The sequence below is a fragment of the Loxodonta africana genome, chromosome 1 (assembly GCF_030014295.1).
Source record: "Loxodonta africana isolate mLoxAfr1 chromosome 1, mLoxAfr1.hap2, whole genome shotgun sequence".
NCBI lineage: Eukaryota > Metazoa > Chordata > Mammalia > Proboscidea > Elephantidae > Loxodonta > Loxodonta africana.
The window spans coordinates 112,666,250-112,810,428 of NC_087342.1; the positions used below are offsets into that span (position 1 = coordinate 112,666,250).

General features: G+C 37.6%; 4 protein-coding genes across 6 annotated transcripts; 3 read left to right on the forward strand and 1 right to left on the reverse strand.

Annotated features, from left to right (window-relative positions):
• Positions 1 to 15,359: 15,359 nt before the first annotated feature.
• Positions 15,360 to 53,588, reverse strand: MMUT (methylmalonyl-CoA mutase). Its single transcript, XM_003404444.4, has 13 exons — positions 53,388 to 53,588; positions 49,546 to 49,970; positions 47,804 to 48,171; positions 44,507 to 44,664; positions 43,702 to 43,873; positions 40,371 to 40,619; positions 37,777 to 37,888; positions 36,433 to 36,548; positions 27,249 to 27,364; positions 26,421 to 26,552; positions 25,157 to 25,304; positions 23,198 to 23,365; positions 15,360 to 19,963 (listed from the first exon to the last, which is right to left on the reverse strand). Exons 2-13 carry the CDS (start codon positions 49,928 to 49,930, stop codon positions 19,835 to 19,837), a joined length of 2,253 nt encoding a protein of 750 aa, XP_003404492.2. The 5' UTR covers positions 49,931 to 49,970; positions 53,388 to 53,588; the 3' UTR covers positions 15,360 to 19,834.
• A 12-nt stretch (positions 53,589 to 53,600) lies between these two features.
• Positions 53,601 to 75,210, forward strand: CENPQ (centromere protein Q). Of its 3 annotated transcripts, XM_023545054.2 has the most exons (10): positions 53,609 to 53,725; positions 54,970 to 55,080; positions 57,629 to 57,762; positions 58,577 to 58,628; positions 59,658 to 59,787; positions 60,365 to 60,433; positions 64,304 to 64,433; positions 73,667 to 73,786; positions 73,922 to 73,999; positions 74,746 to 75,210. In XM_023545054.2, the coding sequence occupies exons 3-10, from the start codon at positions 57,664 to 57,666 to the stop codon at positions 74,875 to 74,877; spliced, it is 810 nt and encodes a 269-aa protein (XP_023400822.2). In that variant the 5' UTR covers positions 53,609 to 53,725; positions 54,970 to 55,080; positions 57,629 to 57,663; the 3' UTR covers positions 74,878 to 75,210. The 3 variants fall into 3 exon arrangements, with proteins under 3 accessions (XP_023400820.2, XP_023400827.2, XP_023400822.2); XM_023545052.2 differs by lacking the exon at positions 54,970 to 55,080 and having other exon boundaries at positions 53,601 to 53,725; XM_023545059.2 differs by lacking the exon at positions 54,970 to 55,080 and having other exon boundaries at positions 53,601 to 53,725; positions 59,661 to 59,787.
• Positions 75,211 to 82,330: 7,120 nt separating this feature from the next.
• Positions 82,331 to 105,468, forward strand: GLYATL3 (glycine-N-acyltransferase like 3). The gene is made up of 6 exons (XM_003404149.3): positions 82,331 to 83,048; positions 87,122 to 87,226; positions 89,666 to 89,773; positions 90,541 to 90,667; positions 101,170 to 101,296; positions 104,330 to 105,468. Exons 1-6 carry the CDS (start codon positions 82,977 to 82,979, stop codon positions 104,754 to 104,756), a joined length of 966 nt encoding a protein of 321 aa, XP_003404197.3. The 5' UTR covers positions 82,331 to 82,976; the 3' UTR covers positions 104,757 to 105,468.
• Positions 105,469 to 130,320: 24,852 nt separating this feature from the next.
• On the forward strand, positions 130,321 to 131,908 carry C1H6orf141 (chromosome 1 C6orf141 homolog). Its single transcript, XM_003404148.4, has 2 exons — positions 130,321 to 131,730; positions 131,840 to 131,908. Exon 1 carries the CDS (start codon positions 130,830 to 130,832, stop codon positions 131,442 to 131,444), a length of 615 nt encoding a protein of 204 aa, XP_003404196.1. The 5' UTR covers positions 130,321 to 130,829; the 3' UTR covers positions 131,445 to 131,730; positions 131,840 to 131,908.
• The last annotated feature ends 12,271 nt before the right edge of the window (positions 131,909 to 144,179 follow it).

A 144,179-nucleotide genomic window follows, 5' to 3' on the forward strand; every position in this document is an offset into this window, starting at 1 on the left:
TATTCAGAGTATACAGGGCCATCTTCACTGGGTTACAGGCAGTTCTTTCTACTAGAATATCCTCTTTGCCCCTAACTCCTGATGGACAAGTCCCCAATTCCTTTTGAGCAATTGAATCAAGGAACAAATGCTTGCTTTTTTGTTATTATTATTATTATTTTGCCTCTAATGGAAAATGGTTTTTAGTTTAGGAAAAACGGTTTATGTCCAAGTGTTGGCTGGAGAAGCTAGCAAAAGTGGAAAGTAGGGACAAAGTAGGTCCTTATATACTAGGGAGAAATGGAAGGTAAATTTCAATATAATAGAAATAGCCAGAATGGCTAAGAGGCAAATGTTGTTGGCTCCAGCTGAAATAGCCTGGCTGAGGCCCTGAATGGGTCAACAGGGAGGAGGATGGGGAGCAGCATGGAGAAGGAAGCAATAGTCTTAGGGAAATTCAGCTGCTTTGGTGTTGTCACTAAATACTACAATTCACAGTATTTTCAATCACCTCATATGCATGCAAAAGCTAGTCAATGAAAAAGGGAGACCGAAGAATTTATGCATTTGAACTGTGATGTTGGCAAAGAATACTGAATATACCATGAACTGCCATAAGAACAAACAAATCTGTCTTGGAGGAAGTATAGCTAGAATGCACCAGCAAATATGGAGAGACTTTGTCTCACTTACTTTAGACATGTCATCAAGAGGGACCAATCACTGGAGAAAAACATCATGCTTGATAAAGTAGAGGGTCAGCAAAAAAGAGGGAGATCCTCACCGAAATGGGTTGATATAGTGGCTGCAACAATGGGCTCAAACATAGCGATGATTGTGAGGATGGAGCAGGACCAGGCAACATTTTGCTCTGTTATACATAATGTCACTATGAGTCAAAACCAATGAAATGACACCTATCAACAACAAGAAGTGCTGTCATTAGTTTCTACTGTTTATTCCACCACTTGACGGAAAAACCATTTAGTAGTCAGAGTTTCGTTTCTCATCTGGAATTAGAGATAACATATTCTTCTTAGAGTAATTGTGAAAATTAAATGTAAAGTGGTCACCACAGACTGGGCAAATGTCATATGCCCTACCTCTGCTCCAGTTCCTCGTCTTTGTCTCCTTCACACTTTTCATTTTGACTGAGGACTTCAGCTTGACCGGATACTCTTTTATCCAGTTGTCTTCTATTCAGCTTTCTTCCTCCATGTGAGACATTGTTAATGGAACTTATTCTCTGATTATGGAATTATTTTGATTCTTGAGTCATTACTCTTAACCAGAGGTGAGATATACAAAATATTTACTATTGATTTGACATGAATACCAACCAATCAGAACGGGTGTTGGCCAATATGCCATATTCTTAATCCTCCAAGTACTTTCAGCAAGAGTGTGAGTTGGGAGAGTCGCATTCCACGGTTTCATGTAGGTTCCATGGAAGAATGCAGTAAGCTAGTCAGGACAGTATCTGGCCTCCATTTCATTGGGTCCCTTGGTCTTGATGATCTTTAACTCTCCCTATTCAAGCCAAGGGCTTATCCTGATCTGAACTCTGATATTTTTGATAACCTTATAAATGAACACACTGTCAAGATGGAGAGTTTATCTGATATTTGGCTTAAAATATATTTATTAAACCTTGACTCTTCTTTTTATAGTTTTTTTGTTTGTTTTAATCACCAAGATTTTCTTTAAGCTAACGTAAAGTGAGGCTAAGAGTTTTCCCTATCCTCAGTATTCTTTAATAAAATTAACCCGAACTACCTTTACAAAAGAACTTCTAGTCTTAAAAAGTTAGAATGTACTCAGCTTGAATAAACAACCAAACGGTAATTTTTTTCCTTCTTAAAAATCTTCTGAGATATATTCCCCTCAATAGAATATTCATAAGAGAGGTTAAAGGCCAAAATAGTGGGGGGAGGGGAAAATGTACTCACTGACATTGCTTGACCTTCAAGTAAACAGAGTACATTGTCTGATCTTCAAGTAAATAGACACATCCAGATTTGTGCCCACATGAACTATGCCACACGGGTAGCATTTCCAAAAATATTTCAGGGACCTTTCCTCCAAGTGTCATTTAGCATCTCATGCAACAGTGACAGCTTATTGCACAGAAAGGGGAACATAGTTGCTGTGATGTGTGTTGTTGATGCAGAGTGGAAGCAGCCTCTTCAGTAGCTAATAAAAGACCATCTGGAGACACCCTTCAACATTGATGCCACATTTCATTTTTTTAATGCACCAGAGATTGCGTGGAAAATTAGGTTTTGTGAAAGCAAAGTGGAATGTCTGTTGCCTTTCCTTGGGACTTTGTCATTTATATTTATGATATTGTTTCTAAAGTGACAAGGTGACTCAAATCAAATTCATTTGCAGAACTTACTTTGGATGTGCTGTTGTAGATTTCTATACGTCACAAGCCCACACCTTGGAAAGAGACTAAACAAATGTCATATCTAATGTACTGGTATCTTTTGACTTTTGGTATCTTTAGTAGTCGAGGTATTAGGGTTAAAAAAAAAAAAAACCTAATTTTTTTCCCCCTTTCACTTTTAACTGAGTGAATAGCTTTGTCCATTGTATTGTTGGATAAACCATACATTTATTTTGTTTCTTCTTAAGAGAAGAAAAACTGACATTTCTTTAGTGTTTACTATGCCTGAGATGCAGGTCCATATTTAAAAAAAAAAATCCTAGAGGACATTAAAGTATTAAGAAAACTGATCCTCAGCAGGACTATAGATAACTTCCCCAAAATCCACTAGCTGGTAAGTGGCTGAAAGAGAACTAGAACTCATATCAGTCTATTGTACAAATCCATGCTCTTCCCATAATTTAACATGGCTCACTGAGGCTGAGCTGAGATGCTATATCCTGGGCACAATCATGAAAGCCTGAAAAAGAAGCTTGATCAGTGGGATACAAAGAAGAAAAAGGAAAAACAATTTCAAATTGGAGTCAAAATCTTAGAAATATAAGTCAAAATCCATCTATACTCATGATTAGATTATTTCCACCTCGCCTGCACATCTTGGTTGACCCTCAGCAGAGACATGAGGTAAACAAAATTTACTTTTAGTCAATGCATATTTGCAAACAAGTCTCAGATTGGAGGAAGAGAATATAGCACGTACGCACACACATAAATACACCATAACCCACTGCCGTCGAGTCACATACCTGTTAAAATCCTCATTATTTAATGAGAATGAAGACTTTGGCAGAGGAAAGGTGTCTATACAGAGGATGTGCAGATGCAGCATTACACTATTTTCTTTCCATTCTTGTCCCCAATGGAGCACAGAGCCACAGTCGACATTATCTTCTGGAAGTGTCCTACCATACATATATAGAGCTCTCCTGGTTCTTAAGCCAAATTCGGCCTCAGTAAAGCCAATTTTCACTGGGGCTGGAGTATGGGGTGGCAGGATGGATGAGAGCCTTAGATGTACACAGGTGACAAAAAAAAAAAATCTCTATTGCCAATTTCTCATTGTTCAAGAATACCCATTGCAAGAAAGTACTTCAGTCTTCCCTTCTTCTTGCCCATTCCCCCATTTTGTTATTCATATAAAGTCCCTTTCACAGGCTTACTTAGCTGCTTTATAAATATTCAGAAATGATATAATATGGATTAACAACACTTAAGATTTGACTACTTTAAGTCAATGTGTAACCTCTTCCAGAGTTATTTACAAAAAAAAAAAAAATTACTCTTAATTCTAACTGGAAATAAAAGATGTTGTTTATGGTTGATACTAGAGGATTCCCTGAGACTATTGTCCTGAGATACTTTTCAAATTTTGAACCAAAATTATCCGAGGTCCCTTTTGGCTAAATAACAGATTAGCTCACAAAATTAAGTATATCTCCTATGAGTATTGCAATCCTTTAAAAAATCACCTGTATGAAACTAAATGGTCAACAATTCCTTTAAAGCAAAGATAAGAAACTAAGGGAACAAGGAAGCTAGATTACTGGAAACAGAACACCCAAAATGGAAATAATGAGTATGTTGATACATTGTGAAGAATGTAATCAATGTCACTGAACAATCTGTATAAGGAATTATTGAATGGGAACCTAATCTGCTGTGTAAACTTTCACTGATAACACAATAAAATACTATTTAAAAAAAGATGTGGTCTATTGTTAAAGGAGTTTCTAGAATAACTTAGCATATAGGAAAGTATATTTTGGGGCAGTAACCTCTGAAATCATATGAGTTGATTAATTCTTCTCTTGGTTGACAATGTTATCGTCCAATTGAATACCAGCTGTGATGATAGTCTGAGATTCTGAATGAATGAAACTGCTATTTTCTATAAGGATAATCATGGATTTTCCCCCATTAGTCACATCCTAAGAAGAATGGCAGGGGAAAGGCACTTCATAGAATCATTTTTACTCCATTGAGGCAAATTCATACTCACAGATTGGCTAATAATTACGTATTTTAAAGGGTCACTTCAGAACCTGCTGAAGCACATGGAAGTCTAGAATTATCTCAGGTATCTTCTAATGATAATCAGGTCTGACATTCTAGAAAACAAAAAAGGACTTTTTGGATTTTGGAACCAAAAAAAAAAAAAAAATCCTTTTCTACTGTGAGATTCTTTCCTTGACAATCCAAATAAATCCTCTTGTCAAAAAGCCTAGTGTTTTGAAGGAAATGCCTTTCTGTTCAAGTAAACCAAAACAGAAAGTGATTAAATTCTCTCATGTGAAAAGGCAGTGGAGACAGGTTGTCTTAATTATTTAGCCTTTTGCAGATACCATCACTCTGAACCATTTTATATGAAAGATGCTGTAAATTCAAGTATATAAAAGGTAAATATTTGAAAAGTTTGTTTTTCCCCCCAAACAATGTGATTATATACCTTTGTGGCTAATAAACATATTTAGTACCACGACCCTGGGCATGAGTATGGGGTAAAAAAAACGGATTGAAACTAAGGGGCCTATGCCAAGCTCAACTGCATTTTTAATAAGCATTCATAAAAGATTCCAAAGCAGATAAGCCACGTACCAGAGTTTAAGAAATACACACACACACACACACACACATATATATATTATTTGGTTCCTTCAATAATATACACCTATTTTCTACTCAAAATTAGCTAGGCACTTGGAGGAAATCAATCTTTAAAAAAGAATTCACGGTAAGATGTTAGTGACAAAATCCTTCCTCTACATTTTCAACCTTATCTCCTAATCAGGAATTTCATGCTTCAACTATATCTACTGTCCCTCTTTCCCTGACCATGTCCTGCTTCCTCATACTTCTGGAACACATACTCATATCGCTGCCCACTAATCCTTTCCATTGTTTAGGACCCAGATATGTCCTCTCTGAAGCTTTCACTTCTCCCAAGGAGCAAATTAGCAACTACTTCTGTGTTCTTGACCCTGTTGTTGATGTTGTTAGGTGCCATTGAGTTGGTTCCAACTCATAGCGACCCTATGCAAAACAGAACGAAACAGTGCCTGGTTCTGTGTCATCCTCACGATCATTGCTATGTTTTAGACCATTATTGCAGCCACTGTGTCAATCCATCTTGTTGAGGGTCTTCTTCTTTTTCACTGACTCTCTACCTTACCAAGCATAATGTCCTTCTCTAGAGACTGGACCCCCCTGATAACATGTACAAAGTACATGAGACGAAGTCTTACCATCTTTGCTTCCAAGGGGCACTCTGGCTGTACTGCTTCCAAGACAGATTTGTTCATTCTTCTGGCAGTCCATACCTGTTGCTGTCGAGTTGGTTCCAACTCATAGTGATCCTGGCAGTCCATTCAGTATTCTTCACCACCACTGTAATTCAAAGATGTCATTTCTTCTTTGGTCTTCTTTATTCATTGTCCAGCTTTTGCATGTATATGGGTCAGGTGCACCTTAGTCCTCAAAGTGACATCTTTGCTTTTTAAAGCTTGTAAGAGGTCTTTTGCAGCAGATTTACCCAAGTCAATATGTCCTTTGATTTCTTGACTGCTGTTTCCATAGGCATTGATTGTGAATCCAAGTAAAATGAAATTCTTGACAATTTCAGTGCTTTCTCCATTTATCATGATGTTGCTCATTGGTCCAGTCGTGAAGGATTTTGTTTTCTTTATGTTGAGGTATAATCCATACTGAAGGCTATGGTCTGAAATTCCCATTCTTCTCAAAGTTATCTTTGCATGGTCAAAGGCATTCTTGAGCCTAGGTGGTACAAATGAGTAAGGTGCTTGTATGGTAACCCAAAGGCTGGCAGTTTGAGTGCACCCACAGGCACCTTCAAAGGAAGCCTGATGATCTACTGCTGGAAAATCAGCCATGGAAAAGCCTCCGTAGCACAGTTCTACCCTGACACACATGGGGTTGCAATGAGTCAGAATCGACTCTTTGGCAACTGGTTAAATTGGTTCTGTGTTCTCATGGATTTCCTGGGTGGTACAATAGACTGCAGTTACAGTCTACCTAGAGGCACCTTGGAGAAAAAGCCTGGTGTCTATTTCTGAAAAATCAGCCATGGAAAACCCTGTGGAGCACAGTTCTATTCTGACACATATAGAGTCACCACTAGTTGGGATCTACTCCAAGGCAACTCTTTTAGGGTTTTTTGGTTTTCTGTTTTCTCACACCATTTTGTGGAGGCTTCCTTTAGGGCATATAGTCACAATCTCTTTATGAGTTCATCTTCTGCAAATTTGGCTACCACCCCCTCAAGGAGAAGAGTCATGTCTCATGCACCATATTTTTAATTTTCAAGGGCCAGAAGTGAGGCTGGTATTATAATAATAATAATTACAATAGCAAACATTTATTGAGTTTTTACTCTATGTGGAACAGATCAAAGCACTTTACATGCAGTATCTCATTTAATCCTTACAACAAAGACTTGGTTGGGCTCTATTATTATCACTCTTTCAAGATGGAAAACTGCAGTACAAGGTACACAACAAAGTGAATGGCTCTCCCTGGAGCTGGGCAGTGCCCAACCTGTACAGAAGCAGCAATGGCTCTCTCAGTCAATGTTTTTAGAATTAGGTTAGAATGTTCAATTTAATATTACATTTTTCTCAGATGTATTTGCAACTTCACAAAATAATTCCAGAAACACTAGTGCCTTAAACCAAAGAGAATATGATAGAGGCGAAGAGGGCCATCTGCTTAATACCCTTCCGAACTTATTGTGTAGATAACACTTATTCTATCTGACAGGAAATTGTCACTAACATCGTTCTGATAACCATATGGTCTGATGAAGATGAAAGAACTAAGGGAGGCAACAGGACAGAATATTTAAAGTCAAGTAAAAACAGCCCAGAAATCCTAAGAATACTCTTTTACAACCTTAAGCAAGCTTTAGGCTGAGCTTTCCATTCACAGAAAGAATTGAACAGTAAAAATGTCTCTTTGCTCGAGATAATAAGTAAGGCATATTAGTCATGTGTAGCTCTGTGAAAATACAATAGAATCTTTATAGTTTTATTTTCCAAAAGTAGTACCATAAAAGAATTTAAAAAATAACAATTGATAAGATACCTATTATCATGAATTCCTGGCACTCATCTGAATTAATATTAACTCATGATCTTAGAATAAAAAGGGTATTAGAAAAATCTTGAAAGAAGTTCTTAAATTCTGCATCCCTTCCCTTCCTCACCCCTGATTTTTTGTTTTTAAGGACTCCAGGGGAATTTGTGTATTGTATTTTCTGTGTGTAAATCATCTCCATATCAGGATCTAATCTCAAGATACATGGTAAAGAGGAGGTCAGTATAACAATAAGAGGTTTGAATGCAGAAGGAGAAAACAGGCCATGAAGTATTAGTAATTTAAAGTGAGTCAATGGATTTACTGAATATAACTGAATATTAATCTCATATCCAAGGTCATAGTCTAGCTTCACTGCTAATGAACTAATCATTTTGGCATAACATGTAGCACAGTTCATGAACAATTATCAGCATTTAGCTTTATTGACCATGGATCACAATGATGAGTGATGACATTAGGAGCAGCTAAGCAGATTAAACAGACATGCTTTTTCTGAGAGTGTATTACAGCACCTGTGAGTCTCTAGGCTGAGCAATCATTTCGAATATAGTTCCAGGGAGATAGAAAAATCCTGAACTTAGGGAGACACCTACAGGTTCTAAAGAGAAAAATAAAAGAAATATCTGGGAAACAGAAAATAATAGCTTTATATTTAGTAAGAAAAACCAAAGTGGTTTCTTCTTTGAAAATATTTTTGAACACTAGAATATTATGTTAAGCACAAATTGGACAAGAATAGTTTAAAAACCAAAAAATTGAGACTATATATATTTTTAATTTTATCTCTACATTTTAGGCTACTTCTAGAATCAGACTTTGTCTAATGGCCTACAGGATCATCCATAATTCTTTGGAAATGAGTCAGGATTTGCCTAGTGGTAGAAATAACATTAGGTTTTATCATCATCATCTTTAATGAATATCTACAAGCAGCAACAACTATTTTTAGATATTCATCCCTTTGATAAGGTTTGTCCTTCAGTTAAAATAAAAATATTCCAGGGAGAATAAACATATTCCACATTAGCAGATGTTTGTACTTTAACATAAATATTTTATGAGATCCCTTGTTTTTTTGATTTTGTTTTTTAAGAACTGGCTTTTGACTTGTATGAAGTGGATGGAAATTTAAGGATACCAGTAGAGAGTAGTGTTGGCATAGGGCATAATTTTGTCCATGGATCTAAAGCTGTTTAAAATCCTTGCCCCCTCTCATCACATGAAACCCCATTCCCTGAAATGAAAATCAGAGGAAAGACTGGCCCTCCTGTTTGTTTTCTGATGCTTTAATTTATCTCTCTTACTTCCACGCAAATGTTGTCAGAAAAGGTATCTGTCCAAACCTCTCCTCTACTTCCAATACCATGATTATATTTATATAATACTTAGATTTTCACTAAGTTATAAGGAAAGAATTTTGTTGTCTTCAGGGCCCTCTAACAACATCATCGTAGTGTGTATCCACAGCCAAAAAAGCCTACAAAGCTCTAGTATTAACCAAAAGGTCACTGGAAAACAAATCCCATACTTTTGCCTTTCCTTCACTTTAATATTATGACAATGTAAGCTTACCATGAAATCACTGCACATCAAAAAAAGGTCCACAGAAGAACCACTAAAATAGGTGAGGGGATATAACAGATGCTACACAGCAAACACCTAAGGATCAAGAATCTACTTTTTTTAAAAGATAAAAAACCAGGTTCTATCAATTCAAACTTCTAAAATAAGACCATACCCTCTCCATCACTGCCATCTCTGCATAGTACCTAAGCAGAGAGGAATTTCTCTGTGGCATTACTATAACAGCCTTTTAACTCTTCTCATTTCCAGTCCTGCCCATTAAAAGGCATCTTCCACACAGCTATGGATTGTGTTTTCTAAAATACAAAACTTATCAGATTATTTCCCTGGGAAAAACTATTATATGGTTGTCTGTAATCTTCGGAACAAAATCCAAACCCCTTACCCCTACAAACTTCTACATGATCTAGCCCCTGCCCATCTTTCCAGTTTCATCCTTATCATTTATCCTTCCTCTCTATTGTATAGATGTGCTTTCATATATTTAACTAATCCTTGTTAGTTGGACATTTATATTTAGTGAGAATCTAGGACTTTCTCCTTATGTTTCCAAGAGAAAACACTGATAAAAGAGAATAAACATTTCCCTTACTCTAGTGGAGTAGTGGTTAAGAGCTACAGCTGCCAACCAAAAGGTGGATAGTTCAAGTCCAGCAGGTGCTCCTTGGAAACTCTATGGGGCAGTTCTACTCTGTCCTATAGGGTCACTATGAGTCGAAGTCAACTCAACGGCAATGGGTTTTTTGTTTTGATTTGGTTTGGTTTTGGTTTTACTCTAATTGATAACTTGAGGGAAATCTGTCAAAGGGTTTTTGTAAATGATAGTGGCTTTTACATAATGTTCTCGATTTAATTTTTTTTTTCCTCCAGGATAAAAGAAGAGAATTTTAACAAAACATTTGCAACACTTTTCACTTCTTACTGATCCTACCTTAAAGGACAGGGTAAAATGGAAGGGAATAGAAAAGTTGCCTGCACATGAATGGCCCTGGATCTTCTCCCTTTTATTTTTCAGAGCAATCTGTTCTGATATATACTTTGCTTCTCCTCCAAAGCTGTGGTTTTCATATTTTCACTTCCATCCATGAAAAATTACTTGATATGGGAATTGCCTTTCCACCATAAATAGCTAGTAAACAAGATAAATTATATAAAACAATTGTTTTCAAATCCTGGGCAACAGGAAATGATCCTTGAGAGAATGCAAACAAATGAGGTACGATTTAAGATTGCCCTTTTAATCTGCTGCCTGGAGGCAGTTTACAAGCCACAGTGCAGGGAGCAGAATCAAAACAGAACATGGAATTCTCACTGAATTGGGAAGACTGAGATCACAGCTGAGGAGGCCAAGGCAGCCAGATTTTATTTGCATGGCAGAATATCAGTGGGAGATGTTGCACACCTGGGGATCTTCAGAGGGGTCCTTTTGAGTCTTTGGCTGAGGACTGATCTGTACATGCATGTTGTAAAGTTTTGCAAGGCCAAAGAACCACCAAAGAGCAGTAGGCCAAAAAATTCCCAGAATTAATTCAGGGCTAGGAATAGCTCACTTTCCCACTAGCCAGAGTAAAGAAACCTCATAATACATTAGGCATTAAATAAAATCCTCAGAAGAATCACACCTTAAAAGTACTGCTAAATTAGCCCCAGTGTAAAGGCTGCTCTTGGACACCCACATAAAACTTGAAAGCAAGCACGGAAAGGATCAAACCATTCTGCAAGTAACTTGACTGTGTGCCAGGACAAAGTTCAATACTCTTTGAAGACATGCAACAAAACCTAGCACTTAACATGAAACTCACAATTCTTCTGTAATTCAATCCAAAATTATCCGGTGTATAAAGAAGGCATACAACCCATAACCAAAATGGAAAAAATAAATAATAGATACACACCCAAAAATGACAGAAATAATAGAATTGTCACGCAAGAGCCTTAACCCAGGTATTATACATCTTATAAATGTTGTCAAAGATACAAAAGAAAACATGACTAAAATAAGAGAAGTGGTAAGATACAAAAGAGACCCAAATGAAATCTGTAGAGATGAAAAACACAATATCTGAATGAAAAATATGACAACAGTGTTAGAAAAACAGCCTCTTCACTTTTAGTTAAGGAACATGTGATTCAGAGAACTTGGATGACTTGACTAACAGTCTATATGAAGACTGCTCATTAGAAACACATCTCCTGGATCCTCTAGTCTGAAGCTCTTCCTATAACTGCTCCCCCCAATCCCCACCCCCCCCCACACACCCAACAAGCCTTTGGACAGAGACCTAGAATTTGAAAGAGTCTAAGGTTCAACAAATGACCTTCCCTTCTGCAGGAAAGTTTTTTTTTTATAAAATACTACGGACAGCTAAGACAGTAAATTAGCCTACTTATAATATTCTTGAAATACTTTGTTGAAGTCAATTGGTGAGTACTATAATTGGCCCTCCTGTAGTTGTTGGGAATCCATATTACAGCCTCAAGTTCCTTGTAAGTTTATCTCTGACCCATTAGGGAAGAAGAGTGGGTCAATAAAATGCTGTCTATGATCAAAGAAATCTCTGAAGTAAAGAAAAAGTGTGCCTGTTTTATGTAACAATGACTGTTAGCTGTGACCATCTCAGAAAACCTTATGCATTCACTAGTCTCAGCTAATATAGTTTCACAAATGGCAGAGCAGAAGCTCTGAGAATATTTTAATAAGACTGGTTTTGAAAAAAGTACATTTCCAGATACTTTTGATGCAAATAAGGAGCGCTAGTGGCACGGTGGTTAAAGCGCTCATCTGCTAACTGAAAGGTAAGTGGTTTGAACCCACCAGCCACTCCACAGGAGAAAAATGTAGCAGTTTGCTACTGTAAAGATTTACACCCTGGGAAACCCTATGAAGCAGTTCTACTCTGTCCTAGAGGGTCGTTATGAGTTGGAAATCAACTCGATGGCAGTGGGTTTTGGTTTTGATTCAAATGTTTGAATCAAAAAGTGATTCTTCAAATTTTCCGTTACCAGCTATATCTGTACCTGTCTCTAGATTTCTCGTTGTCTCACTGAATGGTGGATAGCAAATATAGACAGGTATGAATCTAATTAATGTGTCTTTCTTCACGTAAGAATATGAAAACATGCTGAGCCTTGAGCTAGAAGACCCAGGCTCTAGACATGGTATAAATACTAATAAGTGCCATCTTGGTTAACTCTTCTTCTTTTCTTGCCTCAGATGACAGCGTTGTGATGAATCAATGCTGAGCTACAGTCCACGGAATTCCCTTTCTAGTATATTTCCAGTTAGGGTGGGATACAAGGGAGTCTCTCCTGAGAGTTGGACAATGGGAGGTAAGCAACAGCCATTTTGTAGCACACACACACCTTCTCCCAGTTTATCAAACATTAATCTCTAGGTGTTACTATGGAGGGATTTTGCAAGTGTAATTAAATTTCCTAGTCAACTGACTTTAAGTTATTTAAAAGGAAAATTATCCTAAGTGGGCCTGACTTAATCAGATGAAAGCCCTTTAAAGGAAGACTTAAACCTTCCCTGAGCCTAGAGACTCCAAACAGCAGCTGGATCTACAAATGCTCTCCCTTTCCCTTGGCTCTTTCTTCCGGACTGCCTACCTGCTTATCTGCCTGTTGGGGACAATCCTCAATTCATGCCTGTTGAGTCCCAGCCTGCTTGTGATCTTCCCCCTCTGTCACCTGCCCTGTAAACTTCAGACTTTCTTACTGCTTGGGCACCCTTCACAATTGTGTAAGCCTATTCCTCATAATAAATAAGAAATACATAAATATAGATATATACACACACATATACACGCGTGGTGTTTGTCCTTTCTTCCTTCCTACCTTCCTTCCTACCTACCATCCTACCTATCTACTTACCTACCTATTGGTCCTGCTTCTCTGGTTGAACACTGACTGATTGATATAGGGGTTTAAACTAGGTAATGTCAATCAGTCATCTACTTACCTAAAGTTCAAATGGGTGTGGTTCTTTAACAAATCATATAACTGATTGGAAATCAAGCAAAATTTAAACTTTTCCTATACCAATATGAAAGAAGCCCTGGAGGCCAGTGGTTAAGCAGTAGGCTTCTAACCAGGCTGGCGATTCGAACCCACCAGCTGTTCCGTGGGAGAAAGATGTGGCAGTCTGCTTCCCTAAAGAATTCAGCCTTGGAAACCCTATGGAGCAGTTCTGCTCTGTCCTATATGGTCACTTCGACTCAGAATCGACTTGACAGCAATGGGCACTCCAATAGCTGGGGTACAGGGAGGAATGCAATATATTTGAGCAGAGAAGTGATTTGAGGGAGCCACTGATACATGCTGAAACTTTCAGTGGACTGACGTCTGCTCATCTCATCTCCTCAAAACCCAATCTAAATGATTATACAGGAATTTAACAGGTATAAACCTAAACTATGAAAAGATTAGTAAATCCATAAATGGACATGAGATTTCTACAAATCTCAGAACACAGAAAGTAAATGGAAGTGTGATAACTGATGAAGCAGAATGGAGAAGCCATAGCCTACGTAACAGTAGAGCTGGTTTTCTTACAGAACTCTAGAAGAAAAGCCGGAAGGCCAGGAATGAGACACAAAACTAAAAACACAGAGAACTGATTGAAAATCTGTGCATACAATACCTCGAGGAAATCAAGACAGCTACTGTGGGCATTACACCCTAGAATAAAGATTTCTGCATTCTGGTTTTCATGTGTTCCCTGGTATATAACTGACTTCTAGCCCATTCAGTGTAAAACAAAGCCCACCAGCTGAAAAAAAATTCTTACAGAGTTCTTTATCCTTTTAATTCTGAAATAATATCAAACAAACAAGGATTACCAGACTTTGAAGAACATCAACATGAAAGGGAAACACTAAGATGACAAATAGAAAGAAAAAAAAAAAAGTACCATGGGAAAATTAGAGCAAATTCAAAGAAGAGAGCTAATTAAAAAAAAAAAAAAAAAAAAAAAACTTTTAAATATTAGTATGCATAGAAAAATTAAGAAAATCAAAGAATAATAAAACTAAACCAAACCCACTGCTAACGAGTTGATTCCAACTCATGGCAACCCTACAGAAAAAAAAAAAAAAAAAAGCTGACTGCTACATCTTTATCCTGCAGAGTGGCTGGTGGGTTCAAACCACTGACTTTTTGGTTAGCAGCCAAGTGCTGTAATCATTGCACCATCAAGACTCCTAAAGAATAATAAGGTGGTTGAAAAATGGAAGGAAATAAGTGTTTCAAAGTTAAAAAAAAAAAAAGAAACAGAAGTACTAAATCTCCTGTTAAATAGAATAAAAACAAATTTAAAAACTGGATAATAAGAGACAAAAGTCAGGAGACATAGAGAATCAATTAAATATCTAGGTAATAGCATGTTCAGAAAGAGAACACAGAGAAAATGAAGTATATAAAAAATATAAAATGTGTATATCAAAAAAATATATGTGTATCAAAAAAAGTACATAGAACTATCAAAAATAAATAATAATTTCCAAGAACAGAAGAGCATGGATCTTCAGACTGAAAATGTCTAAAATAATAATATAAATACATATGTTGAAGTGTCTTAATTCCAAAGATAAACTAAGAATGCTAAAAGACTTCAGAGAGAAAACAAAATAAAACAGGAGTTCTTCCAAGGAACAACAATTGATTAATATCAAACTTGCCATCAGCAATAATGGAAGCAAGAGGACAGTGAAGAAACAAGTTTGGAATTCTAGACAAAATAATTTTCAGCCTAGAAGTTTGTAGTGTCAAATAATGAACTGAGTATGAAAAAAAAAAAATATTTTGAGATAAGCAAAGATTCAATATATTTGTATCTTTTACACCTTTTCTTGGGAACTTACATGTTTATATAGTCCAAAGAAATGAAGAAATAAACAATAAAAGAGGATGGCATTTGATTTAGGTGATTCCAGTAGAGAAGACCTGTGATGTTGCCTTCTATAATCATATGTATTAAGCCTAGAGAACCACCAGTCCAGATTACAGGTAGTCTGGATTTATGACAGGATTCTATTCCAATGACTCCATTGTAAATTTGTTCTGATGTAAATCAAACGCTTTTTTTTTTTTTTTAAGTTTTCATTATTATCCTTTTCATATCAGTATCTTTTTCAAACCGATCTTTGTCTTTGGAGGTTAGAAATATTACATGTAACTTACAGGTATATTTTAATACATATATTTTGCCAACTTTCTGTACAAAAAGACGGTCCTAAGTGCAGTTTGTCATAACTTGAATATATCATAAATGGGGGACTACCTGTACAGCAAAGGTAGAAAGCTCTTAAAAGGAGGTCTCTAAGAAATAAAATAAGTTGGCAGAATGGAGAGAATGACTGAGACCTAGGGATAAAATAATGAAAATATGCTAAAGCAATCAGTGCATACATAAAAAGTGAACCTATTTGAATGTCACTCCTATGAATGTTATTTTTGGGTAGCACAGCCTGTAACTCTAGCACATACTTGGTTCTGCTTTCATTTATATGGTCAAAATAATACAAATAATACAAATAATTCTCAAATTTTAGAATTCATTAGACAAGTCTTGGGAAAATTAACTATACGTAAATGGTGTCAGCACTGATAAAAACTATTCATAGACACCATGAGACGGTTTTAGTTCTTCTTGTAACATCCTCCATGCTTATACTACCTCCCTCTCCCCTTTATCAACATTAGCTATTGTCTACTGGTTTATGGCTATGTCAAATGAGGGTTAGCTCACTTACCCAGCCACCCCATCTTTTCTCCCTTTCTCCTCCCAATATTGTTTTAGCTTTACTCTCTATGCACCCCCTCACCCTCTATTTGCTGCTGGATCTGACACCAGCTGCCTATGTAGCACTTCCTTCCTCTGACACTAACCACAACCAGAGTTAGGCCAGAGCTCACATATTAGAGGACACAGCCTTCCAGACTACCCAGTAGGTCGAAGACTTCAGATGTCAGCTGCAAAACTGGGAGTTCACACAACACTCTCACTTCTGACCTGATGGCTGTAAATTCAGGGTTTTCCTATGACCCCTTCAGGATATCAGCCATAAGCTCAAGGGTTCCTAGCCTCCCTCACTTCTGACCTGCTGACTTCCATTACTCCCCCACGTTTGATAACTCACTAGAATGACTCACAAAACTCAGAGAAAACAAAATATTTATAATTACGGTTGTATTACAGCAAAAAGGACACAAATGTAGAGACACATTGGGCAAAGGCTGGGAGGGTTCCCAACACAGAGCTTCCATGTCCCAAAAAGGGAAATGCTAACCTCCCACATGTATGAATGTCTTTCACCAACCAGGAAGCTCATGGTGCTTCTGTGTGCAGAGCCTCTTTTGGAGCCTCATTATGTAGTCATGATTGATAGAATCAGCCCGCTTCTCCTGAGGCTGACTGATATCAAGAGGTGGTCTTTCTAGCCTGGCCAGCCCTCACCTGATTCACCTCATTAGCACAATCTGTCAGGTCTGTTCTGAAGACCTACAGATAACAACCCATTGCCATCAAGTCGATTCTGACTCACAGTGGCCCTATAAGACAGAGTAGAACTACCCCATAGAGTTTCCAAGGGGCACCTGGTGGATTTGAAGTGCCAACCACTAGGCCACCATGGTTTCCATAGATAACAAAGGCACCAAAGGCACCTCACTTACTCAGGAAATTCCAAAAGTTTAGAGTTATCTCTCAGGAACCAAGGACAAAAACCAAATTAATTTGAGTAAAGTTAAATTCTTTACCCACAATAGCTCTAAGTAATAATCTTAAGAAAAGTCTTTTTTTTTTGAAGTATATGGTAGAGAAGTATCACCAATGTTTATTATTTAGTGGTCTATTCAAAATATAGATAAAAAATGCTTTTATATCAGAAGGGTGAAAAATCCTATTGGAGACAGAATCCAGAGCATACATAAAAGACAGATTAATAATCTATTTTGATTAAACATGAGACCCAGGTATAAATCCATTCCAATTTTGGGATATAAACCTAGTAAGCTCAGTCTCCAGGAAGCCAAGGTGTTTCAAAAGAGAGATGAAGTAATTAATTTGGTCAAAGCACTAGAGGTCAAAATAAAAATAAGAAACAACCATTTATTTTCCCAGCAAGAAGTAATAATCATAAGGGTAATACTTTACATGTAAATAGTAATTGGTATATTTTCAAAGCATTTCCACAAAAACTCATTTATCCTCAAGGAAGAGTGATGAGAAAGAGTAGATATTTTTGGTAACTCATATATAACAATTTTCAAATTTAGTTGAGATTTTTATTAATTATTTATTTTTAATGGTCCTAGAGCTAGTTAGTGACAATCAGGTCTAAAATTAAGATTTCCTGATTCCCAGTTTAGACATCTGCATGGCTCCTCATACTGTTTCAGTAGATTAGTGAGGGCAAAGTATATAAACCAAAAGTTGAAAAAAGTGGAACGATGACATATATTAGAGAATTCAGGTAAATTTGAATGTATACTTTTGTGAGATCAGGGGCACCTAAGCTCATTTCTAGATTTAAGGGTTTGTAATTTTTTTTTTTTTTTTTTTAAAGAAAGAAGAAAATGTATAATCCAAGAATAAACATGGGATGTTGGGGAGTGGTATCTAGGACAATGAAATTCCTCAAAGAATCCAGCACACGGAAAAAGGAATAATACATAAAAATAGGTTTTTTAAAAAAGATCATTATGAAACAATTCAAATGTTCAGTCTGGGAAGCACATACATACCTGTAAAATGGAAGGAATGAGAAATATCTTTATAGTTTGATATGGTATGATTTTCAACATGATTATGTGAAAAAAGTACAGTATAGTATACTGTTTTTAGTATACCTTTTTTGTAACAAAGGGGGAAATGTTGTATTCATATTTTGAAAAAATAAATAATAAACAAAAAAAACTAATAAAAAAATGTTTAGCTACGAGAAGGGAGGGTACAAACTGGGGCAGCAAAGAATGCAAGCGTGACTTTTCTGAATGTAACTTATAAAGTTTTGGCTTAGGAACCAAATAAATGCCTTATGCTATTAAAAAAAAATCAAATTTAAAGAAAAAAAAAAGGAATACCTAAATAATGAAAAATACCTTGAAACACATAAACCTGTTTATCAAGTTGATTGTATAACTACATTGAGAAATTTCACAAGTCTTAAAATATGCAGTATTTTGACTACACATCCCTAGTAAGACATTTATAAAGACAAAAAGAACTGCATAGAAGTTTCAAAGTGTGTTCACTAATATAAATTGTAATATTGGCATTATCTTGAAACTATAGGTATATTGTGGTATAAAGCAAACCATTAATTACATTAATGTCTTTATGAACGAGGAGTTCAGCATAAGAGAAATATGCTAAATATAACACCAAAGTGGTTGAGCAAAAAGCTTATAATCTTAAATTTTAATTGTTTTAAAGGTATTCCCTAGCTCCATCCACTGAAAAGGCCTAGAAGCAATAGCAACTCAGTAGCAATAAATATTACTACTGTACAAGTTATGGTCTCTAAATACCATTTCTCATTAAAAAAACAGAGTATTTACTTCAACTATTTCATTACCCTGTACTTAATTCGGTGCTGTGTGAAGAAATTCCTCCGTTAACATATAATATAGTACAGTAATGCATGTATTTGGTTTTCATGTTACTTGCCCCTTCCTACAAAAGGAAATACTTTTCCGAAATTTAATAAACATAACTCTCATCTTCATTGAAAATTACAATGTTTATGATTAAAAGGAGATGTGGGAGAAAGACCATCTACTCCCACTACAGGCTAGATTAAGTTCCCAGAAAAATAACTAATAGAAAAAAAAAAATGCAGAAGCTTATAACCCAGGTGGCTATCTAGGACTTCATATATTGTAACTTCCCTTGATCCTCAAAGTCCCTGACAGAAGCATACAACTACTAGTCACTCTGTCTATGCAAGGTAGCATCTTTCTGGATCTGGAGAGTTCAATTTTTGCTATATCATAATTCTTCTACAATCACAGCATACATCATATTCTGGACAAAGCAATACTAACAATCTAAGTACTTTCACTTAAGAGAATGTTCATAAACATACACTCCCCTAGTCTTGAATCAAGCATAGCATGAGCCTGCTCAGGAAGAAAGTAAAGTCAGATCCAAAAACGTTCTGCCCTTCCCCTGTGTTCCAACCTTCTGGGTCTGATTTAATACTCTCATCTAGGTGATCCAGGTAGTTTGGCTGTGGAGCACAACCACAATTCTATTCCCCACATAAATATTCTACCACTCTTTTTTCCTTGACGGGTGTTATTATTCCATTCATATATAGATTCTGTTTTCTAGTGGTCAAGTCTATGTTATACTGAATTGAAGATGGAGCTAGTTAGCTTTTCTTAAGTAAAGTTTAATTCTTAAAACAGAAATTAAATGGATTTATAATAAATATTTCTCATAAATATCACAAATAGCTTCTAGGGTTTTTGATAAAGTATTGAATATATATTATAGAGGATTTTTAATGATTTTTTTAAATTTTAAAAGTAAAATTGTACATACATACTTATAGCATGACAACATTCTTATAAGTAAGGTATTTTAATGTAAAGCTTTCAAGAAAAGTACATATCAGGTGTTGAATTAAATTGAAGACATGGCTGTTCCCTCTTCACTGGTCAGAATGAAAAGAATATTTGAAGAAAAAGAAAACCAGAATGTTATATAGATTGCTGCTTCTTTTCCAAACACTTCTCAATATTGTCAAGCACTTGAATAGCAGCCTTTGGAATTCGAGTCCCAGGACCAAATACATTGGAAACACCAACTTCAAACAGAAATTCATAATCCTGTTGAAAGAATTTGTTTAATTAATAGAAGATACAATATTTACAATTTCAAGAAAATAAAACCAAAGAGCAAAAAGCCTTGTCCTTCCTTTTCTGTTCTCAAAGCTCAAAACTTTCTCAACTGGTATACAATTGGCATTTGGGGCTGAAAAATCCTTTTCCTGAGTTTGCAACTAACAACTAGTAGTAGCATTCTCCTACTCTAAATCATTTTAATAAGCAAAATGCACTCTTGCCATATTTCCAGATAATCCAGGGTGGTGTTCATGGATAGCCACTTATGGTTCCCTGATTGAGAACTTCTGGGCCCTAAACCATAATCTTCTCTCACCTGAATTTTCAGTACTTGTCATCATTTGTGTTAAGTTTATTATCATAACTCTGAGTTTACAAGCCTACTTACTTCCTCCTTGATATTCTCTCTGCAGCTAGTGAACAGTGATACTTTAAATTTGGCCTCATCATGGAATTGGATTTCCTACAAATGAAGACTAGCTCATTTCTTTTCATTCTCTTTTATTGCTGCTGCTGTTTATTAGCTTATCTTAAACATGGTCAAGGTTTGAATGAAAAGACAAGCATTACCCCTATGTTTTCTCCTAACAGTTTTATGGTTTTAGATTTAAAAAATGGAAAATAACAAATGTTGGCAAAGATGCAGAGAAATCAGAACCCTCATCCATTGCTGGTATGATGTAAAATGGTACAGCTACTGTGGAAAACAGTTTGGCAGTTCCTCAAAAAGTTAAACACTGGGCTACCAATACGACCCAGCAAATCCACTTTTAGGCATATACCCAAGAGACTTGAAAGCAGTAACACAAACAGACATATACACAAGTGTTCGTTACAGTGCTATTCACAATAGCCAAAAGGTAGAAACAAGCCAAATGTCCATCAAGAGATGAATGCATAAGCAACGGTATATACACACAATGGAATATTACTCAGCCATAAAAAGAAATGAAATCGTGATACATGCTACAACATGGATGAACCTTGAAAACATTATGCTGACTGAAGTCAGCATATGGGCAAAAGGGCAAATATTGTACGATCCTCACTAATATGAAACACCTGGAATAGGCAAATGGCTAGAGATCAGCATTTAATAGTGGTTACGGCGGGGGGGAGGGGAAATCATTGTTTAGGAAGCACTGAGTTTCTGTTTATGGTGATGGAAAATTTGGCAATAGATATTGGTGATGGTTGTACAACATGACTCATACAATTGATGTCACTGAATTGTACATGTGAAAAATGTTGAACTGGCAAGAGTTGTGTCAACTATATTTTTACAACAACAAAAAAAAGTTATTATTTTAAAATGTCCTCCATCAAGTTGGGTTTGGGATATCACACTGTATGCTTCATGAAGGAAGTAGGCATTATGAGCCTGCCAAATTTTCCTAAAATATCTGAAGGCTACTGCTGCTAAAGAGGATTAGAAGATCATAATTGTGGTAAGAAATACTGGTAAGGATAGGTCACATTTATTTAATTGACGGCAGAAACTATAAGCTCTCCAATGGCAGGATTATATCTGTTTGATTAACTACCATTTATCAGTTCTTTTTAATTTAAAAACTAAATGATTTTCAATTCAGTGAAAACAAATATCAGGAAAAATACATATGCGTTAACAGCTGTATTTTAAAGGATAGCCATTAACCCACAAGCGTGTCCCTACGGAAAATGGTCATTACAGTCTTTTAAACTCATGGAGAAAAAGTACGGCAAAACACCTATAGGTATTTTGAGTAATTCAAAGATCCTGAGGGCAATACAACTTGTTTCAAATGTATTTCTTGAAAATGTCAGCTCGCTTACATAATAAGCCTGCATTTTTTCTCAACTCCTATTTTAAATCAAATGTTTTATGATACCTAATTATTTTGGTTCTTAAATTTTAATATCATGCCTAAGAGCTTAGGTATTACAGTCTTTAAAACTGCAATATAAATAGAAGTATTCCAGAGATAGACAGCAATAAAGAATAATAAATAGCCCTTTACTTTTCTAAATAGTAAAGTACATGAAAATAACAGGCAAGCGTGTGAACAAAAGCAGTTTTCTGTTGACTGTGTCACATAAGTACTATGTCCTTAGAAAGAAGATAAATAGAATGTAATTTGTTCTCTAAGCCTGGATTATTACCAACTGCACAGCCTCATGCATATGTATTTTCTCATTTCATTAGCAGTGGATAAATTCACTATTTTATATTCTGAGTTACAGTAAAGAATAAAAATTACAGACAGTGGAAACAAGGTCACATTTGACAGACAGATACCTGCTGAGGCTTCCGTAGCATCTATGAATCACTTAGCGTAGCCTCATGTATGATTCTTCTAGCTCAGTATTTCCCATTCTTATTAAGAAGGAAAACTTGAAAAATTCAAAACTAGACTGAAAACAGACACTATTTATATCTAACTAATTATTTTAACTGACTAGAAAGGAAATAGGTGAAAGGTACCCCCCCACTTTAATAAATTAACTGACATCACTGATTATTTACCTAGCATCCATTTCTCCTAAGAGGACCCAACTCTTCCCCATTCAGCTGGTAATTATCAGGACAAGATGATCACATTTATACCTGAATTAGGATTTTTTTACATCCAAGAAAAGTATATCCCAATCAACGTAGCTTAAATAATAAAGGGGTTTTATAGAATTATGTAACAGATACAGCTCTGAAGTGGGGTGCTACTTTGGGATGGGAACATAAGGGAAATGCACAGGGTGGCGCCTCTAAAATAGCAGAAGCAAACGCTCCAAGCGGCTAGGTAAAGGACTCAATCCACTGCCAGGACAAGGCGCCTCCTGTTAGGGTTTGATGTATTCACTGCATATCTACCATTCTTCTCTATTCCAATTGTTTTTAGTACTTTTATCCTGTTCCTCCTCCATCTCTATTTACTGAATATGAAGAAGGTAGACAGCTTATTTATCATAGGTTGCTGGTTTGTAAAGAGGTAGTTCTCTCATAGAAGCTTTGTAAACTGTTACTTTATACATAATAAATTACAGCATAGCTTGACTTGAAAATAATGATGTTGTCCACTTTTGGACTTTGTAGAGTTCACTTAGTAAAATCACCAGGAAATAATTTAGTTCTAAATCTCCAAATTTAGTAAAAATGTACAGTAAAATAAGGTACTACATATAAGCTATGATTAGTAAGGAGTTGCATCATGAAACCAGGAAAATATAAGAGATGAAAAATACCTGCGGTGGTATCACTCCTCCACACATGACGAGAATATCTGGCCGTCCAAGGGAGCTAAGCTCTTTGATGAGCTCAGGAACTAGGGTTTTATGACCAGCAGCTAGTGTGCTCACACCCACAGCATGCACGTCTGCATCCACAGCCTGCTGCGCCACTTCACGGGGAGTCTGAACAATATAAATAACACTTACGCTAACGATACAATAAACACATAATGCCGTAGTTCCTTCTAGCACTGACCAAAACCAAAAAAACCAGACCCACTGCCATTGAGTTGATTCCGTCTTATAGCAACCCTATAGGACAGAGTAGAACTATCTCATAGGGTTTCCAAGGAGCAACTGGTGGATTTCAATTGCTGACCTTTTGCTTAGGAGCCATGGCTCTTAACCACTGCACCACAAGGGACAGTACTAATCAGCTGCCTTAAAGTCGACGATGACTCATGGCAACCCCACGTGTGCCAGAGTAGAACTGTGCTCCATAGGGTTTTTAACGGCTGATTTTTCAGAAATAGTTTGCCAGGCCCTTCTTCTGGCTGACTATGGGTGGACTTGAACCTCCAACCCTTCAGTTAGCAGGTGAGTGTCAGCCACGTGCACTACCAGGGACTCCACTTTTAATACTAAAATTTATCAATTAGATTAAAGATACACCAATAAATAGTTCCTCAAAAGAATCTTCAAAATAAAAAAGTAATATGGGTAACATATATTATCTCCATTAAAATTTCTTTTAAAGTACTAGCATCCGTTGTCTTTGTTATCAACAAACATTTACTGAGTGCTTATATGGTATAAATCATCATGTTATAGTATCTCTGAAGAAGTAAAAGGACTAAACACAAAATGCAAAATAAAAAGGTAAGTCATTGGTTTTAAAACAGAATAAGAAATTCTTCAATTTAGAGGAAGAATGAAAGCAATCTAAATATATAACTGATTCTTAACAAATACCTATCATAAGTATCTAAGACTTGAAAAACATTTGCATGTTTGTCAAGCAATTCATTAAGGACATATTTCTAGAAGTTCAGCCTAATTCTTGACAGTAACAATTTCCTATAGACTTCCTAGAATCTATGCTTAAAAATTCAATCAAAGGAGGGGGGATCTTTATGGGATATTCTACAAAGACTAGAACTCATCAGGAAAGTTTACTTCCTTACTGGTGAAATGCAATGAATGTTCTTCAGTCTTCATCTTAGATGACCTATCTATAGTATGTAACAATGCTATTTCCTTCTCCTTGAAATGCTGCAGTTGCTTTCATTTTTAATCACACTGCTCTATTTCCTTTCACTCCTTTGCTGCCTCCTCCTCCTCTTTCCCTAAAATGCTTAGGATCTCTTTTCATCTCACTGTACACATCATTCATGACAAATGACATCCACTTTCATAGCTTTAAGTATGGTACTTCTCAAAAATGTTAAGGCTCAACAAATTATTTTCATGTCTAGGTCCAATATTCTCTCATTAAAGAAAATACTACTAGAGAATAAAAAGAGGAAATATCTACTTATGAACTGAGTTTACTCTGAGGTTTGGTTTCCCCCTCAAAACAATTTCCACTAACTCCATGTAGGCTATCTTTCCCCCATGTAGGTTATCTTCCTCCCAAAATATATGTCAAATCTCAATAAGCAGTAAAATAAGATCTTTCAAAATAATCTTCACAGTTTCGAAAACCTAATAAACTAGTTCTGAAGTGACATTTACTTTTGCAAAGTCTGAACAAGTATGTTAAAGTGAATATTTTATTTTTGTTACAATTCATTGGATTACATCCATTCAAAAACAAATTAAGGACTTTGTTGAATATATTCTTCTTGTACAATTTTATAAGCATTTATTATCTATGTATATCTTTATTTTACTATTTTTTTCAGTGTAAGCTACATATAATTCTAGTGTGACTTATGGCATGCTTTTTGAAACTCCCCCAACAATTTTTAGTACCTGAAAAAGAGGACCTATGTCCACATCAAAACCAAGATCAGCAAATCCTGTAGCAATAACTTTTGCTCCTCTGTCATGGCCATCTTGTCCCATTTTTGCCACAAGAAGGCGAGGTCTGCGACCTTCCCGTTCCATGAAATTGTGAACCCTAAGGCACATTTTGAAATTCAACAGTTAAATCTAAATTGAACAGAGGTAGATATAAAACTGAAATTTATTCACATCAAACCTTTCTTTTGAAAATACCTGGTAAGTTTACATATATTTTGCTAACATCTCTATTTTACATTGAGAGTTCCATTAAGGCCTGAACGTGTTTATCATTTCCCCCTTCAAGGAAAAGTTGAAAGATGGCAAAGCCTATAAACCCAGAACGCTGAGGATATCACAGTGAAGTAAGATGAGAAAATTATAACTTTCTACCTTTCTGAGCCAGAATACAGTATGCACAAATATTTAATTATAAATTTAAAGGTGCCTTACAGAGTCATTTATATGTATGCGGCTCCCTAGCTATTCTGGATTGCTCATGTCTCACCTACACTTCACAAGGGTGGACTCCTCTAAGCTAACTTCAATACATCATTTTATAATGATGTATAATCAAAATGCTTACTTATTTAAAAATCAACAAATTTATACCCAACATGAAAAAGCACTACATTTATTTTAGGTAAAAGAAAAAAAAAAATGTTGACTACTTTAACTTTGGCTGTTTTGATACTTATCTAATATACAGTACTGACATAAATTTTCAGTGGGATGTTTACTACCAAGGTTGAGAAAGCCAATCACCCAGAAGCCGCTTTCTACATTTGAAAGACATGATCACATTAATTCATATTTGCAAGTCATGTTGTAGCAGGGCTATTTATTGTCAGTTCTGTACAGATTTGCACAGCAAAGTGTTTATTTTCAAACAGGCAAATTAAGATTTTATAATTATTTAAGCAATTGAACAATATAAATTAACTTAAAATACTAAAACCTACCACAGAAAACAGATTAAAATCTAAGTACCCGGTAGATATGAAGCAGTACCAGTAGTAGTTAGACTAAACAAACATCTATTTGAAATGAGAAACTTGTAAAGGAGACTACAGTTAAAGCTCCAAATACTGCTTTAGTAAAACTACAGACCAACAGGAAAGTCAATTCAAGTGCCTTCCAACAGATATATGAGAAAACCAAGTTCCCAGGAGATCCGTGGGGATTGAGTAAACTGAAAAGGTAACATCCTGGTTTAAGAAATCTCACATATTACCTCGTGATAGCAAATGTTATCTCTTTGCTTTCTCCAAACTCCTGGCGATACGCTCCACTCACCATCCGATCATGAGCTCTATGTTCGCCAAATACCTTTTTCATGGCATCTGTGATTTCTCCAACTGTGCATCTGAAATATTAAATCGAGGTTCTGTTAAAATCGCTATTTTGAGATAAAAGTACTGATTCACCTTAATACACAATAAAACTGGACATATTTTATCACCTAAATGAACTTATTAAGACAGTTATGATGAAGTAGAAAACCAAGTGCAGTAGGCCAAGACATGAACAGGAAGTAAGAGACCAGGGACAACACAAGAAGTACTCGTAATAGTACACGGCTCTAACAGTGAAAGGAGAAGGACCAGAATGGGGCGTGGGGAGGTTGATTGCTCTTCTGGTTGCTTCACTACTAAGCAATGGACTAACACGAACTTTTCCTAGCAACTCTCAGATAAAGTCCCCTGCCCAGTACATTTTAATTGGGGAAATATAAAGGTGGTAGGTATAAGTCCAATGACATATGTGAGAGCACATCAAATTTTACCTTGAAAAATCAGTGAAATAGATTACAGTAGCTTTGAATGTCCTGAGCTACAGTGAAATAAACACAAATATTAATATACTCCACTCAAAATATATGAATATTTTAAATACACAGATATTTTCAGAAAAACAAGAACTAAATTTATTTTGGCTTCCTTTTTTTTGTTTGTTTTTTGGGCTCATGGGATGCACAGGATCAACCTTTTAAAGTACACTCTGAAAAGTTAAACTGGTCAACTTTCAGAATCTGGCAATCTTCAAACTCAGATACCTTTACCTTGCACGGGCTGCATCCACAGCAAGAGCTAGGATATTTCCATCCCCACTGGCAGCACACTCAGTTAGTGCAGCTAGACACCGGTCAGCCAAAGCTTGATCCCTGCTGGATTTGATCTATGTAAAGGGTCAAAGAAAGGGACAATTTAGGTGAATAGGAAACAAAACAGAAATCAGGAAAACAGACCTTGATACACATTATATAGAAATCGTTCCATAATCCTCAATCCAAAAAGAGGAGGGGAAAAAAACGAAGAGAATAATAGATAACCAAGGTCTAAGAGTCATTCAATTCATTCATTCATTCAAGAAACATTTCAGGTTAAACATTTAAGGTTGCTGTGCAACTTACATAAATCAGAAATAAGCAGGGCAAGAAGAAATAAAAGTGCTGGCCCTCCCAAGTAGTACATGTTACACAGGCTTTTCTAATATAGCAAGATATTGAAAAAAAAGGAGATCTCTTAAAGGAAGTATTTCAAAGACACGGTAAAAATTAACAGCGACTAGGAAAAAAATAACAGATTAGAATTTGGGGAATAGCTTAGTTATATTTTAACAGTCTGCCTAAACTAACTAACAATATACGGCCAGGCGTGGCATGACAGCTGTCTGGGCAACATCCAACCACATAAACGTCCGTCGTCCCGTAAGGTTACAACAGAGTTCAGAAAGCCTGATTGGAGAACAGGACATAGCAGATTTAGGCATGTTGCACTCGACAGTCATGACAATCTTCAAAAACAAAGAAAAAATTCTCTAAGCTGTTAAAGGATTGGCTCCATTAAAAGCTACCAGGGTAATGAAAATGCAAGCGGAACCCATATCGAATATGGAGAAATTGCCAGTGATGTGGAATGAGGACTGAACGCAAACATAAATCCCTCTCTTGCACACTGGCGTCACCGCAGAGGCACAAAGCTTGTTCAAGGTGCTTACGGAAAAAGCAGGTCTGGGCTGTGATGTGGAGTTCAGTGCTAGCTCTGGGGGTTCAAGCACCTCAAACAACGTCTTTTTGCTGCGTGATGTGAAAGTAAATGGTGAGTCTGCGAGTGCTGATGCGGAGGCAGCAGCGGAATTTGTTGAACCCTTAGATAAACTAATTGTAGAAGGAGGCTGTTTGCCCCAGCAAAATTTTAATATGGGGGAATCCTCCTTATTCTGGAAGCGAACACCTGAAAGGATCTTCATCTGTAAGGTGTTCACCCAACATCCACATCATATAATGTCCTATTTCACAGAACTTATCATGGACGTTAAACAACACATGGCTGAATTGGTAACAATATGAATGGATATTTGCTGTTCTTTGTATTTAAAGACAATCCCACGAAACACAGACAGAAAGACAATGAAGAGTATGGCCAAAAACTTTCCCCCCAGGTCTTAGCTCTGCTAACTTACCTAAAAACAAGTTACTTAAATCTATTTTTTTTTGTTTACAAGTTCCACCACAGTCTAAAATATTATACTGATCAAGTAGTTACTAAAATCATAGAGTATCTATAAGAAGAGTTGGGATAGAAAATTTATACTAAGGGTACTGAAAATCCAAACTCCAAATTACCCATGAAAGTGCCTGTTTTTCTTTTTCTTATAAATTGTCTATATTTTTTGTGGTCTTAATTTCCAAGCTAAGGGGAAGCAATATAACATGCTGGGGTGCATTTTGAATTGCAAGTCACAATACATTCGTGCACTGGGATATAGATTTAGTGGACTGCAACCGGAAATTTTTAAAGGACTGCAACAGAAAATATCCAAGCTCCCTGCACATATTTTGGGTAAATACGGTTTTGTGGGACATTTATTTCAGTTCTGTGCGCGAGCATGTGCATGCACATTCATGTGTGCATATGGGCATTTATGTAAAACACATTCCTTGGTCACAAGCAAAAATGTTAGAAACGTACTAGTATGGAATTCAGAGCATGGGCCCAGGAGTGAGATGTGAGTTCAACTTCCAGCTCTCACATTTGCTAGCTGAATGGCCTTATGAAAATTATTTAACATTTCTCCATTTCAACTGCCTCATCTGTCAGATGGAACTGATGAAAAAAATAATAAGGATTAAATAAGAAATGCACGCCTTGAGCAAACAGGAATCCATTGAGTTTTAATTTTATAAAAGTAACATTAATACATCCACCACTTGACTGTCAGTTTGTTGTACTGTGGTAGCTTGCATGTTGCTGTGATGCTGGAGGCTATGCTACCAGTATTTCAAATACCAGTAGACTCACCCATGGTGGCCAGGTTTCAGCGGAATTTCCAGACTAAGACAGGCTAGGAAGAAGGACCTAGCAGTCTACTTCTGAAAAAATTGGTCACTGAAAACATTACAAACAGCAGTGGAATGCTGTCTGATATACTGCCAGAAAATGAGCCCCTCAGGTTGGAAGGCACTCAAGAGACAACTGAGGAAGAGCTGCCTCCTCAAAGTAGAGTTGACCTTAATGATATGGATGGAGTAGAGCTTTCAGGACCTTCATTTGCTGATGTGGCACAACTCAAAATGAGAAGAAACAGCTGCAAACATCCATTAATAATCGGAACCTAGAATACATGAAGTATGACTCTAAGAAAATTGGAAATCATCAAAATAGAAATGGAACATCCAAAGATCAATATCCCAGGCATTAATGAGCTGAAATAGACTGATATTGGCCATTTTGAATCAGACAACCTTAAGGTCTACTATGCTGGGAATGACAAAATGAAGAGGGACAGTGTCCCATTCATCATCAAAAAGAACATTTCAAGATCTACCCTGAAGTACAACACTGTCAGTGATAGGATAATATCCATACGTCTACAAGGAAGACCATTAAATACGACTATTATTCAAATTTACGCTTAAATCGCTAATGTCAAAGATGAAGAGAGAGAAGATTTTTACCAACTTCTGCAGTCTGAAGTTGATCAAACATGCAATCAAGATGCATTGATAATTACTTGTGATTGAAATGCAAAAGTTGGAAACAAAGGAGAATCAGTAGTTGGAAAACATGGCCTTGGTGATAGAAACAATGCTGGAAATCACATAATGGAATTTTGCAAGACCAATGACTTCTTCATTACAAATATCTTTTTCAAAACATACATGGCAACTACATATGTGGACCCCACCAGATGCAATACACAGGAATCAAATCAACTACTTCTGTAGAAAGAGACAACAGAGAAGCTCAATATCATCAGTCAGAACAAGGCAGACCGCATAACAAACCATCAGCTGCTCGTATGCAAGCGCAAGCTGAAGCTGAAGAAAATTAAAACCAGCCCACGAGAGCTGAAGTATGACCTTAAGTATATCCCACCTGAATTTAGAGACCATCTCAGGAATAGATTTGACACACTGAACACTGATAACCAAAAACCAGACAAGTAACCAAGCTGTGCAAAGACATCATACATTAACAGAGCAAAAGGTCATTAAAAAGACAGGAAAGAAAAAAAAAGATCAAAATGGATGTTAGAAGACACTTCGAAACTTGCTCTTGAACGTACAGTAGCTAAAGCAAAGGAAAGAACTGATGATGTAAAAGAGCTGAACAGAAGATTTCAAAGAGTATCTCGAGAAGACAAAGAATTTATAATGAAATGTGCAAAGACCTGGAATTAGAAAGCCAAAAGAAAAGAATACTCTCAGTATTTCTCACTCAAGCTGAAAGAATTGAAGAAAAAATTCAAGCCTTGAGTTGCAATATTGAGGGATTCTATGGGCTAAATATTTATGACACAGGAGGCATCAAAAGAAGATGGAAAGAATACATACAGCCATTGTACAAAAAGATCGGTCAACGTTGAACTTTGATTTCAATAGGTAGCGAATCACCAAGAACACACGGTACTGAAGGAAGAAGTCCAAGCTGCACTGACAAAAAACAAGGCGCCAGGGATCCATGGAATAGCAATTGAGGTGTTTCAATAAATGGATGCCATACTGGAAGCGCCCACTCATGTATGCAAAGAAAGTTGGAAGAAGACAGCTACCTGGCCAACTGACTAGAAGAAATTCGTATTTGTGCCCATTCCAAAGAATGGTGATCCAACAGAATGTGGAAATTATCAAACGATATCAATATTATACACAAGTAAAATTTTCTGAAGGTAATTTTAAAAAGTCGCAGCAGTCCATCGACAGGGAACTGCCAGAAATTCAAGCCAGATTCCGAAGAGGATGTGGAACGAGGAATATCATTGCTGAAGTCAGATGGATCCTGGCTGAAAGCAGAGAATACCAGAGCGATGTTTACCTGTGTTTTACTGACTACGCAAAGGCATTCAACTGTGTGGATCATAACAAATTATGGATAATTTTTCGAAGAATGGGAATTTCAGAACACTTAATTATGCTCATGTGGAATCTCTACACAGACCAAGAGGCAGTCATTCAAACAAAACAAGAGGATACTGAGTGGTTTAAATCAGGAAAGGAGTGGTGTCAGGGTTATATCCTTCCACCATACTTATTCAATCTGTATGTTGAGCAAACAATCCAAGAAGCTGGGCTATATGAAGAAGAACTTGACATTAGGATTGGAGAAAGACTCATTAACAACCTGTGATATGCAGATAACACAACCTTGATTGGTTTTGAAAGCGAAGAGGGCTTGCAGTCTTTGATAAAGATCAAAGACTACAGCCTTCAGTACAGATTACACCTCAACATAAAGAAAATGAAAATCCTCACAACTGGACCAATAAGCAACATCATGATAAATGGAGAAAAGGTTGATGCTGTCAAGGATTTTATTTTACTTGAATCTATAACCAAAGCCCATGGAAGCAGCAGTCAAGAAATCAAACGACATATTGCATTAGGCAAATCTGCTATAAAAGTCCTCTTTAAAGTGTTAAAAAGCAAAGACACTTTGAGGTCTAAGGTACGCCTGACCCAGGCCATTCTGCTTTCAATCATTTCACATGTGTACAAAACCTGGACAATGGACAGAGAAGACTGGAGAAGGATTGATGCCTCTGAATTATGGTGCTGGCGAAGAATATTGAATTTACCATGGAATGCCAAAAGAATGAACAAATCTGTCTTCTAAGAAGTACAACCAGAATGTTCCTTAGAAGGGAGGATGGAGGGTCTTCGCCTCACATACTTTGGACATGTTATCAGGAGGGACCAGTCCCTAGAGAAGGACATCATGCTTGGTCAAGTAGAGGGTCAGTGAAAAAGAGACCCTCAGCGAGGTGGACTGACACAGTGGCTGCAGCAATGGGCTCAAACACAGCAAGGATTGTGAGGATGGACCCTGTTGTACACAGGATCGGTATGAACTAGAACCAACTCTAGGGCACCTAACAACAACAGAAGCAGTACATAGGGTAACTATTAGTTGGAACTGACTCGATGGCACCTAACAACAATAGTAATAATAAGAATGTAGAGAGTCATAGTTCTAGGAAATAAGAACTTCTACAAATTCTATTTATATTTACAGTCAGAAAAACATTTATTTGCCTTTAGTTAAATTAAATTATATGCCTTAACATGTATTTTAGCAATTACTTTTTAAGAAATACGATTATTCCTTAATATACAGGATTCCAAGCTATTCAACTCAAACAATAGTTACCATTTATAAACATTTTTTTAATTAAACTAACATAAACCCAAACCAAACCCACTGTCATCAAGTCAATTCTGACTCATTTTGACCCTATAGGACAGAGCAGAGCTGCTCCACAGTGTTTCCAAGGAGTGGCTGGTGGATTCAAACTGCTGACTTTTCAGTTAGCAGCTGAGCTCTTAACCACTGAACCACCAGAGCTCCAATATTAATTACCTAAACCAACCCAAACCCAGTGCTGTCGAGTCAATTCCGACTCATAGTGACCCTACAGGACAGAGTAGAACTACCCCATAGAGTTTCCAAGGAGCACCTGGTGGATTCAAACTGCCGACCCTCTGGTTAGCAGCCGTAGCACTTAACCACTACACCACCAGGGTTTCCAATATTAATTAAGCCCTTATCAATTGTAGCATCCTTCTAGTTGTGGAGATACAGCAATAAGCAAAACAAAACCCCTGCCCTTGTGGTCCCTATATTTTATTGGTGAGAAAGAAACAATAAACACATAAATAAGTACACAATTTAACAACAAAAAAATAATAATAAAGCAGAGTAAATAAGAGAGTAACTGAGATAGTGGGACAGGATGCTAGGACAGATATGGGCCACTATAAGCTTCTCACATAGGTGACATTTGAGCAGAAACCTGGAAAGTACACCTTTTCAGATTTACTGAAAAATTAGTCATTCTTAGATTAGTTGATTTGTTATAATTATCTGAACAATTGTTTTTGTTAGCTGCTGTCAAGTGGCTCCTGATTCATGCGACCTTGTGCACAATGGGTTCTGACTATTGTGATCCACAGGGTTTTCACTGGCTGATTTTCTGGAAGTAGAATGCCAAGCCTTTCTTCCTACTCCATCTTAGTCTGGAAGCTCCACTGCAACCTGTTCAGCATCATAGCAGCACACCACTGACAGCTGACTGGCAGTTGTGCAGAAGGTGCACTCGCTAGGAATTGAACCCAGTCTCTCCCATGGAAGGAAAGAATTCTACCACTGAACCACCACTGCCCTCATCTGAACAATCAATTACTAAAATTCAAGGAGAGGAAATACATGGTAAAATTAACAGGAGCTGGAGGTTAGGAAAAAATATATATATATATATGTATTTAAGTGTGAAATTACTGATAAACCCACTGCCATTTAGTTGATTCTGACTCATAGCAACCCTGTAGGACAGAGTAGAACTGTCCCGTAGAGTTTCCAAGGAGCAGCTGGTGGATTCGAACTGCTGACCTTTTGGTTAGCAACCTGAGCTCGTAACCACTGCGCCACCAGGGCCCTGAAATTACTGATGAGGTGGTCAATTTGGGAAAAAAAAATTATGTTAACAATACAGGTAAAATCATTTCTATTATCACTTGCAAAAAGGAAGTATAAGAAAATATAAACTTAAGTCTACTGAAAAGAGCCCAGAGTACCATAGCAAAATGTTTTTTACTATAAAAACGTATCTTGATTTTAGCTCTGGTGAAAGGTAATTTTTATAATGGAAGGACTTTGATTTTAGGTTAAAAATGAGGGAAGAGTTACATTAGACCATTCATATTTCCTAAGCTGCCCCTAGAGCCAAGGAACTCTGCATTCGCATCTGATCTCTCTCACAGTATAACTTTGAACAACTAACTAAATCTCTCCAACTATCACTTGCCTCATCTGTAAATATGATTAAAAATAGTAACTACCTATTAAATCATACAGGAAGACAATAATTCAAGAAAAGCACTTAACACAGGGTGCAGGAGGTAGTACATGTTCAATAAATGTTAGCTATTACTATTATTCCCATATTATCATTGAATTTCTCACTCTTATATAAAATAAGATTTAACATCAATTATGGTACATAGAATGCCTGAAACTTGTGAAAGAGTTAGTAAGAAACTAAAATATAAAAGACAAGAAGGGTGTCACAAATGTAATAAATACAAGTTGATGACTGAAAACAAAATGCTACAGCCTTTGTGTTATTGTTAGTTGTCAATTTGATGCCAACTCATGGTAACCCATGTGTGCAGAGTAGAATTGCTCCATGGGATTTTCAAGACTGTGATCTTTCAGAAGCAGATTGCCAGGCCTGTCTTCCGAGGTGCCTCTGGGTGGGTTCAAGCCCCCAACCTTTTGGCTAGGAGTCAAGTGCTTAACCATTGGTGACACCCAGTGACCTACAGTCTGTATAAACCATCACCCACTGCTGGTGACTCGATTCCGACTCATAGCGACCCTATGGGACAGAGTAGAACTGGCCGACAGGGTTTCTAAGGCTGTAAATATTTATGGAAGCAGACTGTCACATTTTTCTCCCCCAGAATGGCTGGTGAGTTCAAACCACCGACCTCTTGTTTAGCAGTGCTTTGACCACGGAGCCACCAGAGCTCCTTACAGGCTATATAGGACCATTAAAAAAAAGGTGCAATGTTATAAAGGAACCATTATCTCCTGATCAGATTGCAGGTGAAAAAGGAAATAATGTCAGTAAACACCTAGCTATTAGTTCTAATGGAAAAAAAAAAATTGGAGATGATAGTTATACATTCAATCTAGTTAAACTATTAGAAGTCTGTTAGATTCCTAACAACATCTGAACTGAGAAAAAAGTTATATCTTAAAACAATCACAGCGGAAATGTGCAGAGATAAACTATTAAGAGTTCCAAGTTTTCTGCCTTGGAAACAGCAGTTATTACAAAAAGCAGAAACTAGGAAACCAAGGTAGCTTAATGCAATAGATGTAAGTAGGTCATTATGGTAAGAATTAATGTTTTATCTATTTTAATACATTGTATACTTTGGATCATCTCAGTGAGAAACTGGAAATAAAAAGAAAACAATTTCAGTTAAAAAATAAACTTAATTATACACTACAACTATATACAGCACTATCAGGAGTCCCTGAATGGTGCAAATAGTTAAGTGCCCAATTACTAGCAGAAAGTCTAGTGGTTTGAACCTACCCAGAGATGCCTCGGAAGACAGGCCTGGTGATCTGCTTCTGAAAGGTCACAGCCTTGGAAACCCCATGGAGCAGTTCTACTCTGCACACATAGGTCACCATGAATTGGAATCAAGTCAATGGCTACTAACAACAAAAACACAGCACTACCAGATATATTTCGAATTAAAAAAATCAGGAAGCAAGTGAGTCTTTCATAGAAGTATCAGGAATCATGGTCCAGGGGATATAAATTATAATGAGAAGTCCTGGGTTCAAAACGGACTCTGAATTTTATTTTGCTATTAACTTTGATTGAGGTACATAATTGTGTAAGCCTTAGTTTTTAATCTGTAAATTATGAAAGGTGTCATTATTGTGGTGTGGACTTTTATAATAACATGTAAGTTTCACAAAGGCAGGTATCATAGTTAAAAACATGAGTTTCTGGTGTCAATAAACCTAGATTTGAGTTCTGGCTGCTCAATTATTTATCCCAGGTAAGTTTCTCAATCCTTCTTATCTTGAGGTTTCCTTATCCTTAAAATGATGGGAAATAATACCCACCTCATGTAACTGTTTGTATTAAATGGGACAATGAAAGGGCTCAGACAGCGCCCAGAACACAGAAAGCACTCAAAAAACGATAGCTGTCTATACCTTCTTAAGTTTTTCAATCTGCTTGCTACGCACTGAAGTATTATCAATCGCCAAAACTTCCACAGAGTCTTCTTTTTCCAACTGGTACTTATTTACTCCAACAATTACTTCAGAACCTGTAAATTTCCCAGAAGAAAATAATATATAGATTCTATTCACAAATAATTGCCTAATAGCAATGCTCTGATTATCAGGTATTTTCCTTATAACTTCAATATTTTTAAGTAGTATTCTTAACTCTCATAATGAAAGTTAACGGGGATCAGCAAATCCCAATCTGAAATGGGGATCTGAGGATAAAGGACAGGTACATATGTAAATCTCTTTAACAGCGGATTTTTATTATGTTCTCAAACTATACACTTTCCCAGATAAGCTCTCTTCTAACAGTACAAAATAAAAGCAGTAATAGCAGCAGCTACCATCTAAGACTTTAAACAAGAGAGACTTAACAACCAAAACCAAACCCAAAACCCATTGCCATCAAGTCGATTCCAGCTCATAGTGACCCAATAGGACAGACTGGAACTGCCCCATTGAGTTTCCAAGGAGCACCTGGTGGATTCGTACTGCCGACCTTTTGGTTAGCAGATGTAGCTCTTAACCACTACACCAACAGGGTTTCCAACTACCAAAAGTATCTCTAATTTATTTTCTTGAATTATCTTACACCCAATCTCTTTTAAACAAAAAAACAAATACTTTTAAAATCTACTGATTTATGAAACAAAATTATAAAGATCTTCCTTAACATGATGCTAACTTACTAAAAAAAAAACTACTATTAACTTATTACTCTATCTAAAGAACCCCACTATCCCTACCCCAAGTTATACTCCTTATTTCCTTCACAACACTTACCATAATCCACATTATTTTATTTACTTTTTTACTTCCTATCTCCTTTACTAGAATGTAAGCTGTATGGGTGCAGAAAGCATGTCTGTCCTGCTCACAACTGAATGCCCATGCCTACCACTATGCCTCAGAGTAGGCTAAAAAAAATGGACTGATTGATTGAAAAAAATGAATGAATAACAACTCTAATGTAGAGCACAATGACCATCAAGATTGTCATCTTCAAAATGTTAGCAATACCCACACAGACACATGTATGTACAATGAGCATACAAGCACACAAACTTGGAATATATGCTTGCCCATGAGCATCCATGCATACAAAAATACAAACCCATGTATTTATATAACAATGAGAATGATTCTACCCAAGTTTCATTTTCCATTATTTTTGTTTTGTTAACTATATATGCTACTTACAAACAGAAATTGGAATTTCTTTTTAAAAACTGGATTTCATATATAAACTTTCCTGCTTTATCTTACCAGAATCTATTCTAGCTTGCCTTCGAGCAGCACATTCTTCAATTCTTAGTTTAGGTATTCCCTCAGCTACAGCTTTGGCCATTCCACCCATTTCTTCAATTTCGTTAATGAGCTAATAAGAAAAATAGATTAATAAAACTAGGAGAATACAAAAAAAAGTTTTATAAACTAAACAAATTTATTATGAGTATTATGTAATTACTAATACCAAATTAGATGCTACTTCAGTAGAAAAAGTAATGTTTCATAAGAAAATAATTACATCGAGGGCATTAATTAGAAATTATGTGTGTTTGAAGTTGTTTAAAAGGACAACAGAAAAGCTAACAAGTATGTTCTGCAAAATACAAAACCTCTCACTCAAATTTTGGGAGAAAACTTAAAACAACATCAATTTTCTAATCTTTATTTTTAACCTCTACACCACCAGAGTTTCCTATTTTTACATAAAGTTTTATAGTTATACAAAGAAAGACTCACTAAAATATATTTCAAAATACAATTTTAAGTTTAAGTAGAAAAGCAATGATGTAACTCCATCTTTAATGAAACTAGGAAATATTTAAACCTTCAATAAGTCTCAAATATAAAGAAAGAAAATGGATGGTGGAATGGTATATGAAAGGAATAGAAGGTAGGAGAAAAGAACTAGGTCAAACTTGAGTGTCTGCAAAAACAGTGTGGGAAGAGAAGTACTATAAAGAAGGAGGATGCTTTTTCCTGAATAATTCAAAAAAGAAGTCTCTGTATCAGATTCTGGAACTCTGGTGGCACAGTGGTTAAGAGCTCAAAAGGTCAGCAGTTCGAATTCACCTGCCACTCCTTGGAAACCCTATGGGGCAGTTCTACTCTATCCTATAGGGTCACTATGAGTCGGAATCAACTTGATGGCAACAGGTTTGGTTTGTGGGTATCAGATTCTACAGAAGTCAAGGGTAAGATGGAAAGCTAAAAAGAAGGGAATGTTTTAATAGTTTGTATCTTCTTCTCTCCTACTCTGGCAGGAGAATCAAAGTTTACTGTCTGCAGAAAAGGAACTATAGAGGCAAAAGACTCCAACACCAAGTATAGAGAAGGGCAAGAGTAAGAAGCCTTACTTTTAATGAAACAAAAGGCTATATTCTGAACAATTAAGAACAGAAAGCACACGGAGACTATGTAGGATGCAGAAGAAAAATCCAAAAATTATATATAATATCCTCATAAAAATAAGATTCTGTGTTGATGAAACAAAAAAAAGTATGACATACAATGCAAGAGGAACAAGTAGAAAACAATAATGACCTTTTGGAAATTAAAAATATAATATGTAAATTTTAAAGTATTTAAGTAAAAAGATTAAGTTGAGGAAGGTACAACAAAACACAATGGAAAGTCAAAGAGCATCACAGAAAAGAACATGAGAAGAGAATTCAAGGAGGTTTCATAACTAGGTGTCCTAGAAAGGGAAACTATAGAAAAATGGCAGAGAGGAAATTATCAAAAAAATAATAAAAGAAAATTTTCTAGAGTTACGAGACCATGAATCTCCACATGAAAAAGGTCCATCAAAGGTCCAATCCAACACAATGCAGGAAATAATAAACACACCAAGGGGCATCAGCACAAAAAATAAAAAAGAGATCTTGAAGCTTTTAAAGAGAAAGATCTTCAATGAGAATGGCATCACATTTCTAAACAGCAATAGTGGAAGCTGGAATAAAATGGATCAATGTTTGCTAACTTCTGAGTGGAAAAAATTTCAAACCTAGTTAGAATAGTAATCAAGTATGAGAGAAGAATAAAGGCATTTTCAAATATGAAAAGTACCAAATAATTCATTTCCCACGTATCATTTTTCAGCTGGTTCCTATGAGATGTGCTTCAAAACAACAAAGGATAAAACAACCAAGAATTCAGTGTGGGGAGGTGAAAAGAATTCTCAGGATGAAGGCAAAGAGAAGTCAAATGACAACAACAGTCAGTGGCCTAGAAAGAAACCAGTCTTAATATTACTAGAGGGCTTTAGGATTATACTGAGATATAATTATATTGCAGTATTAAAAAAACCGAACCCATTACCATCGAGTCGATTCTGACTCATAGCAACCCTAAAGGACAGAGTAGAACCGCCCCATAGGGTTTCCAAGGAGCAGCTGGTAGATTAGAACTGCTGATAGCTCTCAACCACTGCACCACCAGTGCTCCATACTCCAGTATAGGAGGAGGGAAAGAAGAGGTGTGAATTGTCTGAAATACTAAACTACCATACTAACAAAAGTGATAATGTCTAAAATTGATGGAATTACAAGAAATAGTGTGATATTAAAATATACAGATAAAATAAGAGGAAACAAAAAAGGAATATGTAGCTGACTCTTGGAAGCAGAATAAAAGCAAGTAGGGGACAAATGCCTACGGTTTTTTATTATAAGCCTTTTAATAATAGTGGGCTTTTTAAACTCTTTGAATAAAATACTTTAATACAAATACAAATGTACTATTAGGTATCAGTGTAGAATACAACAAAATGAAATCTAGAATCCCCCTTTTCTCTCAAACATTTTATAGTTCTATAAATCTTGAAAGCAAAGTTCCAAGCAGGAGAAACTGACCTTCAAGGCAGCATTATAAACATCGTTCGTGAGACATTCCATCATATATGAACCTCCCCAAGGATCAGCCACTTTGGGAATCCCAGATTCATCTTGAATGATGATTTGGGTGTTCCTGGCGATTCGAGCACTTTTCACAGTTGGCAAGCCCAAGGCTTCATCAAAAGAATTTGTGTGCAAAGACTGAGTTCCTCCAAACACTGCTGCCATTGCTTCTATTGTAGTTCGAATGATATTATTGTAAGGATCCTAAAACATCAGTAAATCATTAAAAACAAAACGAGGAAACAGTCCATATGTATTTCAATTTAAAAGTCAGTATGATTAAGCAGTGATTGCTGCGTACTTTCTATGTCAATGTCCACATTAGGCTCATCAAATAAATACAGACAAATCAGTGAAAGAGCCACGTTTAGAATCAAGAGCCAAAGTATCTAGTCTGTGCTTAGACACTAAAACATTGTTTCTTATAGTGCACTAATATCTCAAATATTGGTTCTACTTACTTTTCTACTCCCTAAATACTGTTCTATAAGTATATTATAAATGTATACTTTGTCTACTTAGATTGAGATCCTTCATCTCGAAATTAATCATCTCCTAATTATTTTGTATACCTTAAGGTATCTACCACATGGATGTACACAAAACAGGTACTCAATAAATGATTAGTAAAAGAGATGAACAATGGTCTGTGAGACGGGAAATCTCCAGTTCAATTTGTTCCCAACTATGATTTTGGCAAGTCATTTGACTTCTGTGAATTTCTGTTTCCTTAGTTGTAAAAGTAAGAAGGTAAGACAAAAACAATTGCTAGAGCTTCTTCCAACCCTGAAAATCTGTAGTTCTCCATTATAAGGACCTGACGTTGTATTTCATATTGGGTATATCATTTATTATTCACTTTTAAATGTATAAAAGCAATGTTACTTTAGTTATGTTTTTTAAATGTGTCAAAATAATATGTAAAGAGAACACATGTAGAAGTCATCACCAAACAATATTTTTAATGGAATAAAATTAAATTACCCAAGTGACAATAATTTTTAAATGGTCTGTTTAAACACTTATTTAAACACATAACTACATTATATATATGTATTTTTTTAAATATACAAATAAAACACATAATTATATATACATGTATGTATATTATATTTCCAAATTTTAATTTGGGAGTTTTATGTTAATAATTCTAACTTCAAAATATTTAGGATGGCATTAAATTATGATCTGTACTTCTTCCTCATTACCACATATTTTTTATGTCTTTAAAATAAAAAACTTAGATTTAAATGATTTTATACTGTTAACCACCAGAGGGAGCCTACTTAATTTTGAACACAAGTGGATGCTTATAAAAAGCTGGCTTAAGTACATTCAGAGCAATGATCCTTAAGTTTATTTTACATCTTTAAAAATCAACTTGTTCCAGTACTTCCACTTATAATTGAAAAAGAAAACCCAATCTGAATTTACAAAAATGGTGTTCTTTGGCCAAGACGACATTTCAATTTGGTATAATTAAATCAATTTGTGCAATAAAAACTATAGCTAGGATAAATTTTCAAAATGTTTTTATTCTAAGTACTCAGTTTATCGTTTATTTATGATGCCATGCAGAATAACATCTGGGACACTAAAATACATATCAAACCAGTATGTTATAACCTAGAAAACATCCACATGACCTTCAGCAAGCAAATAATTATTCTAAGATTAGGTCTTGTTTAGATAATGAGGACATTAATTCACACACTGATTAAATATAAGTTAATCATCAAAATCCCATATGATGATAGTGAAAATACATGCAAACTACCCAAATGTTAGTAATTATTAATATAATTATATTAAGACACACCCTATCTCATGTATCACTTTAAATTTTACTACTTTTAACTAATTTGGAAACCCTGATGGTGTAGTGGCTAAGTGCTACAGCTGCTAACCCAAGGGTCGGCAGTTCAAATCCGCCAGGCACTCCTTGGAAACTCTATGGGGCAGTTCTTCTCTGTCCTATAGGCTCACTATAGTCGGAATTGACTCGACGGCACTGGGTTTGGTTTTTTTTTGGATATATATAATATTTATTTGCAAAAAAGATATTACACAATATTCATTTCTCTGTCTTCCTTCGTAACAGACCCTGATTTTGTTTGGAGTGGCAATATTTCCAGCCTTAAGTAAGGTACTCACTTTCCCAGTCCCCCTTGTAGCTAAGGTAGCCATGTAATGAAATAGGAGTTCTGAGAACCTTTTCACTTTTTCTGATAAGAAGCTGCAGCTGGTGCCACACCTTCCTGCTTTGAACCTGATGGCTGCAGCTGTGGCACTCATCTTGCAATCACTGAGAAAAGCAGAGCAGTGACATCAGCTGTGCTACTGCTCTGTCACTGAAGCAAAGCTGGGACCAAACTAGCTCCAAATTTCTATAAAGTAATTTGAAAGAAAACATAACAATCAGCTCTTATTTATTAAATCTACTTCGTCAAGATTTCCCTTACTTAAAGCCAAATAGATTCAGATACCATATAAGTATCACCTAAATAAAAATTCAATATTTAAAGTATCTACTACAGTAAAATATGGGGCAAAGTTGCTTCAGTGGCAGAATTCTCACCTTCCATGAGGGAGACCCAGGTTTGATTCTGGGCCAACACACCTCAAGCACAGCCACTACTTGTTTGTCAGTGGAGGCGTGCATGTTGCTATACTGCTGAGCAGGTTTCAGCAGAGTTCCCAGACTGAGATGGACTAGGAAGAAAGTCCTGGTGATCTATTTCTGAAATTCAGTCAATGAAAACCCTATGGTTCATGATGGTCCAATTCACTGTACTTGTGGTTGCCAGGAGTCAGGGGCCAACTCAATGGCAGCTAACAACAGCACAGTCAATGCTTAGTAAAAGTCAGCTAAAGAAAAATGACTAAATTGTTACATTTACTTGATGTAATATTTTATAATAAAATTTAAAATGATGAAAGCTATGTAGCAAAATAATTATTTTAAGTGAAAAAATACAAGATTCTGTCATGGTGTTTGCAACTATGAAAAATGATATTTACATTTAGAGAAAAAATTAGAAGAGACCATCAAAAAATAAAATGACTTATAGGACAGTAATTGGATTGTAGAAAAGGTTTTTGTTTTTAAATGTTAGTATCATTAAAATGTGTAAGTACAAAAATGTAAGTGTGCATTTCACTTAATGATACTTGTGATTTTCAAATATTAGCAGATAGGTTTTTAAAATCTATTTTTTCACCATGCCATGCTGCTTAGAAGAAAAATTATGGCTATTAAGTGCTATACTTTAAATCACATACACACCTGCTCAGTAAGTGACCATCCTGATGTCTGACAATGTGCTCTTAGAAGAAGAGATTTAGAGTTTTTAGGCTGAAACATTTGCTCTATTAAGTGAGCCCAGAGTCTTCTCCCAGCTCTCATCTTTGCTATTTCCATGTAAAAGTTCATTCCAATTCCCCAGAAGAAAGACAACCTGGAATAGTTATGCAAGTCCAGAATTTGATTGCACTTGATAATATAAAATGGGAAATGAAACTAGTTATATCACACACTAGATAGATAATCATTGTCCAGATTTCAAACAACTTAATCTGAATTAAAATCAATACCCATGTACTTGAGTAATTTCAAGCCTAATACATGAACGTACAGTTTTATGCATGCAGAAGAAATAGCTGTGATTATTTGCTTCAGGTTGAGAATTAGTCACTTTGCAACTGGTTTTCCTTAAGAAAGAAGTTTCTCTTCTGTCCATAAATAAAGAATAGCTCAATTATTTAAGGAATACTCAATATGTAAGGCAGGGGCCACCCAGGAAGGGACTAAAACCCACTAACTTACTTTGTTTGGATAGCAATAGATATATTTTAACAATACCTGCTTATTTAGTTTAAGTACATATTAATCCAATTTATTAATTTGGGATTATATATTAATCCAATCTGGCCCTACTACTCCCTTTTATCCTGTAGCTGGTTTAGACATTTAGATTATTTGCCTGCCTCTAGGCATTAAGTTTACTGTCATTTTTAATTAAATTACTAAAAAATGTTGATACTTATAATCCATGTAATGTTGATACAATATCTGGCTTAAATTTACTTACCTTGGTGCAAATTCATCAATCGTCAGGCCAGCTTGTAGTCCAGTTCTACAGTACTCCAAGCCATCTGCAACAGTATAGGCCAGTTCCAGAATGGCATCAGCCCCTGCTTCCTGCATATGGTAGCCACTAATTGAAATTGAATTAAATTTTGGCATGTGCTAAATAAAATAAAGAATATAACAATAAATGAAAATCTTAAAAAGTTCTATTAAACCCATTTTCTAAAATCAAATATTGTTTAAAAATAGTCAACTCAGATATACTAAGTACTTTGCAATGTTCATTAAAAATATTTAATGCTTATTTTGTTACATTTAATTCACTCTCCAATTTTAGTGGCTGATAAAGTGACCCACTCTCAGGACTGCACCTGTTGGGCTGTTCTAATGGAAAAGAATTTGCACTAACCATCCTTTAGGGCCAAAAGTTTAAACTCTGAAATTAGCTGGCTAAGGTTAAGAATGTAACCCTTGGAGAAGAAAGACCTGGCAATCTACTTCCAAAAAATCAGCCATTGAAATCCCTATGGAAAGATATAACTATTGGTCTCTACTCATTCAAAGCAAGAGAAAAAGAAGGAAAACAAAAACTCAAAGAAGAAACTGGTCTACAGGACTAACAGTCAACATGAACCACAGACTTGACTATCCTGAGACCAGAACTAGATGGTGCCCAGCTACCACTACCAACTGTTCTGATCAGGGCACAATAGATGGATACTGATAAATGGGAGAAAAATGTGAAACAGAACCTCAAATTCTTAAAAACAACAACAACAAACAGACTTACTGGACAGGTTGACACTAGTGGACACCAGGAGACTATTGCCCTGAGATACCCTTTAAACCTTGAACCAAAACTAGCCTCTGTTGTCACCTTTCAGCTAAATAACAGATTACCTCAGAAATAAAGGACACCATCCGTGAAATTAAAAAAAGAATGTAACCCTTGGCCTGAGAATCAAATGCCAACATCTTTAACTCCTAATCAATGACTCTGATCTCTATAGCATGGCCTTATAACTTTGGGTAAATCTGATGAAGATGTATATATTTAATTATCATTGACTAGTTATTAATTTTCTTACCTGACTGAAGGCAACATACATGAATAAGTACAAAATGGGAAAAAAAGGTTCAATTCTTAGTATTATATGTTAAAATAAAAAGGGGAAAAAAATACATGGTTTAAAAATCACAGAATTCAATTTTATTTACTCTAGTGTTTAATGTTAAGCATATCCCAGAGACGTTCCTTCTACCACAATCACTAAAACTACATTTCCACTATTTTCCTAAAATTTCACATTAGGTAAGCTACATATCTTACATATCCTGCAGACCAAAAACTATTATCCTTCCCAAGAGTCAGCCAAACATAATAAAAACTAAATCACATAAAACTCAGCACAACGGTTAACAGCATGGACTCTGGACTCAGAGTGCCTGGGCTCAAATTCTAGCTGTGTCACTTAACTAGTTATGTGTCTGCAGGCAACTTACTCAATCTTGCTATTCTTTCATTTCCTAAACCATAGAGATAATAATGGTACTTTCCTCAGGTAGTTGTTTTAGGATTAAATGAGGTGATTCATCTAAAGCACTTAATAGGCCTGTACATAGCAAGTACTCAAAAAACATTCATTGTAAGTATCTGGTATAGATTACCTATATTTTCAATTTAAAAATACTTTATTTACACCTATCAAAAAGCATTCAAAAAATGTTCTATTACAAAAGCAATAAGGGAACTGAATCACATGGAATTTAGAGACAACTGGAGTATGTTTTGAATTACAAAGAGGCAAAGAAACAAATAGGTGTTTCTTTACATGAAGTAGCAGAATTTAAGAACAACACAAAAGTTTACAGTTTATAAAGTACTTCTGTAGAGCATTATTTAATCAGTATCTGAAATTGGCATATTTATCACTTATATGAAAAAAGCAATTTTGAACCTGCGGATGACATTAGGATCTTTCAAAAGGTGAAATACCCAAGTCCACAAAGGCCCAGACTGCTGTGCTCTACCCTAGCAACCATTCTCCACCCCACTCCTGTAAAACCATAAAATCTGAGAGCCAGTGTGCAATGGGACCACAATTCCAATCTTTTCTTACTATGTGTTCATTGATATATAAGTGGACATTTTGTGTGTTTCTTCCAGAAGTTCACCTTAAATCAGAGGAGCTGGGTCCCTCGAACACAAACACATACACCCACACACACACCTATCTCCTTCCTTAATCTTGAGATGACACAGTAACAATGGTAAAGAAGCAAGATAAAAGGAGCCTGGTTTCCCAATGACTGTGGAGATGCCAAACAAGCAAACTCTTGCCAGCCTACTTCCTGACTTTTTATATGAAAGAGAAAGCAGTTTAAGCTCCTGCTATTTGTTTTGTTTTGTTTTGTTTTTGCCATATCCTGCTAAATGCAATCCTCCTGTATACATGTTCTTGAAATATAAAAAGGTGGCAGAAATATGTACTGCCTCTGAGAGATTATAATGCTTTGGAGAAATGGACTACATCTATGAAAAGAAATAAAATTACAAAGTACAAAGGCTAAATATCAAATGATGAGTGTAGGCAATACTTGAGGGAATTCTGAGATAATAACAATCACAAGAGGTGAGATCAAAAAAAAAAAAAAGGTCTGATGGAGGAGGAGTCATTTGCCCTGTATCACGAAATAATGGTTGAATTTTAAGAAAGCAAGGATAAGGAGCACACTGTCAGCAAGAAGTGTGACTGATGGCAGAATATATACATTGCTCAGAGGAAAAGAAGATTTATGCTTCCCGATGGAGGAACTGTTAGCACTATAGGAGCACTCTTAGCTTCTTTTCCAAACACTCTGACTGGGGAAGATGAATCTAATTCAGGGTGAGATATTAGGGATCCCATATGGTTGTATACATAAGTGATATCCTCCAATCCAGCTTTCAGCAGAAATTAGGCTGATATTTTGACCTCCATCTATCTGAAACCAGTGTCTACTTCACAGCTGAATCTGAATTCTAGACAGAAACAAAAGTATAAATTACAAGCCCTCCCCCAGAGAATACACACCTTAATAACAGAAATACAGTCAACGTCTATCGCACAGATTTCTATGGGTAATGACAGGCCATAAAATTAGTATGTTAAAAACAAAAATCTAACACGCGCACAAAAAGCCTATTTATACTACAGCTATTACTCAGGCTCAGTTACCAACTTCAAGTTAGTTTATGACATTTTATAAAACTCACTACATCCAAAATAGCAGAACCTATAATAACTACAAAGGATACCTTTGCTGTGTATTGAAAGATGTCAGCAATAATTTTCATAGATGGTTCTGGAGGAAAAATATAAGTATTTCTGACCATGAACTCCTTAAGTATATCATTTTGAATTGTACCAGTAAGTTTGTCTTTAGGTACACCTTGCTCTTCTCCAGTTACTATAAAATTTGCAAGAACTGGAATAACTGCTCCATTCATAGTCATGGAAACTGACATTTTTTCTAAAGGAATTCCATCAAAAAGAATTTTGGTATCTTCCACAGTGTCAATAGCAACTCCAGCCATTCCAACATCACCACGGACTCGGGGGTTGTCTGAATCATAGCCTCGATGGGTTGCCAGATCAAAGGCAACTGATAATCCCTGTTGGCCAGCTAAACACATAAAGAAAAATAAGATTAAAGACTCTGACATCAAAGTAAATTGATTTAACACTGCTAAAAAAGTATTAATTTATCCTATCATAGTATACTTTTATAACAAACATTGTTTTCATGCTCATGCATGTCAAAACAAATTTAAATAAAGATGACTCACTAAGACAGTGAGCCATTTCAATGTGCTTAAACGCACAAATTGAGTTCCAGACAATACTGTAAGAATGGGAGGAGTAAGACACCTGATTTATGTCATGTCTATCTAAGAACACAGTTTACCTTAACAGTTTTTAATAGAAATATTTCTAAAATTCATGAAAAGCACTGGCTGTTTATATATAAATAAACCAAACCCATTGCCATTGAGTCAATTTTGACTCTTAGCAACTCTACAAAACAGAGTAGAACTGCCCCACAGGGTTTCCAAGTAGCACTGGAAGATTCGAACTGCCAACCTTCTGGATAGCAGCTGAACTCTTAACCATTACGCCACCAGAGTTTCGATTTAGATATACAGTAAACATAATTTAACATTTGTATAGGGTTGCTATGAGTCAGAATCGACTCAACAACACTGTGTTTTTTTGTTATATATACTTATTTATTTTTGTTCTTCTATCTAATGATCGTAACAGATTTTTTCTCTGTTCAAATATTCTGGGAAACATAATTATGAAAGCCATACAAAATTTTTAAATTAAATATAAAACCCACCGCAATCCAGTCAATTCCAACTCACAGCAACACTATAGGACATAGTAGAACTGCCCCACAGGGCTTCCAAGGCTGTAATCTTTACAGAAGCAGACTGCCACATCTTTCTACTAACTAAAATATACTACAGTAAATATAAGAACATTAAATATGCTATGCAAAGTTATATATCCTCAAGTTTACCATTCAAACCCTATAATTTTATTTTTGATCATAAAAAATAGTAGTTAACATAATTTTGAGAGAATGAGTGCCAGATGGCACTGAATATATTTGTACTACACTATTATTACTTCCTTTGTGCAGCATTTAAACCATTTTCCCTACATTTCCTACTCTGACAATTTTAATTAAAAGTTTTTCAAAGGCAAAGCCAATTTATCTGTTTCTTCATATAACTTCACACCTGATTTCTTTTATACAATGTGCATGTAACTGTTGTTTAGTTTCAAGAACACTTAGGGATTTATTTGGGCTCACCTATCTTTTTGAACACAGAAGTTGAAAAACATACTTTTTTTCAGAGTATAAGTTTAACTACAGAATTATAAAACAAATATCAACTTCACAGAGATTAACTAATCTCCCCTCAAAATAAGCCAGGAGTAGAAGGGATGTTTCTTATTATAAATATTATGTCTCAAATCAAAATCTCACCCTTAATATTATCCTTATAGAACTTATTGCTTTCTTCCACAGTACTAAAGCCAGCATACTGGCGGATGGTCCAGGGCCTAAAGGTATACATGGTCGGATATGGTCCACGTGTGAATGGCTTCACTCCTGGAAGTTCCTCAGGAAAGTCCTTAGTATCCCTACTGGAATACAAGGGCTTGATGGATATCCCTTCTGGGGTGCGCCATATTAGGTCTTCTGGGTTTTTGCCTTTTAGCTGCTTTTTGGCCAGGGCAGCCCATTCTGGGTGAAGGGGTTGTTGCTGGTGTAGAAGTCGTTGCCATAGGATTTTGGGGCCTGGTGATTCTTTCAGCTGCTTTGGGTGATAGGGCGAAAGTAAAAAAAGCCGACTCTTAGCCCTCAACATGATACAGCAGGGAAAATGCCCAACAGGAACAAGAACTGATCTAGAAAAATAAACACAGTGATTTAGAAGAAGGAAGAAAAATGTGTGCTACTGGTTGGAAGGGAAAAGAGAAGGAAGAGGGTTTATTAGTCTGATTTCATCCCTTCTTTTCTGCCTCCTGCACCTGATATTTTATAACTCTGGCCCTTCCTGTTATCATTGTTCCAGTTTCAGTGTTGTTTATCAATAGCCTCTTAGCTGGTCTTAGCATGCTCTTAGCCTCCTCATACCCATTCTCTACAATGACATCAATGTAAATCTGATCATGTCACATGGTCCCTTTCTCAAAATTTTTCAAAGGCTTTGCAACATAAAGAGGATATAGTATAGCTTCATAATTATTACTTTTTTAGCCAAAAAGGTTTTTATTCAATACCTACTTTATGACAAGCACTGTACTGGGTGCTGGAGAGAAAGTGGTGATCAAGACAAATAGGCATTCAAGGCCTCCATGCCCCGGCCTCTGCTTATCTCTCAGACTCACCTCTACATTTGTCCACTACATTGTTTTCTGTACTAACAAGACTGAATTACCTGTAGTTCCCTACAAATGTAAGTTCTGTGAATTCGCTCTTGCTATTCTGTCTGTCTAAAATGTTATTCTGTCTGTCTAAAATGTTCTTTGGCTAATTCAGCTCAGGAATTGTCTCACATATGCAGGGCTATGTGCCAGGCACTGCTATAAGGACTACACAATTTTAATCCTCATCATACCACCTAGGGGTAAGTACTATTATTAACGCTTGCATTTTACAGATGAAGAAACTATATCAGAGAAGCCAGCATTTAAACCTAGGCAGCCTGATTCCAAAGTCCTTACGTTTAACTAATATGTTCACAGTCTCTCCTTGAATCCACCTGGGATAAAGGGCCTCTTCAGAACCTATAGCACTGTTTCCCTGTTTACACCTATCATTTCCTACTCTAAAATATATTAGAACCAACCATTTTTGTATTTTTATTATATATTTATGTTTTATATAAAATAAAAATTATAATTATTTATTATGCAAGACATAAACTGCTGGTGGGAGTAAACACCGTTTTAACCACTTTGGAAAAGAAACTAGCACTACCTGTGAAGAGTCGCAGAAATGTTTATGTTCTGTAACATCACTCCTGGGAAAGCTACTATAACAACACATAAGATAGATGTTCCTTATAGTTGTGTTATAGAGAAAAACTTAGAAGCACCATAAATATCTCAACAGAAGAATGAATAAGTGAATTACATCATATGCAAATGCTAGAATTTCATGTGTCTATTAAAATTTCACTAGAAAACAGGCAAAACTAATCATTTTTTTAATGTTTAGGAAGCAAAACGAATCTCTGATGTTTGAAGTTAGAGGAGTGGTCATTTAAGATGGATAGTGCTGGAAAAAAAAAATTTTTTTTTTTCTAGTGCTGGAGGGGGAAACCCTGGTTGCATAGTGGTTAAGCGCTACGGCTGCTAATCAAAAGGTCAGCAGTTTGAATCCGCCAGGCGCTCCTTGGAAACTCTATGGGGCAGTTCTACTCTGTCCTATAGGGTCGCTATGAGTCGGAATCGACTCAACGGCAGTGGGTTTGGTTTTCGGTTTTTAGTGCTGGAGGGAGTACGATGGGGCATCTGGAGTGATGGTCTCGATCTGAACACTGATTACATAGATGCATTAAATTTGTAGCAATTCATGAAACAGTGCACCTATGTGTACTTACCTGTGAGTATATTATTTATAAGTAAAAAGTTTTAAATGTTATGAATAATATCTTTTAAAAGGAGAAAGGTTCAAAAAGTGTTAAGTGAAAGGATCAGGATACAAAATAGTAAATGCAGGGTGTTCAACTAGGTAAAAAATGCATGACGTCTAAAAGCAAGTACAACAAAAACAACTCCCTTAATTTCTTAAATCTATTATAATTTTTATTCTATTTAATCCACAGAGTCCTTGTCATCCATCGTCTTGAAAGCCATACACTACATTTACTAGCTTAAAAGGTGCATGAGAAAAATAGTGGAAGTTACAATTGAATCATCAGCGTATTAATGATATAAAATGTAACTTTAAAACTGCCTGAGACTAGACTGTAGACAAGAAATATCACATCCATTTCACATAAAATACTCCTGAGGTTTTCCTAAACCTGAACAAGTGATAGGAAACAGTTCTGAGTAACAACAAGTTCCTGGAAATCATTACTTTTAGACAAGAGCACAGCTACTGCTGACAGCCACAGGACTCCTGACTTTTCTCAGAAGATCCAACAAGAAAGACTTCGAGCATTCAGAGAAGCACCATGCAAAGCAAATATGCTATTGATGGTTAGAACATGTTACATAAAGAACAGTAATGAAGCCCGCCAGCACGTCTCCAAAAACATCCCTAAAACACCTACAATTCTAAACCAAATTATCAGGCTTTAACTGTTTACATGTGGTTCCACAGAAAGACTTCAAGAAAGGCCAGTAACCTCCAATGCTCAATCAGTTTCAGTTAGGGATGGCAACATAGGACATGCAAATTAAATTTAATATTAGCATAAATAAGTCTTTAAACATAAGCATATTTTTTTATATATTGGGAAAAAATAATCAAGTAGTTTAAATCTTTATACAAACACACATACGTACAGAAAAGCTCTAGGGTTTCAAGCTTCCGAAAGAGCTGTCTCCTTCCGGCATAAAACTGAGAACAAGCCAGTGATTCACACTTTTATGTCAATTTAGATCTGCCTTTCCTATTCCACTTCTCTCCCTCACCCCCAACTACAGACAGAAAGTCACCTTCTGTCCGGTCACCTCTGTTACAACTATGGGTGCTTGGGCGGTCCAAATGGTTAAGGAGCTTGGCTGCTAAACAACAGACTGGAGGTTCAAATCCACCCAGAGGGGCCTCCAAAGAAAGACCTGCTGATCTACTTCCCAAAAATCACCCACTGAAAAGCCTATGTATGGCGCACAGTTCTACTCTGACCCACATGGAGCCACCATGAGTTGGAGCAGATTCTGGCAGATGGGTTGGCAACTGGTTTTGGATAACAGCTGCAGCGCCTAGAGGGCTGCCAATGAAGCCTGGGCACTCCTCTGGACTCATACAAGAAGTGAGCCCCTGCCAAGCGGAATGCTTCAGGGTGCTTGGACGGCCAGGGAAAACGACATCGCCCTTAAGATGGTAAAAGCACCGTCTTACCAGCTACCAGCTGCAGCTCTGAACTCCCAAAGACCTAGTGCAGGATGAGAGGTCAGTCGAAGAGAGAATCTAAACTTCAGAAGGTAGAGAAGAGCGGGATCCCGTTCCAGTAGGATGGTAAAGGAGGAGGTGGGAGTAGGGAGCAGGGAACGAGCAGAGAATTGGAGGGTAGGAAGAAGAGGGGAGCCAGGGAATGGAACGGTACGAAAGGCTGACGTGCCCCAAAAGGCACAGTCCTTACTCACTGGTCGGCCTGTCTCCAACATGTACCGAACCTACAACTTAGCGAGGGCGGCTGTATTTCGACCCCAAAAGCGCAAAAACCACATCGCTGGGCCTCTACTGCGCAAGCGCAAACACCAGCCAGGAGGCGTATGCCGACACCGCCCTCTTTCCAGCCAATCTAATCGCACTCCCGCCGGTGCGCTCCTAGGTACATTAAAGGGTTGTGGCTAGATGCCCCGCCTCCGGCCACAAGCGTTTCCGCGTTTTCCCCGTTCACTTCCGGGTCTACTCGGCTGTTGATTGTTTGGGCGGGAATTGAGCTGAGCGCGGCTACCTGAGGATTGCAGCGGAGTCAGTGGTGAGTAGTGAAAGCTCTTAACCCGCTGGGTTCACGTTGGAGTATGGGTTATGTGGCCACCGATTTTGAGTCAAACTCCGTGGTGTGTATTTGAAGTGTGTGAGGTGATTTTCCAAAGGAAAGGAAATCCGACCAGATGTGCCCTCCGGGCCGCGGATTGAGGTATTTGGTTCATGAGAACAGTGAAGTCACGCGCGTTTTTTTCCCCTCTTTCCCACCAGTCATCCTCCTTCTCCCTTAATCTCTTCTGCAGCCAGTAGTGGGGCGAAGTGCTGTGTTAGAGTTGTGTCTTTGGGCCTTGAGGTTACTGCGGCCGGCAGCGTTGCTATTGAGAGGTGTCACTTCTCTAGGGGTAAACATTGTGTATTTGTGTTGTGCTAGACTGTGCTCACCTAGATTGAGATACTTGGTTTCCGCTAGTTTCAGCAAGCTGGTAAGGAAAACACGACAGACTAGGATGCCTGCCTCTTTCCTACAGGATAAAGGATAAATTCTTTATTAAATAAATTCCGTAGTCTTTACTGTAGCATGTAGACTGGCCGCAAACTACTTTTCTCCTCCCATCCGTGTTAGGAGTCTCGCTGAATTTTTCTTGTTCCTGAGTATACTACTTTCTTTCAAGCTGCCCTGCCTTTGGGCTTGCAATGTTTTCTTTGAATACTTCATTCTCTTTACTTCTGATTAAATATAAAAAGGAGCCTTGGTGGCGTAGTTTAAGCTCTAGGCTGCTATGCCAGCGGTTCCAACCAGCAGCCGCTCCAGGGGAGGAAGATTTGGCAGTCTGCTTTCTTAAAGATTTACAGCTTTGGAAACCCTATGGGGCGGTTCTACTCTGTTCTATAGGGTCGCTGTCGTTCGGAATCGACTCCATGGCAATGCGTAAATAGTTCAAAAAGTAATTAAAATATTACTTTTTTTTTCTGAAAACTGTAAGCCTTCCCCAACAAACTAATCAGTATAAGATAGTCATTCACTCATCTTTCTCTGCCACTACAACTACCTGTGGATTCCTGTGGGTCTAGGGCCAGGTCAATATTTTAGTCCTTTTTTATACCCCGTGGCTAGCCCAGTAGTAATAGAAATGATGGCTTTTATCTATTAGTTCACCGTTTTTAAACACTTTATATATTTCTGTTTTAAATCATTTTAGCTTCATAGAGTCTTTGATGTTGACACTATTGTTGTTAAGTGCCATCCAGTCAGTTCTGACTCACAGCGACCCTATGTACAACACTATTTTACAGATGAGGAAACTGAGTTAACCTACTTGCACAAGACTGTATAGCTAGTAGGTGGCAGAGCCAGGATTTGAACATGGCATTTGACCTCAGCCCTGGCTCAGTCTTAACCACAATGTAAGTAGTTCTCAACCGGGGTGATTTTGTTCACAGGGGACATTTGACAATGTCAGGAGACCATTTTGGTTGTCACAACTGGAGGTGAAGGAAACTGACATTTAGGGTGTCAAGACGCGGAACGCTGCTAAACATCCTACACAAGAAGGCAGCCCACCATAACAAAGAATTACCCCATCCAAAATGTCGGTAGTGCCGAGGTTGAGGAACCTTGCACCATGTGCCGAGGTTGAGGAACCTTGCACCATGATCTAGCGCCTCCAATAGGTGTCATCAAAATCAGTGTTTCTCAGTCTGTGGTAAGGGACCAATTTTTTTTTCCCTAACCAATGACAACTGATACTTTTGTAAAATACAATAACGTATGAATTACTAGAAGAATGAAACAAAACACAAGGTCAGTTTTTTTTTTTCTGATTATATTCAACATACATAAAAATTTTATACTTAAAAGGACTGGCCACCAACAGTTTGTGAACCAAACTTGGAATAGTACTGAATTAAATGTTATTGAGTAAAGACTCAAGAAAAAAATGATTAACAGAACCAAACTAAATATGTCTCAAATGAGAGTTAGAGACATATGAGTCCAAAAACTGTTACAGAAAAGTGAAATGAAGTGGAGTGGTTAGGAAGGCTTTGGGAAGGAGGCGTGTAGGCAGACCAGAGAAAGCAACTCAGGCAAAGGGTAGAGTATGTACACTGGGGGCAGAATTATTCAGTGTTCAAGAAACCATGAATAATTAAATCTAGCCAGAGAGGAAGGTTTAGTTGAGTAGTGGCATAGACATATGGAAAGGGAGGGTAGGCTAGATTGTGAAAGAGTATAAGTATAAAGTGCCTGGTAGAGTTTGGGTGTTATACAGTAGGTACTGAGGATGAATGGGTTTTTTTAAGTAAAGGAAGTACAAGATACACGTGGCAAGTTGAGAGAATAAGTCATTTCAAGACTAGAAAACAGAATAAAGACTGGGTATAGAGAATAGAGAAAGGTGCTTTAGCGATTTGTAGTTCTTTCCCATTGTTTTTCAGTCTTGGTGAAAAAAAAAGCTTGAAGCATCTCCTTTTAAACTTTGAGTGAATAGATTTATCCAGAGCACCTTCCTTATTGGCCTTCTCTAAATCTGCATATATATTTAAACTATTAACAGAATTTATTCTGACTGTTTAGAAAGTAAATTGTGAATAATTTAGCTATATATATAGCTATTCAAAAAAAAAAACCAAACCCATTGCCTTTGAGTCACATGTCAACCCTATGCCTTTGAGTCGCATGTCAACCCTATAGGACAGAGCAGAACTGCCCCATAGGGTTTCCAAGGAGCGGCTGGTGGATTCGAACTGCCAACCTTTTGATTAGCTCATAACCACTGCACAACCAGGTGTCCATCTCTAGCTATATACCTTGAAATACACACACATATTTATGTATGCATTAGTATTTAAATATTGCCTAGTTACTTTACCAAATTTCCAAGCTGTTTATTATTCATTATGGCCTAACACAAGAATAAGTAGTCTATTCCTCTGTTTCCTTTATCAGAAATGAGTTGGCTGAAAAAGACTATTAAAGGAGGAAAATGAGTTAGTCTAAATATTTTCATTGACATCCCCACCACTACTACCATGCCTGTTTTGTAATTTGTAGAAGAACAGAGTAATCAGTATACTTGCGTGTATTCTTAAAATGCACGTAGCCCAGATAGGGTTACGGATTAAATCGTTATGAGTGGCAGACTATCACATCAGTCTCCACAACATGGATTGATGGTATAATCCTAAAAATTATCTCCTTATACTTTTAGCATAAATTGAAAAATGGTAAATCCATTAGGTTTAAATAAGAAGACCTGAGTATTACTCTCAGTCATGGCATTATCAATAACCATGAGCAAGACAAATCAACACTTTATATTTCCACTTTCTTAGATTTAGATATGGAGATAATGTTATTGTTTGGGAGAGTATTCAGTAAGAGATGCAAATGTATTTTTAAATGATTTTTTAAAGTCATGCAAATGGAATGAAATTGAATTAGATAGTCTTATATGACAAAGTTATTTGTTTTAAAATATATTTAGATGTTTTATGATAGTTGCACAACATGATTAATGCAATTGATATCACTAAACTGTATACTTGAAAAATGTTGAATTGGCAAATATGTTATATATATTTTTATAGTAAAATATGTATATAAATGTTATAGAAACAATAAAAACCCAGTCTACTGCCACCAAGTCGATTCCAACTCAGAGCAACCCTGTAGGACAGAGTGGAACTGCCCTGATGTATCCTACACTGTAAACCTTTATGGAATCAGACTGCCACATCCTTCTACCAGGGATGACTGGTGGATTCGAACCGCTGATCTTTTGATTAGCAGTTGAGCACTTAACCAGCGTGCCACCAGGGCTCCCTTTAAAAACAATATTATGCCAAATTTTTCATTATGATTTTTTTAAGTGAATTTGGAATAAGGTAGTCTTTTTAACAAAATATTATGCAAGGTTTTAAGCATTTTTCTGTGCCTTTTTAATCTCTACAGATTTTCAGGCTACTAATTGTTCCGTTTAGATCAGGATGCCTGGCAAAGCAAATGCCTCCAAGAAAAAGCAACAGTTAAAAAGAAACCCAAAAAGAAAAATTGATGATGAGGAAGCAGAGCTGTCAGAGAAAGAGGTAATGAAAATATCCAATTTATCGTTCGGAACTCTGATTAGAAATATCATCTGTTCTATGTAAAGAGAAATGTGTGAAGACTAGGGTCAGAAAGGTCAGTTGTTAGAAAACGTGGAAAATAAAATTTTTTACTAGAAATTACAGTAATTCTTATCATTGTGTAAGAGTTTTTTGCAGCATGATTTGAAAAGTTTTCAGGTAATAATTGTTGTTTACTTCAGTTTTTAAAAAATAAGTATTGACCATAGAATTCTTCGGGAAGTAACGGGCCACAGGCATTGCTAAGGTATTAAATGGGAAGACTAGGAATGAAGTAAACAAATTCTTGCAGCATTCATATGTTAAAAGACAGAAGAATCTGTCAGTTTGTGGAGGAGATTTTTATTAACATAGAGGAAAAATAGTTTGGGAGGAATTCCTATCATAATTTTGCTCCTCTCTTATATAAATGGATTAATTAAAACTTTTTCTTTGTTTCACCCTGCTCCTTAGGCAATACCTATATATTTTTTGTAGGTAAAGTGTATAATACTACTTCATAGGCAAAGTGAGTAATAATGTATTAAAAGCGTTCTTTGATACTGTATAAACTTCTATTATATGTTATCATCATTGTCCAGGAATTGCTTTAGAAAATCCTCTGCCTGTGATAAACACACACCCTTCTTCTGTAGAAGTAGCAATATACTTTTTTTTTGTATCTAACCAGAAGGTATATGAATATTCTTACATACATGACAAATATATTGGAGAAGCAGTTATTTTATCTGATGTTTAATTCTGTGTATGTACGTGTACATGTTTTTTCTTCTAGGTTAGAAACATAGCGAAAAACAATAAACAACCAAAGCATCTGTCTTCTGAAGGTATTTCGTTTCGGCATCCATTAACCTGCAGTCTTTCTCAACCTGTCTGTAATTGATGAAAAAATTCTTAACATCTTGATTACGGGTTTTGCAAAAGCCAAAGATAGTAATAAACAGCCACATTTACCTTTCTGCAGGAATAGGTAGTACTGGTTATTTAATTTGGTCAACAAGTTTTACTTAGCGCCTCTAGCAAAATACTGTGGAGGCTTTCGTGTTACTCAGTTGATAGGAACTAGAGAAAATGAAAGTGTCGTACAGTCTGGATTATTACTGATTTGTGATACAAAGACATACCTCCTGATTTTTCTTCAAGATAAATATAGTATCTGTTCTGCCACCGCAGCATAGTTTAGTTTGGAGACACTATCTAAATTTGTTTGGAGTTCATTAGTTCGAAGTAATGAACTTTGGTTAAGCATTACTTCTCCCTGGAAGGATTCCTTCCCCTTTCTTAACCAAGACCAAGTTAAGTCCTGTGGTTTTATACTTCCGTAGCACATAGCACTTTCCTTTTGTAATGCTTTGCATACCTGTAATTATAATTTGTTCAATCTCACTTCTTTCCAAAACTACTTTTGGTGTGAGCTAATAGTCTGTCTTTTCTTTACCAACAATATAATGGATACTAAAAATCTATTTGGCTTGGTTAATCTGTTTTATTCCAATTGCCATCCAACTTTTTGTAGAGGTAGTTTTCTAATATTTTCAATGAAGATTTTAAAGAATTCAGGTCATTTTTGAGAACCAAACTTTTATGTTGATTCCTGATAATTGTAGGTTTGTTCTTAAAATTATTTGGGATTTCTATATGCAATATCAGTTAAAATAGCGATAACATATCCATATCCAATACCTAGCGTGTCATAGTTGTGCAGTAAAAGGATATTAGACAAAAAGGATATTATACAGCTTTGTAATATTTTGGTTCTCAAAATTTTATAAGCTTTTTTACATAAAGTTATACTTGAAGCACTTTTTAAGTAAAAACATACAAACTTCTACATTGATCATAGTCTCTTCTATCAGCAGTGACAGGAAAAACAGAGCATACTCATCTAAAACAGATAAAGATAGCATCCAACAAGAGAAAAACCTGGCAACCTCTTTCAAAGAAAAGCAGAGAACATTTGCAAACTATGATGGAATCAGTAATAGTGTGAGTATAAATTGTTTCCTTTGGTTTCTATTTATATGTTTCTTGTAGACATTATCATTTGAAATGTTATTATCTGTTTTAAGATGATAGAGTATATTTCTCTTTCAGAGGAAGACATGTCTTGTGATGACATGAGCCTTCAGCAAAAAAGCCTTCATTAATTTTAAAAACTTGGGATTCCATCAGTAAAATAAAAATCAAGCCTCTGTGATGTGATTTTCAGGTGTCTGTAAAATTTCAGCTTGCTCTGTCAGTAGGCATGCTTTAGAAAGTTGAGTTCAAACTGACACTTTGTACAGAACTCCCCATGCTAGAAGGAATACAAAGAAAATAAGAGGATTCCACCCTAAAGGAGCTGAAATCCATCAAAAGGCACAGACGCATAAATTAATAACTATAATACAACATGATAAAACTTTTATTGCCCTATTTAAAATTTAATTGAACATAAAGGGAAACATGGCTGATCCTTTCTGGTTATTGAGGAGGGAGCACTTGAGAGGAATCTGAGCAAAAAGTACATATGTTATGATATTTGTGTTTCAAACTAATATTTTTGTCAATCTCTCTTTTCTAGATCAGTTTTGAGTAGCACTGTTAAAGAAAATGAACAAATTCAGTATCACCTTAACTACCTGAAAAAAAGGTAATATAGTATGCAATTGAAATATGAATCAAACATAATTTTTTGAAATCTAATTTCTTAGTTACCAAAACAGACATTTGTGGGATATAAAGTCTTTGTTTTTTTTTTTTTAAGAAAATGAACACTTTGAAAATATGCATTCTACCTTTAACTGCTGCTGCATGTGTTTCTGAAGTAAGTTAATAACATTTGTAAGGAAGAATATGGAGACTCTGGTGGCATAGTGGTTAAGTGCAATGGTTGCTAACCAAAAGGTCGGCAGTTCAAATCCACCAGGTACTCCTTGGAAATTCTATAGGGCAGTTCTACTCTGTCCTGTAGGGTCACTATGGGTCAGAATCAACTTGATGGCAATGGGTTAAGGAAGAATATAAAAATCACAAATGTTTACTTCCACAGTTCACTCTTCAATATCAGGATTTGGAAAATTACTTTGTCAACTTCAGCTTGTCTCTTCAGCTTGGATTTTGAACAGTTTTAAGTTAATAGTTCACCATTATTATCACTGTGATATTGATCCTATTTTTATGTCTTCCCTTGCCTTCATTACAAGCAACTAGTATAATTTTCCAAGATATCACTGCTCTTCATCTTGTGGAAAATCGCAAACAGAAGTTTCTTGTCAAGTGTTCATAGAAGTCATACCACGGCCATTGATTTTCAGCGATGAATTCTCTCAGGCATTTATACAGCTTGTTCTTTTTGTAAAAGAACGTTCTGCATCTCAGTTTCAGATTGCCTCTAACTATGCGTGACCTAGTACTTTATTCTTGGGAAGTCCATTGAGTTTTCACACAAAATTCTGTTTCCTTTTTCCTTTAAGCACAATTCTCAACCCATAATAACAAAACAGAAAGGATGGAGTGGAATGCTGTGTGGATTGGGGGTTGTTGAGAGATTGAAGAAAGACTGCTAAAAGCAGACTTGTAAACTGCTTAAAGAAACGACAACCTAACATTAGAAGGCAGAGAACTAAAAAACTAGTAAATAAGCAAATACAAACCTACAAGTATAGCTGCTTAGGACCCTTTTAGTATAAGATAAATAGCCATGTTTAGTGTATGAATGAGAATATTACATACATAAAAGCTGCTGTCCATAATAATCACTTTGAGTCATCAAGAAAAGATTAAATTACCCTATGGGGCAGTTCTCTTACATAGGGCCTGAATGAGTTGAAATCGACTCAGCAACACCTAACAACAGCAGGAGCCTTGGCCTAGTTTTGTTTGATATGTTTTGAAAGAAAAGCTGAATTACAGAGTATTTAGTAGAGCATGCACCCTTTGATTCAAAAAAGATCCTCCTTGCTATGTTGGTTTATCTCATATCACCTGCATGGGCCCCTGAAAGCCTTTGAGTTTGCAACTCTCCAGTGTGATAAGTACAGCAAAAGATGTATGTATAAAATGAATGAACCTTGAAAACATTATGCTAAGGGAAGTAAGTCAGTCACAAAGGGACAAATATTGTATGGTCCCACGTTTATGAAATACCTAGAATATCCAAGTGTATGTAAACCAAAGTTTATTTGTGGTTGCCAGTGGTGAGAGGGAGGGGGAAAGAGGGGTCATTGCTTAGGGGACACTGAAAAATTTGGAAATGAATAACGGTGATAGTTGAACAACATGATGAATGTAATATAAAAAAAAAAAAATTAAAAAGAAAGGTTAAATTTTGTAGCAGCTAAAGAGATAAATATTTCAAGGCCTACCTGTTGTATCCTGCTTTTTACTTTCACATGTTGCTTTCTTTAGTTCCCAAAGTAACAGTACCTGGGATACTTTCTATGATATAACAGAATACAACATTAGCAAAGTGATGTTAATTCAAACTCTGAATATATTTTTCTATAGCAGCATTTCTCGAAGGACATTTGGAATACTTGTTTTTAGAGATACTCTGTGAATAAAAGAGACCCATGGTAAATTATGTTTGGGCAAATTAGCATATTAAAAGTCTTACAGTAAATAGGTCTATTTCTTTTTTTTTTTTCTTTTTGCCTAGTATCTCCCAAATTGATTTTTACCACAGGAAGTTTTCAAGTATTAATCTCATCTCTGCTTCTCTCTGCATATTGACTTCATTCTTTTAGACTAGTCCTTACTAGATTCGAACTGTAGTCCTAGACAACATTATATATAAATATATATTATCGGCCTTGTGAAGAAAGAGGAAAGAGAAAACTTTCATTGCTTCAGCTTCATTTGGAAAATTCTAGGAGATGGACTCTGATTGTCTCAACTTAGGTGATGTACCAATACTTGGTCTGATTTTGTGGCGAGTGCTACCATGGTAGATATAAACTCTAAACTGTGTGCCTATCCCCCCATCATCAGACAGGATGGTAATAGAGTTGCTAGGCAGACAAAACTACTAGCCACTACAGTTTCTGGAGGGACATACTTTGGGAAAGCCTGCCTCATAGATAACCTCATTCTAAATGCTAATTAGGTGTTGTTAATATAATAGAATGTATTCAGGCTACGTTTTGAGTTTAAAAAGACTCTGTAAGGTTCTTAGAAATCTAACTATGATTCCGACTCAGCGACCCTATAGGACAGAGTAGAACTGCCCCATAGGGTTTCTATGGAGGGCCTGGTTGATTCGAACTGCTGACCTTTTATTAGCAGCCATAGCTCTTAACCACTACACCACCAGGGTTTCCAACCACTGTCAGAACATCTGAAATAGCAAATGTTCAACAGAGCTGACTTACTACACCTTTAGAAGAAACTGTTCATAAATGGAATCTTTTTTAGCTAAAAAACAAAAAGCTTCTCTCTCTTAAGAAGCTTATATGGACAATAGGTTGTTCATGTTCAAATGTGATAGCCTAGCAATTTTCTGGACAATTGAAGTGTATTTTAATAGTTTAATGGGAATTAGGATTTATGGGGTTTATGCTGCCTATTTCCTACTTTGTTATAAAAATTAAGATGTTGAATAGGATCCCAAAAAGATAAGTCTTTGGTTCTATGATTATTCATATTGTCTGCAAATCTTAAGTAGTAGAAATTTTTAGAACCTAAAGATGCTGCTATTAGAAGCAACCAAACTCAGTCTTTCTTCCTCAACTTCTTGCTTACAGAACCTCAAGAATCAAATCTGTGGAAATTATTTTGCTCTCTGCTAAAAGTGAGGATAGAAATAGGTCAGTTTCTACTGGTGATCTAATCAAGTCATTTTTGAAGAAAGATCTTTTCCCTTTTAATAGTCAATACTTTATATAGTACTTTAGAGCAAAGCACTTCAATTTAATTTTAGGGCTTATTTTCTTTAAACTGTATGGGACCCAGTTTTCTTTGAAATGATTAAGTTACAGTAACCGATGTAGAAGTACCCTTTTACTGGTTGCACTCTCTAAAATAACTGAGATTTAAAGTCCGGGATCAGAGTTAAATATCAAACTTGAGACTTCTAGACTAGTTCTCTATCTCATACCCAGTAATTCACAATAAATGATAGATTTAAGTGCTGTGATATCCTATGAAACATATTTAGAAGACACAAGGAAATTTTCAACTTAAGAATGTATGTGTTTAAAATAGAAATTTTTCTTGTACTATAACAGTCTAAGTGACCCATTAAAAAAAAAAAAAGTGCCCCATTAGTTGAGATAAATTTTAATGAATTAAAAGATTACATGGTGATTTATTTGTCAGGGTTTTTTTTTTTTTTTTTTTTTTTTTTGGAGACTTGCTGCTATAGTTAACCACTGTTAAGAGAAGAATGCTATAGCCCAAAGGTTTATGAAAGCAGAAAAAAAAAAAAAAATGAAAGCATTGTTACAAAACAAAAACACAAAAATATTGCTACTAATGGTACTCAAAAGCAAACAAATAATCATGTTTTTACTCTATCCTTAAGATTGCTACAATTGTGTGAAACCCTGAAAGTCCCTCCCAAAGAGCTGAGACATTTATCTAATGTGTCAAATGCACTGAAAATGGAAAAGGCACAGCACAAAGCTAATGAAGAAGGTCTGGCATTATTGCAGGTATGAAATTTGGGCAGAGTCCATAATTAAGAGTGTTAGGCGGGAGAAGAAGAGACCAAAATGTTTTTTAAAATTATTTCTGATATTCTTCTAGAAATAAATACTAGATCTTAGACCAGATTTTTTTTTTTTTTTTTTAATCAAAGCAAAAAATTTGTTGAACTTTGGCCCTCTAAAGTTGAGGGTATTACTTATGCTGTATTATTAAATAGCAGTCTTTTTTTTTTTTCCGTTAGTCTTCAACTACTTTAACTGAACTACTTCAGTATTTTTGATTATCAAATTATGGGAACTCATTGTTAAATACTATAGAATTTCAAAACATAAAAATTTTTTCTGCCCTTATGTGATATTGTATTGGCTAGAAGAACACAATCATCACTGTAATTGTTGGTATTGTAGCTAATATATCAAGAGCATTCTATGTTCCAGGCACTGCTCTAAGCACTTTACAGTTATATCCCTTAATCTTCATAACAACTTAGAAGTCTGTACTATATTTTTCTCACTTTACAGATGTGAAAGAAACATTGATATTTCTAGCAACTGTGTAGCCTTAGGCAAACTGCTTAAAGTCGTGATGCAGACCTAGCCTGACTTCACAGGATGATTCTTAGTCATTGTGATATATTTACATCCTGTAGAAGATAATGAGAAATAATACTAGCTATCACAACTAACTTCAAGCTTTTATTTAATATACACGTAAACAACTGAGACAAGCAACCTATGGAGTAAAAAATTACTTTTAACTCAAGTAATTTGGCCTTTGTGCTTGGTTCCTGAGAGATAACTCTAAGCCCCTGGAATTTTCTGAGTGAGTAAAGTGCCTTTGTTATTTAGACCTCTAGACTGCACCTAAAGGTTTGTGCTAATGGGTGAGGGCTAGACTGACCAGAAAGACTACCACATACCTAATAATCAGCTGACCTTGGGATGGAGGAGACTTATCTAATTAATTATGACTATGTAATGAAGCCAATAAAGGATCTGGACATGGAAGCCCCATGGGCTTCCTGGATGGTGAAAGGTATTAATGCACATGGGAGGGTAGTACGTCCTTTGGGACATGGTAGCTTGCTCAGAACACCTTTCCAGACTTTGCCCTGCGTGTGTCTTTGTTTGTATTCTTTTTGCTATAATAAAGCTGTAATTGTAAGTATGGGACTTTCTGTAAGTTCCGTAAGTCGTTCCAGGAAATTATCAAACCCAAAGGAGTAGTGGGTAGAAAGTAAGAGAGCCCAAGGGAGACTACTGACCTTGCGGCTGACATCTTGAAGGGGTAGAAGGAAGCCCCAAATTTGTACCCAGCATGTCAGAAGTACGGGTGTGATGTGGACTCCCAAATTTGAGGCTGGTGTCTGCCTGCTTGTCCGTCTGAAGGACAGTGTTGTTTTAACTTGTGAGATCTGACCTAGCTTCAGGTTGCTGGGGTCAGTGGAAGAAGTGCCACATGGGCAGCGAGTGTCAAAACTGAACAGAAAAGTAAAGTGGGGATTTGTTATACCCTCATAGTTGAGGACAGAATAGTGGGATTCTGAAGTTTCAACACAGCACAAAACCTTGTTGTTTTTGTTGTTACATGCCACCGAGTCAGTTCTAACTCATAGCGACCCCATGTACAACAGAACAAAATACTGCCTAGTCCTGCTCCATCCTCACAATTGTTGTTATGCCTGAGCCGATTGTTGCAGCCACTGTGTCAATCCGTCTCACTGAGGGTCTTTCTCTTTTTCCCTGACGCTCTGTTTTGCCAAGCATGATGTCCTTCTCCAGGTACTAATCCCTCCTGATAACATGTCCAAAGTATGTGAAATGTAGTCTTGCCATCCTTGCTTCTAAGGAACATCCTGGTTGTACTTCTTCCAAGACAGATTTGTTCATCCTTTTGGCAGTCCATGATATATTCAGTATTCTTCACCAACACCACAATTCAAAGGTACCAGTTCTTCTTTGGTTTTCCTTATTCATTGTCCAGCTTTTGCATGCATATGAGGTGATTGAAAATACTACGGCTTGGGTCAGGTGCACTTTAGTCTTCAAGATGACATCTTTTCTTTTCAACACTTGGAAGAGGTCTTTTGCAGCACAGTTGCCCAATGCATCTTTTGATTTCTTGACTGCTGCTTCCATGGGTGCTGATTGTGGATCCAAGTCAAATGAAATCCTTGACAACTTCAATCTTTTCTCCATTTATCATGATGTTGCTTATTGGTCCAGTTGTGAGGATTTTTGTTTTCTTTATGTTGAGGTGTAACCCATGCTGAAGGCTGTGGTCTTTGTTCTTCATCAGTAAGTGCTTCAAGTCCTCTTCGCTTTCAGCAAGCAAGGTTGTGCCATCTGCATATTGCAGGTCGTAATGAGTCTTCCTCCAATCCTGGTGCCCCGTTCTTTTTCATATAGTCCAGCCTCTTGGATTATTTGCTTAGCATACAGATTGACTGGGTTTGGTGAAGGGATACGACCCTGACACACACCTTTGCTGACTTTAAACCACACAGTATCCCCTTATTCTGTTTGAATGACTGCTGCTTGATCTCTATACAGATTCATCCTGAGCACATTTAAGCGTTATAGAATTCCCATTCTTCACAATGTTATCTATAATTTATTATAATCCACACAGTGGAATACCTTAGCATAGTCAATAAAACACAGGTAAACATCTATCTGGTATTCTCTGCTTTCAGCCAGGACCCATCTGACATCAGCAATGATATCCTGCTTCCATGTCCTCTTCTAAATCCAGCTTGAATTTCCAGCAGTTCCTTGTCAATATACTGCTGCAGCCACTTTTGAATGATCTTCAGCAAAATTTTACTTGTGTGTAATATTAATGATACTGTTCAATAATTTCCGCATTCAGTCGGATCACCTTTCTTGGGAATATGGATCTCTTCCACTTGATTGGCCAGGCAGCTGTCTTTCAAATTTCTTAGCATAGACAAGTGAGCACTTCAGTGCTGCATCCATTTGTTGAAACATCTCAATTGATAGTCTGTTAATTCCTGGAGTCTTGATTTTGCCAGTGCCTTCAATGCAACTTGGACCTCTTCCTTCAGCACCATCGGTTCCTGATCATATGCTGCCTCCTGAAATTGTTGAACGTCTACCAATTCTTTTTGTTATAGTAACTGTGTATTCCTTCCATCTTCCTTTGATGCTTCCTGTGTCGTTTAATATTTTCCCTGTATAATCCTTCAGTATTGTAACTCAAGGCTTGAAGTTTTTCTTCAGTTCTCTCAGCTTGAGAAATGCTGAACATGTCCTTCCTTTTTAGTTTTCTACCTCCAGGTCTTTGAACATGTCATTATAATGCTTTCCTTTGTCGTTAGTTGCCTTTGGAGATCTTATGTTCAGCTCTTTTACTTCATCGTTTCTTTTCACTTCAGCTACTCAACGTTCAAGAGCAAGTTTCAGAGTCCCTTCTAACAACCATTTTGGTCTTTTCTTTCTTTCCTGTCTTTTTAATGATGTCTTGCTTTTTCATGCATGATGTCCTTGATGTCATTCCACAACTTCTCTGGTCTTCGGTCGTTAGTGCTCAGTGTGTCAAATTTGTTCTTGTGATGGTCTCTAAATTCAGGTGTGATATGCTTAAGTTCATACTTTGGCTCTCATGGACCTTTTCTAATTTTCTTCAATTTCAACTTGAACCTGCATATGAGCAGTTGATGGTCTGTTCCACAATAGGTCCCTGGCCTTGTCCTGACTGACGATACTGAGCTTTTCCATTGTCTCTTTCCACAGATGTAGTCTGCATATTCGATCTGGCAAGGTCCACATGTATAGTCGCCATTTAAGTTGGTGAGAAAAGGCACTTGCAATGAAGAAGTCATTGGTATTGCAAAATTCTGTTATGCGATCCCCGGCATCGTTTCTACCACCATGGCCGTATTTTCCAACCACCAGTCCTTCTTCTTTGTGTCCAGCTTTCGCATTCCATTCAGCAGTAATTATCAGTGCATCCTGATTACATGTTTAATCAATTTCAGACTGCAGAAGTTGGTAAAAATCTTCAATTTCTTCATCTTTGGCCTCAGTGGTTGGTGAGTAAATTTGAATAATAGTCGTATTAACTGGTCTTCTTGTAGACGTATGAATATTATCCTGTCACTGATAGCGTTGTTTTTCAGTTTAGGTCTTGAAATGTTCTTTTTGACGATGAATGCAACGCCATTCCTCTTCAAGTTGTCATTCCTGGCATAGTAGGCCATACAATCACCCTATTCTGAATGGCCAATACCAGTCCATTTCAGCTCAGTAATGCCTAGGATATCGATGTTCATGTGTTCCATTTCATTTCTGATGATTTCCAATTTTCCTAGATTCATACTTTGTGCATTCCAGGCTCTGATTATCAATGGATGTTTGCAGCTGTTTCTTCTCATTTTGAGTTGTGCCACATCAGCAAATGTAGGTACCAAACACTTGACTCCATCCACATCATTAAGGTCGACTTTACTTTGAGGAGACAGCTCTTCCTAGGCATCTTTTGAGTGCCCTCCAACCTGAGGGGCTTATCTTCCGGCACTATATTGGACAATGTTCCGCAGCTATTCATAAGGTTTTCACTGGCTAATTCTTTTCAAAAGTAGACCACTAGGGCCTTCCTAGTCTGACTCTACTCTGGGAGCTCAGCTGAAATCTGTCCACCATGGGTGACCCTGCTAGTATATGAATATCAGTGGCAGAGCTTCCAGCATCACAACAACATGCAAGCCCCCACGGTAAGACAAACTGACAGATGGGCACACAGCCTTAAGGGGCATATTAAATAATTTTAAAAAATTAAAATCAATTGGACTGTATATCCCTTAGACATTTTAAAGTAGTTTGTAGTATGGTGCTTAGGTCTTTGTTAATAATTCAGTGTTAGGTGGTAGTGTTTTATGCAAGGAATGTATCCCCAAGGATTTCTAATAATTCAGAAATCACAAATAATTCATTCCTCTTGTTCCATAGGATTTAGAATAAAGTTAGATAGGTTTTCTGAGCAAGAAATATACATATATTGTAAATTAAGTAGAATGTTATTTTTTTATGTTTGCCTTACTTTTCATAGCATAATATTTAATCTCTTCCTCAATGTTACTACTTTTCAAGGGCATATCTTCAGTAGTGGCACTAGTTTCACCATTGAATGAACACTTGAATGATGTAGATACAGGTTATTAAAAAAGGTTTTAAAGTATAATGGTGACTGTCATAGCATTTAATATTTTCATAAATCACTTGAACAATTCAGACAATAATATGAAATTTGTCATTCTGGGAAGCATTTCTGTTTTACACCTGAAATTGAACCTCCATGTGACAGAAGCATAAATACATTCTATGGTTTGCTTGGCAGTTGCTCCATGGAAGCACTGTTTGCATTTTTTAGCAGGACAGTTCTTCATTGGCATATGAGTATCTTTGAACTAGCTGCTTGTAGACTATATTCATTATTTTTCTTCTATACACCTTACCCAGAGCCATTACTTTTTTCCATTGCAACCTGGAGTCATTGCTGTCACTGTATTTCCAAAACCTGTAACAGCTATCACAAACAAAAGTTTTTTTGACAAGTTCATTGAACTTCCATTCAGTGGCAGTGCTAGGGAAGGGGCAATGAGTGAACAAAAGCTCTGAGAGATTTTGGGAGGATGACGTTGGTCTGTTGAGGCAAAGCTTTTTAAGCTCCCCCCTTCTCATCATAAAGACAAGCTATAGGATTTCCAGATCAGTGTTAAGAAGAAAAAGAGAATAACTTCAAAATAACATTCCTCTGAGTGGCAAAAGCATACCAAAGACATGCTCACAAACCAGATGAGCATGAACTCAATTGATCAAGTGAGCAAAAGGAAATTCAGAAAAATGATAAAAGATAGTTTTTTAAAAAATCAGTATTAGAAATACTCAAAAATGAAGTTGCAGAATTCAGGAGAGAACTAGTAATAAGAAATTATTTCAGATATGCAGACTAAATTAGGAGGAGTATTAGAACCAATAAACAGATAATGCCTGACAAGTTGAAGGTAAGATGAGAAAAAAAATTAACTATCAAAAATGCATAAAATTTTAAAAGGAATTGGGAAAAATGACAGATACAAAATTCAGGTAAGGAAGATACAACATGAGTATGTTAGGAATACTCAGAGAAGATAACCAAAGCAATGGAACAAAATGAAGTTTAAAAATTACAATAAAAAAATTTAGCCCTTATTTTGTTTAATTTTTTTTTCATTCAGTGGTATTGTTCATTCCATTCAATAGAGGCTTTGAATGACGATCCCTCAAAAAATATTTCCAAGTCCTAACCCGTGGAACCAATGAATGTGACCTTATTTATTTGTTTTTTTTTTTTTTTAAATAATTTTTATTGTGCTGTAAGTGAAAGTTTACAAATCAAGTCAGTCTCTCACACAAAAACCCATATACACCTTGCTACACACTCCCAATTACTCTCCCCCTTATGAGACAGCCCACTCCCTCCCTCCACTCTCTCTTTTCGTGTCCATTTCGCCAGCTTCTAACCCCCTCCACCCTCATCTCCCCTCCAGGCAGGAGATGCCAACATAGTCTCAAGTGTCTACCCGATCCAAGAAGCTCACTCCTCACCAACATCCCTCTCCAACACATTATTCAGTCTAATCCATGTCTGAAGAGTTGGCTCCGGGAATGGTTCCTGTCCTGGGCCAACATAAGGTCTGGGGGCCATGACCACCGGAGTCCTTCTAGTCTCAGTCAGACCATTAAGTCTGGTCTTATGAGAATTTGGGGTCTGCATCCCACTGCTCTTCTGCTCCCTCAGGGGTTCTCTGTCGTGTTCCCTGTCAGGGCAGTCGTCGGTTGTAGCCAGGCAGCATCTCGTTCCTCTGGTCTCAGGATGATGTAGTCTCTGGTTCATGTCACCCTTTCTGTCTCTTGGGCTCATAATTCCCTTGTGTCCTTGATATTCTTCATTCTCCTTTGATCCAGGTGGGTTGAGACCAATTGATGTATCTTAGATGGCTGCTTGCTAGCGTTTAAGACCCCAGGCTTATTTGGTTTTTTAACAATCATTTAAAAATGAAAAATCATTTGTAATTCTTCTATTCATAGCTCTTAGACCCTACAAAACCAGCCCACAGGCAGTTTGCTAATATCTGCGGGTACTTTTTTTTTTTTAATTGACATTAGAACCGTAGTATATTTCTTAAGGAAGATTCCTATAGTGCCAGTAAGAATTCTGCATTCAGTATTTGGAGGATGACATAGCATCAACAGTATTGCTGAGAGAATTTAAGAGCTGATCCTTTTGTATGGCTTATAAACTTGTTCCCTGAGCCTCAGAACAATGCTGTCATTGGCTGTTGCTAGGACTAGATTTGAAAGCAGTGCTGTTCTTTTTTTTTTTTTTTTTAAGTATTTTTGTTGTTGAGAATATACACAGCAGTGCATACACAAGTGCAACAATTTCTACATGTACAGTTCAGGGATTACATTTTTCAAGCTGTGCAAGCATTCTCACCCTCCTTATCCAAGTTGTTCCTCCCCCATTAACATAAACTCACTACCCCCAAAGTTTCCTATCTAATCTTTTGAGTTGCTGTTGTCAATTTTATCTCATGTAAATAGACCTTAAAAGAGCACACTGCTCAAGGCAGACATTCTTTCCTGGTTAAGCTAAAGAAGACCTCAAGGGATATTTTTGGTTTAAGGTTTAAAGATTATCTCAGGGCAGTAGTTTAAGGGGTTCACCTAGCCTCCATAAAAAAAATAGATCCAGAAATTCTGGATTTTGTGAGAACTTAAAATTCTTTTCTGTATTTACCCCTTTTTGATCAGGATTCTTTCACAGAATCCTTGATCAAAATATTCCGTAACGGTAGCTAGGCACTATCCAGTTTTTCTGGCAAAGAAGGCAGTTGTTCATGGAAGCCATTAGCCATACATTCTATTTCCACCTCCTATTCCAGACTCTACCTCTGTTGCTCCAGGCAAATAGAGACCAGTTGTTATACCTTGAATGGCCACTTAGCAGTACAGTTCTTTTAAAAGGCTGAATTCTCTCATCTTATTATATTCAGGAAACCCTGGTGGTGTAGTGGTTAAGAGCTATGGCTGCTAACCAAAAGGTTGGCAGTTGAATCCACCAGGCACTCCTTGGAAACTCTATGGGGCAGTTCTACTCTGTTCTATAAGGTCACTATGAATCGGAATTGACTTGACAGCAATGGGTTTGTTTTTTTTTTTTTGGTTTATTATACTCAAGAATTGACTTGGTAGAATTTGAGCATTCAAAGTTATTTTCAGATACTGGCAATGCAGTTTTTAACAATCACCTGTTTATCTTCTCCTCTTCTTCCATCTCAGTTGTCAGAATTTGAATTTTGTTCTTTAGGTTGTGAATATTCTCATCACTGACTCTGTGGTCTCTACTATTTTATCTACTTCTTCCTGAGTCAGAAAAAGAAACCTGAAGGCTGGTAATTAATTCTGTATTTGGCCTACCATCAACACATCTCTGATTGCCCATATTCATTTCTTATTTTGTCTTTGTCTTCCCCTAGAAATTATATATTTCTTCAGTAGGGAAACTGTCATTCTTTTTTTTTTATTACTACTCCCTGCCGTAGTACCCACCATTGCTTTTAGTAAATAAAAATAGCAGACACTCATATGTTCCTAAATAAATGAAAAAAATTTAAAATTGAAGTTTCTCTGCTGGTTGTTAGATGCCATCCAGTCGGTTCCGACTCGTAGCAACCCTTTGTACGACAGAACGTAACACTGCCTGGTCCCATGCCATCCTCACAGTCATGTTATACTTGAGCCCATTGTTGCAGCCACTGTGTCAGTCCATCTCACCGAGGGTCTTCTTTGCCTGTTATATATTGCTTAAGGAAGGCTGCTTGTTGTATTTGCTGTAATCAGTCCTTGGGCACCAGTAGATTTCACACCTGAGGCTTTCAGGATCACTAATACTGATACTCCAGTTTTGGTAAGTTTTTGAGGGAATGTCCACATATGTTGGGTATATCATCTTGTTCTAGGGAAATTAAGTTTCATTACAATGCATCGTTAACATTGGCACACTGACATCCTAGGAAGTCTGTTTTTTGAAAGGAGGAAAAACAAATTAATTGGTTTCTTCTAGAAGTGCTTTAATATATGATATATGATGTGTTTTAAAATATGTACATATTTTAATAGTTATCTTAGAGGTAGAATTCTTTAAAGCATCAATTTTTCTTTTTTTGACTCAGGAAGAAGTAGATAAAATGGTAGAGACCACAGAGTCAATGACTGAGAATATTCAGAGCCTAAAGAACAAAATTCAGATTCTCACAACTGAGGTGGAAGAAGAAGAGGAGAAAGTAAAACAGGTGATTGTTAAAAACTATATTGCTAGTATTTAGCTATAGTTTTTAATGCTCAAATTCTACCAAGACAACTTTTCAATAAAAGATAAGAGAACTCAGCCTTTTAAAATAATCTGAAGCGTCCCTTTTCTACTTTAGATGCTTCAAATGGATCATAGTGGAGTACTCTGTCTTCCAGAACTTTCACAGAACAGTCTCAAAGCACCCATACTTCAGGTAAGTACCCATTGACTTTATTGGCTATATCACCAGTTATAGTTTACACATATATAAAAACATGTACTTACTCATTTCTTTAAACAAATGGAATCTATGAAATAAACTTTGGGAAATTTTCTCATTTAACAGTATAGTTTGAACATTTTTCCTTGTCAGTTCATGTAGATCTGTCTCATTCTTGTTAATAGCTATATAACATTCCATTATATGGGTATACCATAATATAACTTGTGAATTAGTGATATAAGTAATTTTGCTATTATAGATAATACTGCGAGGTACATCCTTATACATACTTCTTTACACAATTGTGTAGTCATAACTGTAGGATATATTACTGGAAGTAAACTTTGTTTATGCTTCTACTAATGGCATGTAGCTATAATTTTATAAAATGGCACTTTGTCTTATAGTAGACTCTGTACTGGTAATGTATCTTCTTTCATAAGATCCCAATAGATCTTATAGTGTAAATGTTTATAGTGATAGAAAGTCTTCCTGTTTTTCTTGAAAAGTAATTTAAAATTTTCCTATCTGTAGTCCACCAGGGGTGAGAGGAGTGGAAATGAGCACAGGAAAAATTAAGTAAGATAGATTTGAAAGAAGATTGGCCATGAGTTGATGATTATTGAAGTTGGGTGATGAGTACAGGAGGCTTATTATACTATTCTCTTTAAATTACATACATTTGGCATTTCCCATAGTAAAAGGTTAAAAAAGGAATTATACTGTTTTACCCACAGGAAGAAATTTTGACGCTAATTCCTAACCAGAATGCTCTTCTAAAGGATTTGGATACTCTTCACAGTTCATCCCAGATGAAGAACATGTTAACGTTCATCCAAGAAGCCTATAACAAACTGGATACCTCTTAAAGTTTTTATATGAGATTGTTTTATATTAATTTAATATTTGTAAATTTGTAAAACTATTAGCCTACAATGATATTACAAAGGCTGAGACTTCAGTGGGTATTATTTTAATTACATGCACTTCCAAGTCAGACTATGGAGATCTACCATGAGCATCTAGTGTAGCCCTAGAAACCAGTTTAACAGCTGCCAAGTCTGGGATATATCACGTGTTTGTATTGGTGTATCTTCATTTGTTTGCCTGGTACCATAAGAACAACTACAGTCTGATAGATTATAATGGCTGATGGAGTTCATTATTCGTTAGCACAAATAAAAAGTGATGCTGTGAGTTAATATGTGTAAAATGTTTATAGTGCCTGGTCCATAGGAACATAAGTATTTGTTATGATTATTATTTAGCTGATGGCTTGCATTTTATGTTTGGTCACCTGGATCTTATGAAATCCTCAAATGCCTTTATTCTTTTACATAACTCCTTAGTCTTTTTGTGGAGTAATTTAAATTTGCCAGATGTCTTTAACATTTTTCCTTTGTTGGGTTACTGAATAGATGTTATATATTTATTTTCACTGACATTAGAGCAAGCTTTTATTTTAGAAAATTATTAAAAAGGAACTTAAGCAAATTAACGATTTGTAGTGACTCCTTAAAATAAAGAAATGCTTCTTTCTAAACTATTTTTTCCCTCATTTTGATAATAAGTTTATTTATGTGAATAAATTATCACGTAAATATAAAAATAATTTCTAACCAAGTATACTCTTTGAGACAGCCCTGGTGGCCCAGTGGTTAAGAGGTCAGCTGCTAACCAAAAGGTGAGCAGTTAGAGTTCACCAACTACTCCTTAGAAACCCTGTGGGTCAGTTGTACTCTGTCCTATAGGACTCGACAACAACAGGTTTGGTTTGGAGCCCTGGTGGCATAGTGGCTGAGAACTTGTCTACTAACCAAAAGGTCAGCAGGTCAAATCTACCAGCAGCTCTTTGGAAACCCTATGGCGCAGTTCTACTCTATCCTGTAGGGTCGCTATGAGTCAGAACCGACTCGACAGCACTTAACAACAACAACATCCTGTATTACTTGGGTTGCTTTTATCTACTTGTAAAATAAAATAACTACAATCTTTTTCTGTCTAACCCAGAATATTTTGTCAGCTAATTTAGAAGATGTTGTAATTCCGTTAATACTCTCCAGGAACATACCTGTAAACAAGTTGGGTTTAATTTGAATTGTACTGAGGAAGGTCACATACCATGGAGAACACTGGTGCTGCTCAGTAAGAGGGTCAAAAGCAATATTCTCTACAAAACATTACCAAAAATGACGAAGAGAAACCAGATAACTGGGAGCTCCTAAAAATCAAACACCTATGCTTATCTAAAGACTTCACCAAAAGAGTAAAAAGACCACCTACAGACTGGGAAAGAATTTTCAGCTATGACATCTCCAACCAGCACCTGATCTCTAAAATCTGTATGATTCTGTTAAAACTCAACCACAAAAAGACAAACAACCCAATCAAGAAGTGGGCAAAGGATATGAATACGCACTTCACTAAAGAAGATATTCAGGCAGCTAACAGATACATGAGAAAATGCTCTCGATCATTAGCCATTAGAGAAATGCAAATTAAAACTACGATGAGATTCCATCTCACTCCAACAAGGCTGGCATGAATCCAAAAAACACGAAATAATAAATGTTGGAGAGGCTGTGGAGAGATTGGAACTCTTATACACTGCTGGTGGGAATGTAAAATGGTACAACCACTTTGGAAATCTATCTGGCGTTTTCCTAAAAAGTTAGAAATAGAACTACCATACAACCCAGAAATCCCATTCCTCGGAATATACCCTAGAGAAGTAAGAGCCTTCACACAAACAGATATATGCACACCTATGTTTATTGCAGCTCTGTTTACAATAGCAAAAAGCTGGAAGCAACCAAGGTGTCCATCAACGGATGAATGGTTAAATAAACTGTGATTTTTTTTATATTCACACAATGGAATACTACGCATCAATAAAGAACAGTGACAAATCTGTGAAACATTTCATAACATGGAGGAACCTGGAAGGCATTATGCTGAGTGAAATTAGAGGCAAAAGGACAAATATTGTATAAGACCACTATTATAAGATCTTGAGAAAGAGTATAAACTGAGAAGAACACATACTTTTGTGGTTACAAGGGGGGGAGGGAGGGAGGGTGGGAGAGGATTGTTTACTGATTAGTTAGTAGATAAGAACTACTTTAGGTGAAGGGAAGGACAAAATACATGGAAGGTCAGCTCAACTGGACTGGACCAAAAGCAAAGAAGTTTCTGGGATAAACTGAATGCTTCAAAGGTCAGTGGAGCAAGGGCGGGGGTTTGGGGACTATGGCTTCAGGGGACTTCTAAGTCAATTGGCAAAATAATTCTATTATGAAAACATTCTGCATCCCACTTTGAAATGTGGCATCTGGGGTCTTAAATGCTAACAAGCGGCCATCTAAGATGCATCAATTGGTCTCAACCCACCTGGATCAAAGGAGAATGAAGAACAGCAAGGTCACACGATAACTATGAGCCCAAGAGACAGAAAGGGCCACATGAACCAGAGACTTACATCATCCTGAGACCAGAAGAACTCGATGGTGCCCGGCCACAACCAATGACTGCCCTGCCAGGGAGCACAACGGAGAACCCCTGAGGGAGCAGGAGATCAGTGGGATGCAGACCCAAAATTCTCATAAAAAGACCAGACTTAATGGTCTGACTGAGACTAGAGGAATCCCGGTGGTCATGGTCCCCAAACCTTCTGTTGGCCCAGGACAGGAACCATTCCTGAAGACAACTCATCAGACATGGAAGGGACTGGACAATGGGTAGGAGAGAGATACTGATGAAGAGTGAGCTACTTGTATCAGGTGGACACTTGAGACTGTGTTGGCATCTTCTGTCTGGAGGGGAGATAGGAGGGTAGAGAGGGTTAGAAACTGGCAAAATAGTCACGAAAGGAGAGACTGGAAGGGCTGACTCATTAGGGGGAGAATAGGTGGGAGAATTGAGTAAGGTGTATATAAGCTAATATGTGACAGACTGACTTGATTTGTAAACATTCACTTAAAGCTCAGTAAAAAATATTTTTAAAAAAAGCAATATTCTTTTAGAAAATAATGGTAAAGAATTTTAGAGGGAGAGAAGGTCTTCAGGAAAGGAAACCTAGAAGATAGCATTTAAAGGAAACGTTGCGTACGTGTTAGACTACCTACTACATGCCAGGAAAAGCAATAGACACTGCAAACTGTGTTAAAACTTAAAAACCCTTTATTTAAAAACTTAGTTTCATGTTTTTTAGAGTGACTATAGAGCTCCAAAGCAGCCCTGGTGGCACTGTGGTTAAAGTGCTCGGCTGTTAGTCAAAAGGTCCATGGTTCAAACCCACCAGCCGCTCTGTGGAAGAAGGATGTGGCGGTCTGCTTCCGTACAGATGTGCAGCCTTGGAAATCCTGTGGGGCTGTTCCCCTGTCCTTAGGGTTGCTATGAGTCAGAATCCACTGAAGGGCAGTGGGTTTTCGTTTATAGAGCCCCGTCATTGTTCTTTTGTTGATGGTGGTTTTGTTTTTTAACATACATCATATTGTTTATAGTTTTGAGAGGGTAGAGAGAAAAGGCTACATTAAACAGTGTTGTTTCTCTCAGACCATCCATTCTGAAATAGGCCTTTGGAAGTCAGCTGGAGTTTTGGCTCATCATTGTTGCTGAGTGATAGCTCCTGCACTGTAAGTGAATCAGCCATGCTACCTTTTCGTAGCTTTGAAAAATATGTGATCTAATTTTGAGAGGTCTACAGTATTTCCTGGCAGGTAGTAGGCAATCCGAAACATTAACATTTTTTTTTTTAAATGCTGCATTTTGGTGTTTCCCTTGTGGAGAATTTGAGAGTTAATTATAGATCCAAACCAAAATTCACCTGTGCATGGTCTCAGTGATTGAGATGACGGTTCTGTGTAGCATCGTCACCCAGCTCTGTTCTCACATGCTCATGCTATGCTAGCTATAGTACAGCTGTTCACGGGTAGTTAAGTGCCGGTGCCAGAAACTTGGAAATACCAAACATGCATGTTTTGGCATAGAGGATAATAGAGTAAAAGTGTTGCATGTGATAAAGACAACATTCCAAATAAAATACAAAAAATGTTCAATAAATGGTTTTGAGGAAACTGCCTAACCACATGTGGTGGACATTTTTTTTTTTTTAATATTCCTACTTTTTTATGCCAAAATGTATTCCAGATAAAGTTATATGTAAAAATTTAAAAAAATGAATAAATAGCTGACATCAGTGTAGCAAAGATGCTATTATGCATATAAGTAACGTAAAACCAAAAATATTTTTACAATATTGATAGATCATTACATAAAACTGAACTGTTTTAATAAGATTTTTGAAAATCCAAAAGCCAAGCCAAAGACAACACACAAACTGAAAAAAATACCTGTAGATATGTAAAACAAAGGGATAATGCCCTTATTCGTAAAACCAAAAAAACCAAACCCACTGTCATCAAGTCAATTCTGACTCATAGCGACCCTACAAGACAGAGTAGAACTGCCCCGTAGAGTTTACGAGGAGCACCTGGCGGATTTGAACTGCTGACCCTTTGGTTAGCAGGCATAGCACTTAACCACCATACCACCAGGGTTTCCACCTTATTCATAAAGAGCTCTAAAATATCAATGACAAAAAGGTTGAATACCAGCAGGGAAGTGGGCAGTTCTCAAAGGAAGATATTTAAGAGGCCAGTAAGCATTTGAAAGATGTTCACCCTTATGATGATGACTTAAGTACAAATTAAAAGAAAATGCTTTCACCAATCAGACTGACAAAGATTGAAAAAGGATAAAAGGTAAAGTTGCTGAGCATATAGGTAAATGGATACCCAATAATGCACTGAGGAAGGTAAATTGCTACAGGTTTTTGGGGAGGTAGTCTGTACACATAGGTTGCGGAACCTGAGTATAATGCCAGTCATTTAATATTCTTACCTGAGCCCTTTTCTCCAACTCTCAGTTGGGCACGTTTAATAAACAGGTTTTGTTTAAATATGAGACACCTGCACTAGAATCTAAAATTAAGGGATTTGCTTTCCTTTATTTGGTTGGATAGAATTTCTTGTCTTTCTCTTTTTACCAAAAATGAATGCAGTTGCACCTGCCAAAATTAATATTTGAATCACTTAAGATGGCGTAGTTTCTAAACATAAGTCTTCTAAATCCTCTCATGTTTCATTCTTCAAGAAATACTCAGCTTTGAGAAGGAAGGAAAGAAAAAACAAATCCAAATTTCCTGGTTGACTTCATCATGTCCAAAGTGAATGATACGTTTTTGGGTTCTGACTAGCTTTTCTTGTTAGCATTTGCTTCTGTTGAATGTATTTTTTCACTACTAAACTGCCATAGAACCACTGTCTCTTTGCTTAGGTATTTACACTCCTCATTAAAGCAGCCTCTGCTGTTATCAGGACTGTGAAATTACTGTAGCAACCATATCCAAAGGTTGGTTGTAGCTGTTAAAATTGGACAAAGAGGAAGATGAAGGAGAGATGTTTTCCAAATTCAATGAAACTACCATAAAGTACTTCAAAGAAAATGAAATTGTTATTTTTTAACTAATAGAAATAAACATGCCAATTTCACCTCTTTTACACTTCTGAAGAGGTTTTCAGAAATAATGTAGGTTTTCAAATGGGACAATAGGGCTATGTAACAATAATAACATCAGTGATAAAAATGGCTGACATTACTTGAGTGTTTCCTATATGCCAGGCATTGTTCTAATCCCACTGCATCTATACATGTATTTATACCAATCTTTAATCTTAATAACAACCCTAATAACTCAATAATTCAACCCCATAATAATCACTATTATCCTCATTCTGCAGGTGAAGAAACTGAGGCACAGAAAGTCTAAGTAACTCTTGTTAAGTGCTGTCGAGTCACTTCCCACTCACAGCGACCCTATGGGCAACAGAAGGAAATAGCCCCAGGTCCTCCACCATCCTCACAATTGTTGCTATGCTTGAGCCCATTGTTGAAGCCACTGTGTCAATCCATCTTGTTGAGGATCTTCCTCTTTTTCGCTGACCCTCTACCAAGCATGATGTCCTTCTCCAGGGACTGGTAACATGTCCAATATATGCATGACAAAGTCTTAACCATTCTCACTCCTAAGGGGCATTCTGGCTGTACTTCCTCCCAGACAGATTTGTTGGTTAAGATTACCCAAATAGTAAAGTGATAGAACTAGGAAGTGAAAAATATAATTGAAACTTCAACTTCTTAAGAACTTGCAAATAGAGGGGGCTAATGAATCTAGTGAGTAAATCCTGTTACAAAAAGTAAAAACCCAATTATTTCTCTGGGTTTAATGATAATACGTATTATGGATTTGTTCACTTGGTTTTACAGAAGAAAGTTTTTCATACTTATATTGGCAACTGGGTGTATTGGCAACCTCCTTTATTTTTCTTTTTTCCTTTTAACCTCAGAGTTAAATTTAAGAGTTAATTATCTTCAATACAGTATTCCTAGAATAATGATATGCCTTTGCCTATTTCATTATTTTTCTTTAAGGCAAACACCAACTGTTCTAATTAGTTCTGAGCTTATAAGAACAAGGAACTTTGGAGGAAAAAATAGAAATGTCTGTTTGGAATGTGCTTGGAAACAGGATGTACTCCTAAGCCTGTGTCTTTTAGAGTTCATAAATAGCCTGACCCCTAACTTTTTAAGGTTTTCCTTGATATTGTACTTAATATCTGAAAAGTGTCTGTTCTGCAGAGAACAGCTTCTGCCCATTTCTATTAAATGAGTTTCCTCAGTTAATATTTAGAAAAACTAGTTTTATACAGGATCCTTAGAACCACCCACCACAGACGTACGTTAACATCTCTTTTAAAAAGTTATCGATGTACCAGAATCACAAAAAAAAACCTCTTATTTTGACACCCAATAATTGGCATCTAATCAATTTCTTCAGCCACTTTCAACCAGGGCTTTGAATCGGTTTGTTCCAGTTCAAACCTTTCCTGAGAATTTCCATTTCCACTCCAGATATACTGAATCAGAATCTACATTTTAACAAGATCCCCAAGTGATTCTTATGTACCATAAATTTTGACAACCAGTGCTCTTCTAGTGATTCTCAGAATCGCGCCCTAACCAGGAACATTAGCACCATCTGGGAACTTGTTAGAAATGCAAATTTTCAGCAGGAGTTCCAACCAGAATGAACTGCTTTGAAGCCCTGCTTTCAGCTACCAACTACTGCTGTATTAATAAACCCAGCATCTTCAAATGAAGAATGCTCCCAGCTTACCCCTTCATTTGATCTTGATTTTATGAGACACTTAAAAAAAAAAAAAAAAAAAAGATGGTAAACAGTATCCTCCCTTGTGAGCGCATTCAAACTGAAGCACTCTCCATCTGCCTTTGTGACATGTGTGCTGTTCATTATCTCAAGGCTCAGGTAGTATGTTACGTGCTGAGATGCGCATGTAAATAAATGCTTACACAGTGGTTGAATTACAGCCATTTGAGGTATGGGAATAATCTTTGAATGACTTCTCATTTAGAAAAAAGGGTAAAAGAATTAAAATTCTCAGAATTACTCTCAATTCCACAAGTAACCTCCTTAGAAAAAAACCCCTCTCAGCCTTGGAAGTTTAATGCAGCCAAATCGCTTCCTTCTAAATAAATAAAAATACATACGGGGTGACTCTACATTATTTCTCATGCTCCATTTCCCTGTGCCCTATTTCCTATTTTATTCCTTTTCATAAGATCCTGATGTATAGATAAGTTTTATGTCTAGAAAATGTCCATCTCTAAATCAAGATTAGTATCCATTCATTAGTTTTTACACCCTAAGATTAAGTGTGATAGTATGACGGAAACTAGATACAGTGAAAATACTCGTGCTGTATGTGAGATGGTTTTCACCTTACCGAAAACGTAAACACTTCCTACGGGTGTGAGTACTTTTCTCTCTCTCTCCTCCCACTAAGGACTAATTAAGGAAGCAGACTTGAAGGATAAACTCATCGATTACATGGAAAAAGCCGCTGCACTGGTATACGTACGGCTGAAAGACCTCAGTTTCAGATTGAACTCTCAGCAGCAGGTAAGTTTATATTCACTAAAATAATATATACCAAATGGGAAAAATATAAGAGAGATAAAATTCAACCTTATATAGAAAGAATAAATTATAATTAAGTTTTGAGGAGAAGTTATATTAAGGCTACAAGTTTTTGTTTTATTTTACTTTTAAATCTTAAATATGAGAAAAATAAGCACAAAGTATGAAATTCTTTGCAATGGAATATGAGTACAACTAGAGAAACAGATAGGAGAGCAACCTCTGAACAGAAAACCTGTTCTTGGGGAAACACTAGTATTGAATTGCAAGTGGTTAAAAAAAAAAACTTATTAAAAAAAATTGTGCTGTAAAAGGTATAATACACCATAAAAGCAGAGATTTTTTAGTTTCTTTATAACAATTAAGTCTCCAAGGAGAGTGCCATACTTTCACTGTATGATTAATATTAATCAATGAAATATTTTAGGTATTTGCTGTATACTGATAGACACTCAAGCACCCCCAAATAAACTTCAGTTCCTAAAAGTTACCAAAAAAAAAAAAAAACCCATTGCCATCGAGTTCATTCCGACTCAGCGACCTTATAGGACAGAGTAGAACTGCCTCATAGTGTTTCCAAGGAGTGGCTGGTGGATTCAAACTGCCAGCCTTTTGGTTAGCAGCTGAGAGATCTTGACCACTGTACCGCCATGGTTCCTCCTAAAAGTTATATAAGTATAATTTTCCAAGGCAATGAGATTAAGTAGTGAGTCTGTTAATATCAGTAAGGCTAAAGGAGTTACACAATTTTACCTTTCAATTCTAGAACGCTGATTATGGGGACTCTATTTTTTTATAATTGAGTGGTGAAAATGTGACATTCTGATCTTGTAGCTTTCAGAGCTAATGGCTGTCATTATAACTTTCTGATATAACTCAAAAATATATAAAAAGATATTTTCTGCATCTATGAAAATTTGTGCCTTCTGTTTTTTGTGACATTTAATAAAAACTTCGTAATTAATGAAAGATCTCCGTGGAATTCATCACTGTGTTTACTGAAATGTTCGTTAATAATAACGCTCTCTTTGTATAGACCCATCGGAGAACTATCTCTTGATTTTAATGGCAGGAATGTTTGTCACCGTGAGTAATGTGTTTGTGAGTTGTAGGAGCTTAGTCTGAAAGGTAGATTAAAGCCAGATCCAGGAGGGGTTTGACTGTTATGAAGTTGGAGAGCTAGACTTTATTTAGAGATAACATAAACGAAAAGTAAAAAAAAAAAAAAGAGCTTAAGGATAACTGGAAACCCTGGTGGCGTAGTGGTTAAGTGCTACGGCTGCTAACCAAGAGCCTTGCAGTTCGAATCTGCCAGGCATTCCTTGGAAAGTCTATCAGGCAGTTCTACTCTGTGCTATAGGGTTGCTATGAGTCGGAATTGATTCGACAGCAGTGGGTTGGTTTTAAGGATAATTGTACCAAGAAACTGAATCGTGTAACTAATCATGTTTGTTTCTCTGTGTTAGCTCCTAAAAAGCTTGGAGTCAAAAGTGGGCCCTCACCTCCTGGTTATATAGAACTAAACTCTGTATGTTTTGCATATTAACACCACGGTATATTACTTTCTTACCTCCATTCCCCCCTTACCTGACTTTTTAATTTAAACTTAATATTTCTTGATATGTTTTACATATTTTTATGAATCATTTTATGTCGTTTTGGGAACAAACCAGGTAATAACAATCATCAACAAAGATGTGGAGTCCCTATCTGCATTAACTGCTTTGCCAAATATTACAGCAAGAAAAGACATCAAACCTAATTAAAAGATACATGATGAACCACCCTTTGAAATAATTTCATTTTCTGTCAAAAGATATTGAATTAGAACAAACGAATAGGTCTAACTCAAGAATCTTAATAATTTATGTGCTATACCAAACAAAAAACAGAAACAAACTGATAAACTCCCTTTTTTTTTTTCCTTACTTAAGATGACTAAAAAAGCTTTTGATCTCTCTCTCTCTGTCTCTCAAATGTTAAAGGTGGATTGTTGCTTGCTTTATTTTAAAGCAGGCTGATTTCTCCTCTCCAACCTGTAACTAACTCATTGAGTAAGATACTTCATAGAAAGCTCCAAGGAAGATGTTTTGAGCTGAGAAATAGATGGCTTTTTGGATCAAATGCCTTATGATAGTTCTGTGGGAATTAATATTTGAGTTTGAGAGAATTTCCACAAGTCAAGAATGAGGTGGGAGTTGAATCTGGAAAAAGAGATGGAAGGTATGGCATGAACACAAATGGAAACTAGGATCTGAGGGGCATGGTCAAGAAAAGGGAGAATTGGAGGAGCATAGGATAAGTGAAGAGGAACAACTAAAGATTAACATATTTTTACGTGAATAATTCACGTCTTCTACATTTGTTTGCCAACCAGGCCCTCCTCCTACAAGATATTTTATAAAAATGTTATGCTAATTTTTTTTTTTTTTTTTTTAGCAGCAGCATGTAAAAAAATGTTTGTGTAGCAGCACTTATGAAAATACCTCAAGGGAGGCCAGGTGGGCGAGGTTAGCAAACAAACATAGAAGATGCACATTGTTTGTGTAAAAATATAGTAGCTTAGAAAGATAGACTGATACCAGATGATGGACGGCTTCAAATACTAATAAACTAAAACTTTATTTAGAGATGATGTGAGTGAGTGAAAAGTCAAGCAGATTCAAGGGTGAAGAGATGATGGCTACACTTCTTTTCTCGTCCTGAAATCTAGAAACTTGATCTCTTTGAAGTTTCTAACATTGGCCCAAACTGAACACTAGGGTCCAGAAACCTCTTGGCTTTTCTAGTGCTGCCCTGGCCCTTCTGACTCCTGTATAGAACACAAACACCTCGGTTCAAAAACACGCAGTGAACTGGAGCCCGTAGGGCTTGTTCATAAGAAATTTTTCTTTTCTTTTTTCCTACAAGTTCAGGTAATTGTCTAGACTCATGTAAGCTATATGATAGAATCTCACAGTGGATTTTAGGTAGGCCACACTCAAACACTGAGTATCTCGTAACCACACAAGGATGCCACACAGAGAAATCAAGTAACTGCTTCTGTCTAGGCAATGTGCTGTAACGGAATGATCCCAGCTCTCTGCCTCAATCTCTGAAGCACCAGGTGCTCATACCGAGCTGAATTATCTTTGTCATACTAGTGCCTGACTGCTAAGAGTACGTGAATCAGCTTCACTACATTGAATACAGAAAAAAAAAAATTTTTTTTTTTTAATTAAGACCTAATTGGAATGTCGATAGAAGAAATTTTCTTGGAAACAAGCAGAAGTGGACCCCAAAATCTAGAAAATGTAATTGCATGAGAATAGGTGAAGTGGCATATATTATAACTGAAATGTATCCCCTTTTTCTTACTGTTTTCCAGTCTAAATGAGTCTAAGCCTTTGTCCACACCTGATTCTTTATCTCCAGTCTGCATTTCTCCAAGTTGTTCCTTATAACCACCTGACCCACTCAAGTCTTTCTTTAGTCTTTGCTGCACACTGTGAAAAAGAAGTTTCCTTACTTAAACCCCATGATTCCTATCCTAAACTTCAGATCATCCATTCAACAAATTAGAGTACCCCTATGTGCCAGGTCCTGTGGCAGATGCCAGGATACTGTGTAGCACAAAGCAGATATGATCCCTACTTTTATGTACTTCATAGGCCACTTGAGAAGACAGACTTGAATTAAAGAAAGTACAAATAAACATAAAATTACAGCTGGTATAAGTGCTCTGAAGGAAGAGTTAAGGGTTCAGTGAACATAATAGGAAGACAACTCAGTGTAAATACATCTCTCCAGGATGCAGTCATTGGCACTTCTTCTTTTCTGTGTGTTATCTGATTTACCCATCCCAGTGCCTCCCTATCTTCCTTCCTTTTCCCCTATTCAGAGAGAGCAATGGTAATCAGAATTAAACCAAATCACACCCACTGCAATCAAGTCAATTCTGACTCACAGATGAGTAAGAATTAGACCCACTGAAAACAGATCATAAGGATATTCCTAGGTAGATTAAAATGTTTACAGACAAAAATTAAATGTATACTTTCACATTTATTATTAAGTGTGGAATTGCAAGAGCCCTGGAAAAGATGTTGGTGTTAAATTGTTCCACCAAATTACTGATACTGGAGAAAATGTTGAAGAATCACTTTCCTGAATCACTCAAGGTACTATAAACTTCAGTTATATTTTATTTTATTAACCTGTGAGATAATATCAAACGTATGACTTTCCTAATTTTTTCTGATGACAAGACCTTCTGGGAGCACTTGTTAAGCATGCAGCACCCCAGGTCCTTCCCACTGCAGAATGATTTAGTGGATTATGGATGGCCCCTAGGGAATTATATTTCTGAGAGTTACTATAGATGATTCTTAGAGAAATTTAGGTAATGCTGGGCTAGATTACTTCTACAGTAAGTTTGAGTCCTAAAATTTTTTAGAAGGGTATGGTTGGGTGACATTGCTGATAAGAACATAGCCAAGGTAAACGATATAACTGAAATTTAGGGGTTCTAAATTTTTTTTCAGCTTATTTTAAGATCTTTATTTGAAAGTTCCACCCCCACCCCCCACCCCCGGCCCCAACGGCTTTGTTGCCTACCAAGCTTCTATCTGTCAAGGTCTTCTTAAAGTCCCAGAGGGCCTGCTATTAACTAAGGGGCTACTATGGAAAAAAAAAACTATGGAAGGTAACGTTAATTAACCACAAATAAATGTAAGATTAGAACTATGACAAGCACTTGGGGAAATAAAGAGCACAATGTCTTTGAGGGCTGAATTTCTTGAACAAAGAGACAGTCCTAGGACAGTGGCTTTCAAATGTGAAAACCCGTTGTCATGGAGTCAATTCCAATGCATAGCAACCCTATAGGACAGAGTAGAACTGCCCCATAGAGTTTCCAAGGAGTGGCTGGTGGATTCAGATTGCCAAACTTTTTGGTTAGCAGCTGAAGCACTCGCCCACTATGCCACCAAGGTTTCCTTTGGTGAGTGGGGTGCAAATCACCCAAGAGAGACATAATGAATCAGAATTTCTGATAACAGAGACCAGGGACTTGCATTTTTAACAACCTCCCTGGGAAATCCTTGAGTACGCTAGAATTTGAACAAAAGCGATCTGAACAAAGCCCTCTAGTGTATGGTACTGTGCTGATTAAATCCAGTCATCTTGACGTATTAATTGTGCTTAAATTTTATGTGATGGGAAAAATCTGAGTAATAATTTGGAATCATGCGACTAAAAAAAGATTAAGATAGTGATAAAGGAGATAATGTAATTTTTTTTTTATTAAGGCATAATATATACTGGCAAATGCACACAAAATAATTATGCAGCTCAATGAATTTTCACAAAGCACATACCTGTGTAACATCCATTCCGGTTGAGAAATACATTACTTCAGATGCTTCCCTTCTCCCCAAGCTCCCTTCCAAAATCACTACCTCTTCCTCCTCCCCAAAGGTAACCACTATCTTGACTTCTAAAGTCACAATTTAGTTTTGCCTGTTTTTGAATGAAATATGAATTGAATCAAACAATAAGTATCCTTTCGTATCTAGTTCCTTTTGCTGGACATTATGTTTGTGAGATTCATCCACACTACCCCATGCTCTGTGTGTTGTGGTATGCCCTCGAGTTTTTCTGACTCCTTCAACTCAACGGCACTGGGTTAGTGACCCTATAGGACAGAGTTTCCTGCCCCATAGGGTTTCTTAGGCTGTAATCTTTATGGGAGCAGATCACCAGATCTTTTCTCCCAAGGAGTGGCTCATTGGTTCCAACCACTGACAATTTTGGTTTAGCAGCCCAACACTTTAACCATTGTGCCACCAAGGCTCCTTATTCTCTGTATAGCAGTAATTTATTCATTTTCATTGCTGTTTCGCAGTCCATAGTATGAATATTCTACAATTTAATCCTCCATTCTGCTGTTTATGGACATTTGGGTTGTTTTCAGATGAACATTGGCCTAATGAGCTCTCCTCATTTCTACCACAACTTTCTCCAACCTCTATAAACATATATATCATATATGAAAACTGTAGGACAAATGAATTTTTTTCTTCATCATGGAAAAAAATGTGAAAGGCCACAGAAGAGAATTTTAATATTATTCTGGTATTGTTTCACCTTCAAATGATTAACTGTAACTCAATGTTGAAGGTGTAGTTGTATTTCATGGGTTATTATCAGATAGTACAATGAACTTCAAAAGCCGCTGAGCATCAAAATTATCTGTGGAATTTTTTAAAGATGCTTGAGCCCCAAATCCATACATCAGATTCTGATTCATTCAGTATTCATTGCTTACCTATATGTCAAGCACCAATACATTAAGTCTATCAATTTGGTACCTCTCACTGTTGTACTATTAAAAAAAAAAAAAAAATTTGGGAAGTGTTTTCATAGGATTTTTATAGACTTAGTGCCAGTTTCTTGTGTGCTGATGAAATAACAGAGAAGTGTGTGTGCTGTGTATATGTGTGTATAATTTCCCCTCTCATGGGCATGATTGTATAGTAGGACAAGAAGTAAAGAGAGTAATAACATAAGTGAAACAACTACTAGCATAATTTGTTGTTTCTCTGGGTTCTCTGGCTCAGGTTTATGGAGCAGTGATGAACATAAATCGTGGAAATCCTTTTCAAAAGGAACTAGTGTTGGATTCATGGCCAGACTTCAAAGCTGTCATCACCCGACGGCAGAGAGAGGTACAGTTTTACAAGGCAAAAAAATAGTTGACATCAACTGAGAAGAAAAGATTAGGTAAAAGGGGTGTTAACCATGCTAGCGTATACATAGGTTAACAAGGTACATATGTCACTATTCCTAACTTGACTAGCTTTGGATTGTCAGACATATGGAAAGCCCTGTTAGTCTAAGCATTTTCAATGAAGTATTTCCTTACTGCTTCATAATAGCTAGAAGAATGGATTTTTATAGGTTAGCTTATCCATGACTTTGGTCATGTAGATAAATATGGGAGAAGATTGAAGACATCACCCACCCCATTCCAACTCTGAGAACAAAGAGAATCTCAAGTGATCAAAGATGTGTTCCCCTGACTGCATAAGGAAAGTTCTGAGAGTTCAGCTTGGTTCTCCTAGGTGGATCTATTGAACTATACCCTTTTTATTTTTATAAACTTGTGAATTATGTGTAAAATAGTCAACTAATAATAGAATATTCCTTGCTAAGACAATCCCAGAAAAAGGTGAAATAAATGCCTTAAATCCTCCCTAATGTGAATGGAATATCTTCCCAAAAGAATGAGTCAATTGAGAGTCCCCAAATTTCTTTTCTTCCCTTCACTGCAGCATATTAGCCACATTCCCACTTAACCATTGTTTTATAGATGGTTAATTTTGGTGATGGAAAATTGTCTAGACATGCCCTGCTAATGGTATCTAATCTGTTTAAGATTTGGGCTATCCAGAGGGTATGTTTCAGGTTTTTACACTTATGCCCTCTGTCCTAGGCTGAGACAGATAACCTGGACCATTATACTAATGCCTATGCTGTGTTCTACAAAGATGTCAGGGCTTACCAACAGCTATTGAAAGAACGAGATGTTATCAACTGGGACCAGGTTTTTCAAATACAAGGTAAGGTCAAGTGCAAGACACTGATACACTATGCAGTCATTTTTTCCCCACCTTTTTATCATATGTATCAGACAGACTGACCTTATGTATCACTATATATATATATATATATACACACATATATATGCAATATATATACACACATGCATACATATATGTATAAACACATACACACACGTATATACATATGTTTTATATATTTATAATTTCCGTATTATAGTTTTGTAAGGACACTTATTACTCCTAATGAGGATTGGCCTTTGGGGTAGGGGAAGGCTATTGAAATGGGGCTGCTTTTAAGCGACACATTCTTTCCACTGTTACTATAGTTTGGATATTAGTGAGCATCACAACATATTTTTCCTTATTGCTATATTAATCCTTTCCCATCACAGCCTTTTAAATAAGTACGATTCAGGTTTGAGCTGATAGGTAAGACTTAATCTTCTTTTTGAAGGTGATGATTCTGGAAAGAGGAAATCAACAGACCTGCATAAGTTATCTTGAAATGATTTTACAAGAAAACTGTCTGTGGGAACTCTGAGGAGATAATTGCATGGCCATTGATGCTAGTGGTAAAAGTTTAGTCCAGAACAGAGGTAAATTAAGAGCTTGTGGTAGTTTGGACTCTTCTGGCTTCAGTGTAGTACTTACTCTTCTTATTTTTCCTAATTTTAGGGGATGATGCAGGCATTGAAATAGCTGTTTTAAGGGAAGGATCTTAGAGGTCTTTATTAGTGTTGCAGGGAAATGAATTTCTTGATAATCTGACAAGAAGAGAAGGATTCCCTATGTTAAAATACAAAGTCTAGTAATTTTTTTCAGCCACAGACAAGTGAAGCCTTCTAACAAGGAAAAGCTGCTATCCACCCAGAAAATTTATAAAGAATAACTAATGCATATTTGTAAATGAAATTTTGGATGGAGGTATAAAATCCATTCATAAATGCTCAAAAGGACCTTGTAGAGGATGTTCAAAACCATTTCACATCTTTGCAGATTTATCCTAGTTATGCTGATTAGAAAAGAGACATGTTTTTATTTCTCCCTTAGCCAATTTTGAAAAATTTTCTCACTAGGATTACTTTAGTGTGGAAACTAATGTAGGTCTTCCTGTAGGGACAGATGACAATTAGTATCACCTAATTTTTAATATAATTGGCAGAGCACTGGTGGCATAGTGCTTAATAGCTATGGCTGCTAACCAAAAGATCAGCAGTTCAAATCCACCAGCCACTCCTTGGAAACCCTATAGGGAAGTTCTAGTCTGGCCTGTGGAATCAACTAGTCGGCAATGGGTTTTTTTTTTTTTTTAATATAACTGGCCACCAAACTGTCAGTTTTGTCGTACTATAGTGGCTTATGTACTGCTATGATGGAAGATGCTATACCACTGGTATTTCAGCAGGGTCACCCATGGTGGACAGGTTTCAGCAGAGCTTCCAAACTTAAGAGAAACTAGGAAGAAAGGCCTGGAAATCTACTTCTAAAAATTAGCCAAAGAAAAACCTATGGATCAGAACAGAATATTGTCTGGTATAGTGCTGGAAGATGAATCCCGTAGGTTGGTTGGCACTCAAAATACAGTGTTCACAGCAATAGACTTGAGCAAACCAACAATTGTGAAGATGGTACAGGACTGAACAATGTTTTGTTCTGTTTTACATGAGAGCACCATGAGATGGAGCTAACTCCAGAGAAACTAACAGCAGTAACTATAGCTAGAGTGATAAAGACTACTAACTTAGCATGTAAATCAGCAGTCTTTGGCTTCTGATGTGATCTCTCAACTATGGGCTTCTATGATAGTATCTGTGATATTGAATAGCTTCTAGTATTTTTCTTCATTATTCTTAATCAGAGGTCATATTATTCTTAGAGCCACAAACCCTGTCTATTTCTGTAACATCCTCAAATCATGAACAACTCCAAAAGCAAATTTACTGCCCATATAAATGCTTATTCTTTTTTTTTTTTTTTGGCCACAGTACAGGCTCAGGTCAGAGCTACTAGTTGGGTTACTGAATAGACCGAACATTAGGCAGTGGACCTGGTCAGGGTTGGGTGTTCAGAGAAACAGCATATTCTGCAAAGGAAATGCCTTTGTCTTTTTTTTTTTTTTTTACCTCAATATTAAATCAGAGTTAGCTAAAGGAGTAGCTGTAAGAGCAAACCCAGGCATCCCTGACTCCTGAATTACTACCAAATAGTAACGTTGTTGTTCTTCAACTGGAAGAAAGAGTAAAGTTGCAGAACTGAGATTTGAACAACACTGGAAACTGATATACGAGGCGACAATACAAGAATTTTCTAAGTGGTAAGGGGACTAACCGAAGAATGTTAAATGTTGCCTTGCCGCAATAAGGATCACATTGCATGTAGAACGTGTTTATCAGTAGAGTCTTTAGCCCAAATTGCAAAGGGTATATCATCCAACATTGGTTCAGGAAAGGTCAGCAAATGCATAGGAACTGAGGCATTAAGGGTTTCTATAATATAGTTTGTAATTTAGTTCCATGAAGAACATTTAATTTAGCAATGCCATTTACAGAGCCATTCCAACCTATTAAATCAGCTGCGGCAGTAAGATAATGTGTTCTGTTAATGGACTGATTGAAATTGGTGAAGGTGGTGAGACTAGCCAGATTACAGGTTCATTGGACAACAATTGTTGTTGTTGTTGTTGTTAGGTGCCGTCAAGTCGGAAGACTCATAGCAACCTATGCACAACAGAATGAAACACTGCCCAGTTCTGCACCATCCTTAAAATCATTGTTATGCTTGAGCTCATTGTTGCAGCCACTGTGTCAATCCACCTCATTGAGGGTCTTCCTTTTTTCCGCTGACCCTGTACTTTGCCAGGCATGATGTCCTTCTCCAGGGACTGATCCCTCCTGACAACATGTCCAAATTATGTAAGATGCAGTCTTGCCATCCTTGCTTCTAAGGATCATTCTGGTTGTACTTCTTCTAAGAAAGATTTGTTAGTTCTTTTGGCAGTCTGTGGTATATTTAATATTATTCACCAACAGCACAACTCAAAGGCGTCAATTCTTCTTCGGTCTTCCTTATTCATTGTCCAGCTTTCATATGCATATGATGCAAGTGAAAATACCATGCGTTAGGTCAGGCACATCTTGGTCTTCAAGGTGACATCCCTGTTTTTCAACACTTTAAAGAGGTCCTTCACAGCAGATTTACCCAATGCAATGCATCATTTGATTTCTTGACTGCTGCTTCCATGTCTGTTGATTGTGGATCCAAGTAAAATGAAATCCTTGACAACTTTAATCTTTTCTCCGTTTATCATGATGTTGCTCATTGGTCTAGTTGTGAGGATTTTTGTTTTCTTTATGTTGAGGTGTAATCCATACTGAAGGCTGTGGTCTTTGTTCTTCATCAGTAAGTGCTTCAAGTCCTCTTCACTTTCAGCAAGCAAGGTTGTGTCATCTGCATAACGAAGGTTGTTAATGAGTCTTCTTCTAATCGCGATGCCCCATTCTTCTTCATATAGTCCAGCTTCTTGGATTATTTGCTCAGCATACAGATTGAATAGGTATGGTGAAAGGATACAACCTGACGCACACCTTTCCTGACTTTAAACCAATCAGTATCCCCTTGTTCTGTCCAAACAACTACCTCTGGATCTATGTAAAGGTTTCTCATGAGCACAATTAAGTGTTCTGGAATTCCCATTCTTCACAATGTTATCCATAATTTGTTATGACCCACACAGTCAAATGCCTTTCCATAGTCAATAAAACACAGGTAACATCTTTTTGATATTCCCTGCTTTCAGCCAGGGTCCATCTGACATCAGCAATGATATCCCTGGTTCCACGTCCTCTTCTGAAACCGGCCTGAATTTCTGGCAGTTCCCTGTCGATAATACTGCTGCAGCCATTTTTGAATGATCTTCAGCAAAATTTTGCTTGCGTGTAATGTTAATGATATTGTTCTATAATTTCCACATTCGGTTGGATCACCTTTCTTGGGAATAGGCATAAAGGATAACAATTAAACCTCCATTATTTTATTATAATTCTGAGGAACAGGTTATGATAAAGCGGTGGAATTTAAGGTTAAAAAAAAAAAAATGGCATGGCAGTGGCATCTGACCTCCTCTAACTTCATATGGGGGAAGGAGAATCCAGATCAACAGCCCAAAGCTGATTGCTGTGAGGCAGAGGTCAGATATACCTCCTCTCTTCACCGTCTTTACCAATTCTAATACCATCTATCCCTCCCATGACACTCTCTACTTCACTGCCAGATTAAATAATTCTTTGCAATGGCCACTCAGAACTCACAGGCCATACTAACAGTTATGGGGTTTGTTAGGGAAGTAACAATTATAATTCAGGTTCAGGAGTGCTCAGGATACAGTTCTTTGATCAGGTAGCCTCTTCTCAGCCATGCCCACAGGCAGGTCTGTCTCTGGCCCTCAGCCTCTCAGCCTAGCCTCTGCCCTGCTCAGGAAAGTGTTACAAAGCTCTTTTAGCTCTGCTGATAAGTGCCCAGAGGCACCCCACTCCACCAGTAAACCTTGGCCCGAAGGCACTCAGCCCTAGCTCCGTGGATCAGCAAACCTAGCTCCATCAAGTGTACAGAGGCACTCCACTCCACCAACAAGCCTCCTGCCTGAAAGCACTCACTTTCTCACTTAGTGGGCAGTGAGGCCCACCACACCTTCTGCTAGCCTCCTGCCTCTGCTGCTGCCATTTCTCTGCTGTCATCTGTTGCCTTCTTCTGTGTCACAGCTCTTTCTCTCTGTCTCCTAGTTCTAGGAGCTTCTCCGTGTAGGGATCCTGGGTCCAAAGGGCGAGATCCACTCCTGGCTCTTCTTTCTTGATGATTGTAAGATCCTCTCTTCCCACCTCTGGGATGGCTCATTTTAAGCCTAATGTGATGGCAAAACTGGCCTATCCCCTTGGTGGTCCACAATTACCTTATTTGCATAGTCCTACCCAGTCGACCATGGTGAGAAAGGCCATATAAAAGCGATCCATTGCACAGCAAACAGTAACCTCTCTAAACAAAAATCTAGCCACTATTAATTTGTAGGCCCGTCCTTGAACATTAACTTTATTTTGATTATCTGGTCATAGCAATGTATATAATGGAGTGCTACTGAGATTCTCCGAGAAATGTCATTGTCAGATCTCTACAATGGCTCATAGGGTTCCAATTTTAGCCTTTGCAGGAAGGTCATAATTTAGTGTTAGAACTCTACATTCATTCCACATGCTCCCTAGGATTGTTCTTTTCCTCATTAGTCATGGGAGGAAATGTTAGTCCCTGAGTAAGGTGTTTGATTTAAAAGAACATCTTGTTGTGACTTTTTTCTTCAGATTTTTCTTTTTGGGTTCTCTGACAATATTCTGTCACCTCTTATAATTTCTGTTGACTGGCTACTTGCTAATCCACTCAAATTTGCCTCAGGAAGCTTTTTTTTTTCTGAGGTCAGCCTGTAAGCAAGGAGGCTGAAAGGCTGTGCCCTAGGATTCCACTGCGTCTGTACCAAAATATTGCCTAAAATGTCTAGTGACTTTCTAATTTCTGCCACTGATTTCTGAATCACTTTACAATTTTGGATTTTGGTAGAGAAGGCTTCTATAATGGTCTAAAGCAAATTTTTCCCTATTTCTCTAGCATTCTCTAAACCTCATTAATTTTGTCTTATCTGTATTTTGATTTGGCCCTTTAGAACCACCCTTAACCTGATAGGGCAACTAATAGTTGTGCAAGTTGGTGAAGTTCTGGCAGCCCTGAAATATGAAGGTGTAAAGATTTTCTAAAGGAGTGCTGGTGGCACAATGGTTAAGCACTCAGCAGCTAACTGAAAAGTCAGCAGTTCGAAACCACACATCAGCTCTGAGGAGGAAAAGATCTGATGATCTGCTTCTGTAAAGATTACAGCCTAGGAAACCCTATGGGACAGTTCTACTTTGTCCTGTATGTCCCTATGAGTCAGAATCAACTTCACAGCACGTAACAATAAGAAAAAAGATTTTCTAAACTCCTCAATAAATATTTTCCCATCCCCAGTGGACTTGAGGAAGTCTTTTTCTGTAATATGAAGTTTTTCTTGAGACCCACAGTTTTAAAACAGCATGATCTTTCCCTGAGGGATGAGATAAGTCCTTAAAGGGAATTGTGGGATAGTCTGTCCCTTACTCTGTGTGCTCAGTAACAAGGAGGAGATAGAGTTATCAAATCTAAAGGGAAAAGGAGTTTGGTAACCCCAGGAAGATAAGGAAGTTGAGAGAAATGCAAGGTCTCCTCATCTGAAAAGTTGGAACCCTGGGATTCTGTAAGTTAGGGTAGAAATTGAGCCCTAGAGGCAGGAAGACAGGAAGAGGAAGAGGTAGAGAAACTGGAGGGGCTGTTAGGAAAGGCTAGAATAAGAACAATGGCATGCCTTTTTTTTTTTTAGGTCCTGCAAGGAAAGTCTTCAATGGAGTTAATTCTGTATTACTGAGGAATTTAGATGCTTTGGTGTATCAGTCAAAAGAGGGAGACTATTGCAGTTCGGGTTTTGCCTTCTTTTAGTTCTAAAGTGCTATGGAAGTATAGGATCTTGTTTCAATAATTCCCAAAAGTGGTCATTGTAATTCTAAACAACCTTTGGTATAATTATGCCATTTTATTATATATGTACATGAACTCGGATTACAATGAACAGATATATAATGTCCAAGAGCCCTAATGAGTGATGAAGAATGATTCTTTGAATTGAAAGGCCTCATAACAAACAAAAAAGGAAATCCTTCAACAGCCAGTGGATACCCTTATAAATTGGGTGCTGCTATTTCCATACAGTAAAGACCGACCTCGTTTTCTGGTTACACAGTAGTCCCTGAACCTGTGTTGTTAAGAGGGGTATGGCCCAAAGCAGGAATCTTCTTTGGAATATCTTAGATAAGACACAGATGGACTAACAGAATAGAACAATTTTCCTCTCCTTGTACCACTGAAGGAAGGAACCAAATTCCCTCTTCATATCTACACACAGAGAGGCCACATGGCTGTGAACCAGAATAAACAGAAGCGCATGAGACAGAGCAGAACAAATTTATCAAGAGCCAAAGTAGGTTTAGTCACCATGGTAAAAAAAGAAAAAGAAAAAAGTAAAAACCAGTGTTCTAGTATTGGTGATCTATCTCTTGCAGTAAGTGATTAACTTAGGTGGTCTTGATAGGATCTTCAGAACTGATAAAAGAAAATAATAGAATGACTACTAGAGACTAAAGACAGAGAGCTGAGTGAAAGTTTTATTGCCAAGCAGCAAACCCAGTTCAGCACAAAGTCTAGATAATCTCTCAGGGATGAGCTTTGGAGGAGGAGAAATGGGACAGATGTTTTAAAGCCAAGCTGTCTCTGTTCCTTTTTAGGAAAGCAAAATCTCTGGGTTTGATTGCCTGGTGATGTCTGAATTTGTCAGTTGTATAATCACTGTGGTGGTTGGACGTGGTGTTGAATAAAAAACAAATCCGACTTAGTAAAGAGAGACTTTTATTCAAAAGGATTATCTAGAGGGGGGATAAGGGATTATTACAACGGAGAAAGGAGGACTATTGCAATAGGGAGAACACTGACCGTAAGATCAGCACTTGTCTCATCAGTTAAGCATAAAGGGTTTTTTGCATATTAACACAAGAGTAAACAAAGCTAGACAGAATCAGGAGTGGAGAAGTGGGATAAAAGGGGGATGTGATTAGATAGTAGATCAGAAAATGTTTTGTACGGAGGACAGCCTATTTTCAGAAGGGGCTCTTAATGAGATATCGTAACCTGGTTCAGGCTGAGGGTGGGCCAAAGTTCAAGGACTCTAGGGAAAAGAAAGAAGCTTAACCAAAGTTTGGTTAGCAAGTATTTTGTTCGAATTGATCAGTGAGGACAAACATTTCAGCTAATCATTTATGAGGCAAAGAATGGGAATTTGGAAGGCCTGTGTCAGCATTAGCATAGGTAAACAAGGAGATATCTATGAGTCTTATTTAAGTCATATGGAGAAGGATGTTCTTTACAGTCAGCCATTTTCTGGAACACAAAAGGTGAGGGGACTTCTTTAACCATTGCTGTTTTCCAGGATCACAGTTAGGAGAAAGAAATTCTTTTTGCACTACCATCCATCCTTTTGGTTGGTGTTGATTCTTTCCTCAAAGACAGTCTTTTTTCACTTCTTAGATGCAATTCAAGTTCATAAGATAGGATTCTAGCCACATCTATAATTTTAATAGCATTAACTTTTCATCAGTTACTTAACCAATGCTTATCGAAGACCTGTTATCATTTTTGGGGGCCTAATTCCTTGAGGCAGGAGCTAAGGCTCAGATATCAGACTGTGTTCAGCATGGCTTCCCATTCATGTATTTTTCAAGAGAAAGTCTCAGGGCCAATTTACAGAAGTGACTTTAACCATGGAGAGGAAACATGACATTAGATATGAACGAAGTGGGAAACTCAGTGTCTAAGGCATTCAATTATCAGAGCACAAACTGGAAAAGATAGAGCAGATGAAATTTTGGAGATGCAGAACAAGGGTGTTAACCTTCCTTACAACTAACCCCATAAGAACAAAGCCTATACCATTCTTGTGTTCCACAGTGAAGCAGGTGCCCTGCACAGTGCTTTATACAAAACAGGAAAGATTTATAACTAACATATTATAGCTGTAATAAGTGAATGGGATCTAGGTGAGTTTAAATTCAGGATAAATCTCACCAACATTGAATTTCATTTCTCCGATGGGCATATGACATTTGGGCTGGAAGAGTCTTTAAAGTTGGAGTACCATGTCAAACAAGTCTGAGATCTTTTATACTTTTAGTTGTATGGTATATTACAGACTTCTAGTGTTATAAAACATTGCCCCACACGTTCAGGAGCTTAAAATCAGTCTGAGGTTCAAAAAAAATCAAAATTCCTATAGTAAATTCCAAATTTCCATGAGCTAGTCCCACCAGAAATTTCCATGGAACACCACACTATATGACCACAGTTAGCAGCATGATGGGAATTCAAAAATTCCACATAAAATTTGAAAATCAGACACAAAATAACCAGTATATACAAACAGTTAAGCACTCAGCTACTAACCAAAAGGTTGGCCGATCAAGCCCACCCAGTGGCTCCATGGGAGAAATATCTGGCAATTTGTTCTGTAAAGATCACGTCCAAGAAAACCCAATGGTGCAGTTCTACTGTCACATGGGGTCGCTATGAGTTGTAATTGACTCAATGGCACCTAACAACAGCAACAAATATGTATATATAATGGCTAGAATAATATACGGTGGCAGTGTCAAACTGGTGGTATTGATGATACTTGGTGGCATGATGGTTAAAAGCTACAACTGCTAACCAAAAGGTCAGCAGTTTGAATCTACCAGGCACTCCTTGGAAACTCTGTGGGGCAGTTCTACTCTGTCTTATAGGGTCACTAAAGTTAGAATCAACTTGATGGCAATTTTTTTTTTTTTTTAGTATAAAAATAGTACAGGGCCACATGAACTAGAGACTTACATCATCCTGAGACCAGGAGAACTAGATGGTGCCCGGCCACAACCAATGACTGCCCTGACGGGGAGCACAACAGAGAACCCCTGAGGGAGCAGGAGAACAGTGGGATACAGACCCCAAATTCTCATAAAAAGGCCAGACTTAATGGTCTGACTGAGACTAGAAGAATCCTGGCGGTCATGGTCCCCAAACCTTCTGTTGGCCCAGGACAGGAACCATTCCCAAAGACTACTCATCAGACATGGGAGGGACTGGACAATGGGTTGGAGAGAGATGCTGATGAAGAGTGAGCTACTTGTATCAGGTGGACACCTGAGACTGTATTGGCATCTCCTGTCTGGAGGGGAGATGGGAGGGTAGAGGGGGTTAGAAACTGGCAAAATGGTCATGAAAGGAGAGACTGGAAGAAGGGAGCGGGCTGACTCATTCGGGGGAGAGTAAGTGGGAGTATGGAGTAAGGTGTATATAAGCTTATATGTGACAGACTGACTTGATTTGTAACTTTCACTTAAAGCACAATAAAAATTATTTAAAAAAAAGAGGAAAAGACAAATATGATTGAAAGGAACAGAAAATTGATGTTATTAAACTATCTTTTTGCTTTGTTTTATAGAATATGTGATTTCTGTAAATTGTGAGAAGATAAAAAGTTCTGAACCAGTTGCAATAACTAGAAAGTTGCATCGTTTCCAGCAAAGCGACTTTCAAGGAAGTATATTAATGTAAACTTACAGAAGGCAAACAGAAGCCCATCTTGCATTTTTTTTGACCCATGTAATTCAACTCTTCTATAAAAAAAAAAAAAATTTTATGGTTATCCCAAAACCTTCTGCATCAGAACTCTTGCTAGTGTCAAAATTTCACTGAAAATAAAATTATCATTGAGCATGAAAAAAAAAAAACAGTGCAGCAAATGTCCTTTTTTTTTTCTTTCAGTTAAAATGCCCACGCTTTTCATTATGTCTTCCTGTATACAGGGCTGCAGAGTGACTTATACGATGCTTCCAAAGCTGTTGCCAACTCAAAGCAGTTGGATGTAAAGCTAACTTCCTTCAAGGCGGTTCGTTTTTCTCCTATTTCAACTGTGCCAGACATCAGTTCCCTGTATGTAAACCAATTTTCTGCATTTGGGGCAGGTATTACTGTTATAGAAGTAGAGTAACTGGAATTCTTAGTATCATTAAGGAATATTTAGGCATCTTAGAGTTGGGCCATTGAAACTAAATTATTAGTGTGTGTGTTTACTGTGTACTCTTTTCCTTTCCCTTGTGCTTGACTACTTTTTCTGGGAAATGAAATCAATACATTTGTCCATAGTTACAAAGGAGCACTGTATTTTCATATTATACTGTTAAAACAAAAATCATATTAAGCCAATAATAGAGACTGATGTTTGTTTAATGTACAATTTGAAAATCAGGGTACTATTTCAACTAGGCAGTCAAAAGTGTTCCGGAAGGAAAGAATTCCCAAAGATTCTTATACTCCATTTTATCGACATTGCCTTGGAAATGGTGCCAGAACAGTGTATTTATATAATAACAACTTACTCTAAAACACAGCTTCTAGTATGATCTTGGAGTTTCTGTTTCTCCAAACTGAGAACATAGGTCTGACTGTACATAGATACTTCTTCAAAAGAGCCCAATGCCTAAGGCTAAGTGGTCTTTACTAATTTATCTAGACCACTGCTTGGCTTAAAGGTGACTTTTAGAACCAGTTTCCTCAAGGCACAAGATTCAAAAGAACATCTGAGGGCAATGGCCTGGGTGGGTCACCCTACCTTCATGGACTCCAAAAATCTGGATTCCAGGAGAATTAAAACCCTGTTTCTCAATACACAGAAAAAAAATCATTTCTCACCATTCTCCTCCCCACATGCTTCTAAATTGTCTCTATCATCTGAGCCCAAGGTTATTTTTACTGCTTTCATTGTTTCTGGAGTGGGGATACAGAACTGACTTATGTTGAGCTCTTACATCCAAGTCATGAAATGTTTTAGCTATATAATCTGTTTAATCCTTACCACAACTCTATAAAATATGACTATTATTCTCTTTTTCAACAGAGTTGAAATAACATACAAGAGTAAAATGTAGAGCCAGGAAGTAATCCCCAGAAGTCTAATTCCTGAATCCAAGCCTTTGAACATTTGCTATTTTATACCTACATTCTCCTTTTCTTACTTTGGAGTCCCTGCCTTTTTACTAGTTACCTTCACTGTAGCTTAGCCTTTCTCAGCCTTAATTTCTTCTTAAAGATTAAATTATAATACCTACCTTACATGGTTTTTGTGAGAATCAAACAAGATAATTGAAAGGACTCACCTCAGTAAACATTTTCTTCACTTCTAGGGGGTTCTTGGTTATCTAGTGTTGCAAAAACACAAATACCACAAGCAGATGGCTTTAACAAACAGAAATTTGTTTCCCATAGTTTAGGAGGTTAAAAATCCAAATTCAGAGCACTGGCTCAAGGGGAAGTCTCTGTGTCTCTCTGTCAGCTCTCGGGGAAGGTCCTTGTCTGTTCGGCTTCTGTTTCCTGGTTCCTTGAAGATCTCCAAGTGGCCTGGCACCCATCTTTCCCCATCTCTGCTGGCTTTATTGCTCTTTTTGTGTTTTGTGAGACATTGACTCAAGACATGCCCTATACTAATCCTGTCTTATTAACATAACAAAGACAACCTATTCAAAAATGGGATTTTAACGACTGGCCACAGCAAACAGCTTGGTGTGTTTTGATAGAGGTTAGAATTTACAACACATATTTTGGGGCACACAATTCAGTCCATAACAGGGGGTATTGAAGGAATTGATGAGCAAAACAAGACAAAACCTCAAGAACGGTAGATCCTTTAGATCATAGTAATGCAACTGGACTTTATTTTTAATTATGAAAAATTTCAAACATACATAAAGTTGAGAGAATAGTAAAACAAATCTTCCATTAACACACAGCTAATCTTTTTTTTTTTTTTTTAATCTTGTTTCATACAGGCCTCTATCTACTCCTTCCAACCCCCAGATTATTCTGAAGGAAATTCCAGGCATTATCCTTACATATTTTAGTGTGTTTTTTTTTTTTATCTCTAAAAGATAAGAGTTTTTAAAAACAACAAGAAAACTAGTGTCACTCCTTAAAAAACATTAACACTAAAATAACAAGTTAGTATTCACATTTCTGCAACTGTCATATAATTTTTTGGAATAGTTTGTTTTGAATCAGGGTCTATATAAGGCCCATGCACTGCAGTTGGTAATATGTCTCTCAAGTGTCTTTTGACCTATAGGGTTTTTATTTCTTGTGTTATTATTTGTTGAAGAAACCAGATTTTTTAGTCCCCTGGAGTTTCCCACAATCTTACTGATCATGTCTCTGAGATGTCTTTCAAAATTTTCCTCAGTCCCCCGGTCAGACCTTTTAAAAATCAGGTTTCAACTTGAATTGATCTTGTTTGCATAGAAAGACAATTTGTCTTTAGGTCATTACCCAAGTATATGTATTCTTTATTTTCCATACCTGCCCTTCAGATACAAGGTCATAGCCTGGAACATGATTATTCCTAAAACACTTGTTTTTATTTGCAGTGACAGTTCTGCCTGAGGCTTATTTGCCCTGGTTTTAAAGTTCAGTTTCAAAAACTGAATTATGAATCCTAGCCAGTTATTGACTTTATTTATTTATTTTACCCCTACTTAGTGGTTAGATGACTAACCACTGCCAGAGCCCACAGTATGCCTGAAATGCGAACCAAGGCCGAGCAACCACTAATAAAATGAAAACACAAGGTTGCTTGATTAAGAAGATCATAGTAAGAGTCACATTACCAGTCTCTTAATAGTCACCACCCACCATCAATTGCCATTGAGTCAATTCCAACTCATAGTGACCCTATAGGGACAGAGTAAAATGCCCCATAGGGTTTACAAGGAGCGGCTGGTGAATTCAAACTGCCTCCAACCTTTTTGTTTTGCAGCCCAGCTCTTAACCACTATACCACCAGGACTCCAGAAGATGGTATTTGCTAGGTGCTGACTTCTCGGATGACATTTCAGTTTGAATCAGTGTGGAAAGAGAAGCAGTTGTTCACATCACATAATTCCAAGCTCACATTTCTTATATGATATTTTCTTCTAGAATGGGGTCTTCCCCACGACTAACCTACTTGAGTGTCGCTGATGCTGATCTACTCAACCAGACTTGGTCACGGGGCGGCAATGAACAGTGTCTCCGGTACATCACCAGCCTCATCTCTTGCTTCCCCAGTGTGTGTGTCCGTGATGAGAGGGGAAGCCCGGTCTCCTGGTCTATCACAGACCAGTTTGCCACCATGTGCCATGGCTACACCCTGCCTGAGCATCGCAGGAAAGGTTATAGCCAACTGGTGGCCCTCACACTGGCCAGAAAGCTGCAAAGCCGGGGATTCCCTTCTCAGGGCAATGTCCTGGATGACAACATTGCATCCATAAGCCTCCTGAAGAGTGTCCATGCTGAATTTTTGCCTTGTCGATTTTATAGGCTTATTCTTACCCCTGCAACTTTCTCTGGTCAAGCTCACCTCTAGCCCAGAAAAACTCTAGGAATTGTCTTACTTTCCCTGAACACATACCCACACTTTAGCTGCCAGTGTGGGGAGAATTAAAATTGGAATTGGGAATCTAGGGTTGTTGAAAAGGGGCTGTAGAAGACATGTTGGATCAGCTCTGAGAAGCCTTCCTTCTTTGAGCCTCAAGTTTCTGTGCTAAATAACTGTAAGGGTCAGGAGTAGCCATGTCTGAGTATAGAGAATGATTGTCTTCCTTTGGGATCCACTGCAGGAAATAAGGTTTGAAAGCCAGGGGTTTTCAGCACCGTAGCAGAAAAACTGCATGAGAGCAAATGATTTGAACAGGAGCTTGTGGCTACGGCTTCCTTGTGGCTGCTTGGACCTCTGCTCTGTATTTACATATTCAGACCAGTTCCCTGCTGTCAAAATGGCCAGGTACCCTGCTGCTGTATCTCCCAACTTCTGTTCTCACCACCTCTGAAGTTCTCTGTAGAGTACCCTACTTTTATTCCCTTTAATTTACTGGCTCTCTCCTCCTGCCTTTAACTCTAGCCTATAATTCTTCCCCATGAATGCTTGAAAGCAATGGCTCCCACATTTCAGTGTGTGTGAAAATCAGTTGAAGGGGAGATTATAACACAGATTGCTGGGCTCCACCTCCAGAGTTTCTGATTCTGTAGGTCTGGTGTAGGGCCTGAGGATCCACTTTTTTTTTTTTTTTTTTCTATTGTGCTTTAGATAAAGGTTTACAGAGCAAATTAGTTTCCCATTCAATAGTTTATATACAAATTGTTCCATGACATAGGTTGTACTCCCTACAGTGTGTCAGCACTGTTTCCATACCACCGAGTTCCCCATTTTCATTTCTACAGTTCTCCTGCCCTTTTCTGCCTTTTCATCTTTGCTTTTGGGTATATGTTGTCCTTTTTGTCTCATGTAGATGATTGTCCAAAGGATCACTTTCCTCACCTGTGTTATTGTTTATTTAAAGGCTTGTCTATTAATTGGCTGAAAGGTAGTCTCCGAGAATGGCTTTGATTCCAAATTAGAAGGTTATCTAAGGGCAATAGTCTCAGGGGTTCCTCCAGTCCCAGACCAGTAAATCTGGTCTTTTTTAAAAAATTGAATTTTGTTCTACATTTTTCCCCCACTCTAACTGGGACCTCCCTTTGTGATCCTGGTCAGAGCAGTGGGTAATAGTAGCTAGGCACCATCTTGTTCTTCTGGTCTCAGACTGGTGGAGACTGTGGTTCCCGTGGTCAGTTAGTTCTTTGAACTAATTGTTTCCTTGAGGCTTTGGTTTTCATCCCTCTCCTTTGCTCCGGACAGAAAGAGACCAGTAGTTGTATCTTAGAAGGATTTGCATTTTTAAAAAGTCCCTAGGTGATGCTGATACTGGTGTCCCAGGACCATAATTTGAGAACCACTGCTCTATTGCCTTGGTTGGAAGAATGAGAATATGGGCATTTTAAATACTAGAAACAGATGATATCAGCAAAGGACATCAAGATAGGCCTTACCTGTCAGAACTCCAGTCCCCTCATTTATAATCTGTTCCCTCATGAGAAACTAAGCTGTATATGTGGTTACAAATGCACATATAAATATATATGTATATATAAGTGTTCCATTCATATTTTCTATATGTATATACTTATAGATTTTTGATAATATAATAAACTTTAATCCTTTTATTACATATAAAGAATTTGAAAACCAGGGCAAATATGTGACTTCAAAATTATCTAAATAATCAATACTGGAGACTGAACTAATATTCTGTTGTTTTGATTTCCAATCTACTGTTCTTTTTGCTAAATCATGTAGGTTTTGGGTTTTTTGGTTTTTCGGAAAGGAATTTTAAATAAATAAGTAATACTTTCATAATTCTATTATCTTGTCATGATTTGTTTCTTAATTTGAGTTCTAAACGCTTTTGTGTTTATGTCCTTCAGGGAGAGTAAAGGAAGAGATAGACATCACAAGCTATATTCATTCATTTCCTGTAAAACCAGGCATAAAAACAATGGTTGGATTTGTCTAGTCTGGATAAAGCTGACTTAGAAAACACTGGTTTCTTATCCCAACAATGGTTACAGAATCCTGACTGCAAAAATCAGAGAAAAATCCAAATTTTAGGTGTTTATTCTGAGAAAAGGAAACAAACTATCTGAAGGAGAGCACTGTCTGAATAAAAAACAAGACTCCTTGGGAGCGAATATATGCTTAGGTCATCCTGAGCTGGTGGTTACCTGGATACTTATTTTTAGTGCTAGAGGGAGGAGTATCCAGGGTCCATAAACCTTTTGGGAGAATGTGGTCTAGTTTCTGCCCCAGGGGTGCTCATTGTCTTTGGCATGGTTTATTCCTGCCTGGTACATGCATGTTATTGTTATAGCCTCATTTCTTCCTCATATTAATAATACACCTACTGTTTATTTCCAGCTTAACTGTGTGCCAAAATTATGCCAAATACTGAGGGTATATAACTTAATCCTTGTGAAGGATGAAGTATTGTCTTACTGTGAAAATTCTGGCTCAGAGGCGTTATGATTCACTGAAAGTTAAATAGGTTTTAAGTGGCTGAGTCATGATCGGAACCTGATTTGTCTGATTCCAAAGTCTGTACTGTTAGTTATTATGGCTAATTAGCCTCTTGGTCAGCTTGGAATTCTTTGAGGGTAATTATTCCTTTATCTCATTGTTTCCTGAGTTTTCCACCTCCACCACAATAATGGACCCCATGTTTTAAAGAGATGTTTTCCCTACCAAATTGTACCTATAGGCTGATTTTCTAATTTTTATCTTCCAGATAACCATATTGGCTATAACTGCTGAATTTTCAACCCTGTTTCTGACCCTTTTAAGGAATGTGTGGGGGAAATGTCTGGAGTAAAAGTCAAGGAGAAGGGAAAGGACTCAAGAAATAGGAAGGGGTTAAAAAAAAAAAAAAACAATGCTGTCCAGTCGATTCCGAGTCATAGTGACCCTATAGGACAGAGTAGAACTGCCCCATAGAGTTTCCAAGGAGCACCTGGCGGATTTGAACTGCCGACCCGTTGGTTACCAGCCACAGCACTTAACCACTACACCACCAGGATTTCCAGGAAAGGGTTAGATCAGTATAAGAGCCTTAAATGCTGATTTAAGAAATTTCTTAAATGTAATGTATAAACTGTTGAAGGGTTTTAAGCAGAATGATGATTGGTTTGGGAGATCACTTGAGAGGTTATTGCACAAGTGTGAGCAAGAGATGTTGGTAGCTTGGATCTGAACACTAGCAATAAGGCTGATGAGAAGTGAACAATTACCTGAGCTACGTAGGAGGAAAAGTTGACAGGACTTGGTTATTAGCGGCTGTAGGGTATAGTGCGAGAGGAATGTTAACGATGACTCCTAAAAGACCTCTTAAAATAGAGATTAACAATTGAGAATTAAATCTGCTCAAACTTTGGACAAGATAAAGTAGTGCAACTTGGAGGACAGACAGTCTCTGGGACAGAATCTCATCTAATAAGTACACATGTAGATTCTATTCATTTGCCTTTTTTAATCACTAACTTTTGGTGATTTGAATTTTGAGAAAATACATGGAATAACTATAAATGGAATTTCCTTAAATTGTCCATGATAATGCCTAAGTTTTTGTGTCCATTATCCCCAGCTTCCATAAACACTAGGGCCAGGGACAAAAATAAAACTGACAGTAAAACACAGCAGATGAAACAGAATAACACCAAGTGCAGAGGTAATTCTTTCTTGCCTGGGATGGTTACATTAAAATTATTTCAGTGGAAAGAATGAAAATACAGTAAAACCTGTGAAAGCAGGAAACTGTGTAAGGCAGAGACCTTTCAGAGAAGGAAAACTCAAATATTTCCCACTAAAAGAATTGATAAAAAAGCAGGAAACTTGTGAGACCCAGAAAAGCAAGGAAGTCCTGTTGAGTTCCAGCTCTCACAGGTTTCACTGTAGTGGAGGTGAAAAATACACATGGAGTATATCATTCAGTACCAGGGTAGCTAGAATTAACAGCTTAGTCCCCTTTTCCCAAGTTTTCAATATCCCAAGAGCTCCAATCTCTGATTGAAACCTTAGCGCTAAATCCAATTCTGATAGCCCTTTTTGCTTTTTCTGATCTCGAGTCTGTTCTGTACCTGTAAGAATGGGATAAAAAAGAGGAGGTAGTCAGTCCCAACCTTCCTCTTTTCCTTAACCCTCCTACCTCAGTAGTGCTGGCATCACATGGTAATATTATAGTTCTACTCTGTCCTATGGGGCCTCTATGAGTCAGAATCAACTCAATGGCAATGGATTTTTTTTTAACAAGATGTTCAAGGTTCCCTGGGTGGAGCAAACGGTTCACTGCTTGACTACTGTCTGAAAGGTTGGCAGTTGGAACCCATCTAGACCCTCTGAGGGAGAAAAGACCTGGTGATCTGCTCCCATAAAGATTACATCCTAGGGAGGCGAGGCCAAGATGGCTGACTAGGTAGACACTACCTCGGATCCCTCTTGCACAAGACTCGGAAGAACAAGTGAATCGATCACATACATGACAATCTACGAACCCTGACCAACAAACACAGATTTAAAGAGTTGACCTGAGTGACAGAGACTGAGAACAAACAACCACGGGGAAGCAGCGACTGTTTTCGGAGTCTGGAGCCAGCGTCCCAGTTAGGAAACCTTGGTGCTGGGCTTGGGACTGGGTTCAGGGGAGCTAAGCAGGGCACCCTGAGATGGCACAATCACGGGGCGCAGCCCTAGCCCCCTGAACTGACCTCGGGGGAAGCTCAGCCAGTGCGCACAGACAGCGCAGCATCATGGCTGACAGGAGGAGAAGTCACCGGGAGAAAGTGACTGGTTTTGGAGCTGGGAGTGCAGCGTCCCAGCCGGGGAACCTTGGCGCCGGGCTTTGGACTGGGAGCAGAGGAGCTGAGCACGGCATCCTGAGACGGCACAATCACGGGGCGCAGCCCTAACCCCCTGAACTGACCTCAGGGGAAGCCCAGCCAGTGCATGCAGGCAGCGCAGCGACGTGGCTGACAGGAGGAGAAGTCACCGGGAGGAAGCAACTGGTTTTGGAGCCAGAAGTGTGGTGTCCCTGCCAGAAACCTTGGCGCTGGGCTTTGGACTGGGAGCGGAGGAACTAACCGCAGCTTCTGAGACAGCGCGAGCACAGGACACGGGCCTGACCCTCGGGGGCAATCTCTACACAGCCAGTGCACACAGTCCACGACGCGCCCCTCGGGAATCTCAGATAAAACAGTCATCCCAACCAAGATAAGTAACTTTGTCTATATTCTGGGGTGCTACTCTCTCCTATTTATCTGAACCCTCCCCTCCCCTTCCCAGGTGGCTTCATTAACATTGGAATTTCCTGAGCCAGAAAGTAAACTGCTCTGTGGTTTTCTTTCTTTCGTTTTGTTTTTGTCTTTTCCTAAACCATTCTCCTGGCCTGAGAGAAGCAACTACAAAAAACCCAGGGACCAAAAATCCTTCCCTAATTGGACTAAAAACACAGAACCAGCTCCAGCCAAGCATATGTGACCCACAGTCTCGGGCTTTCATTCCTACAGGGAACAAAGGCGGCTATTATAATGCAAAGGCATTTCTGATAGGGATCTGACTGCAATTGTTTTAGCCGATTACTGGAAAGCCAAGTTTCCCAGGTCTGCTATCTCTGCTTATTCAACAGAGCCCTCACTGACCCACAACAGGGAACTGAGGGCTGAAGCTCCCCCCAGACCACCTAGCCTCCTGCCTTAGGGGTCTAAGGAGGGTGACACCTACCAATCTGTAGAGGTACTTGCATTGGGGGCCTAACTTACAGCTGCAGAGCCCACCCACCAAGGTGCTTTAGGAATAGAGACACACCTACCTTACTGAAACTTGGGGGAAGCCTGTCAGCATCCTGCCCCCCCTAGAGTGTGAGCCCCAGCTGCTCCTAGAATCTGGTACACACAACTATCACCACTACTTCTCGAGGTGGATAGGTGACAGTCTGCATCACACACTTGATGACCAAAAATCAGATTCTACTCAAGAATAGTGAATGGACTCAGGCTTATATATCTGGTAACAGCCCAAACCAGCTGGTAATAGGACATAAGTGAGTCAAGGGCTACAACACTCAAGACAGCGCAATCTAGTAGCCCATCTACGTATATTGAAAGAAAACAAAACAAGATAAGACTCAGTGAGCAAATATAGAATAAATCACTACAATATCTTAGTGATGGCTCGGAGACAGCAGTCAATATCAAACCACATAAAGAAGCAGACCGTGACTGCTTTTACAACTCCCCAAACTAAAGAATCAAAATCTTTCCCAAATGAAGATACAATCCTGGAATTGCCAGATACAGAATATAAAAAACTAATTTACAGAATGCTTCAAGACATCAGGGATGACCTCAGAAATGAAATAAGGCAATCTACAGAAAAAGCCAAGGAACACACTGATAAAGCAGGTGAAGAAATAAAAGATTATTCAAGAACATAGTGGAAAAATTAATAAGTTGCAAGAATCCATAGAGAGACAGCATTCAGAAATCCAAAAGATTAACAATAAAATTACAGAATTAGACAACGCAACAGGAAGTCAGAGAAGCAGACTCGAGCAATTAGAATGCAGACTGGGAGATCTGGAGGACCAGGGAATTAGCACCAATCTAGCCGAAAAAGAAAATCAGATAAAAGAATTTAAAAAATGAAGAAACCCTAAGAATCATGTGGGACTGTATCAAGAAGAATAACTTGCGTGTGATTGGAGTCCCAGAACAGGGAGGGACGACAGAAAACACAGAGAGAATAGTTGAAGATCTGTTGCCAGAAAACTTCCCTAACATCATGAAAGACGAAAGGATATCTATCCAAGATGCTCATCGAACCCCATTTAAGATTGATCCAAAAAGAAAATCACCAAGACATACTAACATCAAGCTTCCCAAAACCAAAGATAAAGAGAAAATTTTAACAGCAGCCAGGGATAAAAAAAAGGTCTCCTATAAGGGAGAATCAATACGAATAAGTTCAGACTACTCAGCAGAAACCATGCAGGCAAGAAGGCAATGGGATGACATATACACAGCACTGAAGGAGAAAAACTGCCAGCCAAGGATCATATATCCAGCAAAACTCTCTCTGAAATATGAAGGCGAAATTAAGATATTTACAGACAAACACAAGTTTAGAGAATTTGCAAAAACCAAACCAAAGCTACAAGAAATACTAAAGGATATTGTTTGGTCAGAGAACCAATAATATCAGATATCAGCACAACACAAGGTCACAAAACAGAACGTCCTGATATCAACTCAAATAGGGAAATCACAAAAACAAACAAATTAAGATTAATTAAAAAAAAAATACACATAACAGGGAATCATGGAAGACAATAGGTAAAAGATCACAATAATCAAAAAGAGGGACTAAATACAGGAGGCATTGAACTGCCATATGGAGAGTGATACAAGGCGATATAGAACAATACAAGTTAGGTTTTTACTTAGAAAAATAGGGGTATATAATGAGGTAACCACAAAAAGGTATAACAACTCTATAACTCAAGACAAAAACCAAGAAAAACGTAACGACTCAACTAACATAAAGTCAAACACTGTGAAAATGAGGATCTCACAATTTACTAAGAAAAACGCCTCAGCACAAAAAAGTATGTGGAAAAATGAAATTGTCAACAACACACATAAAAAGGCATCAAAATGACAGCACTAAAAACTTATTTATCTATAATTACCCTGAATGTAAATGGACTAAATGCACCAATAAAGAGACAGAGAGTCACAGACTGGATAAAAAGAAAAAACTGCTCAAAACAGGGAATCATTGAAGTCAATATGTAAAAGATCACAATAATCAAGAAGAGGGACTAAATAGAGGTGGCATAGAACTGCCATATGGAGAGGGATACAAGGCGATATAGGACAATACAAGTTAGGTTTTTACTTAGAAAAATAGGGGTAAATATTAAGGTAACCACAAAGAGGTATAACAACTCCATAACTCAAAATAAAAACCAAGAAAAACGTAACGACTCAGCAAACATAAAGTCAAATACTATGAAAATGAGGAACACACAAGTTACAAAGAAAAACGTTTCAGCACAAAAAAGTAAGTGGAAAAATGAAACTGTCAACAACACACACAAAAAGGCATCAAAATGACAGCACTAAACACATAAAAATACTTATCTATAATTACGCTGAATGTAAATGGACTAAATGCACCAATAAAGAGACAGAGAGTCTCAGACTGGATAAAGAAACACAACCCGTCTATATGCTGCCTACAAGAGACACACCTTAGACTTAGAGACACAAACAAACTAAAACTCAAAGGATGGAAAAAAATATATCAATCAAACAATAAGCAAAAAAGAGCAGGAGGAGCAATATTAATTTCTGACAAAATAGACTTTAAAATTAAATCCATCACAAAGGATAAAGAAGGACACTACATAATGATAAAAGGGATAATTGACCAGGAAGATATAACCATATTAGATATTTATGCACCCAATGACAGGGCTGCAAGATACATAAAACAAATTTTAGCAGAACTGAAAAGTGAGATAGACACCTCCACAATTATAGTAGGAGACTTCAACACACCACTTTCGGAGAAGGACAAGACATCCAGTAAGAAGCTCAATAGAGACACGAAGACCTAATTACTACAATCAACCAACTTGACCTCATTGACTTATACAGAACTCTCCACCCAACTGCTGCAAGGTATACTTTTTTTTCTAGCGCACATGGAACATTCTCTAGAATAGACCACATATTACGTCATAAAACAAACCTTTGCAGAATCCAAAACATCAAAATATTACAAAGCATCTGCTCAGACCACAAGGCCATAAAAGTGGAAATCAATAACAGAAAAATTAGGGACAAGAAATCAAACACAAACTGAACAATACCCTGCTGAAAAAAGACTGGGTTATAGAAGACATTAAGGAGGGAATAAAGAAATTCATAGAATGCAACGAGAATGAAAATACTTCCTATCAAAACCTCTGGGACACAGCAAAAGCAGTGCTCAGAGGCCAATTTATATCGATAAATGCACACATACAAAAAGAAGAGAGAGCCAAAATCACAGAACTGTCCCTACAACTTTAACAAATAGGAAGCGAGCAACAAAAGAATCCATCAGGCACCAGAAGAAAACAAATAATAAAAATTAGAGCTGAACTAAATGAATTACAGAACAGAAAAACAATTGAAAGAATTAACAAAGCCAAAAGCTGGTTCTTTGAAAAAATTAACCAAATTGATAAACCATTGGCCAGACTGACTAAAGAAATACAGGAAAGGAAACAAATAACCTGAATAAGAAACGAGATGGGCCACAGCACAACAGACGGAACGGAAATTAAAAGAATCATATCAGATTATTATGAAAAATTGTACTCTAACAACTTTGCAAACCTAGAAGAAATGGATGAATTCCTTGAAAAACACTACCTACCTAAACTAACACAATCAGAAGTAGAACAACTAAGTAGACTCATAACAAAAAAAGAGATTGAAACGGTAATCAAAAAACTCCCAACAAAAAAAAGCCCTGGCCCGGATGGCTTTACTGCAGAGTTCTACCAAACTTTCAGAGAAGAGTTAACACCACTACTACTAAAGGTATTTCAAAGCATAGAAAATGACGGAATACTGCCTAACTCATTCTGTGAAGCCACCATATCCCTGATACCAAAACCAGGTAAAGACATCACAAAAAAAAGAAATTTACAGACCTATATCCCTCATGAACATAGATGCAAAAATCCTCAACAAAATTCTAGCCAATAGAATTCAATAACATATCAAAAAAATAATCCACCACGACCAAGTGGGATTTATACCAGGTATGCAAGGCTGGTTTAATATTAGAAAAACCATTAATGTAATCCACCATATAAATAAAACAAAAGACAAAAACCACATGATCTTATCAATTGATGCAGAAAAGGCATTTGACAAAGTCCAACACCCATTCATGATAAAAACTCTCACCAAAATAGGAATTGAAGGAAAATTCCTCAGCATAATAAAGGGCATCTATACAAAGCCAACAGCCAACATCACTCTAAATGGAGAGAGCCTTGAGAACGGGAACCAGACAAGGATGCCCTTTATCATCGCTCTTATTCAACATTGTGCTAGAGGTCCTAGCCAGAGTAGTTAGGCTAGACAAAGAAATAAAGGGCATCCGGATTGGCAAGGAGGAAGTAAAATTATCTCTGTTTGCAGATAACATGATCTTATACACAAAAACACCCTAAGGAATCCTCCAGAAAACTACTGAAACTAATAGAAGAGTTTGGTAGAGTCTCAGGTTATAAGATAAACATACAAAAATCACTTGGATTCCTCTACATCAACAAAAAGAACATTGAAGAGGAAATAACCAAATCAATACCATTCACAGTAGCCCCCAAGAAGATAAAATACTTAGGAATAAATCTTACCAAAGATGTAAAAGACCTATATAAAGAAAACTACAAAGTACTACTACAAGAAACTAAAAAGGACCTACGTAAGTGGAAAAACATACCTTGCTCATGGATAGTAAAAATGTCTATTCTACCAAAAGCCATCTATACATACAATGCACTTCCGATCCAAATTCCAATGACATTTTTTAATGTGATGGAGAAACAAATCACCAACTTCATATGGAAGAGAAAGAAGCCTCAAATAAGTAAAGCATTACTGAAAAAGAAGAAGAAAGTGGGAGGCCTCACTCTACCTGATTTTAGAACCTATTTTTATATAGCCAGAGTAGTCAAAACAGCCTGGTACTGGTACAACAACAGGCACATAGACAAATGGAACAGAATTGAGAACCCAGATATATAAATCCATCCACATATGAGCAGCTGATATTTGACAAAGGCCCAGTGTCAGTTAATTGGGGAAAAGATAGTCTTTTTAACAAATGGTGCTGGCATAACTGGATATCCATTTGCAAAACAATGAAACAGGACCCATACCTCACACCACGCACAAAAACTAACTCCAAGTGGATCAAAGACCTAAACATAAAGACTGAAACGATAAAGATCATGGAAGAAAAAATAGGGACAACCTTAGGAGCCCTAATACAAGGCATAAACAGAATACAAAACATTACCAAAAATGACGAAGAGAAACCAGATAACTGGGAGCTCCTAAAAATCAAACACCTATGCTTATCTAAAGACTTCACCAAAAGAGTAAAAAGACCACCTACAGATTGGGAAAGAATTTTCAGCTATGACATCTCCAACCAGCACCTGATCTCTAAAATCTGTATGATTCTGTTAAAACTCAACCACAAAAAGACAAACAACCCAATCAAGAAGCGGGCAAAGGATATGAACACGCACTTCACTAAAGAAGATATTCAGGCAGCTAACAGATACATGAGAAAATGCTCTCGATCATTAGCCATTAGAGAAATACAAATTAAAACTCCGATGAGATTCCATCTCACTCCAACAAGGCTGGCATTAATCCAAAAAACACAAAATAATAAATGTTGGAGAGGCTGCGGAGAGATTGGAACTCTTATACACTGCTGGTGGGAATGTAAAATGGTACAACCACTTTGGAAATCTATCTGGCGTTTTCTTAAAAAGTTAAAAATAGAACTACCATACAACCCAGGAATCCCACTCCTTGGAATATACCCTAGAGAAATAAGAGCCTTCACACCAACAGATATATGCACACACATGTTTATTGCAGCTTTGTTTACAATAGCAAAAAGCTGGAAGCAACCAAGGTGTCCATCAACGGATGAATGGATAAATAAATTGTGGTATATTCACACAATGGAATACTACGCATTGATAAAGAACAGTGAGGAATCTGTGAAACATTTCGTAACGTGGAGGAACCTGGAAGGCATTATGCTGAGTGAAATTAGTCAGAGGCAAAAGGACAAATATTGTATAAGATCACTATTATAAGATCTTGAGAAATAGTATAAACTGAGAAGAACACATACTTTTGTGGTTACGAGAGGGGGAGGGAGGCAGGGTGGGAGAGGGTTATTTACTGATTAGTTAGTAGATAAGAACTACTTTAGGTGAAGGGAAGGATAATACTTAATACAAGGAAGGTCAGCTCAACTGGACTGGACCAAAAGCAAAGAAGTTTCTGGGATAAACTGAATGCTTCAAAGGTCAGCGGAGCAAGGGCGGGGGTCTGGGGACTATGGCTTAAGGGGACTTCTAAGTCCATTGGCAAAAAAATTCTATTATGAAAACATTCTGCATCCCACTTTGAAATGTGGCGTCTGGGGTCTTAAATGCTAACACTCGGCCATCTAAGATGCATCAATTGGTCTCAACCCACCTGGATCAAAGGAGAATGAAGAACACCAAGGTCACACGATAACTAAGAGCCCAAGAGACAGAAAGGGCCACATGAACCAGAGACCTACATCATCCTGAGACCAGAAGAACTAGTTGGTGCCCGGCCATAATCGATGACTGCCCTGACAGGGAGCACAACAGAGAACCCCTGAGGGAGCAGGAGATCAGTGGGATGCAGACCCCAAATTCTCATAAAAAGACCAGACTTAATGATCTGACGGAGACTAGAGGAATCCCGGCGGTCATGGTCCCCAAACCTTCTGTTGGCCCAGTACAGGAACCATGCCCGAAGACAACTCATCAGACATGGAAGGGACTGGACAGTGGGTAGGAGAGAGATGCTGATGAAGAATGAGCTACTTGTATCAGGTGGACACTTGAGACTGTGTTGGCATCTCCTGTCTGGAGGGGAGATGGGAGGGTAGAGAGGGTTAGAAACTGATAAAATTGTCACGAAAGGAGAGACTGGAAGGGCTGACTCATTCGGGGGAGAGTAAGTGGGAGTATGGAGTAAGGTGTATATAAGCTTATATGTGACAGACTGACTTGATTTATAAACGTTCACTTAAAGCTCAATAAAAATTATTTAAAAAAAAAAAAAAAAAAGATTACATCCTAGGAAACTCTATGGGGCAGTTCCACTCTTCACATTGGTCGAAAATCCACCAGATAGAAAACACCCAGATGATCGGTTAAAACCATGCAGCTTCCTTCAGTGAACACTAGATGTCAGGTTTTCGTTCTGTTTAGTTGCCAACAGAGCTAACACTTGAATTGTTTCTAGTTCCTTCACGAGAAATTTTACAGCAGTTTGGACTATTTTTCAGTAGGTTCTCATAAGCTCAATTACCATATCAAAGGATAGGAACATTTTAAAAGCTCTTGATATATAGTGTGGACCACTTGTCTCAAATGACTGTGCCCGTTTATCCCATTTGACCTTATTGTCCTAGCTGAGTAGTTTAGTTAGACCTTGTAAGCAGTTAAAAAAAAAAAAAATCCTAACTTTTTTGGAGGAGGGACTTATCTTTATTCAAATTTTTGTGCCTCTGATTTTTAATGATGTTATTTTTATCATTTACATTACTCTTTTACAAAGGTTCCAAATTCTTTTTGTATGTATCTATTGTATTCCTCACATATTTTTTTTATTCATTAGGACAGAGGTCAGACTGTTTACCCGTTGAGAATATAAGGTCCTTTGTCATTTGTTGCAAAAAATTTTAGATTTTTCCATGTAATAGAGTATTAGATATGTATTAAAACTTCTAAATATTTGTTTGCTATGCTATCATTTTTAAAATTTTGTTTCTTGAATTGCCTTTATTAGTTTTTTAGAAATTATTTTAACATATTGAAAGTGCATACATATTATAAAAATTAATATTGAATAGTATATAACTGTATATATAAAGCAAACAGACTCTAATCTCCCACTTGTTAATGCTTGCTATTTTTCAAGGATAACAACTATTAACAGTTTTGTGCCTCCATCTAGAAGTCTCTTTCTCTCTCTCTTAAATACGTATATACATACACACACATTGTATATGTGTATGTATGTGTATATATATTTGAATACTTACTAGGAGCCCTGGTGGTGCAGTGGTTAAGTGATACAGCTGCTAACCAAAAGGTCAGCAGTTCAAATCCACCAGTTCTACTCTGTCCTATAGGGTCGCTATGAGTTACAATCAACTCAACAGCAATGGGGTTTTTTTTTTTAATATATGGTATACAGAAACATAAATACACTTTCATGTTTATAACATGGGATCATGCTCTATATATTGCTTTGCAACTGGCTTTTTGATTCAACAATATTCTTTGAGCATCTTTTCATGTAAGTTTATATACATTTTTTCTTCTTTTTTAATGATTATGGTAAATAGTGTTTTTCTGTTCAAGATTTAAATAGTACCTGTGTCTTGTTTTTAGAATCATGTGTCTTGATACATTGTTTTTAAGTATTTATGTGAAATTTAGTGGTTTGAAATTTTGCTTTTAGTTATTTATATGTGACATTTATCTAATTTGTGATAGAAGACATGAACTTTTTAAATAGTTTAGGCTTAAGCATTAGCATACTGTTCAAGAATGAGTTTATTATAACTGATTTCTTACCTATTAAAAGATATCCAAACCCAGAAGAAATAACAGAAAAAATTAAAAATTTGATAAATTAAATATACGTATGTGTGTATGTGATTTCTCAATGGCAAAACACCGTAACTAAAGTTAAAATACAACTGACAAATAGAAGAAAATATTTGCAATTTTTATCACAGATAAGGAGCTAATTTCCTTAAAATATAAAGAGCTCCTAAAATTGAGAGAGGAAAATATACTCAAAACCTAATAGAAAAACAGGCAAGATACATGTTTAACATCACAGAAAAACATAACCAAAATGGCCTTTAAACATACAAAAAGCTACTTCACTGGAAAAAAGAAAAATGCTATTTAAACTACAATAAGTTACTTTTTCTCACCTATTCCCAGGAAAAAAACCGTTGTTTTTTATTTTTTAGATTAGCAAAAATAAAAAATCTTGGAAACACACTTTTGGTGGAGGTATAGAAATAGGCATACTCTGCTGTGGATTAGATTGTTGTTGTTAGGTGCAATGGAGTCAGTTCTGACTCATAGCCACCCTGTGTACAACAGAACAAAACACTGCCTGGTCCCTGAGAAAGACACACTGAAGTCATAATCCCTGATACCTGTGCACTGGCCCTATTTGGAAACAGGGTCTTTGAAGATGTCGTCAGTTAAGTTGCCATGAAGTCATACAGAAGTAGGGTGAGTCCTAATCAAATCTGGGAGGTGTGTTTATAGAATAGGAGAAGAGGCACAGTAAGATTACCAGAGGAAAGGCAGCCTTGTGAAATTGCACCTACAAACCAAGCAATGCCAGAGGCTTCCAGAAGCCGGAAGAGATAAGACTTTTCCCCCTAGAAACTTTGGAGGGACCGTGGCCTGGCCTACACTTTGATTTGGACTTCTAGACTCCAGAACTGTGAGACAATATATTTCAGTTCTTTATAAGCCACCAAGTTTGTCATATTTTGTTACACAGGCCTAGAAAACTAATATATAGTGATGATGTTGAATTTTACCTGAACTCTGTGATCCTGGAAAACAGTGATGGTTCCAGAAATCCCCCCACCCCAGGAAAACTGCTAAGTACAAATAACCATCCTTTTCATATGACTTACTAAGACTCACAGATGCCTTCTTGTTTACCTAGGTCTCAGACAAAGGGAACTTTCAGTGCAGTCTGAGACAAAGGCATAATATGCTGAACATGCTATCTAACTTTAACCTGGATTTCTAGACGAACACCCATGTTTTTCTGAGAAAAACATATTTTTCGTTGGTGGTCAAAACCAGGATGTGAAACCATATGCCCTGAGGGGTCTTAGAAGCCATATGCCCTGAGAGGTCTTAGCCAAGTGACCATCTAAAACCAAAAACCAAACCTGTTGTCAACAAGTCGATTCCGACTCATAGCAATCCTAAAGGACAGAATAGAACTGCCCCATAGGGTCTCCAATGAGCACCTGGTAGATTTGAACTGCTGACTTTTTTGGTTAGCAGCCATAGCTCTTAACCACCAAGCCACCAGCGTTTCCAGTGACCTTCTACTCCCTTCAAAATACATGTACTCAGGAAGAGCACTCTCTGGGTGCTGTTGCCAATGGTATTTTTGCAAGATAGACAAAATACATGTAAGCATCTCGTGACCATGATCTAAACATGCTGTGAAACTATTTGTAACTATACTATTAATAATCAGTAACCAATCAGAGTATGATTATTACAATAAAACCCAGATTATAATAATTTTTTTTTTTTTTAATTATAATTGCCTTCCCTATGGTTTAGTTCCTCTTTTTACCCCATAAAAATACTTGTATAGTAAAACTGCCCGGGGACTACCAGGTTCCATTTTCAGTGGGTTACATAGTTCCCCAATTGCAATTGTTTTAAACCCTTAATAAACCTACCTGATTTAACTTGAAACAGTTTTTCTCCACAACACCTATGACAAGACCGTCCAAATTCCCATTCCTTGCCTCATAAATAAGTAACTGAATTGCTTGTCACCACTGATCAATCAGAAAGAAAATGCTTGTTAACCAAACTTTAGCTAAGCTTCTCTCCTTCCCTCAGGTCCCTGAACTTTGGCCCACCCTCAGCCTGAACACACCTTCTGGCCTCAGAGTAATAAAACAAACATTCTGATTTACTGTCTGATGACTTCACCCTTTCATTCCACTTCCTCACCTCTGGCTTTTTTCTGGACTTGTTTACTTTATAAAAGAAGAATGCTTTTTCCCTAATTCTTGAGAGGCTTGTAGGTATCATGGCTGGAATGTTCTCCCGGTTGCAGTAGTTTGTTGTAGTCTCCCTCCCCCACTATTCCAGTTGTCCCTTTCCCGTTCTCCTTTTCTTTCTGGATAAAGCCTCTCTCTATCAAAGTCTGGATTTGATTTTATTTGCACAATGTTTGCACGTGGCTATTCATTGTGGTATTATCTGAAATAGCAAACTTTTGGGAACAACCTAAATTCCTGTCTGGTTGAATACATTATGATACATCCACAATTTGGGCACTATGTAAGAGTAAGCAAAGAAAGAGAAAAACACACACATACATGCACACACACAAAGAAGTTCCCTGTGATCCGATATGGAGCAATTTTTTATATATTAGGTGAAAAAGTGTATGCAAGAAAGAATGGGAAATTATATACATACATACGTTGTTGTTGGTTGCTCTCGAGTCCATTCTGACTCATGGCTCCGCCACGTGTGCAGAGTAGAACTGCTTCCATTGGGTTTTCAAGGCTATAACCTTCCGGAAGCAGATTGATAGGTCTGTCTTTGGAGGTGCCTCTGGGTGGATTCAAACTACCAATCTTTAGGCTAGTAGTTGAGGGCTTAACCTTTTGTGCTACCCAGGGACTCCTACGCGCATATATATAAATATATCAACAAGGGTCTCTACGTATTTTTGTAAAAAGGAGTGCAGGAAATATAAATCAGAAACTAAGAAAATAAACATGACCTGTAAGTAATGGAGATAGGGATGAGGGTGAGATTTGTCCCGATTTATGTCTTTATAATATAGTTTTGACTTCTGAAAAATGTATGAACCTGGTATTAAAAATATCTATTTCCTAGCTCCATCCACTGAAAAAGCCTACAAGTTACAACACCCCAGAAGTAAAGAGCTTCTTCCCTAGTACACAGATCTTCATTTCTAAATACCATTCCCTCTCAAAGGAACAGATTCCAGGTCTGTGGCAGGGAAAGAACATGGTGAACCTGGAACATCTTGGGCAAGAAAGTAAGCAAATATTCAAAAACTAAATGTGGTCATGACAAAAGGAAAGAGAACTGGTATAGAAGGAATTCTGCTTGCCCAATTTAGAATAATCTGAGCATCAAAACAACAATAATGCTAATGAATTACACACATTGACAATGAATTAAAAAAATAATCCTGAGTCCACAGTGATATAAAAAAGGGGGGTGGTGTTTGTTAAGGGAAAGCACTTCTTTATAGAAGAATACCAACTAAGACCTGTAGAAGGAATGACAAAATTAGAATATTACCATTTTGTAATCCCCAATTTAATAATTGCTTCAGGCAAGGATCGTCAACGGTTTGTAAAGCCAGTGGATGAATGAGTGTTGGGAAACATTATCAGCAGTCTCCAGTTCTCATCCCACAGGTTACTTATTAATTGTAAAGGACAAAACATACCTTTCTCATGGATGTATCTGGTGGTCACCATCTTAATCAAGTGGTTGAACTTAGCATGAACAATAGTGGAACGATCTAACACTATGTGCTTTCTGATATAAGGCAATGAGAAGTGCAAAGTATCACCCATGTAGAATTCTTGCCGAAAGTATTTCACCTGAATTGAATCATAAGGAAAGAATCAGAAAAATCGAGACCGTGGAACTTTTTTTATCACACAATTCGCCTAAGCCTTTCAAAAAAATCAATGTCATGGGGGAAAAAATAGATTTGGGGGCTTGCTACTTTCTAAATTAAAAGTGACCGAAGAAACCTAACCAACCGCAATTCAGAAACTTTGATTGAATCTTAGATTAAGGAAAAAGATATAAAATGCACTTTTCAATAACCACTGGGAAAAATTAAATATGGACTCTATTTAAATATCATCCAGTTAATGTTTAAATTAACATTAATTTTCTTAGATGTAATAGTAATAATGTGATTGTATAGGAATTTATTCTTTTAAGATGCATGGAGAATAATTAGTGGTAAATATGTTATCTGCAACTTAATTTCAAATGGTTTCTAATGACAGGCGCTATGTATGTTTATGTGTGTGTGTTTTTGTATGTGTGTGTGGGGTGGAGAAAGAAAGGGAGAGAGAGAGATCAAAATGTATAAAATACTAATAATTAGGGAATCCAGGTGAAGGATATGTATCTGTTCATTATGCTATTCTTTCAACTATTTTTATGTGTGAATCAAAATAAAGCTGTTGGTAAAAAGTGGCAGATTTACAGGCAGTTCAAACAGTGCATAAATCGCTCAAACAGAAGCGCTCCAAATTTAACATAAAAATATTATATTAAAAGTGTTATTCTGTTCTCACTTTTCTTTGACTAAGAATTTTTTCTTTGTCTTTTAATCATTAGCCCCATGATTAATAATTATTACTAAATATTGAATTTGCAATATTTTACTCCACTCAAACCCTAAACCCAGACGTAGGAAAGAAGAATGTTAACAGTGGATGATGGAAACCTGAGACAGAAAGAATGCAGAAGTAGAAACAAAGAGACCTCAAGGAGAAAAGAAAGAGGGAGCAAGGCTCGAAAGAAAAAAATTACCACATTTTTAAGCAAATAATGCACGCCTTCTACATTTGCTTGACAACTGCATCCTCCCCCCACCCCCGCAAGTTATTTTTGTAATTGGGCTATGCTAATTTTTTTTTTTTTTTTACTGCAATATGTTAAGAAATGGCATAGCGGCATAGCAGGGCTTATGAAAATACCTTGGAGTGGGGAGGGTGTGATTGGCCAACAAACAAATGTAGAAAGCACCTGTTACTCGCATAAAAATACGATAAAAAAGATAAGTATGGTGAAATAGAGAAGAAAGGACCAAATAGATCAATTCAGTAATTTTGACAGACTGTTCTAGGTGCTGGATATACATCAGTAATGGAAATACCAGTTGCAGTCAAGTCAATTCCAACTCTTGCACAGTCATGAACAAAATCAACAAAAATCCCTGACCTCATGGTGCTTATATTCTAGAAGCAATAGTATTTACTATGTGCCAGGCACTATTCTAGGGCCTTTATGTATATTAACTCATTTAATTCTCCCAACAACCTTATGAGTCAGAAACTATTTTTACCCTCATGTTTTCAGATGCAGAAACTGAGGCAAAGAGAGATTAAGTAACCTGCCCAAGGCCACACACCTAGTGTATGGCAGAGGTAGGAATTAAACCCAGGGAGTTTGGTTCCACCATCCACACTCTTAAATTCTACACTATCCACTTTGGAGAGTAAAGATGATAATGAAGCAGAAAGTGTCAGAAAAAAAAAGGAGAAAGGATAAAACAGAGTCAGAGCTTGGTCAGAAAAAAAGTGAACCGTCAAAAGTATTAAACTGAGGGAGTGCTAAATGTCATAACTTTTTAAATGAAATTGTGGTGTTGAAAATAAGAAAATTGCGTAAGATTGTCCTAAACATAAGTGTTGAAAAAGGTGGCGAGGGGTGGGGAGGAGTGGAGATAGGGAAGTGGCACTACTAATGACCAACTCAGCCTACTATATCATTTTGCCCAAGGCTTGCCCTTGAGGGGTGAATTATGAAGAATGTATTAGAGATTAAAAAAATAAAGAAAGAAAGAAAAATTATTACAGTTTCTTTGAGTTCATGGACAATCCAGGTCAATTTATGTGTAGATTAACTTGCTAAACAACAGATTCAGTATCTTCCACCCACTCTTTGCTTTGCTGATATAACCCATACGGAAATCTTCATAAGAGGCTAAATATTTTGGGAATGAAGACTCTGGATGTTAAATATTATTGAGGATTCCTACAGCAGTCATAACCCTAACCTGATCATGTATATATTGATAAGTGGAATAATTCAATGGGAAGAAAATTTGCCTCCCCCCCCAAATTTTTATTATAATCTAATCAAGATTGAGTATCAAGATCACGACTTTTATTTAATTAATGTTAGTGGTTATTTTAAGGAGCCTTGGTGGAACAAATGATTAAGTGCTCAGCTATTAAGTGACAGGTTGGCAATTGGAACCCACCCAGAGGCTCCTCAGGAGAAAGACCTGGTAATCTGCTTCCATAAAGGTTACAGCCAAGAAAACCCGATGGGGCAATTCTGCTCTGTCACATGGAGTCGCTCCAAGTCAGAATTGACTCAAGGGCACCTAACAACAACCATAGTGGTTGTTTTATTAGAAATATTTAATAAATGTTGTTGTTAGTTGCTGTCCAGTTGGCTCTGTACTCATGATGACTCATGCACAATGGAACAAAATGTTGCCTAGTCCTAAACCATTTCAATGATTTATTGCAGATCAGACCATTGTAATCCGTAGGGTGGCAGTAAATTTTCAGAAGCCGATCACCAGGTCTTTCTTCGTAGCCTCTCTAAGTCTGAAAGCACCACTGACAGATGGGTGGTGGCTGCACATGAGGTACACTGGCTGGAATCACACCAGTCTGCTGCATGGAAGGGAGGATTATATCACTGAAACACCATTGCCCCTACTAATAAATATTAATTGCCTATGTTGGGTCGAAGATTAAATTCTCTCTGGAGTAACACTACATGCAGCTCTTGAACATGTAAACATTTGTTTACACCCAGGGTGGTGTGGGGGTAAAAGTCACTAGTTCTTACATTATAGTCATTAAAATGCCAACTCTATTATTTATGATGCAATTTCCTGTTTAATAAGCTGCTTACTCATACTTAGTGAGAAAGCACAATCTAAGGTCTTGATCTCTGACAGGATGATGATGAATGTACTTTAAAACCCTGAATCACGGAGGCATCTGACAGTGAATTACAATTTTAAAATCTTTCCAGTTAAGCAATTACTACTCAGGGCGCTACAAGAGTCATCTGTTGCAGAAATAGTAACTGGCAAACCTAGCGTTTGTTTTTTAACCATAAATTTCAAGTGCTTTACCAACATCATTTAGTAGTTGCTACCAGTTCTTTACGGAATGAAAGACAAAGTGCTTAAATGTTTCATTTTTTAAAAAATGTGTGTGTGTATATATATATATATATATATATATATATATATATATATATATAAGCTAGTATTAGGGCCACATATTAGGTAAACCTAAGCTTCTTTCAGAAACCCTGGTGACATAGTGGTTAAGAGCTATAACTGCTAACCAAAAGGTTGGCAGTTCAAATCTACCATGTGCTCCTTGGAAACTCTGTAGGGCAGTTCTAGTCAGTCCTATAGGGTCACTGTGAGTTGGAATCGACTCTGGCAATGGGTTTGTTTTTTTAGTTTTTAAGCTTTTTATCTTTTCCCAAAACACACAATATTGGTCATTCAAAATTTAAGCCCCAAATTCCTTTTTCGAAAGATTTTCCTTGGTTTTTGTTTTATCTCAAATCACTGGGCTAAGCTTATTGACAGGCACAGGATTGCCAGGTTCCTACTCTTTTTTGCCCTCAATTTATAGCTACCAACATCTGTCTCTCTACCTCGAGATTCTCAGTTTCTGTCTGGTTTTGGGTCTCATTTCCTATCTGAAGTTCTTAAAAACTACACTGATGTTTTTTAAAAAAGACTAAATTAAAAAAATGTATTTTACAGTGCTACCAGATGAATTGTCTGTTTGACCTTCACAACAACCCTAGGAAGCAAATGTGGCAGGTATGTTTTATACTTTATAGAACATTAGGTTTGGATACATTGGGAGACTGCCTAAGGTAACATGGCCCCCATAAAAGTCCCTTGACTGCTGGTCTAGTGTTGTTCATTTTTCTCTTCACTGGCTGGGTTCTCCAGGTCTTGAGAACCTTTGATGTCAAAGGAAATATGATTAAAAATCTCTTTAAAAGGCTCTTAAAATTCAAGGTCTGTCTATAATCAGGCTGGACTTTATATATATGTTCTCAAACCTGTGCTTTGTGCTCATTTAGGGTGTTCATTTGTTCTTTTTTTTATTTATTCATTCAGCCATCTGCAGGAGGAGTATGAAAATCTTTTATGCCATGCCTGCAAGTCTGGACTTTTTTTTTTTTTTTTTAGATGTGTGGATTGGAGGGGAAGGGATAGAAATAAAAGATATTGAAAAGTAGAATCTACAGCACTTGGTTAAATGAGTTATGTGGCGTGGCAGTGGTGACGGAGGGAGTAGGAAGAGGATAGAATTATCAGTCATGTTCATCTTTGAGATAAACACAGAGAGGGAGCAGATTTAGGAGAATAGATGGTGGGTTCAGTTTAGGCATTTTGGGCTAGGATGGCTGTGGAACATGCAGAAGAGATGTCCAGTAGAAATCTGAATAGAAGAAACTTCGTGGTTAGTCTGTGGAAACAAACAACGCCAAAATTTTATTGATTTATGACAAGAAAAGTTTATTTCTTTCTCAGAATAAATGTCAGCTACTGCAGCTCTGCTGGGTTCGATTCAACTCTGTTCCATGTGTTTTCACTCTCAGATCAAGGTTGAAATAACAGCTCTGATCTAGGGCATGACCAGAGCCAACCTTGCAAAGACCCTGCAAGCTTCTGTTTGGATGGGGCCAATGTCATATTTGCTCGCATTCTAGAGATTAAAACAAGCAACATGGCCAAACTCAGCATCAATGGGGTGGGGAAAAGTACTTGTGCCATAGAGGCACCAATACAAATCATGTGGTAAACAAACCAGGAAGAACCTCAATCCTCTTTCAGGAAAGAAATAAATAATGTGGAATAGTAATGCAATCTAATACCAGTTTGGAACTAAGCAGGGCAGTCTAGAATAGGGATATAAATTTGAGAATCATTAGGATACAGGTTGCATTTGGGGTACAGAAACAGATAAAATCACAGACAGTATTTTAGACTTGTAAGAAGAGAAGATGTTAAGGACAAATCCACTTTCTTTATAGGCCTTTCTTCTTACCATTGTATCTTGTCATAAGGTTGCCTTATCCAAAATACCTTATTTGCTACTCCTGTATCCAAATTGTGTTTATAGTAGATAGCGTTGTAGACATTAGTGTGATTTTCTCACCCCTAAGATTTTTTTTTTTTTTTAAGAACTAATTACCTCTTCTTGACAACCCTCTGACTGCCTTTTTGGAATGTTGTTTTTGTTGTGTGCCTTTGAGTCAATTCTGATTCATAGAGACCCCATGTAACAAAGCAGAAACCGCCCACAGGGTTTTCTTGGCTGAAATCTTTATGGAAGCAGATTGCCAAATCTTGATCCTGCAGAGCCCTGGATGGGTTCAGTTAGCAGCCAAGCGCTTATCCATTGTGCCACCAGGGCTCCTTTTGGAATATTACCTCTCCTATTGTAGAGCCTTGTTGGGCTGGTAAGTCCAGCTGTTCACACTTCCGTTATAGAAGCCTGGAAGCCTTCTACTATATCTTTCCTTTTACTGCCCTGTATTCTCAAGGGGTGTGTAGGTGACATGAACTCAGTCAGTCTTATACTTTTGAGTAGGATTTTGACTCCTGAATAAGCAGTAGAGTTGGAGTTCTTTCCATCCAGCTATGGAATCTGCTGAGACAGCTTCTGTAGTACCATCTTTCTGTCCCTCTGCAATGGATTTGCCTTCTACTCATTTTAAAATCTGCTTTTCTTAATTTCCCAATGAATCTGTGCATTCCTAATATCCTTACGATAAAGCCTATTTTCCTTAAGGTACAGGTGGTTTCTGTAGCTTCCAGCTACAGGACCCAAACTAATTCAAATAGAATTTCACTCATTCCAATGAGCCTTTCTTAGCTAGTCTACCTCTTACCCATTTTATTCCCATTACTAAATTCCTTTTTTAAATTGTCGTTCATAATATAAATTTTATTCTTAAACTCTCTCTGGCATCATGGTATGTTATACCTAGAAGGGGCCTTAAAGATAATCTGAAACAGCTATACTTAACCATAGTGGCACGTTAGAATCCTTTGTTGTTGTTGGGTGCCATTGGGTCAGCTCTGATTCACAGTGACCCCGTGTATGATAAAATGAAATGTTGCCCAGTGTTCTGGAATTTCCATTCTTTGCAATGTTATCCATAATTTGTTATGATCCACACAGTTGAACCCCTTTGCATAGTCATTAAAACACAGGTAAGCATCTTTGTGGTATTCTCTGCTTTCAGCCAAGATCCAGCTGACATCAGCAATGATATCCCTTGTTCCATGTCTTCTTCTGAATCTGGCTTGAATTTCTGGCAGGTTCCTGTTGATGCACAGCTGCAGCCATTTTTTAATTATCTTCAGCAAAATTTTGCTTGCAGGTGATATTAATGGTGGCAAGGCACCACCATTCTGTAGGCAAGTTGCCTCTTTTCTCTGGTATAGTTTCTTTTTTGACTTTTTTGTAAATCAGACAGTAAAACAGTGGGTGTTTACTATTAAAACCTCTCAACTAGCACCTCTTAACTAGGATGGACAGGAACTAGCAAACCGAGCTCCTCTTTTTCTATAGCTAGTTTCCCCAATAAACCTCAGGCAAAGATTGGTGTGTCAAAGGACCTGGAAATGGGTAAATGAAGCCTAGTCAGAGATGTATATTCTTTTAACTTCTGGGGTTAAAGAGGAGAAGAAGGGAAAAGGAATTTAAAAAATGCAGATCTACACAAGCAACATTTTTCATCCTATAGAAGTATATTTAGCAGTTTGTACCTGCTTGGTCGTTTTTTAATCAAAGGCAATATAAGCCCCTTCCTGAGATAAGCACTGACTATAAATAACCAAAATGGAGACAGGTGTGAGCAGTGTGCTGGCGATCCTGACATTCTAAAGGGCAAACCGATCAACCAAAAGTTGTTCTGGAAGGCTGTCACCTTTCCAATCTGACCTTCGATCTACTTTCGATAATCTTGGAAGCAAGAATGGGGGAGCGGGGCATTCGGAGTGGCGATGAAACCCTTCTTATGGAAAAATTTGATTAAATCAGATTATTATTATTTTTTTAACATCCTTGTTCCTTCACATGAAGGAGCGTCGGTGGAAAAAAAAAAAAGAAACGCTAGTTCTCTGGAGACGTCCTCCCACACATCCAGTATGTGGGTGTCTTTTGCACCTCACAGCGGAGAAAAACACAGGGTGGGTGGGAAAGCAGGGCAGAACTGAGAAGTAATAGCGAATAGATCAGAAATATGCCAGAGGGAGTAGGGCTGGGACGGGTGAAGGGAGTAAGGACAAGAGGAACGATTGGGACTGAAGTTAGACTTTTTGTCTTTAAACGGCTAGAAAGTTGAGAGAGAAGTGAGCGAGGCCTGGGGAAGAGGGGAGAGGAAGGAAGCAGAGATCAGCACCGAAGTCTGATTCTGTCTCTAGTTCTCGCGGGCGGGGAGTCCCGGGCGGGCGGCGGAGGCCACACCCCGGGCTTGATCACCCTGGGCCTGATCGCCCCGCACTTTCGAGAACTCAGCAGGAGCTGCTGCGTGAACCCGTGTACGAACGAGCCATGAATGATCCTCTGGACAGAATGGGGACTCCTGGGCCACGAGGAGCTTCGAATCCCGCGGGCTCACCCCGTCGCCCACGGCGCGCCGGGTTCTTTCCGCGCGGGCAGGGGCGCGGGGCTCCTCTGGCCCCAGGCGCCCGGAATCCCGCCGCTGCGGGGACCAGCGGAAGCAGGGGCAGCGCCCAAGAGGACCAGTCGGCAGCCCGAGCCCCCGGATCGCTGGCTGGAAAGAGCCCGGACTGTGAGTCCTGGGTCAGAGAGAAAGTGCTCTTTCTACTGCACCCAGAGAGGTGGTTGGGGACTCCAGGGGACCTTGCACGGGAAGAGGTGGCTGGTGGGGAGGATCTTCCCCAGACGGGTGGAGACGACCAGGAGCCCCGCTGCCCATCTCCCCTCTTTCCACGAGGACAGCGAATATCTGACAACCATGTAGACTTTCCCTTCCGAGCCCTGGGGCGGGACTCAGCAGCCCCACCCAAATCCGTGCTTGTGCGGATCGTGGATTATCAGGTGACCCAAGAAGTGCTGCAGACCGCTTGGACGAGGGGCTGCATGACCACAAGGACCGAGGAGCGCTCCATGACCGCGATCACTTTTCGCACCAACAGTGCGTAAGGCGGTTTTGGGAGTGCCGGGGGATTAAACAGGAAAGAGGAGCCGGAGAAATGCGCAACGTTGGTGGATCTGCGGTAATCCTTAAAGAAAAAAAAAAAAGCTATTCGGCAACTCCAGCCTGCAATTAACCGTCAGAAAGAATCTTTTAAGATGCTGGCACAACAATTAAAGGTGACAGGGCACCCGGTACAGCTTGCAGAACTGTAAGAAATGTAACACCTCCTTCGTGACTTAAATACCGTGATGGCCTGGGGAATCTAAGTCATTCAGAAGACAGGAAGAAAAGGTATTTTCAAACTGGCAGAATGTGGGAGTTTTGCAATAGGACAGCCAGTTGTTAATTCTCCTTCATTTTGCGATACCTCTTAACTGACCCCCTTCCCCTTTCTCTTTAGGACATACAAGCAGAAATGAAGTTACTGGTCTTCTTACTCCAAGGCTGAGATTGGATGAGAAGAGAGATTTGTTTTAAAGCTGAAAAAGAAAGAAATGAGGGCGGCGGCGGGGGGCGGGGGGGCACCATAAAGCAAAGCTGTAAGTAAACACAATCTTTTGTCACTCTCTTCTGATGTGCACATTTTTCATTGCTTTCTCCAGTGCTATGAAGTATAGAAAGGAGCTAGGAAAAGAAGGGGGGAAATAGAAAGCGGAGAAATGCCATTTAGAGGGACTTCACCCCAAGGAAATCTAATTTAGTCCAGCAAAAATAGAGCCATGTTGATTTCAGCATGCCTTTAATCTGAATGTTTTAAATTATCTTAATGTTAAAAATACTGCCTGTGAAAAAAAAAATTGCATCTAAAGGTAGATAAAAATGTATAGTTTGCATTAAATGAGTGTATGTCATTCTTGTCCATTGTTATTTATCATTAAAATTAGTAGTCAAGACTGGATTGATAAATACATCTCTTCTGGTACTGTTGAAAAAAAAAAACCTCTCCTGGTGTTGTCAAAACAATTCATTTTCCTTATTTTATTTATTCCTCTTTGTTGTCAAACACCATCATTATAACCTCCTTGCCAGCTCTGATTCTGTTGTGCCTGTTTTGGATATGTGGGAGGAGCCAAGCACTCCCTTCTAGAGATGAACTAACTGCTTGACTTTACCCACTACTGAAGTAGTGTTTGGTGTGCTGTGAGAATTAAACTAAGTGGGACCTTGGCTTCTGAAAAGTAAATGGTTGAGCAGTGTCACCACTCTGCCCCTCCTCTCCTGCCCATCTTTTAAATTTAGTGCTTGAAATGCCCACAAACTATCATCAGATCCAACTCTGCCTCCTGGCGGACAAGGTACGCCCTTATTTTACAGATGAGCCAACCTAGGTCTTACAGATCACGTGGCTTGTGTAGGTCATACAGCTAGTAATCGCATGCTTACTGTATAGACACAGAATATTATCATCTCCCTTCCCCTCCTAAAAGACAAGGGATACCACAGGAGTCAAAAGATAACTGAGGACATTGCCGTCCAGTCGATTTCAACTCATAGTGACCCTACAGGACACAGTAGAACTGCCCCATACAGTTTCCAAGAAAGTACCTGGTGGATTCAAACTGCCGACCTTTTGGTTAGCAGCTGTAGCTGTTAACCACTATGCTACCAGGGTTTCCAGAAGGACTACAATCACATTGATATCCCTGAATACAGCAAGGTCTGTTTGGCTGGAGAATCACCACTAGAGGTCCCAGGCTCTTGAGACCTGCACTTGGAATAAAGCGCTTGAGCTCATCTGTGTTCAGAACTAATCAGCATGTAGGAAGGGTGGCATTCTCTTTTCCTCAACCACCCTACCAGGCTCCCAATGAAGGCTAAACTTTGTGGCAGACACACTTCAGACCTGAGATCAAAAAATTTGATTGTGAGTCATACACCCCCCTGATGATTGCACACTGAATGAAAAAAACAAAAAACTGTTGCCGCCCAGTCAATTCCCACTCACAGTGACCCTGTAGGACAGAGCAGAACTGCCCCTTAGAGTTTCCAAGGACTGGCTTGTGGATTCTAATTGCAGACCTTTTGTTTAGCAGCGGTAGCTCTTAACAACTGCACCACCAGGGCCCCAGCATTGAATATAAAAAAAAAAACTGTTGCCTTTGAGTCGATTTCAGCTCACAGCAGGGACCAGAAACAATAATAGTCTTCAACTGCTTTGTCAATGGAGGCAAGCCCAAGGTCAACCGCTTGAGGTCAAACCCAGCTTCAGGTCTTAACATCTGTGTGTTCTTGGGTAAGGCCCCTAGTCTCCATGTCCTTATTTGTTAAATGGAGATACAGGTGCCCCTGCTTTTCCAAAGTTTGCTTTAGCCACTTTGCTTTTACGAAGGACCTACGTTAGTACCTGTTTCGCTAACCGAAAGAAATCTGAAGAGGATCTTCGCTTTTGCAAAAAAAGGTGAAAAGCGAAAATAGCGTTCAGTGTTTCTTTTGCAGGAAGCTGTTAAAGAGGCAGCGCGCACCCTGAGCAGCGAGGGAAGTGTCACCAAGCTCCTTCCTCGGGAACTACACTTAGCATCTCAGCTTTTACTATATGTTAGTGTTATATTAGGTTTTATGTGTTATTTGGTATGATTTGGTAGGTTATTTTTTGGGTCTGGGGACGTTCCGAAAGTTTTTTTGTACAAATTAGCGGTAATTGCTTCTTCGCTTTACGCCATTTCGGCTTACCAGAGCTTTCACAGGAGAGCTGTACTTTCGGAGAGCGGAGGAAACTTGTAATAAACAGTATCTACCCTGTTGGGTGGTATAGTGGTTAAGAGCTATGGCTGCTAACCAAAGAGTTGGCGGTTGAAATCGGCCAGGCGCTCCTTGGAAACTCTACGGGGAAGTTCTACCCTGTCCTATAGGGTCGCTATGAGTCGGATTCCACTCGAAGGCACTGGATTTGGTTTGACCTCATAGGGTGTTTTCCCGGGATTAAGTGAAAATTACTTAGAAGAGTGCCTGGCATACAATAAATGCTCAGCATTAGCTGTTTTTATTGTTGTTGTCATTATTGTTGTTATTGTTTAGCTCACTTTTTATCGTAACCAAGCTTTAGCCTTTTATTTAATAAAAAAGAACAGAAGGCATTCAGCACAAAAAACACTATGAAACCCAAACCACCTTTTTTTACGGAGACTCTTTTGTTCTCCTGAAAGTCTTAAGCTTTGCCCAACATATAATGGATCAGTACCTTTCTTAAATTCCTTAGAAAAGACCACCTACCCATGTGATAAGACTCATCCTAAGGCTCAAAGACCTAAATTGCAGGGTGCCTGGCTGAGTTTTTGAAAAGACCTCACAGACTGCCTAGTCCTCCTTGGGAGGCAGGAGCTTTGAATACTTTCTTTAGGCCCTGGTCAGGTGAGATTGTTTGCCCTCTGGGGTTTTAAATCTCATTAGAAAAGCGGAATGGGCACACTTGTTTTCATTTTATCTCCTTTCAGTCGAAATTGTATTCATCCAAGCAGTTTAACTCCTTTAATCCAAATATGTTTGAGTTAACTTTATTTCCTTCAGGTTAAAAAAACAAAAAGGTCCCTGGGTGGCACAGTTTGTGCTCAATTATAACCTAAAGTTTGGTGGTTTGAACCTACTCTGTGGTGCTGAGGAAGACAGGCCTGACAGTCTGCTTTTGTAAAGATTTAAAAAAAACCCACTGCCATGGAGTCGATTCCGACTCAGCAACCCTATAGGACAGAGTAGAACTGCCCCATAGAGTTTCCAAGGAGCACCTGGTGGATTCGAACTGCTGAGCTTTCGGCACTTAACCACTAAGCCACCAGGGTTTCCTCGTAAAGATTACAGACCAAAAAAAAAAAAAAGAAAGAAAGAAAAGAAAAGAAAACCCTATGGAGCAGTTCTGCTTTGTAATACATGGGGTCCGCCATGAGTCAATTGACTCGACGGCAACAGGTTTGGTGTTTTTTCTGAAGTAAAAAAAAAAATTTAAAGCACTTGTCCAGTGTATCTGCCTCCCTGTTAACTGCCTACAATTAGGCCTTCTCACACATGCTTATAATTTCCCTAAGACATCTGTCACTGGAAACAAAAAGTAGTAAGTCGAACTACTGTTGAATTTACTTCACAGGTTTTCTTGATCTGTGCAGAACTCAGAAAAGCCTGAGGAAAACTTTCCCATTCACAATGTCCTGGGTTTGAATTCAGATGGGCATCCTGAGTACTAAGAAATCTCTGAGAATGGCTGGGTCTTGGTTCTTTGGTCTTAGCTCCACCTCATCCAAAAATATGATCATCTAAAATCATTGTATTAGGTGAATGAATCACAACAGGGACTTCAGAAGCCAGCTGGCCAGTCGAGTGACGCTAGGACGAATGTCACAGAGTGAGGCCCAGCCCTTCAGAACCACCATCAGGCAAGTGTTGACTTCTAGTAAAACCCTTTGTACACAACCTCTGTCGCCTTTGAGATGCATTATATTTGACTTGCTCTCATTCTTTTGAGTTATCACCAGCACTTGGTCATAAAACCTTATGTAGCACTTAGCTTAAAAAAAAAAAAAAAAAAAAGACGCTTTCTGGTAAGAAAAATTACATTCAGTACAGACAAATTTGAGGAAACATTTTTGTAAGTAAAAAGTGCAGAGAGTAAAAGAAAACAAAAACCATGAACCCTAATCTTTGTTAATATATTGTATGTTTCCAATCTGGTTCTATTTATTTTTATGTATGTATACATGCATACCTATACTTTTATGAGTATATGTTATATAAAATAGTGTAGCATATATATATACATATATCCCAAAAAACCCACTGCCGTCGAGTTGATTTCGACTCATATATATTTTTAAATTTTCTGAGTATTTATGTAAACTATATGCTATAACTTACACCAATGCTACTGAAATTGTGGCCTTGTGGATCAGCTACCATCAAGGTTTTAGAAATGCAGAACCTCAGACCCCACACCAGATCTACTGAATAAAAAAAAATAGGAATGTGCAATTTAACAAGTCCTCTGAAGTCCTTAGAAATGACCTAATCTTGTGATAAGGATTTATCCTAAGGCTTAAAAACCTAAATTCTACTGTGTTTGGCAGTCTTTGAAAACAGTTTCACAGGTCGGAGCTTTGAGTACTTTTTTTAGGACCTGGTCTGGTTGGTTTGTTTTCCCTCTAGGATTTTAAATCTGATGTTTTGTCGTCTCAGAAAAGCAGAAGCGGAATTGTTTTTTACTTTCGAGTTTAGCAAGCATTGGACACATACCCTACATTTGGTTCTATATCTTCCCTTTTGGCTTACAAAAACTAAAAAGTTTTAAGTTTTTCTTAATTACTTAATTATTAGCAATACCATATTAATTTGTAGAATTATGCAAAGGGTTAGAGATTACAGAAGAATGAAATATAGTATATATGGATTTGTAAATTAGTAAAGAGATCTCTAAAGAGCTTTATTGTGTCTTTTTTATAAAGAACCTTGTCATTCTCAAATTTTTCCTAATGAAGCATTGATTGATTATTGGAGGTCAAACTATTTCAGAAATCTGGTTCTTTGATTATCTAAGAATGTGAAATAGTACAATTGTCAAAACTCCTTAAGGGAAGAAGGGCAGGAAGTCATTAGAGAAAACCTGGTTGCAACACTTCTAGGCTGAGTCAGGGCTTGCTCCGCTTGAGGTGAATTGTGAGGAGGTGGGGAGGTGGAGCCTGACTTTCAATCAGCTGATTCAGATAAGAAAACAAAGGGCTATGACTTTTGAACACCCTGAAGTCTTTATAACTGCAATCATGACTTGGCTGTTGAAGTAGGAAAGGCAAATCTGTGTACCTTTTAACTTCTCTAGCTGGAGGTAGAATAAGCAGCAGTCCAGTTTACTTTGGCGAGAGCAAGGAGGTGTGGTCAGTTTTTAGGCACTAAAAAAAAAAAAATTTTTTTTTTTTTTTTTTTATGTAGCATACTGTCACCAACAAAGCAAGGAGTTAACTTGGAATTTAAACGAAGATTTCTAAGTTTAAGATGGCCTGAGTAGTTTTAGGAAACGGCACCCTTCACAAAATATGTATTTTTAGGGAGGAAATAAAGATCACCCAAATGAGAGCAAATAGGTGCTGTTCATTCAGAACTTAATATATAGCAAGGGAGTCAGGCACTGTCACTTGAGTTGGTCAGAGAAGCAAAGGCAGGCAGGACAGTGGGAAGTCCTTCTAGAGAAAAAGCAAAGGCTTCAGGAAAAAAAAAAAAAATTTTTTTTTTTTCTTTTCAGGTACGCTCTAATTGGAAGCTATTTTTTTAGCTAAGGGAAGCTAGAGACTGGCTACCTAGAAACAGGGCTTGCTTTATATGATTGGCTTAGGGCTTTCTCTGAGTTGGAAAGGATATTGGGTCAAAAAACAGGGAAGCTGGTTGTCACTGACCAAGTCCTAAACGTTCTGGTCTTCTGCTGCAGAGGCTGTGCCTTGGTTTCCTGGACTGGTTCCTACAAAGGTTATAGATTAGAGTTCTCTTGCCATACATAGTCTGGCCATTGTCCATTTGTATACACAGTCTCTCATTAATTGTAGGACAATCGTGTAAGCCGAGTTAGATACTGGAAGATCCCGTCACGGGATTTTTTTGGAGATAGTAACATTATATTTATTTCTTACAGACATCCAGAATGAAGCATTGTAAGTAGTTTATGGGGATGAAATATGCTTTGGCATAGTTAAGACCTTTACTGTTGGCACACAATTATTATATAGTGGATTAGTGCCACCTTACGGAAGTAAACGAAGAGCTGCATAGATTTCACCTAGGCATGAGATAATGCTTAGTGGTCACTCTGAGGTTACTGAGTGCTTAAGCCTAGTATTCAGACTGGCTTATTGGACAACCTGGTGCAGGTCCAAAACCCATTGGAGCATCCGCAGGCACATGTCCTAGTTTCAGAAATCTTGTGACTGAGCTAATTTGAAGTCCTACTAAATCCATGGAAAAGTGGGTACAATAGAATATTTTGACTTTAACTTTCTTAGAAGAGCAGTGAGGAAGTATAAGGGGCATCAGACAATTTTTACCAAACCAAGAGAACTTTCAGAGAAGGCTCGTGAACACAGTCAACTTCTGTAAGGATTCTTTCTCTGACCACTGGTGTCTGTGCCTCAGAGAGAAGCCTTGATCATGCTTATGGACTTCCAAAGCAGATCTCAGTATTGACACAATGCCTGAGGCTATAAGGTTCAGGCTACAGAGTCAACTGGGAGGGAAAATATACACATTTACAAATGTTATAATCTTAGAATCAAAATCAGGCCGTCTCCAATTTGTATCAATAAATGCACACATCCAAAAAGAAGAAAGGGCCAAAATCAAAGAATTATCCCTACAATTTGAACAAATAGAAAGAGAGCAACAAAAGAAACCCACAGACACCAGAAGAAAACAAATAATAAAAATTAGAGCTGAACTAAATGAAATAGAAAACAGAAAAACAATTGAAAGAATTAACAAGACCCAAAGCTGTTTTTTTTTAAAAAACTCAAGAAAATTGATAAACCACTGGCCAAAGTGACAAAAGAAAAACAGGAAAGGAAGCAAATAACCCAAATAAGAAATGAGATGGGCGATATTACAACAGACCCAACTGAAATTAAAAGAATCATATCAGATTACTATGAAAAACTGTACTCAAACAAATTTGAAAACCTAGAAGAAATGGATGAATTCCTAGAAACACTACCTACGTAAACTAACACACACAAAGGCAGAACAACTAAATATACCCCGAACAAAAGAAGAGATTGAACAGGTAATCAAAAAACTCCCAACAAAAAAAAAAAAGCCCTTGTCCGGACGGCTTCACTGCAGAGTTCTACCAAACTTTCAGAGAAGAGTAAACACCACTATTACTAAAGGTATTTCAGAGCATAGAAAAGGATGGAATACTACCAAACTCATTCTATGAAGCCAGCATATCCCTGATACCAAAACCAGGTAAAAGACACCACAAAAAAAAGAAAATTATAGACCTGTATCCCTCATGAATGTAGACGCAAAAATCCTCAACAAAATTCTAGCCAATAGAATTCAATAACATATCAAAAAAATAATTCACCATGACCAAGTGGGATTCATACCAGGTATGCAGGGATAGTTCAACATTAGAAAAGTAATTAATGTAATCCACCACATAAATAAAACAAAAGACAAGAATCACATGATTTTATCAACTGATGCAAAAAAGGCATTTGACAAAGTTCAACACTCATTCAAGATAAAAACTCTTAGCAAAATAGGAATAGAAGGAAAATTCCTCAATGTAATAAAGGGCATTTATACAAAGCCAACAGCCAACATCACCCTAAACGGGGAGAGCCTGAAAGCATTCCCACTGAGATCGGGAACCAGACAAGGATGCCCTCTATCACCGCTCTTATTCAGCATTGTGTTGGAGGTCCTAGCCAGAGCAATTAGGCTAGATAAAGAAATAAAGTGCATCCGGATTGGCAAGGAAGAAGTAAAAGTATCTCTATTTGCAGATGACATGATCTTATATGCAGAAAATCCTAAGGAATACTCAAGAAAACTACTGAAACTAATAGAAGACTTCAGCAGAGTATCGGGATACAAGATAAACATACTAAAATCAGTTGGATTCCTCTACACTAACAAAAAGAACACTGAAGAGGAAATCATCAAATCAATGCCATTTACAGTAGCCCCCAAGAAGATAAAATACCTAAAAATAAATCTTAGCAGGGATGTAAAAGACTTATACAAAGCAAACTACAATACACTTCTGCAAGAAACCAAAAAAGGTTTACATAAGTGGAAAAACATACCTTGCTCGTGGATAGGAAGACTTAACACAAAAGTGTCTATTCTACCAAAAACGATCTATACATTTAATGCAATTCCAATCCAAATCCCAACAACATTCTTTAATGAGATGGAGAAGCAAATCACCAACTTCATATGGAAGGGAAAGAGGCCCTGGATAAATAAGGCATTACTGAAAAAGAAGAACAAAGTGGAAGGCCTTACTTTACCTGATTTGAGAACCTATTATACCACCACAGTAATCAAAACAGCCTGGTACTGGTACAACAACAGGTACATAAACCAATGGAACAGAATTGAGAATCCAGACATAAATCCATCCACATATGAGCAGTTGATATTTGACAAAGGCCTCAAAACAGTTAAATGGGGGAAAAGACAGTCTTTTTAACAAATGGTGCTGGCATAACTGGATACCCATCTGCAAAAAAAAAGAAACAAGACACATACCTCACTCCATGCACAAAAACTAACTCAAAATGGATTAAAGACCTAAATATAAAATATAAAACAATAAAGATCATGGAAGAAAAAATAGGGACAACGTTAGGAGCCCTAATACATAGCATAAACAGTACACAAAACATTATTAAGAATGCAGAAGAAAAACTAGATAACTGGGAGCTCCTAAAAATCAAACACCTATGCTCATCCAAAGACTTCACCAAAAGAGTAAAAAGACGACCTACAGACTAGGAAAAAGTTTTTAGCTATGACATTTCTGATCAGGGCCTGATCTCTAAAATCTACATGATATTGCAAAAACTCAACTGGAAAAAGACAAATAACCCAATTAAAAAATGGGCAAAAGATAAGAATAGACACTTCACTAAAGAAGACATTCAGGTAACTAACAGATATATGAGGAAATGTTCATGATCATTAGCCATTAGAGAATGCAGATCAAAACTACAATGAGATTTTACCTCACTCCACCAAGGCTGGCATTAATCCAAAAAACAAAAAATAATAAACGTTGGAGACGCTGTGGAGAGATTGGAATACTTCTACACTGCTGGTGGGAATGTTAAATGGTACAATCACTTTGGAAATCGATCTGGGGTTTCCTTAAAAAGCTAGAAATAGAACTACCATACGACCCAGAAATCCCACTCCTCGGAGTATATCCTAGAGAAAGAAGAGCCTTTACACGAACAGATATATGCACACCCATGTTTACTGCAGCACTGTTTACAATAGCAAAAAGCTGGAAGCAACCAAGGTGTCCATCAACAGATGAATGGATAAATAAATTATGGTATATTCACACAATGGAATACTATGCATTGATAAAGAACAGTGAGGAATCTGTGAAACATTTTGTAACATGGAGGAACCTGGAAGGCATTATGCTGAGTGAAATTAGTCAGTTGCAAAAGGACAAATATTGTATAAGGCCACTATAATAAGAACTTGAGAAATAGTTTAAACTGAGAAGAACACATTCTTTTGTGGTTATGAGAGGAGGGAGGGAGACAGGGTGGGAGAAGGGCATGCACTAATTAGAGAGTAGATAAGAACTACTTTAGGTGAAGGGAAAGACAGCACACAATACATGGGAGGTCAGCACAACTGGACTAAACCAAAAGCAAAGCATTTTCTTGAATAAACTGAATGCTTCGAAGGTCAGCAGAGCAGGGGTGGGGGTTTGGGGACCATGGTTTCAGGGGACATCTAAGTCAATTGGCATATTAAATCTATTAAGAAAACATTCTGCATTCTACTTTGAAGAGTGGAATCCGGAGTCTTAAACGCTAGCAAGCGGCCATCTAAGATGCATCAATGAGTCTCAACCCACCTGGCTCAGAGGAGAATGAAGAACACCAAGGACACTAGGCGATTAGGAGCCCAAGAGACAGAAAGGGCCACACGAACCAGAGACTACATCATCCTGAGACCAGAAGAACTAGATGGTGCCAGGCTACAACCAATGACTGCCCTGACAGGGAACACAACAGAGAACCCCTGAGGGAGCGGGAGAGCAGTGGGATGCAGACCCCAAATTCTCATAAGACTAGACTTAATGGTATGACTGAGACTAAAAGGACCCCAGTGTTCATGGCCCCCAGACCTTCTGTTGGCCCAGGACAGGAACCATTCCTGAAGCCAACTCTTTAGACATGGATTGGACTGGACAATGAGTTGGAGGGGAATGCTGGTGAGGAGTGAGCTTCTTGGATCAGGTGGACACTTGAGACTATGTTGACATCTCCTGCCTGGAGCGGGGATGAGAGGGTGGAAGGGCTTAGAAGCTGGTGAAATGGACGTGAAAAGAGAGAGTAGAGGGAGAAAGCGGGCTGTAATTGGGAGTGTGTAGCAAGGTGTATATGGGCTTTTGTGTGAGAGATTGACTTGATTTTTAAACTTTCACTTCAAACACAATAAAAATTATATATATAAATAAATAAAGTACCTAACAAATTAAAAAAAAAAAAATCAGGCCATCTCTCTTCCATTGCAATTATATTAGAGTGTGTTAAAAATCAAATTACCAAAATTTGAACATAAGGTTTATTCTGAGCAGTTATTCTGTATGCGTCAGTTGGGTCATTTTGATTCCAGAAAAAGGCAAATGGCTCAAAGAAAGCTAGGTACCCAAAAAACCAACCCAGTGCCATTGAGTCGATTCCGACTCATAGTGGCCCTATAGGACAGAGTAGAACTGCCCCATAGAGCTAGGTACAGTGGGGCTTATAAAGGGAAAGGAGGGAGAAACACAGAAGATCAATCATCGGCTAATCTTAACATGATTGAGTGAACCCTGCCTTCCCCCTTGACTAGGATCAAGTGATATTAATTTACTTCCGGCCTGGCTGCTAATAATTTGGCCCTCTACCCACCTGCGGGACCCACCTGCAACCGGGAGACTTTCTGAGATTTAAAATTGGAGGTAATGGTTTGTTGACTATCCTTTCCTAGCAGGATAAGGCAGTGGTTAAGAGCTTGACTGCTAACCAAACGCTGGCAGTTCGAATCTACCAGCAACTCCTTGAAAACCCTATGGGGCAGTTCTACTCCTCTGTCCTATGTGGCAGCTCTGAGTCAGAATTGATTGACAGCAACGGGTTTGGTTTTGGTTTAGAGCAGTTTCTGACCAGCTTTTTATGGTTAATATTTGGTTTCGTGGATAAGAAAAATGTTAAAATCTAAGTAAGTTATCTGTTACTAATTCTCTTCTTCAACAAGTGGAAGAGAGGGGATTCTGTGACTGTTGCAGCTGACCTATACGCAGTGGTGTGTCAAGAGTTGGGCAATGGTTGAGATTTGCCCCAGCAGTAGGCAATACTTGTTTGCATTGTCTTTAGAGATTTTAAAATAATGATAATACCCCACTAAAAGTGTATTATTATAACCATGTGATAAAATACTCTTCAGAAGAAAAAAAAAATCTATTTCTCATTTAAATTCTAAAAAATCCCTGAAATTGCTGTTTGGGATTTAATAATACAGATATAAGCTTCAAATTAGCACATTGTTTTAAAAAATAATTTTTATTTTGTTTTAAGTGAAAGTTTACAAATCAAGTCAGTCTCTCACACAAAAACCCATATATACCTTACTACATACTCCCACTCATTCTCCCCCTAATCCCCTACTCGCTCCTTCCAGTCTCTCCTTTCATGACTGTTTTGTCAGTTTCTAACCCCCTCTACCCTCCCATCTCCCCTCCAGACAGAAGATGCCAACATAGTCTCAAGTGTCCACCTGATGCAAGTAGCTCGTTCCTCATCAGCATCTCTCTCCAACCCATTGTCCAGTCCAATCCATGTCTGATGAGTTGGCTTTGGGAATGGTTCCTGTCCTGGGCCAACGGAAGGTTTGGGGACCATGACTGCCGGGATTCTTCTAGTCTTAGACCATTCAGTCTGGTCTTTTTATGAGAATTTGGGGTCTGCATCCCACTGTTCTCCTACTCCCTCAGGGGTTCTCTGTTGTGTTCCCTGTCAGGGCAGTCATTGGTTGTGGCTGGG

Bases quoted from the DNA above. Each gene is read 5' to 3' on its own strand.
- MMUT (XM_003404444.4), bottom strand. From the start codon at position 49,930: ATGTTGAGGGCTAAGAGTCGGCTTTTTTTACTTTCGCCCTATCACCCA. The intron at 36,549-37,776 runs GTAAGATAAAGC...GGAAATTTACAG, and splicing joins GCAAGCTAGAATAGATTCTG to GTTCTGAAGTAATTGTTGGA. The intron at 23,366-25,156 runs GTACTAAAAATT...TATATTGTTCAG, and splicing joins ACATAGGTCCTCTTTTTCAG to ACTCCCCGTGAAGTGGCGCA.
- CENPQ (XM_023545052.2), top strand. From the start codon at position 57,664: ATGCCTGGCAAAGCAAATGCCTCCAAGAAAAAGCAACAGTTAAAAAGA. The intron at 64,434-73,666 runs GTATGAAATTTG...TTTTTGACTCAG, and splicing joins AAGGTCTGGCATTATTGCAG to GAAGAAGTAGATAAAATGGT. The intron at 73,787-73,921 runs GTGATTGTTAAA...TTTCTACTTTAG, and splicing joins AAGAGGAGAAAGTAAAACAG to ATGCTTCAAATGGATCATAG.
- GLYATL3 (XM_003404149.3), top strand. From the start codon at position 82,977: ATGGAAAAAGCCGCTGCACTGGTATACGTACGGCTGAAAGACCTCAGT. The intron at 89,774-90,540 runs GTACAGTTTTAC...CCTCTGTCCTAG, and splicing joins TCACCCGACGGCAGAGAGAG to GCTGAGACAGATAACCTGGA. The intron at 90,668-101,169 runs GTAAGGTCAAGT...TCCTGTATACAG, and splicing joins CCAGGTTTTTCAAATACAAG to GGCTGCAGAGTGACTTATAC.
- C1H6orf141 (XM_003404148.4), top strand. From the start codon at position 130,830: ATGAATGATCCTCTGGACAGAATGGGGACTCCTGGGCCACGAGGAGCT.